This window comes from Carassius auratus, chromosome 5, assembly GCF_003368295.1.
Source record: "Carassius auratus strain Wakin chromosome 5, ASM336829v1, whole genome shotgun sequence".
NCBI lineage: Eukaryota > Metazoa > Chordata > Actinopteri > Cypriniformes > Cyprinidae > Carassius > Carassius auratus.
The window spans coordinates 10,363,439-10,507,617 of NC_039247.1; the positions used below are offsets into that span (position 1 = coordinate 10,363,439).

General features: G+C 38.3%; 5 protein-coding genes across 8 annotated transcripts in view; 4 read left to right on the forward strand and 1 right to left on the reverse strand.

The window, feature by feature from the left end:
- Positions 1-15,255: 15,255 nt before the first annotated feature.
- LOC113074759 (protein spinster homolog 3-like) lies at positions 15,256-24,867 on the reverse strand. Its single transcript, XM_026247553.1, has 13 exons — positions 24,530-24,867; positions 23,067-23,317; positions 22,909-22,974; positions 21,840-21,976; positions 21,480-21,631; positions 20,956-21,022; positions 20,270-20,412; positions 19,652-19,804; positions 19,088-19,277; positions 18,777-18,842; positions 18,517-18,615; positions 18,133-18,304; positions 15,256-15,970 (listed from the first exon to the last, which is right to left on the reverse strand). Exons 2-13 carry the CDS (start codon positions 23,272-23,274, stop codon positions 15,927-15,929), a joined length of 1,497 nt encoding a protein of 498 aa, XP_026103338.1. The 5' UTR covers positions 23,275-23,317; positions 24,530-24,867; the 3' UTR covers positions 15,256-15,926.
- A 6,648-nt stretch (positions 24,868-31,515) lies between these two features.
- On the forward strand, positions 31,516-45,621 carry LOC113074791 (ubiquitin-conjugating enzyme E2 G1). 2 transcript variants are annotated; one of them, XM_026247555.1, is made up of 6 exons: positions 31,516-31,722; positions 33,915-34,017; positions 42,357-42,454; positions 42,788-42,966; positions 43,138-43,261; positions 44,473-45,621. In XM_026247555.1, exons 1-5 carry the CDS (start codon positions 31,677-31,679, stop codon positions 43,222-43,224), a joined length of 513 nt encoding a protein of 170 aa, XP_026103340.1. In that variant the 5' UTR covers positions 31,516-31,676; the 3' UTR covers positions 43,225-43,261; positions 44,473-45,621. The 2 variants fall into 2 exon arrangements, with proteins under 2 accessions (XP_026103340.1, XP_026103341.1); XM_026247556.1 differs by lacking the exon at positions 31,516-31,722 and adding an exon at positions 32,520-32,648.
- Positions 45,622-45,777: 156 nt separating this feature from the next.
- Positions 45,778-62,093, forward strand: LOC113074775 (rabankyrin-5-like). Its single transcript, XM_026247554.1, has 25 exons — positions 45,778-46,519; positions 48,393-48,597; positions 49,447-49,565; positions 49,743-49,878; positions 52,230-52,353; positions 52,930-53,079; positions 54,637-54,802; positions 55,011-55,215; positions 55,313-55,381; positions 55,546-55,745; positions 55,846-55,943; positions 56,462-56,672; positions 56,770-56,868; positions 56,958-57,111; positions 57,339-57,507; positions 57,655-57,773; positions 58,647-58,803; positions 58,955-59,155; positions 59,263-59,439; positions 59,532-59,679; positions 59,825-59,915; positions 60,019-60,143; positions 60,259-60,405; positions 60,500-60,590; positions 60,763-62,093. The coding sequence occupies exons 1-25, from the start codon at positions 46,510-46,512 to the stop codon at positions 60,893-60,895; spliced, it is 3,504 nt and encodes a 1,167-aa protein (XP_026103339.1). The 5' UTR covers positions 45,778-46,509; the 3' UTR covers positions 60,896-62,093.
- Positions 62,094-65,616: 3,523 nt separating this feature from the next.
- On the forward strand, positions 65,617-112,248 carry LOC113074816 (zinc finger ZZ-type and EF-hand domain-containing protein 1-like). Of its 2 annotated transcripts, none has more exons than XM_026247565.1 (54): positions 65,617-66,263; positions 67,551-67,695; positions 67,851-68,045; positions 68,723-68,906; positions 69,029-69,228; positions 69,833-70,043; positions 70,542-70,658; positions 70,931-71,109; positions 74,334-74,432; positions 74,617-74,708; positions 74,863-75,008; positions 75,342-75,447; positions 75,808-76,026; positions 77,056-77,126; positions 77,402-77,610; positions 81,330-81,463; positions 81,551-81,621; positions 81,737-81,851; positions 82,080-82,239; positions 83,555-83,676; positions 83,785-83,907; positions 84,498-84,667; positions 84,806-84,887; positions 85,084-85,285; positions 85,466-85,602; positions 85,689-85,932; positions 86,274-86,353; positions 86,444-86,534; positions 86,615-87,125; positions 87,448-87,612; positions 87,693-87,812; positions 87,987-88,148; positions 89,037-89,166; positions 89,683-89,821; positions 90,024-90,189; positions 90,404-90,666; positions 90,778-90,947; positions 91,120-91,258; positions 93,258-93,430; positions 93,595-93,875; positions 94,213-94,387; positions 94,542-94,674; positions 95,263-95,495; positions 97,725-98,042; positions 98,252-98,352; positions 99,002-99,137; positions 99,224-99,583; positions 99,850-99,993; positions 100,081-100,249; positions 100,945-101,043; positions 102,813-102,978; positions 103,742-103,892; positions 108,472-108,543; positions 109,995-110,075. In XM_026247565.1, exons 1-54 carry the CDS (start codon positions 65,829-65,831, stop codon positions 110,073-110,075), a joined length of 9,096 nt encoding a protein of 3,031 aa, XP_026103350.1. In that variant the 5' UTR covers positions 65,617-65,828. The 2 variants fall into 2 exon arrangements, with proteins under 2 accessions (XP_026103350.1, XP_026103347.1); XM_026247562.1 differs by having other exon boundaries at positions 65,618-66,263; positions 77,035-77,126; positions 109,995-112,248.
- Positions 112,249-137,324: 25,076 nt separating this feature from the next.
- Positions 137,325-144,179, forward strand: part of LOC113074835 (sarcoplasmic/endoplasmic reticulum calcium ATPase 1-like) — a 68,794-nt gene continuing 61,939 nt past the window's right edge. For both annotated transcript variants that reach the window (XM_026247579.1, XM_026247574.1), the window contains exon 1: positions 137,325-137,952. In XM_026247579.1, the coding sequence (XP_026103364.1) occupies positions 137,835-137,952 (118 nt within the window). In that variant the 5' untranslated portion in view covers positions 137,325-137,834. The remainder of the gene's footprint in view (positions 137,953-144,179) is intronic.

The following is a 144,179-nucleotide window of genomic DNA, read 5'->3' on the forward strand; positions in this document are numbered from 1 at the left end:
TAGCCTACAGTCATTTTTACTATTTTATTGTAGATTAACAAATAGCTCGTTTAGCACGTGAGATGTATAATGAGTGAGTGAAGTGACATTCAGCCAAGTATGGTGACCCATACTCAGAATTTGTGCTCTGCATTTAACCCATCCGAAATGCACACACACAGAGCAGTGAACACACACACACACACTGTGAGCACACACCCGGAGCAGTGGGCAGCCATTTATGCTGCGGCGCCCGGGGAGCAGTTGGGGGTTCGATGCCTTGCTCAAGGACACCTCAGTCATGGTATTGAAAGTGGAGAGAGCAATGTACATGCACTTCCCTTACCCACAATTCCGTCCGGCCCGAGACTAGAACCCACAACCCTTCGATTGGGAGTCCAACCCTCTAACCATTAGGCCACGACTTCCCCAAATTCGCCATATTGTATGAAATAAATTATAAAAGAATTATAGTAGCATACAGGCTATGCGTCTTAAATATATGAAAATTATAAAAGTGATTCTGACATTAATGATATGAAACTATTCATATGACTCCATGACCAAAAAATGAAGGCTAGCTACCTGGTTAGTACAAGTGAAATTGCCTCTTTAAATATGTTTGCAAAACAAAACATGCTGAAATAACCGTTAGTTGATGAGTGCATCAAAGGGTACGCTGTCAAATCCCACAGTGTTTTGTTAGACTACATTTTGTACTTATGATACAATCATTTAGTGATTCGTGTGAAAGAGTTAGCTCGGGCTAAACAGTAAGACGAGGTAAGTCGATATAGGCGATGCGTGGTCTTCAGCACTCTGGACAGCTCATCATCACTATCTGCTGCCTGCCACACAGTTATACAATATAATCTGTTTCACCTCATCTCTACAGTGACTCATTACACTCACTGCATTTACTGATTCATATTTTGCTAATTATTTACTGGAAAACATTAATCTGACATTACAATATGTGGTTGAGTAATATTTGATTAAGGTAAACATGCGGATACTGTTATTCGTTTTATTTACTGCCTTCATATGAGTTTTATTAATTGATTAAAGATATTATTGATAACTTTTTGGCTCATCTTATTGTCTGCTTTTTACCGAAACCCATCAATTAGCGAAGATTATATCAAATTACGTCGTTATCTTAGCTTCCCCTCCTCTTGTTCATTCGATAATTACTATAGTTTTTGACAGCGCAAATGTCGTAACACATTGAGAAACTCTGGAGGACAGACAACAAACGTGTGTAACCTCTGTTATAATGGCTATCTTTAAAATAAACAGTGTCCACAAGACTTTGGATATCCTTAAAGTTTTTCTTTTTTACTGAACGTACAGTAGTTAGGATTTATCTCGAGTTCAGAAAAGTCTTTTAGGAAGTGCGCGGGTCATCCTCATGAGAAAAAGCTGATAAATTATTGTCGGGAAAGAGGGAAGTTATTCGCCTGTTATTTTTCTCTTTATCTTAATTCCCAGAGGTTATGCTACAGTGCTTGTCAGAACAAATCAAACTAAACGGGGTCATACGTAGCTTAATATGATGCTTTTTCTGCTCTGCCACTTTTCAGCATTAACTAGTCTGAATACTTAGAATTAGACACTAAGGTAAGAAAAAATATTTTCTGATACCGTTTTAAAAATAATTTCTATAATTAATTAATTAATTCCTATAAAATGATTTTCAGTGGCTTAGAGCTGGATAGAGTTTAAAAAAGTAAAGTTAAAGTAAATATATCCACTCTCAGGAAAAAAAAAAAGGTTTCTAATTAGCGCTAAAATGTACACTGTATGTACCAATATGTACTTTTAAAGTATTAATATGTACCTTTAAGGTACTAAAATGTACCATTTAGGTGTAAATATGGTACAAAGATGCTCTTAGCTTTTGTGCCTTAGGGTAATCGCCAGTGGCATCTTTACCTTTTTTTCTTAAAAGTGGTAATGACTTTATTATGAAAATCTGCATAAATGTATCAACTTCCTATAAGAAAATGTCTTAAAAATTAAAAGTAATGTTCACATTTACATGATTTTAGACTAATCAATCTGATCAAATCTTAAAACCACAACAGTACTAAATGTGTCAACAAAATCAAATGCAACAGAAAAATAAATAAAACTACCAAAAGGTTGATTGATTTGAGCATAATTTTTCATGTTCACAGACACACAATAGTTTTTATTATTATTATTATTATCATTATTTTTTCAGTGATACTTCTGTGAGATATGTTGTGTGGGAATGCGGGGTCAGTGTTCAGTACACTGCCTACATTGTAAAAGACCTTATGCTCTTCAATAACCTTCCTGAGTGATCTGCATGCCTGCAATTTTCACATCCTGGTCCCAGGCTGTGCAATAAGGAACCATGCGTCTTCATCTGTCTCCTGCTGTATATCAGCAGCTTTCTAGCAAAAGCTGGATCTCAGATAACCAAAACAAACCAAATACCTAAAGTTACCGTTGTCATCAACAAATCCTGAATTCCTTCTGTTGGCTTGGTTTTTCACTGCATAGACAATATGTGTGTGCCTAAACTTATAAATCAAATAAACACACACTCAGAGAAGTTTGTGTAGATATGTGTATTTGTATTCTGTTTTTGTGGTTCATATCATTTACTATCACTAAAGGAAGCCTCCATAACTCCTGTGACTCAAATAATGACATGATAAGCTCTATGAGATGGAAGGAAAAAGGGACCAGTCCTGTTTGACTTCGACAATATAATTTATCTTCCTTTACATTCCTCACTGTTAAGCAGCTGAACTTCTGACTTATGGATCAAAGTACAGAGAAAAGTGTTCATGTGTTTGAAGACATTTTTAAAAACATGTTTCAAGACATTTATTTGATATAATGCACTAAATATCACTAAATTAAAGATGTGATGTTGAATACTGATTTAATCCAAATCGGAGACAAACAAAGTCTTGTTAGCCGGACCTTTGAAAGTAATGAACCCATGTTTTTTTCTAGTTTTTACATAGTATGCTTGAGGACAGAGTTAGTATCAGTCTCGTCAGACTGTGGAGATCACACTTCAGTTATTTAATTAGAATTTCCATTACACAGGAACAAACAGAACATGCTTGATAGCAGCTGTTGTATGCAATAATATGATCAACTATCCCGAGGGAGAAAGACTATTAAGCAAGAGCACTTAAGAGTGATAGATAAAATAACAGTGCATTGGCAAGCAGTCAGGAATAAAAAAAAATGAAATAAATGAAAACAGAGAACATGGAGGCATGGGGACATGAAGAAAGAGGAGGACACTGAGAGAGTGGGACTAAGAGAGACAGATGGAGAAGTGTTATGACCTGCTGGTTTATGCCATAGGAAAGCTGTTAGAAACTAAGCAAGAAGGACAGCTAGAGAAGATGTGGGGAGAGGGAGGTGAGGTTAAAACAATAGTTTTAAATAATGTAAAAGAATTCATGAACTCCAGTCACTTTGTAAATGTAACCCCGCTAAATAAACAGTGTTGAATAAAGATCCCTTGCGTAACTGTAGAAACAAAGCTTTTTGACTGTATTTTAATGTTGAAATTTTATAATAAAAAGCACAGTTAAAACAACCCTGTGATGCATTCATCACAAAGGAAAACAACATTTTTATGTGTTTACACTTTAAAAAAATCTCCTTTTCAAAGAATTACGCGTCTCTGCATTGTACATGACACCATTCATTTAGGGTAGTAATGTAAGGCAATGGCCTGTTTTTAAACAGTAAATTACTTTAATTGATTTATAAAATAACATATATACTAAATTCAGAAATTAATAAAGATTGCAGGTGCACATATCCACACTAAATGGAATTGTAATGGCCAAATAAACACATATGGTCATCAGTTTATTTTTGTCAGTTAAATGCAAACTACAAAAAACAAAAAAAAAAAATGTAGAGAATTCTTAATAAAAGAGCTTTTTGTCTGTCTGGGTGTTCTGGAATAAAAAATAGCAATGCTTTGCCTGATTTCCTTCTGATTTTGTGTTGATTTTATGTTGTCATAAAAAATAAAATTAAAATAATAAAGACAATGACAGATAAAGCCAGTCATGTGAAATTATGGCTTCCAAAACGGGTTTAAAAAACCATTCATATCATATCTGAAGACTGATAACTTGTATTGATCTATTCATCATGGAATTACAGCCAGGGCATAATTTTTATTTGTCACAGATTGGTTCATGTCTCAGAAGGTTAATATGAGGCCCAGAATGTTTCAATTGGTCACAGTGAATCAAATATTATTTTATGGTTGTATCAATATGTTAAATGTGATATGCTCCTCACAGCAATCATCACAAAATTGCAAAATGGCACAAAGCCATACTGTGGTTTTGATGGTGTGTATCTACATCTGCCAGAACCACAAAACGCTATGTGTCAGTGTACAGGAAGTGTATATACAATCAAACCTCCCCAAGTCTAGGTTCTGATATTGGAAAGCATTGCGATTTCACAGTATAGCAGCAATAACATTATTATTAGTAGAAGTAAAAATAGCTGTAGTTGAGAAAGCAGTAAAGTAGAACTAAAGTCTCCCAGAATCATAAGACTCATCAAAAAGGGCCTCTAATCATTTATAATGACAAAAGGAAAAAAGGAAAAAGCTGAACTTGTGAAGTATTAATATAAGTATTAGTATAAGATTTAAATTAGCCTCAAAGGAAATGAGCTAAATGTTCTTCCCATTAAGTTAAATTGTACAATTACTGCTGTGAGAAGATAAATGGGCCCCTGACAGCAATTTATACCACTCAACCTCATGTTTTATCTTTTCAACACAGAGATCTGGCCTTTGGTAGAGCAGTCATTTGAGGGATTTTTTAATTCACTTTATTTAAAAGCACTGTATTTTTAACTGCGAACAGATGAAAGTTAGTACTCATCTGCAGCACTTGGTTGAGTTGTGCAAAGCTAGGGGTGACTGTAGCCATGGCGAGAGCAGGAGATTGACAGGGTCACACCAATGCAATGAATAAGAGGATTCTGGCAGCCTAGAGACTACAGGCTTTTTAGCTGTCACAGGGCGTTATGGACCCAAGTGGTGAATGGCCTCTGACTCAGCTAAAAGAGCCTGTGCATAAAACCAGGGCAAGAGAGAGAGAGACAGAGAGAGAGAGCGAGAGAGAGACTGATTAACAGAAAAGGGAAATTAAAGGAATAGGTCACACCAATGAAGGCAGAATGTGTTTACTTAGTTTGCAAAGACTAAAATATTTATTGTAAATGACCATGTGATCTGGTCCCCTCATGTACAATTCTCTTTTGTTTGCATATGTATTGCTATTAGTTTTTCATCATGTCATGTTTAATTGTTTGAGCTTCTCTCTCTGTATATATTTTCTGTCATTGGCCATGTTTTCACTGTTTGTTCTTTTCATTCTGATTCCATGTCGGCAGATTTGACTCAAAATCACAAAAAAGTTTTCCTACTCTGTTTTATCTCCTGTGTCCCCTCTTTCTTACCCATTCAACTTTTATTTATTCCCCGGCTTGCTTTATTGTTAGCTGTTTTGCATTATGAAACAAGCCAAGACACAGCAGTAGATCATTCTATTGACGTTCTCACAGTTCAAATGTTGATTTAAGTTCAACATACCAAATGTTCTAGTCTCACTTTTTATTGGATTCTTCAAAAATAAATATGTGGGGCATGAAGTAATATTTTACGATCTTACCTGTATATTGTTTTAAAAATTCCACTATGGAAAAAATAACAACAAGATGAGCACTGCAACATTATTCATTGTAATACTAATACCAAAGTCCTCTGAGGTTATTTTCAGTAAAATTGATAACGGATAAAAAATGTCACCAGTTGTGAGTAAGTGGAGTGAAATGAGAGACATGGTTACAATAGACCTTAGTCAGGGTAGCTCCATATTTCATTTGTGAAAGGAAGAAAAAACAAGTCTGTGAGTTATAGAAGTACAGTGTTGTTTAGCATAAACTTTCAGTTGACAAAAATCCATAAAACTCTTTTGAAAGTTTTGAGTTGTCAAAAATGACACGATTTAAGGCCTTTATAGAATGTATGCCACTGTAAAGGCTACAGGTCTATCCCTCACAGCCTCTGCATTAAATTTACAAATACCTCTGTTAGTGGACTAATGAACAGCACGAAAAATGGCAAATAAACGACACAATTAACCAATCAAAATCAACTATTCCAAAGAGCTGTTTTATAGGTGTTGTAACGTCATGATGTCCTTTTAGCTGTGTTTGTTGGCACTCATTCTGATGCTGGTCACAAAAAAAAAAGAAATAATAATAATAATAAATAAATAAATAACCATTACTGAATTAATAAAACGAGAATTTAAAGCATGTCTTTCTGGCTCCATACTGTCTCTGTGGACATCCTTTGCCTAGCTGGGCTGTCCTATTGATGCCTTCCTTCCTGTGTGGTGGAGCCACAGAGCTGTATGGCAGATAATACATTATCATTTCTCTGGCCAAAGTGTGTTTTGAATGATAAATTGGGGCTCCTTTTAAACACATCCATGTAAGAACCTGATAATGAGGCCCCTGGTGCGTTCCATCTACCACGTTTAGCTGGAAAAGTTCACTTGTGGGCAAATAAAATTACAATTAACAATGTTTTAGTAGTTCTGATTACACTCTTACAACTGATAACTGTAGACATATTTTTTTTTATTTTCTCTTTATATACAGTCTCGAGTTTAGTCTCCCACAGATGACCTTCAATTAGGAGCACATGCATTGGCTGAGGTTTCAGGAAGCACCTGCTCTGGGGAAAAGCATTCCATGAATTCCAATTGGAAGATATATGTCTCAGAGATTGAGAACATCCCTTTCAAAGCCAGTCGCTGATCTGTCATTCCAACATGAAGTACAGTCTCATGAGCTAGTTTATTTAGTACTTGCATGACCCACACTGAAATTCTGTTCTGCAAAGCTGAAGCCCACGTTTCATCTCTGGTTTTGCTGATTCTGTGCTTTTACATTCAGGCCAGAAGCTCACACTGCTTTTGTGGAGTAGAAAATCTTGCACCAACTGGAGTTAGCCTAGAATTAGGTTAAAATATATGGGTTCAATTGAGATCAAACTGACTCTAACTGGATTTAATACAATTCACCAAAAATAGCTCTATCAAAAAAAAAAAAAAAAAAAAAAAAAATATATATATATATATATATATATATATATATATATATATATATATATATATATATATATATATATATATATATTAATCAGCAGAAGAGACCATTTTTGAAGGCTCAACTCACTTTGCAGGTGTTTTTAATTGATTTGTTGATTGGCATGTCACCATATTCTAATTTGTTGAGAAGCACCAAACAAATTTTGTTTTCAGAAACTGTGTGCATTTAATTTATTTAATACCCAAGTTTCACAATTTGAGTTGAATTACTGAAATAAATGAACTTTTTCACGACATTCTAATATATTGAGAAGCACCTGTATATATAAAACAAATTTTAAAACAAGGCTTAGAAACACATTAAATTCTGGTTATCTCAGATTTACACAGACACTGGCTTCTGTGTGAATTGCTATGTCTCAATGGTTCTAAAACTGTAAACAAAACAAAAAAAAAGGTATTTGTTTGTATATAAGGATACTATCTTAGATGACTCAAGCTGTTCAAACAGAGAGAACCTGTCCTGTTCATGGCCTAATAAAGGTCAGTATCATTACTGAGGAAGCTGACCTTCAGTGAGTTGACTCTTTGTTGCTGTAGCTTCATTCTCAACCGCTAAAGGTTTGTCATTCCAAGTGACTCCAGGACACGTAAACACAAGAAACCCCAAGCTGTTATTCATTTCCACTACATCATCACGTTGTGGAGAGTTATTCTTGCAATTGGCCATACAGATGAATGCGGTTAGACAGATAAGTGACTGAATACAATATTCCAGGCCAGCTTGGTCATTTCCAGACCACAAGGACGCAGTGGCAAATGAAAATAGAACTTATTGCTTTGGGCTTCACAATGTCAGTGTGATGTGGATTGAATATGCCAGGTCCCTTTATCTCTGCTTTCTTTGCCCTGATCTCTTTTCAAGGGTTAGTTCATGCAAAAAAAACAACAAAAAAATTCAATTCTGTCATCATTTACATATTCTTGTGTAGTTCCAAACATTTATGAGATTCTTTCTTCTGCAGAACACATATTTGGAAGAATGTTTCAAATGGTTCTTTTTTTCCAAAACAACATTGGACCACGTTCACTTTCATTTGTCTGTCTATTTCATACAAGTTTTTTTATGTTTTTTGGAGCCAAGGAGATGTCTGGAGTGTGCCGTGCAGGAAGGTAAAGACCATGTCACTGCTGACCTCCATGACCTTTGACCCCCTCATCCCTTCTGTTTTAGGATGTAAGTGTGGCCACATCAGGGGAGCACAATACGCAAGAATGTCAAACCACCAACGCGCATCACAAAACAGCAGGAAACTCATGGTCAAACCATTCTATTGTTCTGTAAACACAGCTTCACATGAAAAACATACAAACATTGACAAACTCTCACTGACTGCAAAGTAGCTTAGTTCAGATATATCAGAGCCGACATCTTTCTCCCCAGACCCTCGTCTGAATTTTCCACATTTTGTACTTGAACAAAAGACACTAAATTTAGCCTGCAGAAGGAGAGAGAGATGCATAGATGCTAGAAATAGAGAGTCTTTTATCACCGATTTTAATAATGCATCACGCATCTCCATTCTAGACAAGTCTCATTGAAGCAAGGCTGCTCAGTCATGGTAATGTGTCCGTCATTCCTTCCAAATTGCTTCAGTCTGTGTTTGTAGACAGAGACACTGCGACTGTCCTCCTCTAACCCTGCTCACCGCCAAAATCACACACACAGTCTGTGCCCCGAATTCTGATGTCTATCTCCATATTTCATTGAACCATAGACAGACAGACAGACAGAGACAGATAGACAGACAGACAGACAGATAGATAGATAGATAGATAGATAGATAGATAGATAGATAGATAGATAGATAGATAGATAGATAGATAGATAGATAGATAGATAGATAGATAGATAGATAGATAGATAGATAGATAGATGCTTTCCTCTCACAGTCTATGTTCCATGGTGTCTATAGGGACATGATGGGGGCTATTTGAAGTCATAATCCCTTGGATGAACAAGACAGGGATGATCGATAAAGGCTGTAATGAAAGTGTGTGCGCACACAAAGTGCTTTGTGTGTGTTTGGGACAGGATATTTCGAGATGCACACATGCTGGCAGCGCGTGTGCGTGCAAGTGCAAGTACTGATTTAAAAATTGAAACAAATTGAGCCAGTGACTTAGTTCAGCATGAAACTATTTCAGTGTGATATGCAGTATAGTAAACTTTTCAGATTATTGTGTATTTCAGCCTCTGTGGTGCACACTTCAGCACTGTAGTTAGTAGTGGAATGAGGGCCCAGTGTAACCAGATCTCGATGCATCTCTTTGCAGCACAGTCGTGGTCAATATTTTTAGTCGCCGAGTCCTTTGTAATTACCCTCCTGTATTTATGTGTTTGCTTTCTGGATGGTGGCTTAAACACACAGGGAAAGAGAAGAGGAACACAGGAAAGAGAAATGCAACTTGAATGCAGGAATGCTAAATACATGGGAGAGCACACACCACAGATATACTGTGTGATTAAGAGCCTGACCTCAGTTTTGGTCTCATTCTTTTGGTTTTAAGCTATTTTTTATATGCTCTGAGTTAAATATGAAGGGGAAATAAAGACTGGCGTTTGAAAAACTGAAGACTGACAGTTTAAAGAAATTACATCAAGATGCACCCTTTACACAAAATGTAAATGGGCTATAAATTAATTTATATCACTCACATTGTTGTTAGATAATTAAATGTATTGGTGACATACTGATCATTTAGTAGTTCTTAAGAGGAAGTTGGGTAGGAGGTTGGCAGATTTTGAGGCAAACAATTATAGTTTCCAGTGTTTCCAGTACTACCTTTTGGCAATGCTAAACTGCAAAGAAATCATATTTGACCTGAGTTAATGATGTGAATTTGCAGTCGGTATTGAATGTAATTCAATAAAAAGTGTGCACAGAGAAATAGTCAAAAAACAAATTTCTGCTGAGATGTCATTATGAAGACATTAGAGTATGCAAACAAAAGCATAAAAGTTTTTTTTATTTTTTTTACATAATCAAAAACATGCATTGTGAGCGGCGTAGTCTGATTCATGAACAATTGACTCATTATAATCCGGTCCTTTTTAGTAAATCAAAAACATACAGAGCAACCAATGATGTCTAAATTTCAAACAAATTACTCTTTTGAGCAAGTTATTTAATGAATAATTCAAAAAGATGAACCGGTTTAGATCAGCCTGATGAATCCTTGACTGAAGTCAGTCGATCAGAGCACTTACTGAATCAACACCTGACTGAACTACAGGTTATCATTATTTCCAGTGATGTCTATTTTGTGTCAGTAAACTTACTTATTGATTGTCAATTTGACATTTATTATTTTTCTAATAATAAATTAAGATATATTCCTTCCTTGCATATGTTGTATCCCAGTACAACACAGTATATTTCTATGCTAAATTCCGTATCCTTTTTCTCCCAACCATTGTATTGTAATGTATTTGCTTTCAATCTGTGTATTCAAATACATATTTGAACTGCATGTACCCCAAAAAGTTGGGAAGTAGCGATTTACTTTGGCATGTTTTGTCAAAGCAAACAGTGAAGTAAATAGGAACTACCCTTCTTTCTGAGAACAGTTTTCTAAGCTGCTTCATTGCAATGGTAAGAGGAATCCATGTGCTGGGGCTGATCTTAGAGCAATGCTCTTAAGTGAATCCTGACAGGAGTATTAGTGATCTGCAGTTCATTAGCAGACTGTAAGCAACCCAATCAACACATTCACAACAGGTGCTAGAGTAGCAGAAGAGAAAATAACACATGCATGCTTCACAGGTAAAAAATAGCTCACTACAAAACACTGAATATATTACACTGACTGGACTATTCATATGTCTATATAGTAAAACTTCAAATTCAGGCCACAAATATATTTCTTTCGTAATTTTTTTTTTTGCATCATTCTACCAATAAATCATTCAAAACATGAAACAAGTGTTAACAAATAAGAAAAAAGTAAACAGGATCAGTTTTAATTTCATGTTGAATATTTGAATTTGTGTAATACTTCTTTTTTTTCTTCTTGCATGTGTCAAGGAAATACAAACTATTCTTTTGTGTCAGCCCATGTGTGTGGCCTGTACTGTACGATTTACACAGGTTATAAAAATAGACACTGAAACTGGCATTGGCATAACTCCATCCATGTCCTTTGCTCTGAATGCTCTGAATGATGTAGACACATTAGTAATCAAATGTGTGTATGTGCCCTCTGTGATGTCATAGACCCCTCAGGCCGAGGGTGATAAGGCAGGGAGCGGCTTCTTCTTTACCCAACACGAGAGACACTGATAACAAGTCTTTCATCTTGTGTCATCTGGGGCCTATATACTGTAGGTGGACACAGTAGTCTCTCAGTAGAGTAGAGGTAGGCCTAATATGACCCAATGCTGGGGAAGCTACATTATTTTGTTTTTGCAGTACTATCTAATTGGTCATGGAATTTTTTATCATTAAATTCTCTATAACTTACATAAACAAGTGGAAAATATGCAGTACAGTCGAAAAGGTGAGCCATTGTTTGAATCATAGATTTATGTGACCTGTCTTAAAGAACCCATTCACTAGAATCAATCTGCATTCTCCAATGATTCATATGAGAGAGAAAGGACCATTTAGGATGATCCAATCCACTATTGACTTGGAATGGCTTGAGATTTACAACACTATAAATGAGAGAGAGGACCATTCAAGCAATCCACTAGAATGAATCCTCATTGATAATGCTAAGAGAGAGAAAGCGAGCAAGCAGAGACGACGTAAGATGAGCAAGTTTAGGTAGTGATTCCCCAACGCCAGTATGACCCAGCATGACACTGTAGAGCAGCACAGCAAAATACAATTCAATAATAATTACAGCAGTGTAAAGCAGAACTTGAGTTATTTAGGTCATAGTATCATCATAATTCAACATTTTAATAAACAGCACAGCAGATTACAAAGGAAAACAGCCTAGCACATCTCAAGTTCACCCGGAGAGTTACTGTAAGGCGGTTTGTTCTTTGGTATTGTTCAGATGCCAGATAAAGCAAAGCACATCAATAATTTACTGTTTGTGAAAGTATCAGTGTGTTTGTGCATAGAATATTGCGTGTGCTTAAACTGCATGGCTCTCATGTAGGGTTATGAAATGCACACTAGGACTAAGTAAACACTATCCATGTATACTTTATCTCTCTCTCTCTCTCCTGTTGGCTTACCATAACACTTTTCATTGATCGCCCTGTAAATTTATTAGCTATTGTGACAGCTTCCTGTCAGGTTCAGCAGGCGATCAGGGGAAACACACGACTGCTCAGATAAAGGGAGGGCATACAATACCTATTGTGTCCTAATTACGGGTCAAGCTATTGCCCGAATGGATTGTTTTCTCAGGTATGCGTGCACGTTTGTTTCTATGTGTGTGTGTGTCCATGTTTTCTCAGTGTGGTTATGCATGTACCTTCTCATTCAAACCGAAGAATGAAGCCTGGCGCTAAAAAGGCTTTCAAATTCCAACCGCAAGGTCAGAACAACAAGAAAGCGTGGATGAGAAGACCAAAACAGGCTAGAGGAAATGGATTTGAGCCAAAGGCAAACAAAGAAGCGACAATGGCTATAAATGAATTACCTTGACCTCTGTGCGGTCAATGGCACTTTGAGTTTAAGTTCAGTGTTATGAGGAAAGTATTTGAAAGGGTGTGCACTGGACTAGTTACATGAATGGAAAACTATATTATCTGTCCTGTCAATAATGCCAGACAGCACAGTCACAAGAATATCTTGACATCTATTAAGCTCACGACTAATTTTAAACCCTGGGAATGAGCTTCGAGTAGAGTTTGTATAAGTGATGACAAACTGACTGCCTGTCTGAAGCAAGTGTCTCAGTTTATGTTTGGAGGTCATTGTTTGAGCATTATTTTTCATGTATTTTATTTTGTATGTGATATCTGTCAGAGGGTTTGGGGCTTGTTGGTATTTTGAGTTTATGTGTAATGACAGTGTTTAGCTGGATGATTGACAGCCCCGTTTCAAAACAGGCAGCATGTCTTACAGGCATTGAATACACACTGAGAGATAAATAGGACTGACTGATTTATTTCCTAACCCTGACCTTAACGGACGGCGAGTGTTAAGGCTCATGTAACCTGTACGTATCATATCAAATATCAGCAACAGCTATTCAGTCCTACTAAAGCAATAATCAATAATGGATCATTCCGGACTGCACTAATATAAGATGACATGAAAAGTTATGTACAGGTAGTGCGTAATACTGCTTAACATACACTACAGGACTTTGCTAATACCTGAAATAGATTTTTAATTACCTTCATCATGAGTGCTAATGAGCCTTGGGATCTCTAAGGACCACCAATGAAATTACCACAGGTTCAACAGTAATGGCAAATCGTGCACTTTTGTGTCTCTTGGCACAAAGTATTTTCTGACATTACATGCACCTTGCATTAAAAAGAAGCAAGTTCTAAATAGATCAAATTGGAGATTTTGGCTTGTCCCACCTCAGAAGTCGTGACCCTCTCTTGATTTTCAATTCACTGTAGCAAAATTTAGAATTTTGAACATATCACCAAAATTAAAAATCAATGGAAAATGAATAGAAAACAGCTCATATAGCTGAGGTGCCTTGTCCAACACTGAAAATATAAATAACCATACTTCGAAATTCTAACTATCACATTAGACACGTCCTTCTCTGTTATTTCAGTAATACGAAATATGTTCAGGTTATGAATGTTTTGCAGTGGTTTAAACATAAGTATATTCTGCCATCTACTGTTGCTTAGGGGTATGACAGAATTTAACAGTTAAGTCGTGGCCAAACGTTTTGGCAGTGACATTAATTTAGTGTTTCGCAAAGTTTGCTGCTTCATTATTTATAGATTATTTTTCCACATATTTCTATAATATACTGAAAAACGATGATAAGCATATCATAAGTTTTTATTGGCAAAAATATATATAATGAGTCAATATTTTACAATGAAGACCCTTGTTCTTCGTACCCTCTGCAATTCACTCTGGCATGCTGTATATTACCGGAGTACCTGATTAACTAGATACTCACCTTTTGAGGACAGACCACAGACAGGTTCTCTATGGGACTCAGATCCGGGGAGTTGCCCGGACACGGATCCAAAATTCTTTATCACTCTTGCTTTGTGACATGCATCTCCATCATGCTGGATCATTGGAAGAAGTCACTCTTGCGGGATGTTTTGATATCATTCTTTATTCATGGCAGTGTATTTGGGCAGAATTATAAGAGAGCCCATTCCCCAACTCCACACATGAATGGTCTCAGGATGCTTCTCTGTTGGCACAATACAGGACTCATGGTAGCTTTCACCTTTTCATCTTCAAACAATTGATTTTCCAGGTGTCCCAAACAGTCGGAGGGGAGCTTCATCAGAGAAAATAACTTTGCACCAGTCTCCTACTGTCCAATCCTTGTACTTCCTGCAGAATTTCAGTCTATCCTTGACGTTTTTCTTGAAGAAGTGGCTTCTTTTCTGCTGTTCTTGACACCACACCATTGTCCAAAAGTCTTCACCTCACAGTGCATGCAGATGCTCTCACATCAACCTGCTGCCATTCCTGAGCAAACTCTGCACTGGTGGTGACACGATTACATAGCTGACTCCTCAGGAGACGTTCCTGGTGCTTGCTTGACACTCTGGGATGGCCTGAAGACTTCGCTGCAGTCAAAGCTCTCTCCTTGAAGTTCTTGATGATCCAGTCAATGTTTCTTTCAGGTGCAAAATTATTTGTAGCAATTTCATTGCATGTGAGCCCATTTTGATGCAAAGTGAAGTTGGCTCCATGTGTTTCTTTGGAGGTAACTAGCTAGCAAAACACAATGGAATGAAACACTACTTCTCTTCTTTTATACCAATCAGTCTGCTCTTACAATCCATTAGTATGATAGTGATTTTACCTGTTAGTACTCATTCACACCGTCACATGTGCTGCTGATATGACAAGTCAGTTAATGTTAGCTGGTCATTTTGCACCAGTTTCAAAAGTTTTGGCAGTGACACAACACAACAGCTTAAGCTGCAAACTTTGCAAAACAAAATTTATTTCACTCCCCAAATTTTGGCCATGACAGTATGTAAATGGAAATTATATTGCAGGCAAACCATGAAAATAAAAAGCATTTACATTTATTTAAAAGGTTTTTGTAAAAAAAAAAAAAAAAAAAAAAAAAAAAAAGTATTAACCAATAAAATATACAAAATAAAATCGTACAGTACAAATAATAAAGACATTTAAATAACCTGTTCATTTGCTACACATTTCCAGTCTCAGTCTGTACACTGGAGAAACTAATTTGAAACATACAGTTTTTCAAGCTTTCAGTTTTAGTCTTGAAGGGGATGTTCTCCCCCTTGTTCCCCTGAGATTCTATTTAGTAACGCACAGCTACTGAGAGAAGAAAGCAGGACGAAAGCTCCCAATTACTATTTTTAAAACATAAACAAGTAAAAATTACAAAAATATATCTAAAAAAAAAAAATCACAGTAAGGCAGTTTATTTTAACATATGGGAAATGTGCAAGACAATGATAAGTCACAAGTGTAAGGCATCACTAATTGAAAAATGTTAGTAAGAAATGTATACTCAAATTTTTTTACAAATCTGTCCATTGATTCCGTGTCTCATCTCATTCATTCACAAGTGTCTGCTTAATGCAGCAAAGCTCATCCAAGGTCTTGGTAGGTGTTTAAAAGGTCACACTGACTCTGTGGTTGTCTCTAGTGGTTCAGCAGCTTGTCCTGAATTGAAGAAGACAGAAAGAAAATTATTCAAATATATGTATTTATGTACCGCTATGGAGTAACACTACAAACCGGCTCCAAGATTGCATTCTTGACACCCTTTCACATTTCAAAACGGGTCCTTTGACCTGTAATATTATTAGATTTGGCCATCAATAAATCAGAAATTTACAAGTACAGAAAGAGCTGCAGTAAACCAGCAAATATGAGGACAGAGGAAGCCACTCTGGCTAATCTCACTTATACCGGTTTACAGCTAATCTCATGGTTTTATCTCTCTTTATAGATATTTGAAATATTAAAAAATAAAAATAAAAATATATATATATTTTATATATATATATATATATATATATATATATATATATATATATATATATATATATATATATATATATATATATATATATATATATATATTTTAAAAGATGTATCTTATGATCACCAACGTTGCATTTATTTGATTAAAGCTGCAGTAGGGAACTTTTGACGCTCTAGCGGTTAATAAACAGAACTGCTTGCGTCTTGCGGAAGAACATCGTAGCCGGAACTACTTCTCTCTGTTTATGTCTATGAAGAATCACAAAGGTACTGGGTTACTCCGCCGCGGTACCCCGAAGCAATCTAAAATAGTCTGAATATAAACACTTATTATAGCTGCACCCTAGTGATTCAGGACAAGCCAAAAACACGGTTTGGAAAATGGATTCATGGTGTACTCGCTTATTATGTTCATTTTTCTACATTTTGAACACAAACAAAGTTACGGACCGCAGCTCTGATTGGTTGTTTTTTACCGGGAGCGCATGACTTTCTGCAAATGGCAATAGGACCACTGGGAGGAGCCAGAGGAGCTTGATTTTTTCCACAGATTATCTGTCTCATATTCTACTGTCAGGACATAATGACAGGTTTAATAAATATGTAAAAAATATTTTTTTATCAAAAAAGTTCCCTACAGCACCTTTAATATAAATTAAAAACAGTAATATAAACAGTTTAAACGTATGACTTATTGCCAGTTTTCTTTTGTAGTGTATTTTAAAATGTGATTTATTTATGTGATGTCAAAGCTGAACTTTTAAGATGGATTAATAAAAGTAATTTCTCAATTAATGAATTTAAGTATTAATTTCTAGTTTAATTCCTTAAAAGTAAAAAAAAATGCACACAAATTTATATTATATTTTTATTTCATATGCACACATTTCTGTCATAAACATCAACTCTGAGCTTTGTGTTAAAATCCCACCATATCTGGCGCCACAGGTTTGGTCACAGTGTAATCTTTTATTCTTTGTAACTAGCTAGCAGACGATATTATCTGTGCATTTGGATCAACTTTTTACTGATGTAATCATTTAACAGCCTGACATAATGGCTTTTGTTGTCAACAATTAATCAGTGACTATAAATTGCTATGTTAAAGTAAATGTCCTTTATATTTAATATTGTTATTGTGTTTTTCAAATCTGCCTACTACTAGATTTGTGCTGTGCATTCATTAAATGCTTCACTTTTTTTTTTTTTTTGTTCTTTTTTTTTTCTACTTACATAAAATCAAACCAGTTGATTATGTCCAAGAACATACAAGTATTATCAAAAGGCCCCAAGAAGCCTGGACAGACTGTAATTCAATTTAATTAAATTAAATGTTCCCTCCTGGTGGAATGAACTCCCCAACTCAATCCGAGCAGCTGAGTCCTTAGCCATCTTCAAGAATCGGCTTAAAACACATCTCTTCCATCTTTATTTGACCCTTTAACTTTTACACTCACTATTCTAATTCTATTCTTTAAAAAATCTAACTACCTTTCTAATCTTTTTGTATTCTATTTTCTTTTCATTTATTATGCAATTGTATATGTTTGTGTGTGTGTGTGTGTGTATGTGTAAAGACCTCTAACTAGCTTGCTCTATTCTTTTTTTTATTTTTTATTATTCTATCTGTTTTCTTTTTATTTATTATATTAATTAAAATCCCATGCTACGTGTACTGTGTTAACCTAACTGAGACTTGTTATAGCACTTATATATCATTGCTCTTTTTGTTGTTTTTGATTGCTTCCACTGTCTTCATCTGTAAGTCGCTTTGGATAAAAGCGTCTGCTAAATGAATAAATGTAAAAGTAAATGTAATTACAATAGCATGTTTTTACCTGAAGTGAGCAGTTCTGCTGCTTTCCTGTCCTCTTTGATATACAGAGAGGTCGTTAAAAAAAACAGGCCTCCCAGAATCCCAATTAAGGGGCACAAAAGCATGCTATATTCCAGTCTACGGAAATCCCAGCTGGGAGATCCTGGATCGTACTTGAACAGAGCATCTGAGATCTGGACAAAACACACAACAAGATAACAGTCTTTTGTCTTTTATATTACACGGTGAAAAAAAATTAAATATGCCAAAACCATTGCTGTTTCACAAGGTGCAATTTTGTATCCAGCAGTGTCATGTATTCCAAAGCACTTCTGTATAGTGACAGCATAGCCTTTGACCCCACTACTATTTTATATGAAAGTGCTGTGTATTAAAATATGCTTACCGCACCAATAAGGTATGGACTTCCTGCATCTCCAAGGAGATGACAGACCATAATCTGTAAGGCTTCAGCTGTCGCTCTTCTAGTAGGCACAACAACATACTAAAAAAAGAATAAGATTTAAAAGATGTCATTTATAAACAACATCTTTCGGCAGTTGTAATATAATAATCACACACTTGAAAATTAATAACAATTAATTAAACAGTACACCAGTGTTCTCAACGTTTCTAAAGTTGTATCGAGAAGCGTAAACCTCTCACCAGCAGAATGTCCGCCAGAAGAGCCCAGTTGAGCGACAGCAAAGTCTCTCCAATAGCAATGAATGTCTGTATTATGGCACAGAAAAAAAAAATATTTAGAGACCTGCTGGTCACAGAATTGCATTCTGTTTACGCCAGTAGGGTGCAGTGTTGTTTAAAATGTTCATTGTATGGACAAAAACAGTTGAAACATTCTCGTTTGCCACAGAAGAAAGTCAGTCATACAGGTTTGAATTTTACATTTCGAGCAAAATATTTCTTTAACAGTAATGCAAATACACAAACTAAGAGCGTGGCTGATCTTTGCTTACGTATGCGGCCGGGATGCTGGTGGCCGCCAGGAAGATGGCTATGAAAAAGCAGGGGGAGGAACTGAGCATGCCGACAGCACATATGATAGGATCTGCGTTGGGCAGTCTGTCTCTCAGCTTCTTTGATATGAAGGTCCCCAGAAACACTCCCACAATCCCTGTCACCACTGTGATTGCTCCAAAGATGTAACTTTCACAAGAGAAAGAAGAAACAGTGTGATGATATTCAATTTCAGGCTCCAATTCTCCGTTTTTTTCCTTGCAGAACCTCCCAGACCAGTTTGACTAGTCAAGCTCATACATATACTCTATAAGCAGATCACCTCAGTTTGGTAGAAATCTGGTAGAAATCGCTGAGAAACATAATAAACAGATATTCTGACAGGATTGCAAGAGCAAAAACGGCTGCATCTAACCAAGGATCAAGCTGATATGAACACTATCACTCTGCGGTTGAACCAGACTTTGGCTTATCTCACATTTACTAGTCTACCGTTAACCTCACTGCTTTCCTCTAAAATCTGTCCAATTATATAAAGTCAAAAGGCAAGAGACTTGCTGTACCTGTCTATAGGGTTACAGGGCTCTTCTTTGCAAGGTGGTCTGAGACCCTGTGTAACCTGTGCACGAGACAGGAAGGTGGGGGTCCAGAAGGCCAGAGCCCCTGTGACGAAAGCCATAGCAGTCACGCCAAGAGAAGACCAGACAAAACTCCGACTGGAAAGGAGGCACAGATCCATAACACAATAAATAGCCATATTTCTACTAATTCGTGAGATCCTAAAGAGCAGTCATTCTCTAACTTTTTGATCCAAAGGGACCACTTTGTCCAACACAATATTATCCCCATATTAGAGATTTCCTCACTGTTTCAACACTGTTTGTTTTCTATTTTTTTATATTAACAGAAACAGGGAGTATTTATAGCCTATCTTGAATTAATTAAAAATTAATTACAATATGTATGTTTTTCGGCTAAAGTAATATTTAAGGGAGAAAAAGGACATCTACATCACTTTTTTGTGTGTTGTTAGCATTTTATTTAGATTTTATATATAATAAGTCACCCTGTGCCCACAAGTTAACAAAAGTCCTAGAGCATAAGAAACTACAATCATGACAAAAGTTATGAGCACATGCCAGATTGAATGATATGTAACTTGAATCTCCACAATGACTTACTTCTTCAGGAGGTACTTGACATCCTCAATATAAGTAGTGCTTTCCATGGCTGCTCCTCCTTTGTTCTCAGAGGCTCCACGAGGAGGTTCAGGAACCAGAAACATCAGTAGCAGCAGACCCAGTCCTCCTAGAGCTGGACTGAACTACATCAGAACTAAACAATCAGCTCACTTTTCTTTTATGAATGCGCAAGGTATTTGTCTCGATTATATTAAATCAATATATGCCAACATTGAAAATCCATTAAAATAATCATTAATGATGTACCGAATCTTGTAAATGACATTTTAATTTTACTTTAGCATCTTCGGCTTTGGTTTAAGTCAGCTTTAAACTTGAAATTGTATTTAATATATTTCATTCTTTGATGTTTGAGATCCAATAATTCCTAGACCCTCTGCTGTGAACCTCTTGTTTAAGAGCAATGTTTTAGTGAGAACACAGCATATCAAGTGCTTTACCACTGATTCATTTTAAAGTGATTCTTTTTAGCTTGAATGTAGTACAGTTATGCAATAGGAGTCCAAGGAAATCCAATAAGACTAAAATCTAATGCAATACAGAGCCTATTTATAGTGGCTACATTCAAGTCGACTGCTTTATAACGAGATTAACACAATATTAAATCTAACACAGTGAAGCTGTAACAGTACTTTTATATACTTATAAAAGATATATTCCCTTACCCTCAGGGCCCAACGCCAGTCCCCTGTTGCATTAGCTATAGTTGCCCCCAGAATATATCCAAGACCACTGAATGAAGATTTAAACACATTTAAAGAGTAAAAAAAAAAAAAAAAGTCTTGCCAATATATAGAAAATGTGGTATACAATCCCACATAAACAAGAGTTGAGATTGTGATATTATACAACAGTTCAAGAAACAAGAGGCTAATATTTAGTAAGCTACACTGACACAGTCTTGACATTTAATTAGTCTATTTTTGCTACAGCAAAACAAAAATTGTTCCAAACCAACCTACAGAATTATCGTTCGACATCTCAGAGCAACAGTATTCTGGACAAATCAGTTAAGTAAATGACTCAATGAGGAACTTGTTTCATTCTGAAATGAATCAGAGTTTACGAATAAATGGTTTGAATAAATGAGTCAATGACACACTCATAAAGACATTAAACATAAGCAGAGTCATACAAATAGTGAAAAGTCTATATAAGTCTGTATGTCTTTTGGCAGTAAGGCCTTCACCTTCCAACTGGTATGAAGATGTAGAAGAAGGAGATCATGAGCGTTCTCTTGTTGCCAGTAAACAAGTCACCAATGATAGTAGGTGCTATGGTGGAGTAACTGGCCTCTCCTGTACCGACTAAGGCCCTTGTCAGGACTAGAATCCAGAAGTGCTGTTGTAAGAATAAAGACAAAAAAACTACATGAAATAACAAAATTAATTTCTGCTCTTAGAATTTCAACACTGTAAAAAAAGGAAAAAAGGAAATAAGATATTGATTATAGGTATAGGTACAATATGATATATTTACACATAAACGTTGGGAGACTTAAAGATTACACTGGAATTCCAAAATTTTCCATAAAGACTTTATACTGTACCGAATTTTTGACAAAAGAGCTCCCTAGTGTTGTGACAATCCACACAACCATCCCAACGATCATGATAACCTTCCTGTTATAGCGATCTCCGAGGTAACCAAAAACTGGTGCCAAGAACATAAAGCTACAGATAAAAACTGTAAATATGTTAATGCATGGTTGATGGCAAAGATACACTACAGTTCAGAGGTTTGGCGCTGTAAGAATTAAAAAAAAATGTTTTTGAAAGACATCTCTTTATGATTATCAAGGTTATCAATAAATTTATAGAAATATTGTTATATTTTAAAATCTTTGAATATGTTTTAACATGTAATTTCTTCCTGTGATAGCAAAGCTGAATTTTCAGCAGCCATCTCTCCAGGCTTCAGTTACATGATCCTTCAGAAATCATTTCTATTTGCTGATTTGGTGCTCAAGAAACTTTTTTATTATTATTATCATCAACAAACACTTGTGTTGCTTAATACTTTTCTTGTCGAAAATTACCTTTTTTCCTTTTGATTAATAAAAGTTAAAAGTTATAATATATAATATATAATAAAAGTTCTTTTCTGTCACTTATGTGATTAATTTAATGCATCACTGCTGACATTTGTCTACTTATATACTTTTCTACTTATATGTCAACAAATGTTTCTACTTCTATGTCATTAGATTTCACAACAATAGATATAAAACATGATAAAGTGTAACAGTGTCATTTATGGATTATACAAATTCATGTAGCAAACTGTATTATTTTAATGACTATCAGTAAGCAGAAAAGTCAACCAACTTGCAGTTTAGAGTTAAGAGCTTGAAACTTTAAATATGAAACTGCAAACCAAATCAGTCTTAGAATAGGTGATAAAGCCTTATTGGCTCTTTCAAGTAATGCATGCTACAAGATCAATTGCCTACAAGTTTAAACAGATCCACTTGTGTTTGGGTTTGTTACTAAAATGACAGAAAAAGACCTATCAGATAATCTCCAACAAGGAAGTACTCTTTTAAAAACCAGTTGTGCAATATTCTCTTCCCATTTACTGTATTTTCAGTGTAATGTACTGCAAACTCAAACTGATACCTGTCTGTAGGAGGCCAGATGTGCTGTCAGAGATTCCAAAGTAATTCTGGATGCTAAGCAGCACACCTGGAATAGAACCAGAACAACGTCTGTCACTTTTTATAGTGACTCTCTGTGAACCATCCCACTCGATTTGGCTTTGATGAGAGTGTGCTCACCTGCTATAGTATAACGGTCCATATAGTTGAGGAGATTGATATAGCAGAGCACTGCCACTGTGATGTAGGCGCGTTTCTGAGAGATGGAGTTTGTTCGCATGGAGGGTTCATCACTATCTGGTGGCTCAGAGCTCAAGGAGTCATAGTGTACAGATGAGATTGAGCGGAGGCTTAAGCGGGTTCTTGGTCTGGGTTGGTTGGAGGTCATGATGCCCACTGTCTCTATGATTGCAGAAAGACTTTTTTTGTCTCTATAAAAAGAACAATGACTTGTAAGCACTTGAAAGATAGTAAAGTGCCAAAACATTGTGATTTCCAAGCCCTCTTGCACCAACTGTGGCAATAACCTCACAATTGGATTCATGTGATTCCAGGACACTGGAAAAGCACAGGTCTGGAGTGTAGTCACAATCACTGAACACAGCTTGTGACAAATGCTTCATATGGAGATAAACAATCAGTGGTGTTTTATCAAATAATTTGTTTTGCCGGACTGGGAAAACGTTACTTGTATTTTGTGCAAATGATGTTGAACGTCATTATAGTTGATGTCTAGAAGATTTTTACGCTTACCCAGTGAGACTAACTTACTAGCTTTCTACCATTTTAAGTTCTGTTTAAAGTGATGCCATTTTGATTACTTGCCATTACCAATCTTTGGTTTTACTAGATTTGCGAAAGTAAAACTGTGGTTAGACTTCCTGAATAATTGAGCCAGGAAACCAAACCATTTTTAAAAAATTGATTTAGAGTTATAATGGATACTGATGAACAAAAGCTTCTGTCATGATTTGACATGTAAAACCAAATACAGAGCGCATTTGACTATAAATATAAATATATATGTCTCTGTGTGTGTGCGTGTATGTCTATGTGTATATAAATATAAATATCGCACCATTTTTTTTCTTCTTCTTCGTCTTTCCTGCATTACAGAAGACGAGACCATTTCTTGAGAATTAAAAGTGGACAGGAACTTGTAATCTCAAAATTCGTTGTGAACTTACTAGTTGCACACAGCAACCTATCTTGTTACTCTCTCAACCCACAAGCTAGATGCTATTTTAGAATATTTTAAAACAAAATTATTGTTAATGTTTTATTGTGTTATATTATTATATAATATTAAATAAGAAGGATTGAACAGATTAAGCTTCCTTTTAGTGGTAGTCTGAACAGACGATACCAAATGGGTATCATTAGAAGAGTTCAGGTCCAGACTGATTTCCTCAGCAGACCGCAAGCAATGCCACTGTTGTGCGGATTAACTGCATGACCAGCAGGACAATGCCAAATGATTGTTCAGCTTTGAATATGAAATGCAGCTAGTCTTTAATAAATTGCGGTTATGGTATATCTCGGTACTTCAGTTAACATTTTTGTGCAATCATTCAGATGGAACATTTCATTAGAAAATCATTTTACCTTGACAGTTTCAATGATTGAAGCATAAAGGTACTTACGCTTTAGTCGATGTGCCTCAATGCCAAGTGACACTCTAATCAATGTTTTCGGTCTTTTTGAAAGCTTTTTCTTCCTTTCTATTTCTTTTTTGCTGTGTTTGTTGAGATGCCACTTGTAGAAACAGAAAAGCATTCCAGTGTGAAAACAGCACGCTGCAGAGTTAGAAGTTACACTCAAGCCCTGCCCCCTTTTCTCTGGTAACACGAAGAAGAAGAAGAGTTCCTCCTTGTGTCGCAATTTAGACCACAAACCAGTAGATTTTGATCTCAATGCTGTCTTCATACTTTCTGTTTCACACCAATCTATTACCCAGGTCAACAAGGTCCAGTACCGCCGCTACCTATACGCAGTGTACGCAGTTTGTGTAGGGGTGGCGCCCGGGTGGGGGGGGTGGGGGGGGGCACCATCCCAGTTACTCAGTAAAAAAGAATTAATAAAAGGGCGCATTTCCCCCGCGCTCGCAAACGCTCACACCTCAGGTTTGCGGGTGAATGCCCTTAACTGATGGATGAACATCTATAGATAGCATATATGCCCATAGGAAAAAAAAACTGGCATAAAGTTGGGCTGATGGTGGACGTTCGATATTTGCAAATCTAGGGACCATCTCTAAAGTTACATGCGATGATGGTATACATTTTTCTAACGTCAATAGCATTTAAAGGGTTAGTTCACCCAAAAATTATGTCATTAATATTATAAATGTCATTAATGACTCACGCTCGAGTCGTTCCAAACCAGTAAGACCCCCGTTTATCTTCGGAACACAGTTTAAGATATTTTAGATTTAGTCCGAGAGCTCTCAGTCCCTCCATTGAAGCTGTGTGTATGGTATATTGTCCATGTCCAGAAAGGTAAGAAAAACATCATCAAAATAGTCCATGTGACATCAGAGGGTCAGTTAGAATTTTTTGAAGCATCAAAAATACATTTTGGTCCAAAAATAGCAAAAACTATGACTTTTTTCTGCATTTTCTTCTCTTGCGTGTCTGTTGTAAGACAGTTCAAAATAAAGCCAGTTTGGATCTGAAGCTCTGACTTTCTCTGACTTTTTTTTCATTGAAAGAATGGTCAGTCTGAGCTTTGATTCTGATTGGAAAGGTAAAGCAAAAACTTGAAAGAACCAGAGAGATATAAATTTCTAAATGCAATTTGTTGAAAATTGCCAGAAGTAACTGAGTGATGATTTAATCTGATTCTTTGTGCATAGAAGGTTTCAATGACAAAGAATGATATCATACGATCTGTTCTAGTTCTTATATAATTGTTGAAAGACCTGACAAGACATACTGAACAGAATTTTGGGTTGGTGAAAAGACTGTAGGCACATGAATTGGCAGTAGCATTTTGGAAAACTTAGAAGCTTATGTTTTGCTTTAAAAGATAAGATTGCTTTGACTTCAATGAAGCAGTTGTTTTTATCTTATGCTGGCCCCACACCATGAGTCTGGCTTAAGCTGTAAAAATACCAGAGACATGTTCTGAGAGGAAAATGTGTAATTCCTATATTTATTGATGTTATTGATGAAAAAAAAACACTCAGTATTGTTTGCATATGAGATGATAATGTTGTAAACAAGTAACATAAACGTGGGTTTCAAAGTAACTTTGAAAAAAGAATGCTAGCATGACCCGAAGTAAAATATCTGGGTCAGATAACCCAAAGTCATGTACAGAATTAAGTGAATGAATAAATGCAAGTTGATGTAAAAGTAATGTCAAGGACTGCAAATAACTGAGAAACCTTTGAGTTGCAAAAATACAGTAAAAAAAAAAACAAATATAAAGATGTTTATTTGACATTGCATGTCATTTCTGACAAGTTTTAAACTGGCCTGTCGTAAAATGGTAGTACGATGAAATTATGTAAAAAATTCATGAAAATGCATTGCTACCAGTCTTGAATCTCTCAGAGTTCTCTCTACACTGTAAAAACTAAAGGTGCCTCAGGTATCCTTTTGAGTACTACAGGAACCTTAAAATGTATTTTAGGTGCCTCAAAGCTCTTTTTCTCATAATATGGTTGACATTTTTAACCTATTTTAATGATTAAGATATTATGAATTTGATATTATAGTCTAAGTTAAAGTTTGGTGAAAACTGTCAAAAATAAATAAATAAATAAATAATAAATAAATAATAAATAATATTTAATAATATTTTGCACAATAAGAGAGAGAGAGAGAGAGAGAGAGAGAGAGAGAGAGAGAGAGACTGCCTGAGTGGAGGCAGGGATGGTGCTCTGCTTCTCTTATCGGCCTGTTAAGCAAGAGTAACCAAAACAAAGCAATGACATTAATACAAAAACCACCCGCTGATTTTTCTCTAAATAAAAAGCATTAATGAACAGGCAAACTTTGAGACTAGATAAGAGACCAGGTACAAAACTAGGTAGAACAGAAAATGTTTAAGTTTAAATCCAGTTAAGTTTAAATCTAACACCAAAAGCAAACCTTGAATACGAGCTGTTAAATATTTATGTGTTAAGTATGTGCACACATGAGGATGACTGTATATATTTTGGTGGACAGTTCTGTTCCTGTTTTGTGAAGATTGTGTCACTGATGTTGTTAACATTGAAAAGTTTAGGTTTATGGTTCATGTATGTTTAAATAGCATGTGAACTGTGATGACTGTAAATAGATTTCGAATTCGAATTAGATTTTGGAACTACGTTAAACCTGTTAATAAACTAGACACTGTTATAGGTTTTCGAGGAAATAATGATTATGATTATTTTTAGTTTTAGTTTTAAAGATGGCTCAAAATTGGTCTTACTTATTTGTGGTTTATTTATTTTTGGTTAGATCACCATTGTGTTTTTAACACCAAAATGGTATTTAAGGGGGGAGCGAAAGGGTATATTGAATTTTCAATCCCTCTCATTGAAACATTGATCGGAAATGATATTAGCATGCATCACGACTACACCTGACCTCATTTAGTAAACCAGACATGGGGTATTGGGGTCTAAAATGTGGGACTGAAGCAGTGGATGCCGAGTTGCCATTTCCTTTATATTGATATTAATTATATTATTACATTATTTCTTGTTCAAGTAATGGCAATAGTGAAATGTGTAACCTTATGTGCGCTTATGAGATTTTAAAGAATCCAACTTTATGCTGTACTTCTACTCTCTAAGATGACGACTTCATAGTGTGTGTCTGTGTAACGAACCATACTGATAAAATTCTAGCTAGGCCTAGGCGTCCTTGAAGTTCTGGTAAGTTTTCTGCGTATGTGTGTTAGTAACTTAGTATCTGTCTGTACAGGGAGAAGCTCAGACAGTCCATGGACAAACGTTCAACTGCCAATGTCCAGCGTATCAGATATATGTCTTTGGAGAGACGTAGTGTGTCTGACCTCGGATCACTTGTCACCAAAATAGTTGTCAGAAGATATGTTTGAATCGTTTATGTCCATATGTGGTAACTGTCTAAGTTTAGGTTTTGGAACCAATCAGAATTTTGTTGACTTTGACACAATCAGAGTTGGGTATAACGCGTTACAAAGTAACGCGTTACTGTATTCTAATTACTTTTCGTGATAACGCAGTAATGTAACTCATTACATTTAAAATAAATGTAATTTGATTACAGTTACTGATGTCAATAAAATTACGTTACTTGCGTTACAAATGTATTGGTAAGAAAAAATATTAAAGTAAATAAATTAAAATGCATTTCTAATCACGTTTTGGGGCGGCTGCGTCAGTTATTGAGCATGCGCTTTAATGAATTACCGGAGAACTCGTGCTGTTAAAATGGACGGAGATTTTTGTTCAAGATCGGGAGGGAAGGTAACTTCTGGACAGGTGAAGAGAGCTGTAGCAGCGTGTGTGGTGGAGGAAATGCTGCGCTTGTCGACTGTGGAATCGCAGTCATTTAGAGACTTGCTTACGATGATCCACATTATGCATTATGCACATTATGCATTTAAGCCTTAATGAATATATAGTTATCATTTGAAAAACCTTTACACACAGAGATTAGGCTAGGTCTACATGTTTTTTTGAAGGAAAATGATTGAATCCACTGTAGATGTCTTCAGTGTGTTCCTGCGCTCACTGATGATGCGTCATTATTCACTAATTATTCTCATTATAAACATGGTCAAAACTTTTCCACACCTCAGAACTTTGCTTTAGTTGCTGGTGCAACCAAAACGTATTTTCGCCAGAGGCAAGCCTCCGTTGCATCTACTCAGCATCCATTTCACATCTTTCTCGCGCTAATCGAAACACATCACATGAACGTTCATTTACCTAACAAACTGGAGCGCAAGCCCGAGCCAGCGTAACATGATATAAAGTAAGCCATAACACAAGTTTTTTACATCTATATTTTTTAATTGTTTAATTATTTTTAAATAAATCGATAATTATTTCAAAATTGATTCCCTATTTTCATTTTCGAAACTTTTTTTGGTTGGTCCGATCGATTGTGCAATCGATTTTCGAACGAAAAGTGACAGCCCTATGCGGATATGGAGTATGTAGGCTACTTAAAAAAAACATTCGATCGTTTGGAATATGTCTCCACAACCGCAGACATCTGGACTTGTAATAATAGAAGCTTCCTTGGAATGACACCCATGTAGTTAAGACATACTGTAGATACATTTAAAAAGACTACAGTTTTCATTGTTAGGCAAGTTTATGTTAAGAATGTTAAGTTATAGAAATGCATTGCATTTTTAATTCAAGTTGCTGTTTTCATATTTCTCTAATATTTTTTCAGTCAATATTAAATTACGGAAAGAACTTCACTTTGTTTGTAGTTTTTTTCCTTGTATGTTTAATAGGTTTTCAAAGTAACTTGAAAGTAAAGTAATTAGTAATCTGATTACTTTTTAAATGCAGTAATCAGTAATGTAATCAAATTACAATTTTAGAGCAGTAATTAGTAATTTGTAGTGGATTACTTTTTTTGAGTAACTTACCCAACACTGGACACAATTAGTATCCTCTGTCAGGGTATAATTGTTGTTGATTATGAACTCCATCGAGAGTACTGAAGCCAACTTTTCTTCAAGTAAATTTATTATTGAACACATCTCTGACTCCTGGTCTTCATTCATCATATCTGGTCCTTGGGTTTTAACTGTACATTCCCGTACAATATTGTTTCACAGTAATGCTCTGAACACCAGGACAAAAGTTTTAAAAGCAAAACCGACAGAGAATAAACACCATGCAGTGAGGGAATTCTTCTAATGTAACCTAATCTTGCATTGGTTGTTTAACTGAAGTTTATGACCCTTGTATTATACAAAAAACAGTTCATACTCTTGCATAGACAGATGAATCTATTTTTTTTTCCGTTAGGTTTTGTACTGAATTAAGAAACTTAAGATGTTCTGCTGTCCAGATTATGCATAACTTTGTCTTTCTTGGGAAATAATCTGCCTAACAACTTCTCTAAATAAAAGCCACTGTATATAAATTGTTCCATAAGTAACGCAATACTGGCCTCCTGTTCTCTAAGACTGATATTGACACATGTGTTTGTGCACAGTGACCTGTCACCACATCTTTGTAGTCTGTAGTGGCTAGATAGTTTTTTTCCATTTAATATTCACTTACACTAGTCCATATCACAGTTTGATTAAATTGTACTGAATTGGTTTAGATTTATTCATTCAATATTTGACGAAATCCGTGACATTGCTCGTAACACAGTAAACTTCTGTTGTGTAGCATTTTGAGTGTACAAAAATTAATTAAAGGGTTTATTTAATTTTCATTGGAATGAAATATAGATGAATGTTTTTGCCTGCATCAGAAAAATTTAAATACACAACAAGAATTTATAAAAAAAATGATTTCATAAAATAAAAATGTACAATTAAATTTCATAGGGCCCTATTATTGTATACACCTAAATAAATTATGTTGTTTTTATGAATTCAATTAATTAGAGTTGTTTTAAATTAAACCATTTAAATGGAGTACAGAAAAAATTTAATGAAAAGCATGGACCCCAAGAATGTAATTTTTGTTAAACTAATAGGCCTAAATTGCTGTTATATTATTAAACAATTTTCATGAATTTTTTGTTTGTTTGTTTGTTTGTTTTTGATAAAAAATTTATATAAACATCCAGAAAATATAAAACGGAAAATAAAGTTTTTGGAAAAAATAAAACTTAGACTAATTTGGGCCCTCCACATATAATGCATCTGAAGCTTTAATTTAATACCAAGCAACAGTACATATGATATAGGGCCTATTTTAATATTTATTTATTTTTTAAAGAAGGACCAGGCACACTTCATGATTGGTTGAAATAATCCTTGTTAAAGTGTGTTAAATGTATAATTTACTTCAGTTTAATTTAAATGCATACTTTAAATAAATACAAAATAAATGTACATTTTAAAGTTTAGAATTAGACAGCCTTGCCTAATGTGTAGTGTCCAACCTACTCAAATACTACTATAACCTGTTTAAATGTGAACAAGGGGTCATCACAGAGACAATTTATGAAAGGACTTTGGCCAACATCATTAAATAAATCCTTTATTTATAACATGTACATGAAAAATCTAAAAGATTGGACATGGCTGTGCAGCAGTGAGCATCACAGCAGTGAAAGGAACCTTAAGGTTGTAAATGTGAGAAACTGTATAGGGCCCCATTCCTGTATTTTGCCTGGGGCCCCCAAATCAATAAAATCCACCCCTGCACTTACTTTACTTATAATAAATGTCGAACCAAGACATCAAACTACATTTATTACTCTTTACTGTCACCTAGTGGATGAGCAACACTACATAAACTCAAAAAAAAAATCTTCACTGAAACTGAGTAGTAGTAATGTTGCTGAAACTTTTGTTAAAAACCTTGTTGGTGACTCAACGACAATGGAGTGCCCAGAATTTCGCAGACAAAGACATTGCTTTTTGTTATAATTAATAAGTATATGTGTTCGAGACGAGCGCGAATCCTCCGCCCATAAAAGTATCCCTGGAGCGCGCTCTCCTCGCGGCCTCACAGAGAGCAGAGCGCATGCGCACACTGGATCAGAATGTTGAGTAAAACGGACTAGCGTTAGAGCAGAGACGGAAAAACGAGCAAGATAATTCAAACATATTTTCTCCCAAGTGAACGAGCTGTCGACCTAGAATATAACTTATAAAAACATGACGGAGCCCCAATCAGCACTGTTACTCAGAAGACAGCTAGCAGGTAATTTTTCAGAGGCTGTTGGCAAAACCAGGCTAACGAACCGGTGAACATTTAGCCTGCCAGTGCAGTCGAGACTGAGGTGTTAGCCGTTAGCCGCTACTTTAGCTGCTAACGAGCGCTGTATTTGTCTTGAAGCATTCGTTAGCAGCTAAACTATCCGGCTAAAGGCTAACTCTTGCTTTCTTTTGTTATTTTTAAATGCTGTTTTGGTTCAACAAATGTTTGAATATGAATCTGAGAGCCGTTAAGATGCAATTAAAAATAACATAACATTTTTTGAGTTTATTCAGTTAGTAGACGTAAATGTATAAATGTCAGGCAGTTTCGTCCGTATCACTCCAGCGGGGCCGTTCGCAGTCGGCTAGCCCGTGTTTTGACATCTGTGTCCGGACGAATGTACACCGGCGCACAAGCAGTCTCATTTAACGCAGAGAAACTCTGTCATTGGCTCCGTTTGTGTTCACCATCTTATCGTGATACGTCAAACCAATTTTGTTCTCACAAGCCTCAAATGTGGGATTTCGAAGCCGTACATTGTGTGCCATGGCCCCGCAGCGGGGTGATCAAATCCCTTTGTTTTTTCTAGGCTGGCTAACAGGCTAAGCTAATAAATTGATGGCTGCTGTTTGAACACCAGCACACCGGTACAGCGAGAATAAGAAACCCCCAGTTCAACTACATTGTCGTAATACATGTATATACACGTATGACACCAACCTCTCTCTCTCTTTATTTATTGCCAGTATACGAAATATGCTGTTATTAGTTCGTTTCTCATTTTCTTTGTGCAGTACAAACTGAGCAACATGATCCGTGAGTGTCAGCTTTACTCAGCTCAAGCCAGAGGATTTCTTCACTGGGCCCCTTTTGCGCAGTGCAGCCAGTGAAGTGAATGTGTTGTAAAGGGGTCAAACTAAGCAGATTACGTGAGTTCTTGATTTAAACCAGATGTACATATCAGGCCATGTTTAAAAATGAGTAGGTTTATGACAGCTGTCTGATTGCGTCCATAGACAACTCAAGCAACCCCCACCCCCCCCATGACTCATTTTACACACTCATGGAGGCAACTCGCCTGTTTCTTTCCAAGGGTCGGCAGGGTGAGCGGCACCCTGGGCCTGTCATGGCGTCAGGTTCTGAGGTGGCCTTGTGGCTGATTGACTGTTTCAGGGAATCAGCGCTGTTTTGGTTGTCTCCTTTCTGCAGGACCAGCATGGTGAACTCATCGGCCTTGTTCTAAACTCAGTGAACCCTCTGAGGCAACAAAAGCATCACAACATCCATTATGCAGGATTGTAAGGATACGGGCCAGGGAAATGTGGGCACAACTTGTGAGATTTTAACTTAATGTGTTGGAAGTTGAGGCCTGTTCTCAACAAGGACCATAACTACCAAGATAACTATATTGGTGTCCACAATAACGTTTTGTATATTACTTGCCATCTGCTGCTTTACATGCTCAAGTTCTTTAAAGTCGGGTGGATTCTGACTGGTTCTCAATGTTTTTTAGCATTCATCAGCTGGACAAAATGTTCTGGAAGTAATTTTAGTGATATTGTTTCTGTCATTGTAGTTGTGGTTTGGACTTATTCTCATAGAATTGCAATGTTTGTCAATGTTATAGTTATTTTCTTTGGTGTGAGCCGCCCATAAGAGTAACTGTTTGGTGTTTCTATGCAATGAAAACAAGAATCAGTTCTATAACATCAAGATTAGGTTTGTTGTAAGTGTGATTTAAATGGAGTCATTTATTCAGAGTCAGACTGCATTGAAAAGTAAGAATACCAGACTGTCTTAGTGATTTAAAAATGACACCTATCTATATGACTGGATTAACCCAACTGTCAGCTTGTTTTTGTCAACAAGGTGGTCCGGTGATTTTATTTTCTTCTCTCTTGTAAGAACACAGAAGTTCAGGCAGAGTGTATTAGTCTAGAGGCACAGGCTGATGTTCTTTGGCTTCAGACTCAGCTGGTTGATCTGATAACAAAAAAGACAAATTGGTCATTTCTTGTCTGAAATGCTGCACAGATGTGAAAACTGTTTTGGTTTTGCAACCATGGTTGTAGGCCATTCTGTCAACACCCATGTGAAACCACAAATGCCCCTTTTGATCTGGCATGCAACATTTGCTTTTCTCTTTGTCATATAAAATGGCTAATCAGTATCTTCATGTCCTATTTTCCTGACAGAACTGAATAAAAATCCTGTGGAAGGTTTCTCAGCTGGTTTGATAGATGATAATGACCTCTACAGATGGGAAGTGCTAATAATTGGTCCTCCTGATACACTCTAGTAAGTCTTTTTGCTGTCTTATTAAATGACATGTCACATAATTACTTGCTTACTTATGTTGTTATGAGCCATCAGTTAAAGAATGTATTAAAGGAGTAGTTCTCTTCCTGAATGTCATCAGTTACTCAACCTCCACTAGTTCCAAACCTTTTGGTTTCTTTCTTCTGTTGAACACAAAAGAAGATATTTTGAAAAATGCTAGTATTTCAAAAGGTGAAGGGGAACCACTGACTTCCATAGTAGTCAATGAAATACTATGGAAGTTAATGGTGCCCATCAACTGTTCGTCTACTAACGTTTTTCAAAATAACTTTGGTATTTTTGACAGTATTTTGCCCAATCCATTTTTTTCAATTATATCCTGACAAGTGATCGAGTCCCTGCTGTAGAGAAACACCCCCATAACATGATATTACCATCTCCATGCTTTACCATAGGAATGCTGTTATTTGGATGGCAAGCTGTATTGGATTTCTGCCAGCAGTGTTTCCCACACATAGTTTACTTGGGTGGGTCGCCCAGGTATATTTGGAGAAACATTTTTGCTTTTATTAATTTTATCCTGCAATTGCTTATGAATTCGAGTTGAATTATGATCAGTGTTGGGCTAATGGGCTTGTTACTCCAAAAATGTAATTTATTACTTGTTACTAGTTACACCTTTTGAAAGTAATATTATTACTTTACTTATTACTATCTTGCAATGGTGGCTTGTGGGTTTTAAGATGGAGGAGGCACACTTATTGAATTGGTCTAGGGGTCGCTGACGATTAATATTATTATTATTATTATTAGGGGCCAAGCACCGAAGGTGCGTAGGCACCTATTGTTTTCGTTGGCGTTATTATTATTCTTCTTCTTCTTCTTCTTCCGCCGCAAGTCTATGGCAGCCCATAGAACCGTTTGCGGGAAAGTTGTATAATTTGGCACACTGATAGAGGACAGTCCCAACATTAACTATAGCAAATTTGAAGCCTCTAACTCCTACTCTCTAGCGCCACCACTTGTCCAAACTTTCAATGTTTGTATGCTAATAACTTTTGAACCGTAAGCCAGAAAATGGAAATTCTTTTTTCCTCTAAATCCTTGGCTCAGGCCAAGTCGAATGAACCCTAAAATTCAAAAATCGCAAGGTTTAGTTTTTTCGCTATTTTCAATTATTCGAAAAACCTACTTTTTCGAACTCGTCCTAGACGGTTAGTCCGATTGCCACGAAAATTGGCTCAGATCATCTTCAGACCATGCTGGCTAAAAGTTATGGAATTCACGTTGATTCGTCTAACTGTTGTCGAATGACACGTAAACAAATTTGACGAAAAGCACGCAAACATGCACGTGAGGCTATATCCCGGCAACGGTTTGTCATATTGAGACCAAACTTGGCGTGTGTTATAACAAGCATGAACTGAGACTACCTGCTGTGTTTCGACACAGCGTCACCTAGTGTTCAGGAGATATGAAAAATGCATATTTTGGCTTATAACTACTGAATGGTTTGGCCAAAAATCACACAACTGGTCTCTTTAGATTCAGTGAGTCATGTCGAGTCGAATGATATCCAATTTTCCTGTGTCGGCCATTTTAGGCGTCGGCCATTTTGAATTATGTTTCAAAATGCTGTATTTTTTGAACGCAGCATCGTATCGTTTCGCAAATAATTACAAAAATATTCGGCTCCATGCCCTGAAGGTACTCAAAAAGTTTGGTGGCAGCGCCACCTTGTGGCCAATAGTTATAATGAAATATCACATAAATGCTTATAACTTTTGAATAAATTAGTCTATTAAAATTAAAATGGTCTCGCTATATTCTGTGGGTCATGCCGAGAGTATTGATACCAATAATGTGAAAATTGGCCTTACTTCCTGTCCGCCATTTTGCTTAATGTTGAAAACCTACTTTTTCGAACTCCTCCTAGACCGTTAGCCCAATTTTCACCAAATTTGACGTGAATCATCTTCAGACCATGCTGGCAAAAAGTTATGGATTTTGTGTCGATATACGTAACGGTTCTCATTTAGCGCATCAACGAATTTGCTGGAAGGGTGCCAAAATGCATTTGAGGCTGTATCTCTGCAACACTTTCACATATTTGCACCAAACTTTGTATGTGTCATCGCCACCTCACACTGACCATGCCACATAAATTTGGTAACAGCGCCACCTATTGGTCAAGAGTAATAAACCATTCATTAACCATGAGTAATTACACTTTTTAAAATGCTAATAACTTTTTAGTCCATTAGCCTATTGCAACGAAACTGGGCTCAAAATATTCCCTGGCTTATGCCGATAACATAGATACCAAATATGCCAGTGTTTACTGAAGTTCCGGTCCACCATTTTGATTTATGTGGAAAACCTACTTTTTCGAACTCCTCATGAACCGTATGTCCAATTTTCACCAAATTCGAATCAGATGATCTTCAGACTATGTTGACACAAAGTTATGGATTTTGTGTCGATAGACAAAACCGTTTTCGCATACCAAAGCGACGAAGTTGAAACACAATGACAAAATGACACTTGAGGCTGCATCTCTGGAATGCTGTGGCATATTAACACCAAACTTTGTGTGTGTCATTGAAAAGTCAAACAGAGTACACCAAATTGATTTCATAACAGTGCCACCTATTGGTCAAACTTTATAAGCCAAGTAATCATGCTACTAGAGGTGGTATTATGATTTTTTTTTTGCCATTTCAATTACAATAATTCCAAAATTACTGTTATTGCTCATTAATGTATTTTGTGTGATGCTTCATGCCATGCTTAGCTCCTACATTTGCCGTTGGAGTGCTTGGCCCCGTAATTGCTGCTTGCAGCTATATTTATTATTATTATTGTTATTGGCTTAACCACTTTAAAATGGCTTTTTGGTTGCATTTAGTCAGAAAACAAAGAAAATGACACAGCAAGATAATAACTTCACTTATCTTATCAGCAAACACCCATCCCTTCTTAAAAGTCTTTGTTAAAAGAGCCAACTGCTATAACATTAGCTTGTATTCAGCTTTGGCGCATTCTCCCTTTTATTTTTAATTTATATATATATATATATATATATATATATATATATATTATACTGTTTGAATGAAAGCTTGGAAAATCTGTTGCCAATCAAATATTAAGTATTGCTACTCATAAGTACTTTGTACGTTATCAGCACAGTGGGAGATGTTCAAACTAATATCAAATAATTTATGTCTCTATGATGATTGGTTGATGTATCAGAAAGGAGGCTAGCCTCCTCTGAAAGGTTTTTCATAAATAACTTTCCCTTCACCTCCCACTGAAGTTGTAATTGTGTATCTTCCCTATAAAACTCTTCTAAAATGTCACCAACAATATATTTATGCCTCACAATTTGACTAAAATCTACACTGGATCGCAGTCAGATGTTTTTACAAACACACTGTGGTGATTGATAGACAACACTTTTACTTAAAAGTCACTAAGTTCATTGTCATGTGTAGTTTGAAGCTAATTGTAACCATAATTTCACTGTTACCCAAATATAATTATATTTAAAGGGGGGGTGAAATGCTCGTTTTCACTCAATATCCTGTTAATCTTGAGTACCTCTAGAGTAGTACTGCATCCTTCATAACTCCAAAAAGTCTTTATTTTTATTATATAAAAATTTACCATTTTTACCATATATTTATAAGAGAAAGATAGTCTGTACCGATTTTTCCCGGAAAAACACGAGTATGAAGGTATTTTTGATTCAAATTAACTGAGCACCTGTGGCAGTTCGATTTGTAGTTGTAGAGAAAAGCCACACATGTGTATCAGTAAATTTGAAGCCACAGAGATAAATGTTTTAAGAGTTGCAAACCTGTAGCCTTTTTTTCTCTCCCACAAACACAACACAACAGTTACACCTTCTCAAATTCTTCATTGCAGGTGCACAAATCCTATTCTACAAATCACACATTTAGAAACTCGTACGCTCACATTTTTGAAACAATTGCTGCAGTGAATGTGGTGCAAAACGCATTTACACACCCGCATCAAGAAATGTGCAGTCGTGGAGAAATGTTGAACATCCGCAAATCAGTACGTGAATTCATCAAATGAGAGTTGCACACTTGTAGAATATTTTCTCAGAATGTCTTGTATATTTTTCTAACACAAACACAAAGTACATAACTACAGCTTCTTGAATCTGCTGCGATGAAGCTCAAACACTGTTTTTTCGCTTTCAAGCGACAAGTTTCGCGCTCTCCCTTTTGCACCGAGATATTTGGTTCAAAAGTGATTTGTGCATCTGTAGAGGTAGTGGGCGGGACTGTTTAGAGATTACAGAATTTCAGCCAATCAGAAGAGCTTACTGAGCCGGTAGATATACGCCCCAAGCAGTTTTACGCCCCTGTTGTTCCTCATGCGTCCAGTAGGGGGAGGCAGTATATTAGTATATGAGCCCAGTCATTTATAAGAACAGCAGACCATATCTATATGTATGATAGCAGCAGACCTTCTTGAAGCGATACGGATGAGGTATGTTAAATAATCTGCTAAAGTACTTGTTGTTGATTGTATTGTGTAATGATGCAACATTTATTATTTATAAAAGATTGATCAATTAAATAAGAAAGAATAGCGATATCAATTCAAAAGATGGATCAGTTTATTTTGAGAGGCAAAAGTACTTGATTGAGTCAGATGTTCTGTCTGACTCAAACTTAACTAACCACAGTCTATGATCAATGGACAAAAAAACAAAAAAACAACAAAAAAAAAACAATCAAAGTGACTTGACACTTTTTCCAAGTGTTCCATCAATATTGTTCATTGAAGATCAGGAGCGAATTGATGTTATCTACACTCAGATGACTTCAATTTTGGATGGCACACCTACACACACCCACAGTGACCAGATCAGATTCATTATGGATGTCCCTTTTCCAGAGGTATGGTCTTGTGTGTTAGTTGTGCTCTGCATGGTGTCATATTCACATTGTTTTTAATGTCAAATAGTTTATCCATAATGTTAGATAATTTCTATAAAATAATAGTTTTGTGCTTAATATAGAAAAGGAACTTTGGATTTTGTTGTAAAAAAAAAAAAAAAGCAAAATGATGCTTGGCTTATTTGGGCTGTGATAAATCTTTCTCTGGTAGTCCATCATCTGTGCTCTTGCTGTTGTGAAAGATGTGTCCATCTTGGAGGCTGAGGAGAAATTCCTTCGAGGACCTGTCATTGACGCAAGGTACTGTAAGGATCCTATAAAGGAAAAAAAAAATTGAAACATGACATCCTGCCATTATTTATAAATAACCATTGTTTTCTACCACTATGCAACTTTTGCTTTTTTATTTATTTTTATCAGTGAGTGGGATCACTTTGACCGCAGGATAAAGAAACAATTAAAAAAGAGTGGCAAACCATAGGAGAGTCATCTACAGGAGTCATGCTGTTAAGAAATAACCAAGTCATGGTGTTAATAAATTTTTTTTGTGAACAACAATATTGTCTTTCTTTTAAATGACCCTTGGAACTTTAGAAAATTGTTAAATTTTGTTGGTCTTCATAAAATGCTATGTAGAACATGTTCTGTTGCTGTATAACGAGCAATTGTGAATTGTAAAGCAAATATTTCATTTAGGATCCATATGATTACACAGTACTGTATGTCTAATGGCCTGAATATGGTTAATATCTAAATATAACTTAATATAAATTCACAACATCATATATCAGTCAATCTCTGTATATAAAAACAGTTTATAAATATATATAAATAATACATTTTACAGTAGGTCATAGGTCTGCAGCCTCCCCCTACTGGACGCATGAGGAACAACAGGGGCGTAAAACTGCTTGGGGCGTATATCTATTGGCTCAGTAAGCTCTTCTGATTGGCTGAAATTCTGTAACCTCTAAACAGTCCCGCCCACTACCTCTACAGATGCACAAATCACTTTTGAACCAAATATCTCGGTGCAAAAGGGAGAGCGCGAAACTTGTCGCTTGAAAGCGAAAAAACAGTGTTTGAGATTCATCGCAGCAGATTCAAGCAGCTGTAGTTATGTACTTTGTGTTTGTGTTAGAAAAATATACAAGACATTCTGAGAAAATATTCTACAAGTGTGCAACTCTCATTTGATGAATTCACGTACTGATTTGCGGATGTTCAACATTTCTCCACGACTGCACATTTCTTGATGCGGGTGTGTAAATGCGTTTTGCACCACATTCACTGCAGCAATTGTTTCAAAAATGTGAGCGTACGAGTTTCTAAATGTGTGATTTGTAGAATAGGATTTGTGCACCTGCAATGAAGAATTTGAGAAGGTGTAACTGTTGTGTTGTGTTTGTGGGAGAGAAAAAAAGGCTACAGGTTTGCAACTCTTAAAACATTTATCTCTGTGACTTCAAATTTACTGATACACATGTGTGGCTTTTCTCTACAACTACAAATCGAACTGCCACAGGTGCTCAGTTAATTTGAATCAAAAATACCTTCATACACGAGCGCCTAGAGACGTGACGTGTGGGCAGAGCTAAAGAATCACGAGTGCCAGTAGGCTTTTGCGTTGAGAGCATTTGGAAGCTGTGACACAGATCCAGAGGCTGAAATTTAACAATAATCTTTTTTTTTTTTTTTTTTTTACGCTGTACATGTGGAAAGTGCAGTTTGATGACATCGCATGTTGTTTACTTGATGTGCTTATGCGCTGATAGCTAAGTTAACAACACAGAGATATTTGAAGCAGTTTTACTCACCGCATGCGGTTCCAACACAAGATCGTGACCCTTTTTCGTTGGGACTGCATTATCCTTAAGAAATAAACGATGTGCAAATCCAGCGTCAAACTGGGCCTTGTTTGTAAAACAAGCATCTTCGAAATGCAGGGAACAAACAAAAACACTTGCATAACTCCGTTGATGCTCTGTAAAAATAAACTCCATCCACTGGTCCCTTAATGCTGTTTCTCTTTTGGTAATCTGTGCAGGGTTGTCTTGCCCTGGCAACCAAAAACACACTTCTTTTGTGACTTTTTGCGACGCTCTCGCTCTGATCAGTGAGTCTGTGCTCAAATTCCGCTCCATTTAACGTCACACAGAGCCATACTCTAAAAAAAAACTTTCCGAAACTTGTGACAAACCGGAAGAGGTTTTTTTGGAACAAAAATACTCCTTCAAACGTACAACTTAATTTTTGAAACTTTGTCCATGTTTAGCATGGGAATCCAACTCTTTAACAGTGTAAAAAACTCAGTATGCATGAAATAGCATTTCACCCCCCCCCCCCTTTAATGATGTATTTTATCAAAAGAAATCCCATAAGTTCATAAGATTTTTAATTATATTAAAGTGATTCATATTGGGATCATGTGAGTGGACAACCATTACACATTACCCAATAAATTGTTTAATATAATTTCCATTGAATTCATAGTGAACTATTGTAGTTTGTGGCTGGGATGCTTCCTCATAAGAACATTCGTCAAATTACATTATTTGACACACATTCGGCAGCTGTGGCCTTATGGTTAGAGACTTAGACTAGTTACCTGAAGGTCGCAGGTTCAAGACTCGGTGCTGGCAGGAGTTGTACTTCTCACTGCTCTGTGTGTGTGCACTCGGATGGGTTAAATGCAGAGCACCAATTCCGAATATGGGTTACTGTACTTGGCAAATGTCATGACTTTCACTAATATCAGTAAAATGTGTGTCCCTTTTTTCACTGAGAGAAACACTATATGACAAAGCAAGGAGAAGGAGAGTTTTGAGAGATGTCCTGAACCAGGGAGGGTCTGTGTTGTACCAAATACCTTCCACTTCTTAATAATAGACTTCACTGTTCTTCCAGGCATTGATAAAGCTTTTTGAATTAAATTAATAATAATAATTGTATCCATCTCCTGACTTGGGCCTGACCACAACTTTATCCCAGACTTCTTTTGACAGCTTTTGCCAATGCCACCCATAGTTGATTGTTTGCTTCAATTGCACTACCAAAGACTGAAATGGTCTAGGAAAGCTCTTTTCATGCTGAGCTAATCAAAATGACCACAGCTGATCACAGTTGAAAGTCTGATGCCTTTGTGTACCAATAAAAAGGAGGTAGTGATCCTTTTTTGCTATATCTTTCTCTTGGATGTTATAAGTTGCACTGAGTAAATACAGCTTGATAAAACACAAACTGTGTCTGTCTTCATTTCATACTGCAAAGCAAAAAAAAAAGGATTATTTAAAAGGGGTGTGATTTCTTTTCTATACCAACTGTATATGCAAAACGTTTGAATACACTCTGTATAAAGAATGTACTGCCACAATATTGCTGCTGAATAATACTTTAAGCCTGCTATGTTTTTTCTGTTTATAGTGAGGGTGGTGTCTTTAAAGCCCATCTTACATTTCCCAAAGACTATCCACTCAGGCCTCCTAAAATGAAGTTCATAACAGAAATATGGCATCCAAATGGTAAGTATTGGTTCATCCCAACATTCAGTTGAAGTTTTTTTTTTTTTTAAAGATTTCCACAGAATTTAAACATCCATGATTCTAAGCTGAGCTCAGTAATGTTTCTGGAATTGATTAATGCAGCTCTCTCGAACTTACACCAACACCTAGCATTGTGAATTCAGCTTGTGTGTTATTGTTAGCCATTAATAATGGTAATTTAATAATGCTTTCAGACCATATTTATGATTTATGGTGGTCTATTAAATTCAATTAAATAGAAAATGTGGCTTACTGTAAGGGTCTGAGATAACTGACATCAAATCTTATGTCTTCTCTTTGTATTGTTTGCAGTTGACAAGAATGGAGATGTTTGTATTTCGATATTACACGAACCAGGGGAGGATAAATATGGCTATGAGAAACCAGAAGAGCGCTGGCTCCCTATCCACACTGTAGAGACCATCATGATTAGCGTCATCTCTATGCTAGCTGACCCCAATGGAGATTCCCCTGCCAACGTTGATGCAGCAGTAAGTTTGATTCTCACTAGTTGAGCCTACGGAACTTGACAGACTGTAGATGTTTATTAATAAATATTTTAAGATGCATGTACTTTTCGACAGTTATAAATGAGATAAGTTACATTTAATCTAAAAAGATATTTTTTACCTGAATTTATTTTTATCCATTTAATATTTCAGAAAGAGTGGCGGGAAGACAGACATGGTGAATTCAAAAGAAAAGTTGCCCGCTGTGTAAGAAACAGCCAAGAGACGGCCTTCGAGTGATATTCATCTAGCAGCTTGTAGCTTCACTATTTTCAGGGTAAGCAAGTGGACTTTTACCATTTCTCTTTACTACTAAAGTCTTGTGACCATTTTTATTTTCCCCAACTTGACTGACTGACTGACTGACTGTTTGATTGATTGACAACTCACAAGCACAGAACCAGAAAATCCAAAGAACAGTTTTAAAGCTGCCTCTTAGCTGAATGGGGTTTTATCCTTGAGAAAGGCAGCTGTAGTCCACGTTCACACTAGATGTGGGTAGAAGGCTTTTTATTAGCATGGTAATTTACACTTGAATGGTTTTTCATGTAGGTTTTTTTATTTATAAACTTACTAAGGTAAATTATGCATTTAAAATGTATCTCTGTGTGAACACACATCACAGAGAGAGTCAGGAAAATATTACCTGCAAGTTATACAGGATTAAAATCACACAATTCCTCTATTGCCTCACCTTCTCATACAGGGCTGATACCCTGCGAATAGAGCTTTTGTCTGTCTGAGTAGAGTTGATAAATAAAAACTTTATTATCATGGTTGAAAACATGTTTAACAAAGCATTGTTAAACAGTATTAAAACTGCTTTATTTCGTTGGAAAATGTGATGCACTTTTATTTTGTATTTTTTGTTAAATAGATACTTAATTAAAAAAATATTTTGAAACCTTATGTTTTAGTGCCACACTTGATCTACATAATGCATGAATAAGAGTATTAATTTTATTTTTTTAATACTGACATCAAACACAGCATAAGTTTAAAATCAGTTTTTAAAATATTGAATTTGCAGATTTTTTTTTTTTTTACTTTTTAAACTTTTGAAGGCTTTGCATGTCTAAAGGCCCGTTCACACCAAGCACGATAACTATAAAGATAACGATAAAGATATAGTTCTAAAATCGTTCTCAATATTAAAGAACAGCAGAGTCGATGAATGCATAGAGAAACGGTATCGTTGGAATAATTTTCAGAACGATTTTTTTCCAGTTGATGAATGATACAAACATTGCCAACCAATCAGAATCAATCCTGCTGTAATGAGCTCGAGAATTTAAAGCGGCAGACGCATGTGCGCTCAGAATAAACAGACGATATCGTTCACTGGTGTGGACGCTAATATCGTTTTCTTTATAGTTATCGTACTTGGTGTGAACGGGGCTTAAGGGTCTAGTTATTCTGGCATTTGGTTGATTTATGTTCTGACATTGGTTGAAATATCTCTGATATCTCTGTCTGTGTCTTTCACAGGTCTCCAGTTGAGAAACAACATGGCACTGTTTTCTTGCACTCTACCACCCTATTGCTGGACTGGTTTTCATTGAATGTTGGCAGTAACAGACTGGCATTAATAGGCTGCAATAGAACATAAGGCCATCACAGATGCTGACAGAACACGCCAAGCAAGTGCCAACAAAAAAAAAGAAGAAAAAAAACTTAATTACTTTTTTTTTCTTTTTTTTTTTTCTTTTCTCAAGTCTATGAACTGATACAACTTTTCAGGAAGAGATTGTAAAGATGTGTACATAGCACAGACATAAAAACCGGATAATATATAATAACTTGTTCCTATCCATCCAGCAAGACTTAGTACCAAATAAAATAGAAGTTCTGTAGTTAGAATGTGAAATCATGTAAAGTTTTTTTTAGAGAACTATAGTTCCTCTCCCGCCCTCCCCCTTCTGCTGCCTCACATCTAGTGTGCATCAGATCTGCTACAGGTGCAAAGTGGCCTCACATACCTGTTGTCAGTTTGAACAAATGTCGTCTTTGGCATTTCTCACTCAAACTATCCAGTTTTAGGTTGGGGAAGGCAGGGGTAAGCTATCATTAGGATCCAAAGCATGCTCATCATGTTGGAAGGTTTTCTTAATTGGGACATTTCAGGTAAAATAGCTGTAAAGCACGGTCATTTTCTTATTAATTAGGGGTCATGATGTTATTTCACTGACTTTCACTGACTGATTTTTAAATGGGGTGGGTGGGGGGTGCTTTTATTTCAGTTGAAACCATGACTGCTTTCTGAGTGTCAGGTTTTCATCTTTTCTCTTGTTTTGTCCATTTGCGGCGTGGAGACAACAACAAGGAAACCCATCAGATGTGATTTTTCTTTTTTTCTGCATGTTTTAAACTCTCTTTTGTTTTCAAAAGTGCCTCCAAATTAAATTGTTTGGCTTATGTGCCCCGCACCAAACAGGAGCTAAAGGGAGGAGCATGTTTAAGAACTGCTCAACCTCCTCTCAAGCTTGTGTGAATGTGAGGTATTTTTCATAACCCTCTTATACCAGCATTCTGAATTATTTTGGTGTAGCAATAACTCTGCTTTGCCCACATTATATGCGGACATATTAAAATTGGATATTGCTATATGATTTCTAGTAAAGATTTTCCCTTGTATCAGAGCAGATTTTTTCCCCCTTTTTTTCGGTTTGACATCTGTTTTGTGTGGTTTCTTTGATAGGTTTCTTACCCATGCTTTAAATGTAGATCTCTTGCAAACAGTTACTGGGATTTCAGATGAGGTGTGTGTGTGTGTGTGTGTGTGTGTGTGTGTGTGTGTGTGTGTGTGTGTTTAAGGACGATTGAGCAGAGGTGTGTGTGTGTGCGTGCATGCCTGTATTCCATTCTCCTCCAACAATCTTTAATTCTCTGGTTAATTTTATTCTGGCTCTGACAGACTACTACAGTTCTTTTGCCTAATGTACAAAGACAAAATACCGATGTATATTTTTCATGTTATGGAAGTTGTCACCTCTAGTGAATTCTTCTAAAATATAATTTTTTTTCCAATACTTGTTTGCGTGTGCTGTCTGTTCAGTTCAAAGTGTTGCCCAAAACTTGAATGTTTTATGACACTCGTCCATTCAGTAGCATTCCAGCAGAACTACAAATGTGCTTTTTAGTAAAATTATTCTTCAAGACATGGCAATTTAACATTAACATTGGCTGAAAGGTTGTATTGTGTTTTTTTTATTTTATTTTTTATTTTTAGAAATGGTTTGATGTAAGCCAAAAGAGGGCATTAATCTAAATGTAGTTCCTATCCATAATTTATCTGACTGGTCAAAATGAAACTTAAATGAGAGCGCATATTAAAGACACCATATACAATTGGTTTACTTGACAAACAGACATTACTTAATCTGTCATTTGTAATGCACTTTATAAACGTAATGTAGCTTTGGCTCGTTGTTTGCTTCGACACAGACACGCGCACGCGCTCCTCCCAAATCAAAACCTTCCTCCCGCGGTCTCTCGCGGTATTAGTTGACCAGCTACGGATCCAACATGGCGGAAGGTATGAGAATGGTTTCTTTCTTATTTTTTTACGCCCTTGCTGTTTAACACATACAGCGGTTGTATCTCTACACTATGTGCTGGCCTATTAATGCATTTAATTGGTATCACCACAGCCAATTGGTAATAAAAATCGCGTAAGCCTGAAATGAACCACATTATTGCTTAGATATTTTTCCAGCTAACTGGTTGCAAGTCAGGTGGTGGGCTGGGCGGTGGTAGTGATAATTTGCCGGGTGATTTGATGTCTTACGTAAAGAAATATCCAATAAATGCCTTTTCTAAAATATGTCTTCAGTTGCTAGCACAGAACATGGTGTTGTAATTTTGCTTTCAAGTCATTTCTGATCAGAATTTCCCCTTTCATTCTTTTATCCTGATCTTCGTAATCTTTAATGAGAAATTCACCTGCACATGCAAACTGGCTATTAAATATGTAAATGTATTGCACGTGATGTATTTGAGTATATAACATGACATGGATATAACAGTCAAATAAATGTATAGGCTAGTTCTGTCATGTTGTCTATATGGATAATTTGCACACATCTTTGTGCTTGCATACAGAGACATCGCAACTGGCGGTTGCAACCGTTACTTTTATCAGCTCATGTGTGACATCTCACGTCTTTATCTTTCCTCAACATGCTGTAAAATAAAAATGCATTTAAATGACGACATTTTCAAACAGCTTAAAAACGCTTTCACGATTTTTTTCCACTTCTTTTTACCAAACGAGGATGCTAATAACAGGCTAGACCAACTGTATTGTGTTAGCAACCAGAGTGACAAGTGTTTGTTGAAGCGATGATACATTTTATAAGGGTGTATCCATTTCTAAATCTAAATTACTAGAACAATTTATTATATGCTAATTGCACAATATCCAGAAAGTCGAGAATGATTTATTCTTCGTCTGAATTCATTGTGTAATTCAGTAGGTCTTGTAAATGCTTGTAGGTATTGCAAGCAGCTTATTGCCTCACAAGGTTTCCTGTCATCTGATTGGCTGATGAGCTTTTTAAATACTTTATTGGACCTATTTGGACAGCTCGGAGTTGTTGATTTGCTTAGGACACTGGTTTCTTGAATCTAGGCTAAAGGCAAATGGCTCACATATTAAACTGAAAACATGCTAATCCTTCGCTTACACCACACAGTCTTAATGACTAGGTAGACTTTTCTTTTCCCAAAAATTACAGCTTCTGTATAGTATATTACTCCCAGGTGCTGCATTCTGTTTTTAGGAACATTCAAAGATTTTCCTAGATGTCAAATGACACATTATTAGGCCAGCTTTCTCAGTACCTGAGCTAATGTTGGTGCCATGGCAAAGTGTAGCCTCAGCATTCTGGAGAGACTGAAATAAATTCAAGGAAAGAGGAAGGAAGCGGCCCGTGTTGGAATGTAGGTTAAGCTGTGACATCCCCTAGTTACAGATCCAAGGCCATTCCCACATTGAGGATGGCGAGTGTGAAGTTGTTATTGTGTGTTTTGAGTGGAGTGAGATGGATTCTGATGGTGTATTTGAACTCTGGTGTTTGTTGTTCATGAATTAGACCATGTTGAATCAGTTTTTACTTGTCAGAATGCAGAAAGACAGTTCTGCTCCCATATAATCGGTGGTCCACTTTTCTTCCCCTGAGCGTGGTTAGGAAGTCTGTCTGTGTCAGCAGTTTTCATGTGAAATCTGTTTTGTCCCTCTCTCTTTCTTCTTCATGGCATTTCCACTTCCCTTTTCTATTACCAATCACATGTCTTTTCACTTCTTGGTTTATTCATCCATTTTTCCTTATTCTCTCCTTGTACCCTATCTGCTTATTCCTTGTGTTCCACTCCTTCTCATCTCTTCATCGTTTCCAACATGCCCGCAGAGGAGGTGCAGAAATTGCAGAAGCACCTTGCTCTGCTGAGGCAGGAGTATGTGAAGATGCAGCAGAAGCTGGTGGAGACGGAGAGGCGCTGCTCCGTGTTGGCTGCCCAGGCCTCTCTCCCCGGTTCCACCTCCCAGGCCAGTGACTCCTTCATCAGCCGCCTGCTGGCCATCGTGGCTGACCTTTATCAGCAGGAGCTGTACAGGTGAGCACTGGACATGAAGCGACACGTACTGTTAGATGAGGTCATAATAAAGCACAGAGGCAAAACAGAAATATCATATAGATGCACAAGTTAAATGTGTTTTTGTCAATTTCTTTTCCATTTATTTCCACTGCATGTGAAAAAATATATGTTGCGATACTGTAAGCAAGCACTGTAAGCAATATATTGGGATATTTCTTATTTTAGTAATAGTATATATTATAAGGAAAGCTCAGTTGTCATTAAGAATGCACCACCATATGCAAACCTTAGCAATACAATTTTTTTTTTAAATTTTTGTGCAGTATGAGTAAAGGGGGATAAATTAATGTGCTTGCAGGATCCTTTAGTTAAATGTATAAAATGTATTTTTATTAAAAAGACCATATATATGCAAAATATTATTTTGTCTTTGTTTTTGTGAAATATGAGCTAGAAAGTTTTATTCAAATCTTCAGTTTTTATAAGATTCACACAGTTATTGAAATATTTAAGTTTGTCCGTGACTTTGTCTTGATTTGAATATTTGCTACCACTAAGGTAGTAAAGGTTTGGTTTGCAGTTTAATTTTGCTTCTAAGTGCTTTAAAGCTGGCTGAAAAGGGGTTTAATATGTCTCCTTGGTTTGTAAATTTAGGAAACTGTATTACAGTTGTATTTCTTCGTATTGCACCATGTTCTTATGAGGTTACAAAATGATCCATCTGAGATTTGAGCCCAGTCTGTTGTCTCAGATCTGACCTCTGAGACCGTTACATAATACATACTATGATATGGTAGATGATTTCTGCATATTTCACAGGAATGCTGTGTAAAGTCATTATGACAAGATTTTTTTTTGTTCTCCTAGTGATCTGAAGGTGAAGATTGGAGAGCAGAGGCTCAGTGCTCATAAATTTGTGCTGGCTGCTCGGAGTGAAATCTGGAGCTTGGCCAACCTGTCCTCCACCACAGAACTGGACCTCTCAGGTAACAATGGCTTCTGTGTTTCCTCCAACCTGCACTTGCAGTGGAGGATGTCAAGATTTTGTTTGTTTGGCTTTTTTCTTTCCTTATTGTTCTAATGCAGTATGCAACCGCGTCAGATCCCTCAAAACTGAACCTGTTGTTGGATTCTCTCCTGTGCTTCCCCATGTGACTTCCTAGATGCCAAGCCAGAGGTTGCCATGGCAATGCTGCGCTGGGCGTACACGGACGATCTGGAGTTGAGTGGAGACGATGGCTTCCTCATCAACCTGATGAAGCTGGCCAACCGCTTCCAGCTCCATCTTCTGCGAGAAAGGTGGGAACGGTGTCTTTAGAATGACAGATACAATTGACTGGATAGATACAATTGACTTTAGATAGAGCTAAAATTTCAACATGTAACTTCCGTTATCAATCACTCAACATTTAAGAGTATCAACTACAGGTATATAGAGCACCCCTCAGCATGGATTGATGTGAAGCACAAAGGCTTTTGGTGATGAATCACCAAATTAATTACACTTGATTAATGAAGCGTTTGCATATGCAACACGCCATCACGCCATTTTTAGTCACTCTGGTCCATCACTGAGTCATACTCATCAAATTAAATAGAGGTCACCCTGAAAGCTTGTGCTCTTTTTACCTGGCATTAACCTGAAAGAGACTTCTAGATAAACTGGAGAGTTCAGGTGATGCCCCCATCATCAAAGTGCCCTTGAATCAAGTACGTAATCCTCTCCCATCAATAGGTTTGCTTTAAGTCACTTTGGATTAAAGCAGTTGCTAAATGGCAGGCAAACAGCCTATGTGTTTTGTGCTTTCGTGCTTTTATTCTTTGCTACTGGGACTATAGAATAACTTTCTTTGATAAATTTTAGTAACGTTATGCATGTTTTTACAGTCACTTTTGATCAATTTAATGTGCTGTGTAAATATCAATTTCTTTAATGAAATCGTACTGATCCCAAACTTTTCAAATTTATATATATATATTAGGGGTGTAACGGTTCACAAAATTCACGGTTCGGTTCGATACGATACACTGATGTCACGGTTCGGTTCGGTTCGGTTCGATACATTTTAGATACAGCAAAATGTAAAAACATCTCAACTTTTCAGAATGCCGCAAGCGCACCGCGGGTCATGTGACAAGAACTAACCAATCAGCTTCATCCTTTCCCGTAACAACGTTGAGAGCTCAGCCAAGATGAAGGAACAGCTGATCATAGTTGTATATGGATTGCAATTTTGAAATAAATTTAGTAGCAGAGCTACTGCAAGCGATTTTTAGAGCTGCAAATCCATTTATCCTTCGCTGAAATTTCCGCGTCTCATGGAGAGAGCACGTCATTGTTGCTTAGCAAAGACAGACGCCTCATGAGCGCTTCTGCCCAAGCGCTTTGGAAAGGAGGAGAAAGACGCGCTTAGCGTTTTCCATGCGTTTTTAGGCACGATATGTGAACGGCCCCTAAGGCGCTCGCTCACTCAGCACGCGCTGAAGGCTCGTTGCAAAATGTCGAATGTCTTTAACAGACCAGAAATATAAGATCCTAAAATAACCAACAGGTCTGGTGTTTGGGTTGGATTCCCTGTAAGCTATAGTGTCTAAATGCTGCAGGGATAGTTTGCTGCGTGCATGTTTCTCCTTTTTTTCGTCTTTTCCCAGATAGTACTGACGCATATATCCCCGCTGGTGTTTTTTTTTTTTTTTATTCCCGCTGCAGATGCGACATACCGTTGTTTTTTTATCCACCACTCTCTTGCCATCACCTTTATAGCTTAAAGGGAATCCAAAGTGCACCCAAACACCAGACCTGTTGGTTATTGGAGGATCTTCTCATTTCTAGTCTGTTAAACGCATTGGCTATTTTGCAACGAGCCTTCAGCGTGTACTGAGTGAGCGAGCGCCTGCTGAGTAGCCTAACATAAACATATAAGATGGTGTTTTTTTCTTCTTCGGGAGTGTCAGGGGCGTTGCCTGTTACGTTGTTTGGGTTATTGGGCTACCTTGTTGAACGCATATCATTATATTTCTCTCTCTCTCTCTCTTTTTTTTTTTTTTTCAAATATAATTAATTACTCCAACGAACCGTTCGGTATACATAATGCGTACCGCGTACCGAACCGAAAGCGTCGTATCGAACGGTTCAATACGAATACGCGTATCGTTACACCCCTAATATATATATATATATATATATATATATATATATATATATAATGTGAAAAACAGAAAATGGAAGGAGGACTTAGTATATTAACCTACTGTATTTTTCGGACTATAAGTCGCACCTGAGTATAAGTCGCACCAGTCCAAAAACCAAAAATACGTCATGATGAGGAAAAAAACATATATAAGTTGCACTGTACTATAAGTCGCATTTATTTAGAAACAAGCACCAAGAGAAACATTACCGCCGCAAGATTACCGTCTACCGACGCAAGAGAGCACCCTCTCTCGGCAGCAGACGGAAATGTTTTCTATTGGTTCATTTCTCTCGGTTCATGTCAAATGAATTTTGATAAATAAGTCGGACCTGACTATAAGTCGCAGGACCAGCTAAACTATGAAAAAAGTGCGACTTATAGTCCGGAAAATACGGTATATAAAATGGAATTGTTAGTGTTAAAGAATAAGCAGCATAAATTGTTTTTCAAATGCAGATGTGAGAAAGGAGTGATGTCATCAGTGAACGTGAGGAACTGTATCAGATTCTACCAGACCGCTGAAGAGCTGGACGCCACAACACTGATGAACTATTGTGGAGAAATCATTGCCAGTCACTGGGTGAGTCATCATCCACGTCCTCCACAGACTCATCAGATGTGGAATTCTCTCTATAGATACACATAGCTGTTAATTTCATAATACACTAAAGTACTAGGCATCATTTTATCAGCATTAATAAAATAAACATTGATTAATAACCTGACAGATTCACTATGGAAAATAGCCTTCCTCCATTTCATTCTTTCCATTCAAAAGTCTTCTTGTTGTCCTTGATGTTTGGAGTCTCCCTTATGACTCCTTGTAAATCCACACAAGGCGTAAAGATTGATTCTGAAGGTTATGTTTATGACCGGGATGATAAATGAAACCTCTCCTCAGAGTGAAACCAAACACATCGATATGGGTTTAACAGACCTTCATCAAGAACTAGACATAGAATTTGAACATTTGATTTTGTTCAATTGAAATATTGAATTTGAGATTTGAATAATTAAGTTGTCACCTGCTGGAGGAAATCGTTATGCAAGGCATTTCTATTTTATCATTTTTGAGTCTGTATCCATGTAAAATGGAGATTTCCTGATGAATAAATGCTTAAATGTTTAATATTTACTTCTTTACCCTCTGAAACAGGACGATCTTCGGAAAGAGGACTTCAGTACTATGGATGCTCAGCTGCTCTATAAGATGATCAAATCCAAGACCGAGTACCCCCTTCACAAAGCAATTAAAGTAGAACGAGAAGATGTGGTCTTCCTTTATCTGATAGAGATGGACGCCCAGGTAAAAAGCCAGCACTAAATCAAAGACGTGTTACTGCTAAATATACAGTGATTGAAAACCAATCATATCAGGTCATGTTTTTGGTTTGTTTAATGTTTTCATCAGCCTGGATAACAAGTGGTCACCAAACATGATATTTAAATAATTTAGTATAAAATAATTAGAAATATTATTAATTATATTTTGAATTACACGCATAAGACCAACAATGTGTGAAACTGTTATGTAAAATGTATCTATTATTTATATTTTTACAACATACTCTGCTGGATTTAGTCACATTTCCTCCACTAATAAATGTATGATTCTCTACTATTAAGCTTGCATGGCAAATTGATTAGGAAAAAGTCTTGCCAGACTTTATTTTAACGTCCAATTCTCACGATTAACTATGACTTTTGCCTCAATAAACCCCTAATTTGCTGCTACTTATTAATAGTTAATAAGGTAGTTGTTTAAGTGTTAATTCACCCAAAAATACAAATCAGGCTGCGTTTTACTCATCCCTGAGGCATCCTAGGTGTGTATGACTTTCTTCTTTCAGACGGATCCATTCGGAGTTATATTAAAAATTGTCTTTGATCTTTCAAGCTCTTTTATTGCAGTCAGAGGGTGTTGCATTGATTCAGTCAAAAAGACGTGAAATAAAAAGTGTCTCACAGGGCTCTGTGGGTGAACAAAGGCCTCCTGTAGGGAATAGATGCATTTTTGTTAGAAAAATATCCACATTCAAAACTTAATAAACACTTGAATCTGTTGTAAATGGTACCAGCTGCAGGGGAATGATGTATGAGGTCAGCTTGGCGCATGCACAGCTCAAAAGTGACGCACGTGTTCCTAAATAAAAGTACAAATCAAGTATTTGAAAAAAAAAACTATGTCAGAGGATTTCGATATAAGGCAAGAGGAGACTGGTTTTCCTTTGCTAAAGTAAGGAAATTTTGCTTCCTTTGCTCCTGTTAAACAAACGTTGGTTTTCACAAGACTCACCAGCGCATGTGCAACGCTGACCTCATACGTCATCCGCCTGGAGCTGCTTCTGTGTACAACTGTTGGCGCAAGCAAGATTAAAGTGATTATTACTTTTGAATATGGATATTCTTCTTACAAAAATGCCTCAAGTTGCCTTTGTTCACAACCGGGAGGTATGTAAGACACTTTGTTTTTAATTTTTTTATGGAAGGGCGCTTTTTATTTAACTTCTTTTGGATTGAAGGAATGCAACACTCATTAACTGCAATGATATAGCTGGAACGATCAAAGACAATTTGAATATGCCTCTGACTGGATTCTTCAGAGTAAGACATATACACCTAGGATGCCTCTGAGGAGAGTAAAACGCAGCCTGATTTTCTTTTTTGGGTGGACTAACCATTCAAGTTTAGGTATGGAGTAGCATTAAGGGATCTAAAATATGGTCATGCAGAATAAGGCATAAATATGTGCTTTGCAAGTACTACCAAACAGCCAATATGCTAGTAATATGCATGCTAGCTAACAATGATAATTAGTCCTTAAAATAAAGTGTTATCATATTTCTTTTATCTCATTCCCAAGTTACCTGGAAAGCTGAATGAGCTGGATAATAATGGAGACTTGGCGCTGGGTCTGGCTCTGTCCAAAAAGCTGGAGAGCATCGCCACCACACTGGTCAACAACAAAGCAGATGTAGACATGGTGGACCAGAGCGGCTGGAGTCTTCTACACAAGGCCATCCAGAGAGGTGAAGAGTGTTTGTATTTGGCCAGAGGGAAAAACTGAATGTGGCACATTTACCAAGAATTTGAAGTTGACATAAAGCCACCTACAGCTGCAAAAGAATGCTGCTGAAACTTTGAAATCCATCAAGAATCTTTTGAGAATTATTATTTCCTTTTGTTGGTCTAAGTACTCTCTCTGTCTTGTGGGTTTCTCTCTCCTTGTCTTTTTAGGAGATGAGTTTGCCTCCACTTTTCTGATCCGTCACTCCGCACAGGTGAACGCTGCCACAGTGGGGGCAGTGGAGACGCCTCTGCACCTGGTCTGCTCTTTCAACCCTAAAAAACACAGTGGTGAAGTTATGGCTGGCATGGCCCACATCGCTGAGGCTTTGCTTAAAGCTGGTGCCAACCCAAACATGCAAAACAGCAAAGGACGGTGGGTAACAATTAATCAAGGGCTTCTTCTGCATAATTACTATGTTTATGGCGGTAAAACTTATTCATTGTATTCCATGACTCGGTTATTTTCATAGGACGCCACTACATGAGGCTGTGGTGTCAGGAAATGAGCCGGTCTTTAACCAGCTACTGCAATGCAAACAGTAAGCTTAAACATGGATCTCATTTTCTAAACGAATGATCTGAAATTATTTTTGTAGTTAATAAAATGGTATACTACTTGTACTGTTTCAGCAGCATGGCTCTACCCCTTGTCCTTTTCTTGTTTCCCTTGTGTAACACTGCAAATCCTCCCCTTCATGCGTAGGTTGGACCTGGAGCTGAAAGACCATGAAGGCAGCACTGCACTGTGGCTGGCTCTGCAGTACATCACTGTGGCCTCTGACCCCTCCGTCAACCCTTTTGACGATGAAGCTCCCGTTGTGAACGGAACCTCATTTGACGAGAACAGTTTCGCAGCACGGCTCATACAGAGAGGGAGCAATCCTGATGCACCAGACGCTAACGGTACCACACGTCTTGCACCCTATAAAAAGTTGATCTGTGTTTTTTTTTTTTTTAGTCATTACTACTTTCGTAGCTGTTAATCACAACATCTCTTCCTCAGGTAACTGCCTCATGCAGAGAGCAGCTATCACAGGAAGTGAAGCGGCTGCTATCTTCCTGGCCACACATGGAGCTAAAGTTAATCACACTAACAAATGGGTGAGTCTGTCACATGTTACAGAATAATAGTGTAGTCATCAAAACAATTAAAAAAAAAATTAATATATATATTATACATTACTGCATTACCTTTCAGAATTTTGAGCTCAGGAAGAATGTATTTTTCTTTTCTTTTTTTAAGAAATTATTTTAATTAAGACATTTTTTTATTTTCAGCAAGGACGCATTAAATTGTTCAAAAAGTGACAGTTAAGACACTTGTAATGTTACAAAAGATTTCAAATTCAAATAAATGCTCTTATTTTGAGCTTCAGATTGTGCAACTGTTTTCAACATTGATAATCACAAGAAATGTTTCTTGAGGCACCATGGATCATGTGACATTGAAGAATGGCGTAATGGCTGAAGTTAGGGAATAAATGACATGTTATAATAGAAAAGTTATTTTCAATTGTAATAATATTCTGCAATATAACGGTTTTTACTGTATTTTGGTCAAATAAATGCAGCCATATATATATATATATATATAAAAATGATCAAATTTTCTTTTTTAGGGCGAGACCCCCCTCCATACTGCTTGCCGTTGTGGCTTGGCGGGGCTAACAGCAGAGTTGCTCCAGCAGGGAGCGAATCCTAACCTGCAGACTGACAGCCCCCTGCCTGATGGAGTCGAGAAAAGCCAAGGAGTCTCCTTGCAAAGTCCGCTCCACCTGGCAATCATTCACAACCACCCAGATGTGGTGTCTGTCATATTAGAGCAGAAAGGTGAGGGATGTGCGAGGATGTTTGATTTGAGAGCTTATCTATGCAGCCGTACCATCTCTTGTCACTCATAAGTTCATTTTTGCTCCATCTGTCATAGCCAATACACTACATGCGACCAACAATCTGCAGATCATCCCTGACTTCAGTTTGAAAGACTCGATGGATCAGACCGTTCTGGGTCTCGCACTCTGGACTGGTGGGTTCTGTTAAAAAACTCCTCCTGTGGGTTCACTGCTCACGCAGATCATTCAGTTTTTCACGTTACTTTCTTATTTACATCACTAGGTATGCACACTATCGCCGCACAGCTGCTGGGTTCTGGAGCAGCCATTAATGACACCATGTCTGATGGACAGACACTACTGCACATGGCCATAAAGAGACAGGACAGCAAGAGCGCCCTCTTCCTGCTGGAACACCAGGCTGACATCAACGTCAGGTACAACACCTACCAAAACGTTGGTTAGCATACATACCCCAGACATGTTGAGCTGTGCTGTTAATGTCAGCAATGAGGGTTTGAGTCCTGCTTGCAGTGTGTCTCAATCCTATCCCCCCTCTGTTTCCCAAAAATAGCTATTGCGGAAAAAGTTGACACACATAATAGCTATAAAAGCTAATTTTTTTTAAACAAATCCTCAAACTACAAATCATGCTTTGTTTTAGGACCCAGGAGGGGCAGACGGCTTTACAGTTGGCCATCAGTAACCAGCTTCCTTTAGTAGTGGACGCCATCTGCACAAGAGGAGCAGACATGTCAGTGGTGGATGAGAAGGGTGATCCTCCGCTCTGGCTGGCTCTAGAAAATGGTTTGGAGGACATAGCTTCCACACTGGTGAGAACATTTTTCCATTTCCCGTTTTCTATCGTTTTAACTTCATTTAATATATTGTTGATCTTAAAACATTTATTTTCCATATTTTGGTTAAAAAATAATGCTTGTCTAATACGAGTTGATTTGACTTGTTAATTTTTGGCTTAGGTCAGGCACGGGTGTGATGCAACCTGTTGGAGTTCAGGGCCTGGAGGATGTCATCAGACTCTTCTCCACAGAGCCATCGATGAGAACAACGAGATCACTGCCTGCTTCCTTATACGCAGGTTTGCAAAACCTCTCCTTATTTTATCTTGCTTCTGAGCAGGATTTGCATTGTAAAACATGAGCATGACAGGTCATCAATTTGACATTTTCAATGCAAAACACTAACTGATTGGTGGTACTTCATTAGCTTCATCTCTAGAGCGTGCTACAGGATTACATTTTTGCAGGCCAAAATCCAGAAAATAAGTTAGCATTTTAGCACTTCCGTTTCCATCACCCTGAAGTCAATTTTTTGACATTTATTTTTGGTGAAATGCTTAAAATAAGTTCTGTGCTCAACACATATTTTCAGGTTTTATTCTACAACATAATACCCCCTTGTAAAGTGTCATAATAAAGGCCAAAAAAAGTGGCTAAATGGGACAACATTTATTGCTGATTACCTTAAATATCATCTACTCACTTGTCTGCTTTCACGGCCTCGTTATGTTTATAATTGCAAATTATTCTAACCCAAACTTTCAGGGGGAAGTTGTTTTTAATAAAGACCGAAAGAGTTGACGGATGCTTAATGATTGTTGAAAGTGTGGTTTAGTTATATATCCTAGAGTTAGCGTTTAACTTCATTTAGACTTAAGAATCCATTCAATTTGTTCCTTTGTGAAGTCTCTGAACTTATTTTCTGCAATACTCCAAAAGTCAAAATGAAAATAGTCCTATAACAGGGATAATATCCTATAACAGAATTGTCAATAGTCATGTCTACAATCTGTTTAATTGCATGTTATGCCGGTAAAATCAAATTAATTCCAAATAATAATTTACATGTATAAATGAACGTAACTTAAAAAGAACTGGACAGACATTCCAAAAAGTGACTTTTGAAGTAAAAGTTTAATTTCCATGTCACTGATCTCAACATGTGTTTTCAGTGGCTGTGATGTGAACAGCCCGAGGAGGCCTGGTCCTAACGGTGAGGGAGATGAGGAGGCGAGAGATGGACAGAGCCCACTGCATCTGGCTGCGTCCTGGGGTCTGGAGGAGGTGGCGCAGTGCCTTTTGGAGTTCGGAGCCACTGTGAACGCACAGGTTTTTATAGATGCATACATTCACTCTAGTTCTTCTCTCTTTTTCTGTAGATGACAAAACGCAATTTAACAGGGGCTTTATGCAGATATGTTCCATGCACACACAGGTTAAAATGCCCTGATAGCTGCAGTATCCATTTCTCTGTATGCAGGATTCAGAGGGTCGTGCTCCCATCCATGTCGCCATCAGCAACCAGCAAAACGTCATCATCCAGCTACTCATCTCCCACCCAGAAATCCGGTTGAATATTCGAGACCGACAAGGCATGACACCATTTGCCTGTGCCATGACCCATAAGAACAATAAGGCTGCCGAAGCCATCCTAAAACGAGAGCCTGGCGCTGCTGAACAGGTGCATGGGCCATATTATACCCAAAGTCAAAGATTAAATTACTCCACATTGTTTCTATATATGTGATGTCACAAGCCACTGGATAAACGTTCTCTCTCTTTGTCTAGGTGGACAACAAAGGTCGCAACTTCCTGCATGTTGCCGTGCAGAACTCTGACATAGAGAGTGTGCTCTTTCTCATTAGTGTACAGGCCAACGTGAACTCCAGAGTGCAGGACAGTGCCAAACTTTCCCCTCTACACCTGGCCGTACAGGCGGGATCAGAGATCATTGTCAGAAATCTGGTAAAGCAAAGTTAATTCTTTTTTAGTTTTATTTCCAAGTCAAGAACTGCAACACACATTTATGTTTTCTCTGATGTATGTGTGGATTGCAGCTTTTGGCTGGTGCTAAAGTAAACGAGTTGACCAAGCATCGTCAGACGGCGCTGCATCTCGCTGCACAACAGGATCTTTCCACAATCTGCTCTGTCCTGATCGAGAATGGCGTTGATTTCACTGCAGTAGATGAGAATGGAAACAATGGTAGACTATTGTGCTACACTTGCAGTAAAAGGGCTCAGTAGTCAGTGTAAATCAGTAAAATATTTGCGCAAAATGTACATCTATTATAATATTCCTGTAGGAATAAATTCCATTTCTATAATTTCTTTGTATTTCCTTCTAATAGCACTTCATCTGGCCGTGATGCAGGGGCGTCTGAATAATGTGCGTGCTCTACTCACCGAGTCCAACATAGATGCAGAGGCCTATAATCTCAGGTTTGGCTCTGAATATCATACTCCACAAATGTATAAAAAATGAGCACTATTCATTGACGTTCACTCTAGCTTTAATAGTTTTGCCTTCTTTTCTTCTCTCTAGAGGTCAATCCCCCATGCATGTCCTTGGCCAGTATGGGAAAGAGAACGCAGCAGCCATTTTTGAGCTGTTTTTGGAATGCATGCCTGAGTATCCCCTGGATAAACCCGACAATGAAGGGAACACAGGTCGGTGAAGTACTACCAATTATACGAAATGTGCATTTTTAAATAGATAATTTTCCCTAATAATAGCAATTTTTTTTTTTTTTTTCAATGATAGTTGATGTTTTTCTCCTTGCAGTGCTTCTGTTGGCATACATAAAAGGAAACGCTAACCTGTGTCGTGCCATTGTGAGGGCTGGAGCTCGACTTGGTGTTACTAACAACCAGGGCATCAACATCTTCAACTATCAGGTTGCCACTAAGCAGCTTCTGTTCCGTCTACTAGGTAAGTGATGCAGGTTTAGTGTTTCCGAGACATTTATGATGCTGGTAGTAGTTATATATAACCAGTCTTGTGTATCACGTTTTAAACGGTTCAGATATGCTATCCAAAGAGCCCCCGTGGTGTGATGGTTCAAACTGCTTTGAATGTATGACCAAATTTGGAGTCACCACCAGGAAACATCACTGGTATGTAGGCAATGTTGTTTCAGTCCTTTTACCATTATAAAGACCTTTTGTGATTCACCTTTCATTGTGAATACACCATTCTTTCTCTCCATTGATGAGGTTTACTTTTTGTCATCCTCCCTTGTCCTGTAACCTAATATCTCATTCTTTTGTCTTTTTCTTTCTCTCTTAGCCGCCATTGTGGGCGTCTGCTCTGCCATAAGTGCTCTATAAAGGAGATCCCCATCATCAAATTTGACCTGAACAAACCTGTGCGTGTATGTGATGTCTGCTTTGATGTGTTGACATTGGGTGGTGTGTCCTAACACACTGGAGGAGCATGCAGGACGGGCACCAGTCGAGCGGACTTTGAACCTACGGGCTGGGCCTGGGAGGAAGAAGAAATGGAGGAAGACACGAAGAGAGGAGGAGCCCTTGAACAAAACCATTCCATTCTTCTCAAAGAAAAAATGCAACCATAACAATATGCGTTTGTTCTAGCAGTATGTTTTAGAACCAAACTCTTACGTGTCGAGGATCCAGATTAAAACTTGTGGAATGCAGATCCAAATGAAAATTGTAGTTCTGAAATCAGCTTTTGGCAAGAACCCAAGTGTGATATGAGAAGGGCAACTGTTATTTACTACTGAAAAAGAACCATAGGGGTTTTTGACAGGGCTAAATGTGCTATATGGACACTGTATGATTATTATTAGTTCTTCATTTTTAACAAGTATGACAAGTCTAGTGCATGACTGAACATGCGATAATGCCACCAGTAGGCCTACTCGAATTGACTCTCTCTTTTTACAGATAACTCGAACCCAGTTTGAGGTAGATGAAGCATTTTGTGAACATTTCAAGGAAGTTTGTTTGGTGTGAAATGCTGCTGGATGTGAAGGGATCTCTGAAAGGTAGCCATGTTGAAGTAGTGCGAAGCCTTAATCATACTGTGCAGGGTCTTTCGGTTGTTGTATTGAGGTTTTGATCACGTCTTAACCTCTGTGGAAGGACATTTCTCTTTCTCTGGAGGTCAAATCAAAAGAAAGAGATGGAGAAATATACCTTGCTTGGTTAATGTGGTGTTATTAGTAATATTAGTAAACCTAATCATGTATTATTCTGCATACTCGGTGTACTTTATTTTAACAGATCTATTAGTTTTGCATTCTACTAAAATCTGAGAAACACTTCAGATGTGGAAGTGTTCTGATGTGGATTTCAAATCGTTTCCTGTGATTCTATTAGACAGGTAGACAGGTGCAGAAATACAAGTTCAGAATTCTGATATGCTTACTATGCATATGCATGACATCATTTGTAGCCCATCGTTAGTCATCGTTCCATCATAATCACACTTTATTAATTTCTGATCACCAAAGGATACATTCCAGTTAACATTTGCCCTGCAAGCTAGCGCTGGGGGAGCTGCTCGCTTGATCGTTGTTTTTGAAAGTCTTTTTGGTGGCATAACGCGTCGCATTATGTTGACCTATCATTTTTAAATGCTTTTTCATGTCCATGTTTAACAGGTGCACTTTATCAACTTTTTTTTACATTTCTGGTCATATTTCAAAGGAGATTTGTTTTTGATTTGTTTGTGTGGGGGTGGAGGCCAAGTCCAAGTCCACAGTCTGTTATTGGTATTGTTAAATTGTACAGATAAATGTATGATATTTTTGACCACTACAACTGTTTTGTACTTAATGCAGTTTGTGCTTTTTTTTTTGTCTATGTGGCAAACCTATGATTTGGCCTCTGTTTAATCTTTCTGTAAATTGTATGGTATCTGTATGCTCAGATATTTAGCCTGTCGCCGCCTCTAGTATCCTTTTCAAGAAAGGGAGGACAACTTTGCATAAAGGACGATTGAAAAAAAAATCTTTAAAATTGTCTTATTTAATTAACAATCTTGATTTTATGGCATAATGTAATATACTTGGGAGTGGCCAGACCAAGGGGAGAAAAGCATTCTGGGTACTCCAACTGGGCTGGGTAAAGCTACATCTCACTCTAAAGCCTGGGCTTTTTCTTCAACCCCTCAGTCAGGAAAGCCTCAACATGTGTAGAACTGGCCAATCAGTTTACCTGCAGCACATGGGCCATGGAGAGGAGATAGAGACCTTAAAGGCACAGTTTACCTTGAAATTAAAAATTTAATTTTCTCACCTGTTCATGACCATTTTTATTTAGGGGTAAAATATTGTCAATTTTATGGATTTTTTAATAATAGGACTTAAAAGCATAAAGAAATTAATGAATGAACTGAAGTGCATTACAATTATGACACCATAGTAGAGTCAGTCTTACAAGCATTTTAAGTACTTTAACTCCATTATAAATCAGAAAATAAAATAGATTTTCTCTCAAGTCTGTTTATGAATGCAGAATTATGCAAGAACTAGTTAAAAGCTCAGTATGAAAATGGTCACCGAGCGTCATCTGGTACCCACCCACTGGAGTGTAGTCCCTCTGATGAAATGCCTGCCAGAGAACCACAATCTGCGAGTCAGAGAAATCTGAAACATCACTAGTTAAGACAGCCTCCGTGAAATCACCTGGAACAAACGCCCTTGATGCGTCTTTCCCTGCATAAACGTCACACAGATTTCAAGCAATCTCTATGCACTAGCATCACTCCAAATATGGCCTGTAAATTACATATTGTACTAACCTGTAAAGAAATTGTAACCACCGTAAGACCCCCTTTGATGTCAAACACCTGTCTTAAGATAGCCAGGTACAATCCTTTACTGTTCTCTCCTCCGTTGTATGAAGAAAGCTCATCTTCGGTCAGCATGCGAACCGGTGTTGTGCCCACTGATATATATATATTTATATATCTATCTATGTATATACAGTATTGTTCAAAATAATAGCAGTACAAAGTGACTAACCAGAATAATCAAGGTTTTTCGTATATTTTTTTATTGCTACGTGGCAAACAAGTTACCAGTAGCTTCAGTAGATTCTCAGAAAACAAATGAGACCCAGCATTCATGATATGCACGCTCTTAAGGCTGTGCAATTGGGCAATTAGTTGAATTAGTTGAAAGGGATGTGTTCAAAAAAATAGCAGTGTGGCATTCAAAACCTGAGGTCATCAATTTTGTGAAGAAACCGGTGTGAATCAGGTGGCCCCTATTTAAGGATGAAGCCAACACTTGTTGAACATGCATTTGAAAGCTGAGGAAAATGGGTCGTTCAAGACATTGTTCAGAAGAACAGCGTACTTTGATTAAAAAGTTGATTAGAGAGGGGAAAACCTATAAAGAGGTGCAAAAAATGATAGGCTGTTCAGCTAAAATGATCTCCAATGCCTTAAAATGGAGAGCAAAACCAGAGAGACGTGGAAGAAAACGGAAGACAACCATCAAAATGGATAGAAGAATAACCAGAATGGCAAAGGCTCAGCCAATGATCACCTCCAGGATGATCAAAGACAGTCTGGAGTTACCTGTAAGTACTGTGACAGTAAGAAGACGTCTGTGTGAAGCTAATCTATTTTCAAGAATCCCCCGCAAAGTCCCTCTGTTTAAAAAAAAGGCATATGCAGAAGAGGTTACAATTTGCCAAAGAACACATCAACTGGCCTAAAGAGAAATGGAGGAACATTTTGTGGACTGATGAGAGTAAAATTGTTCTTTTTGGGTCCAAGGGCCACAGGCACTTTGTGAGACGACCCCCAAACTCTGAATTCAAGCCACAGTACACAGTGAAGATGAAGCATGGAGGTGCAAGCATCATGATATGGGCATGTTTCTCCTACTATGGTGTTGGGCCTATTTATCGCATACCAGGGATCATGGATCAGTTTGCATATGTTAAAATACTTGAAGAGGTCATGTTGCCCGATGCTGAAGAGGACATGCCCTTGAAATGGTTGTTTCAACAAGACAATGACCCAAAACACACTAGTAAACGGGCAAAGTCTTGGTTCCAAACCAACAAAATTAATGTTATGGAGTGGCCAGCCCAATCTCCAGACCTTAATCCAATTGAGAACTTGTGGGGTGATATCAAAAATGCTGTTTCTGAAGCAAAACCAAGAAATGTGAATGAATTGTGGAATGTTGTTAAAGAATCATGGAGTGGAATAACAGCTGAGAGGTGCCACAAGTTGGTTGACTCCATGCCACACAGATGTCAAGCAGTTTTAAAAAACTGTGGTCATACAACTAAATATTAGTTTAGTGATTCACAGGATTGCTAAATCCCAGAAAAAAAAAATGTTTGTACAAAATAGTTTTGAGTTTGTACAGTCAAAGGTAGACACTGCTATTTTTTTGAACACACCCCTTTCAACTAATTGCCCAATTGCACAGCCTTAAGAGCGTGCATATCATGAATGCTGGGTCTTGTTTGTTTTCTGACAATCTACTGAACCTACTAGTAAGTTGTTTGCCACGTAGCAATAAAAAATATACTAAAAACCTTGATTATTCTGGTTAGTCACATTGTACTGCTATTATTTTGAACAATACTGTATATACACACATATACATATACATATATACTATACTGCAGAGTTTTGAACTTGCTCACAACAGACCCGGGAGAGAAGACAATGCTGAATAAAGTCATAGTTTTTGCTATTTTGGGACCAAAATGTATTTTCGATGCTTCAAAAAATTCTAACTGACCCTCGGATGTCACATGGACTACTTTGATGATGTTTTTCTTACCTTTCTGGACATGGACAATATACCGTACACACAGTTTCAATGGAGGGACTGAGAGCTCTCGGACTAAAATATCCTAAACTCTGTTTCAAAGATAAATGGATTTCTCACAGGTTTGGAATAACACGAGGGTATGTTATTAATGACATAATTTTGATTATTGGGTGAACTAACCCTTTAAGAATTAGCTTTCCAGATGACCTACAAATTGATATCATGACTGTACATCAAATACGAACACATATTTATTTATTTATTTATTTCCTGTCCAACATTTTTTTTTTTTAAATACATTATGTTACAAAATTTTATAATTTGAAACCATGATCCGCGAGTACTGGAGGTGGACGCTAGGGGGGAGTGTTTACAGCGCAGCGGACGTCACTGAACTTGCACGGAAGGACCAAAGATTTGCTGACAAACATGACGTCAGCTGGGGGAGCAGTCAATGCGGTAGTGACAGCGGAGGAACGCGCTGACTGGAAAAGCACCCAGGACTAATCAACCCTGACATTAAAACTTAGCTTGAAACCTGGGTTGAAGGCAATCGGAAGATAGCCCGAAGCCGCAGAACACCATGGGAAACGCGGAGGGAGGTTGTGGCACTGGGAGCGGCGACGAGGAGGACGTAGAAACGGAGAGTCCCGTGTTCGCTGAGGGCAGCCCGGCCTCTGCGGCCACAGGCAACAGGGCCGCCGCCGCCGCCGGAGATGGAGGAGCAGAGGCAGGCTCCGGTCCCGGGAGAAACGGAAGAAGTTCGGCGAACCCGCCTGCCCCGAGTTATGGACTCCCCACTCCTGCAGCTCTGCTGGAGCAGGTGAAGTTGCGAGAGGCAGCGGCCCGTATGAGCGACTCATGGGTCGCCATTTCGGAGTCGGTACTGGCGCGCAACGAGAGCGCTCTGGTGCGCTGGCTGGAGGAGCGTCAGAGCCGCGGAGAAGAGTCCGTCACACTGGAGCAGTTCTGTGAGACGCTGGAGAGCAGAGACGCGCCCAGAGATGAGTGCGAGGAGGTGAAAATGTCCCTCAGATAAACGATGACCTACTGTAGGCGTTCACGCCAAGTCACGGCTGGTCACTGAGAGTTTGTAGGTTCAAGACCAAAGAAGGGTGATGATAGATATAGTGCATTTAAGCGAAACTCCCGTCACCTACATTATTAATTCGTAAATAAGTGTTATTTAGCTGTGGCAAGCAGCTCAAAGTTGTGGAATTAACCACATAGATTGCTCTCTACTCTGAGTTGTTATATTGTGCAATCACTCACAGATTTGATAAAGGCTGTTATTTGGCTGTCCCCACCTAGTTCACATCCAATCTTGACAGCATTACAGCTCCTCATAGGGCTGTCTTATTAGATCTGCGTTGTCTTCTTGATTGGTAGCTACAGGGTTTGATTATGTAATGCTATATCGTCTGCTGAGTCAGACTCATTTAGTGCAAGTATAGAATAGGTTTTGCTGTGTTGTACTACTTGTCAATAAAAAAGATTATAAGAAATGCTTTAGAAAATAAAATTTGCCAATAAAAAAATCTATCTGTTGACAGATTTCTACAGTTGACATTCTGACTACTGATTACAAATTTGTATATGTAAACTAAATGTTTTTCTATTTAGTTTACATATCCAAATTGGCAGTAAAGAGTCAGGAACTCGGCTGTAGAAATCTATTTTAAAAGTTAGATTTGTGATTGCCAAATATACAGTATATAAACCATAGAGATTTTTAGTGGGCATCCATAATCACATGACATGGGTTAATGCCCCTCCCCTTCCCCAACCCTGATTAAATTTAAAGTCTATATCCGGAGCAAAGGATACTGGATAAATGTGTTATTCTGGGATTGGCTCATCACACACACCTTCAGAATCTAAATGTATAGTTCAGTCTGTTTAAAGTGTTAATAGTGTGGTGCTTTGATATATATCTTGGTGCTGAATAATTTCTTTATTCATGAACTGTGTTTATTTATGTTGAATTTTAGACGTATTCAGAAATGTTGCTGTACTATGGTACATTTTGTTAGAGCTTTCTGGAAGTGGCTTGACTGATTTAAACATGAGTCACTTTCTTTTGCTTTACAAATGACTCCCATGCTGGCTCGAGTGCATTTATTATGTACAGTAGGTGAAATGAACAACTGATTCGAGAGAGCTAGAGAGACTAGTTATTGTTGTCTTCTGTTTGTATTCTTCTTTGTGTGATACCTCAACCTAATTTTTTGGTCACAGAATGTACAGACAAAAAAAAAAAAAAAAAAAAAAATTTCAAATGATCTCTTCCATTTGTGCTCTTTAGGCCTTTGGTCAGTTTGATGCTGAGGGTGATGGGGTTGTTGATGTGGAGAACATGCTCACGGCACTGAAAAACTCAAATGGAGCCAACCTGCAGGGAGAACTCAGTCATGTGATCAGGCAGCTTCAGGCATGCTCTTTGACACCAGGTGGGGCGGCAGTCGTGAATGAACATGCTTATGTATTTGAATGCAGTGGCGACAGGTGCTCAAATATCCAAAGTTGACCATGCCAGGTGGCTATGCAAATGATTCTCAATGTTTGACTCAGTTGTTGGCCTCTTTTACCCTTCATGCTCATCCAGGATTTGTGGATATCTTCTCCAAGTCCAAGGACCGTCTCAAAGCACATGCCTCCAAAATCTTGAAATTCTTGCACCGGAATCGCATCCCCAGCAGCTCCATCCCATTCCCTGTGCTGGAAGGCTACAACAGCATCTGCACCATGAGGTCTTCTGTAGTGCAGGACTTCCTGGATTACCTGTTACAGAAGGAGAAAGGTAAATGGCAGATGGAGGATGGAGTGGTAACAACAATTATTGTATAGGGCTGCAGGGACATTTTTTTGTAGGCCAACTCAGAAGTGAGCATCACCCTGGTTCCACCCAATAGGGATTGTCATTGGCTTTTGGATTATTGCAGAAAATTAGCTCTGTGAGCAACGAAAGTTTAAGATTCCTACATGTTTTGTTCATTAAGATAATCTTCACAAATGAACACAGCTTTCATTATTTTTTAAAGTGACAGTCTTGTCATGTCTTAACGTGATGGTGTCCCATACTCAGAAATTTGTGCTATGCATTTATCCCAGTTAATGTCCTCATTGACCTCTGTTATCCCATCTAGCCACTTATTAGCAACTCAAAATCAGGCATACTGATGTTAATTCGTACAGTAAAACTTGAAAATATATTATGGTTGTGTTAATCACAGACTTTATTTCCAACATTAATCAATATCCCATTCAAAACACTCACTTTCGGACAATAGAACCAATATGTTTTTTGCTAAATATTGGGCCCATATTCCTGCAGCACTCAATTTGAAAGGATAATTAAATAAAAATCAGTTTCCATTTTGTGCTGCTAGAGGTGCAGTTTACTGTGGATAATATGTGAGACAATGTCCCCCATCTCTTTTGTTCTTCATATTCATATTCTGCTGACTGTCCTCTCAGATCTAGACATCCAGTACAGAGTGGAGCTCAATCATGACCCAGATGTGGATAAAGTTAAGGTGGTCACCCAGTGCTACAGCTTCATCGAGGCTTCATCCAATAGTGCAGATATCAACAAGATGACCAATGGTGAGACCGTGTCTTTCTGGCAGTCGGACGGTAGTGCTCGCTCACACTGGATAAGGCAAGTGGTCCATTTCATTGGTGCATCTACATGGAATTAAATTGTAGTTGATGATGCAACACATTCCATTACCTTCACTAAGTAATTCATTGAATATTACCACTTCCTCTGACCCACCACAGGTTAAAACTGAAGCCAGACATAGTTTTGAGACGGCTGGCCATTGCGGTAGCATCTAATGACCACAGCTACATGCCACAGCTGGTGTCTATAGCTGTAGGAAAGAGCCGGCGCTCCCTGCAGGAGATCAGAGATGTGAGGATCCCCAGTAACGTCACGGGTTACGTACCGCTACTGGATAACGCCAACATCAGCCATCCTTGTGAGTACACGCTTGTACAGCAGAATCTTCTGTTTGAAGCTTTAATTTGTACAATACTTTTCAAAAGTTTGGGGATTTTGAAAGAAGCCTTTTATGTTCACCAAGGCGGCATTTATTTGATTAAAAAAACAAACATTAAAATGTTTGTAATGTTGTAAAATATTATGTGATGGGAAAGTTGATTTTCAGCAGCCATCACTCTACAGTCGTGTCACATGCTCCTTCAGAAATCATTCTAATATGCTGATTTGTTGCTCAACAAACATTTATTATTATCAATGTTGAAATGTTGTTCTGCTTAATATTTTTGTGGAAACTGTATTACATATCTTTCAACATCCTTTATGAAAAGCAGATTAAAAAGAACCATGTTTATTTGAAATAGAAATCTTTTGACACTTTTGATCAATTTAATGCAGGGGTGGGGAACGTTGATGCATTCTTACTGAATACAAGTATTGACAAAAATTTTACAATTCCCCAAGCCTTTGAACGATAGATGTATGTGCATACTCTGAGTGGTATGTAAAGAGTGACTGTATTTTCTGTTTATTTCTAGTATGCTAGTCAGAAAGCTCTTGTAAACTTTGCTTTTGTCTCTCAGACATTCAGATAAACATTAAGCGCTGCCTCAGTGATGGCTGTGACACACGTATTCATGGTCTGAAGACGATGGGCTACCAGATCACCAAGAGTAAAGAGGTTTCGGTATCTGATGCCTCGGCTATATGGTATCTGTCTCTCCTCACATCTCTCGTCACCGCTTCCATGGAAACCAATCCTGTGCTAGCGCAGACCGTCCTACAGAGCACACAGTAAGTCAGGAGAAATGACTAATGCATATTGCTTCTCACAAAAGCATGGTAGTAATAGCACTAAATTTGTTGTTTTATAGTCATGTGCTGCACACTGATATTGTGATTGTATAGTGTCCTGGATGGTAGCTTTATTTTGATTTCTCTATGGTGCCTAGTGCATTTTGATTTAAAAATCTGATTTGCATTTGTTGAGACATGTACACTGCCATGCAAATGTTTGCCGTCAGTAAGATAGAAAAAATGCTTTTGTTAATCAGTGATGCATTCAATTGATCAAAAGTGACAGTAAATACTTTTATAATGTACCAAAAACTTTCAGCTGATCTAAGGAACCTGAAAAACGTGATCATGGTTTCCACAAAAATAAGCTGTACAAGTGTTTTCAACATATTATAGAATGGTTTCTAAAGGGTCATGTCACGCTAAACACTGAAGTAATGGCTGCTTAAGAAAAAAAAAATCGAACAGTTTATTTTAATGCTTTTTCTTTTCTAGGAAAGCCTTACAGCACATGCCACCCCTGTCCTTAACGGCATGTTCAATGGAGTTTCCCAAATTCCTCTCTCCAAACATTCTGGAAGAGGTAGATGGCTTTTTACTGCGCATAGCAGGGTAAGAATCAAGCTCTACTAGCACAAGCTCAGTTCAGCATGTATAATTCTGTTATTAATAGGTCAAAACAATTCTGACACTGAGGGCAGAAGTGGCCAACCCCTTATGGTTTTAATATTACAATACATGTCAGCCTGATAATAATGGAAAACTGTTTTCTGTCAGTGAATAATTACAGCTGTTTCATCTGATCGTAATTGGACACTCTGCTCTTCTCTGCTGAGAAAGCTCATCAGAAGTGCTTTGCTTTTAAACATCCTGTCTCTCTCTAGCTGCTGTGTGTCCCCTGAGGCTGAGCTGACTCTGTTAGCATTTGCTCTGGCTCGAGGCAGCATGGCTAAAGTCCTCATCTCTCTGTCTGGTATCTGTGAGCATCTGGATTCAGAGTACAGAGCTTCCTCACTGCTGGCCTCAATGGCGACGGTCCGGTTAAGACTACTCTACCGTAACGGTAATGCACATTCGATTTTCAGTATTTTTGATGGAATCAACCCCCACATGATGATCCTAATAACTGTTTATGAAAGTGAACTGCAGGAAAAAAATGCACTGTATTAAGATAAGTTTTATTTAATTTTTTTGTACTGACAGAGTGTGTCCGCCTCCCGAAAAATGTTAGGTAGATTATTCCAAAGTTTGGGCGATAAATGGTAAAAGGATCTGCTGCCCACAGTTGATTTTGATATTCTAGGTATGATCAAATAGCCAGTGTATTGAGAGCACAGTGGATGTGGAGGACTATAGTGCAGTAAGAGCTTGTTCAAATACTGAGGTACATAACCATTCAAGGCTTTATAAGTAATAAGCAAGATATTAAAATCTATACGATGTTTGATAAGGACCCAGTGCTAATATAGTCATACTTCCTGGTTTTAGTAAGAGCTCTAGCTGCTGCGTTTTTGACCATCTAGAGTTTGTTTATTAAGCATGCAGAGTAACCACTAGGGATGGGCATGATTAATCGACGATCGATAATTGATCGTTAAGATTTTCCTCGATCATGTTAATTTGTTATCGATTAATCTAAAGCATTTTTTTTTATCTAATGCAGGTTGCGTTGCGTAGTGCGAGTCTTCAAGCAATTAAATGAATTTCACTGTGTATGCAGCAATAAAAAATATTTTACCACCATGGGGCAATATTTGACACCCTACTCGGTTATCTGTGATCTTCCGTTTTGATTTCAAAGAATAATCATGAAGATGTCACGGCGAAGTGTGGCGTGGGACCATTTTGATTTAAAAAGCGAACTAGTTAACTGCAAACATTGCGATGCCGTGTTTAAGTACAACACGGCCACGACTCAAATGATGTACCTATGCATACCGGCAAATTTTCATGAGGCTTTAACCCTTTCGAGTCGATTAACGCATATATGCGTTTTGAGTCATTTTCTCCTGATAACCCCTGATAAATTACACTCTCAGTTTTAATCGTACAGATAAGAGCAATACATCAATACAATCGAGAGCAATACAATCGAATCTGTAAAGGGTCTAGTTTTTTTTGGATACAGACATAATAACAAAAAACCTTTGTGCACTTATAAAATAAAGATAACAAACAAGGTGCGCTGTCTACAGTCTTTTTCTCCGCTGATCGTCATGTACAAACATTTCATTAAAATGAACCGTAACTCCGTGAATACTCAACGAAGAGACATGAGAGAGATATCTATAGAAAGCCTGGAATGTCTACTTTTAAACTAAACAAGTGCTTCCGAAAAACAAATATTCTGAGATAAAGTAATCCATATGAAAACAACGCAATGTCTGTTTTTCATATCTTCCTTCATTATATTTAATGTGACCACGCCCCCGCGCTGAACGCGCTATTCAGATTCAAACTGACGCGCGGCTTGAATACGCCCACACAGAAGAAAAGGCAGCGAGACTGTTCTTCAAGTTTTTATTTTATTTTACTGTTTGCTTCGCGATAAGAGGACTAAAACATAATTCACCCCAAAAAGATGTGATGTGGTTGATGATTTGAGAAATGGATTTCCTCAGAAAAAAGAATGAAGCACTTTATTCAGACTCAAAACGCATATATGCGTTAATCGACTCGAAAGGGTTAAGAACGCCTGCTAGACGCTGCAGGTTCCGCTGCTTTAGAGCACTGCATATGCACGCGGATATATGTTCGGTTTGCCTGAACGTAGTTTAACTGTCTGCCACAAGTTGATCTTGTAATAAAGGTCTCACCGAGGAAAAACACGCTGTATTTTTGTATTCATTGCATTTTTTTATTATAAAAATTAAATAATTAATTATATTATAAAAATATTAATGATTAATCGATAGTCGATCGTTAATTCTCCCGACGATCGACTAAGAAAATTTAATCGAATGCCCATCCCTAGTAACCACCCAATAAAGCATTACAATAATCTAGCCTTGAGGTCATGAACGCATTAATTAATGTTTCTGAATTTGACATTGAGAGCATAGGTCATAATTTAGATATATTTTTGAGATTGAAAAATGCAGTTTTACAAATGCTAGAAATGTGGCTTTCTAAGGAAAGATTGCTATCAAATAGCACACCTAGGTTCCTAACTGATGACGAAGAATTGACAGAGTAGCCATCAAGGCTTAGAAAATGTTCTAGGTTTTTACGTGCAGAGTTTTTAGGTCCTATAATTAACACCTCTGTTTTTTCAGAATTTATCAGTTAGAAATATCTCCTCATACAGGTTTTTATATTGACTATGAATTCCATACATTTTTCTAATTGGTTTGTTTTTCCGGGCCGCAAAGAAATATAGAGCTGGGTGTCATCAGCATAACAGTAAAAGCTAACACTGTGCTTCCTGATGATATCTCTTAAGGGTAACATGTAAAGCTTGAAAAGTAACGCCTCTAGCACTGAGCCTTGAGGCACTCCATACTGATCAATATGATACCTCTTCATTCACTGCAACAAAGTGATGGTGGTACGATTTGAACAATGCTAATGCACTTCCATTAACGCCTGCAAAGTTTTCTAGTCTACTTAAGAGAATGTTGTGGTCAATAGTGTCGAATGCAGCATTAAGATCCAATAGCACTAATAGGGAGATACAGCCATGATCAGATGATAAAAGCAAATAATTTGTAACTCTAAGGAGAGCACTCTCAGTGCTATCAGTGGTCTAAATCCTGACTGAAAATCCTCACAGATACCATTTTTCTCTACGAAGGAATATAATTGTGAGGATACTACCTTTTCTATATCTTGGACAGAAAAGGGAGATTTGAGATCGGTCTGTAATTAACCAGTTTTTTGGGTCCTAGTTGTGTTTTTTTTTTGATGAGAGGCTGTAATAACTGACAGTTTGAAGGTTTTGGGGACATATCCTAATGACAATGGGGAATTAATTATAATCAGAAGAGGATCTATGAATTCCAGAAGCACCTCTTTTAGGAGCTTAGATGGAAAAGGGTCTAACATACATGTTGTTGGTTTAGATGATTTAACAAGTTTATACAATTCTTCCTGTCCTAAAGTAGAGCATGAGTGGCACTGTTTCTCAGGGGGTCTATAGTGCACTGTCTGATGCGATACTGTAGCTGACGGCTGCATGGTTACAGTTTTATCTCTAATATCATCGATCTTGGAAGTAAAGTAGTTCAGAAAGTCATTACTGCCGTGCTGATGGGAAATGTCTCTGTGTGTGTGTGTGTGTGTGTGTAGGTAAACCCATCCAGCTCCATCTGCAGGCATGTGATGTGAAGAGTAAAGAGGAGAAGTCTGGTCCAGAAAACATGCTGACGGAGCCAAATACTGGAGATGGTACGCAAATCATGCATAACATTCCACCCAGTCCTGGTTTTATTTGGAGTAGAGATGGGTACTCCATCTTTATCTTCACAGATAAATCACAGAGGTGCTGGGGTGAATAGGAATGCCTTTTAAAACCGCTTTGTGCTCATGCAAAGTTGGCACTCTCAAAGAGATGCTTCATTTGTACCTGCAGGTTTTCTGACAGAGAATGGAAAGAGGAAAGCCAGTGTGATTCTGTCCACTGAAAACCAGGGCTGCTTCCAGGTCACACAGATCAAGATAAAAGTGAGAGAAGCTTTAGTACACACTTGAGCATTTGTGCTTCATACTAATTAAATATGAAATTAGAGTATGTTCTGTCAATATGGTAGTCAAATAAAAAAATTGATTTGATCTACACATCCTAGTTTTAAAGCACTGCTGTGTTCCTACACTTCAGGTGCGTAAAGGAGCTATTGGTGCTAAATGTGGCTTGATGTTTGCCTACAATGACAGCGAGGCATTTGATGCTGATAAACACTTCAAAAGATTCAAGAAGTACGACAGCTGGGATTACAAAGACTATAAAGAATTTGTCCAAGACAGGTATGTCACATTCTTATTCTGTAACATGATTAGTTGTTGATTTATTTATCTGGATTTAATTGAACATTTTTGCTCAAAAGAGACAATATTGATCACATGAACTTTAAATGGTGCTTGTTTAGGAATGTGTGAGAGAGTGCAGGCTGTGTTAGTGTGAAGTATAGCGTGAGAATTCATTCTCTTGCCTTTTGCCTGTGAGAGTGTTTTTTGGTCTTTACACACGTACACAAGGCCTAGGTGGCTGTAAACTGTAGTTGACCTCTTATCTGATCTGTTATCTGCCTCTGTACCCCACACACGTGTATCACACTCACACACAAACACCCACTCCAGCACAAGGATGCCAGAGACCAGTGAGGATGAGCCCATTGGCTGGTTTGAGGTGGAAGAGGACTGGAACGACGTGGACATCAAGCTGCAACAATGCAGAGTGTCAAAAGTATGGTTTCTTTCTTTCTTACTTTCTTTGATAGTTTGCTCTTGACACTGCCACAAAAAATTTTTTTAGACAAATCTTTTTTTTTTTTTTTTTTTTTTAAAGCAAAAATTTAGGTTATGGTAACACATTGTACAGTAAGCAATGAAATGAAGACTGTTTAAACTGACGTGAGACAATCTTTGAACTTTTGTTTGTCATAAGAAAATAGCGCAGTAGCTTTCCCACAGTAAGTGCAAAGATAACAGAATGGCAAGTGATGTAAATGTGCGAATAAACCTAAACGGACAGCAATTAACAGTATGGGGGGGGGGGGTAGTAACACTTAATTAACATCCACTCTTTCTGTCTTTCTGTGTGTAGTTTTTGATGGTGAAGTTCCTGTGTGCAAGGCAAGACACAGCAGAGCGGTTGGGGGTTCAGCAGATGAGTTTCAGTGGTTATTTATGTCCAGACTCAGAGCGGATGGAAGATGTGGAGGATCTGAGTGTTCAGACCGAGGGGAGCATTTCAGGCCTGGTTACGGGTCTCACACTCGTGAAGAAAACCCTTTATTTCATCCAGCAGCTCACAAGAGAAATGGTACACCCACAAAATGTCCTCTTTCCAGTGATCAAATATATTTTTAACTAGTGGTGAGCCGTGACCGGCGTTAACGTGAGACTCTTATCGGGCGATATAAAAAATATCACCGTTAATCTATTCTCAAGGTTGGAAGCTGGGTCTATACTACAAGAGCTATGATGACTTTCACCTTGATATTCTGGCGCGGATGTATACCTAGCCGAATCTGTAGGGGGCGAGAACAAGTCTTTAAACCTGTGTGTATGCTTACTGTGAAATTACCACATCAAACGTGACTAACGTGCTAACATGGATGCAGTTGAAGCCGCCGGGTTTGCTTCAGGGAATTTTTTTATTTTTAAAAGAAGCTTCCCAATGGAAACCTCGACAAGACCCACGCCTGTTTCACACATAATCTGTCTGCAGTGCATATGCAGTCCGTGTGCGTTACGTATGTGGTGCAGAAGCAGCACGGACTCATAATCATTGTGCTTTCACACAGGACGCATTTGCAGTCTGCTACTCGGTACGTAAACGATAACTGCACTGCTGCAGATGCACCGCACCTGGAATGCACTGACAGGCCGCAACCGCGTGAATCCGTTAACATGGGTGCGTAAAAAAAACCGCAACGCGTACGCACTGCAGACAGATTATGTGTGAAACGGGCGTAAGGTTGTTTGCACCTTGTGCAATGTGGAATTAGTTTACAGCTTTCTCAAGCAGTTTGTGATGCATTTTGGAAACAGGAGATGAGCCCCTGGTCTAATGCACCACCTGTCTTGAGAAACCCGTTCTCAAAGACTTAACGTTACCTTTAGTCATTATTTTATTTGGGTAGCACACATATTCGGAATGCCTTCGGCAGAATTCAAATGAGCCATTTTAATCTAGATTAATTCCAAGATTACAGTAAAATTCATCTAGATTAAAAAAATGTATCTATGCCCACCACTATTTTTAACACAACTCTGAAATTCATAATGCATTTTTACAATGCATCTCTAAAGAGAGCCTATGTTACAGGATGTGTCTCTGTCCAAGCAGAAGTCTCTGCTGGACTTCAGTGACCTCAGCCTGCAGCTGTTCTGGGACTTCTACCGCAAACTCAGATCTATGTGAGTAAATCTGTAATGTGAATTGATGTTTATATGTGCACGGATTGTAGTTTAAATGGTTTACAAATGGGATGTAATTTTTAATTCTCATACAGTGGGGTTACAAAGAGTATATGTTTTAAAATCTGTTTCAATATTCAGTATCAGTTTCAGTTCCAATATTAATTTTAATGCACTAATGCGGTACACTAATGCAGTAATGATGGCAAAAAGTGTTTAAAAATTATTTTTCTAATGTCTGCTTTGTTTGTGTGTATGTGCACATACTCTTTCAGTGAGGGAGAGGAGGCCGTAAAGACAAGAGTTCTCCTGCTTCAGCTGTTCCAGAACTGCTTCCCAATGCTACCCAGCCTGACAGAGTCCCAGTCATCAGACATCACAGCCTCAGCTTCAGCCTCAGCATCAGCCTCAGCATCACCCTCAGCCAGCACAGACGTGGACCCTACAGAAACTGTCGGAGAGCTCTACAGTCACTTGTGTCAAGGTAAGAATCACATGCTGCTTTGTATGACTGTGCGGAGACTAGGGCTGCACGATAAATCGCATGCGATATGCAATAATAAAGCCGGTTCTGTAATCCGAGTAATCTCCATCACGGACATATTTTGTCATTTATCATATGTTTTGCGCAGCTTGACAGTGAACAATGGCTCTGTGTAGTTAATGCTGAACCATGTCTAAGTGAGCAGTTGATGGAGATTATTTAATATTTTTGATGAAATTGTGATTTTTTTTTTTTCAGAACTTGTTAAATAGAAAGTTATAAGTTTTATATTTATTTTATATTTATAAGTAGAAATGATTTGTTACATTATACATTTCTTGCTGTCACTTGATAAATTTAATGTATTTTCTAAATAAATAAATAAACGAAAACACAACATAAAAACTCCAAACTGAAGAGTAGTGTATTTTCTAGTTTCCAGAAAATATCAGTGAAAATTGATGGCTGAAAACGCTAGTTACGTATGTAACTGTGGTTCTGTAAATTCAGGATGACCGCCAGAGGTGGTGCTGAGCACTAGTGAAAAATCACTGTGCCAGCTAAAACATGATTGTTTAGCTAAGAAAGAAAGTCCCATCTTATGGGAAGCTGCAAATAGATTTACCTCTGCCCTGCAGAAACGGGGTGAAGTCTCCATTCGCCCGGAAACAGTACCGTATTTTCCGGACTATAAGTCACACTTTCTTTTCATAGTCTGGCTGGTCCTGCGACTTATAGTCAGGTGCGACATATTTATCAAAATTAATTTGACATGAACTGAGAGAAATGAATCAATAGAAAATATTACCGTCTACAGCCACGATAGAGCGCTCTGTGCTGCTCAGTGCTCCTGTAGACTCTCATTGAAATCATAGAGCGCCCTCTCGTGGCTGTAGACGGTAATGTTTTCTCTTGGTTCTTGTTTCTAAATAAATGCGACTTATAGTCCGTTGCGAATAATATATGTTTTTTTCCTCATCATGACGTATTTTTGGACTGATGCGACTTATACTCAGGTGCGACTTATAGTCCGAAAAATACGGTAGATCTATGGACAGAGCATCCACCACTTGATTGTCCGATCCTTGGAGATAAACTGCCTTTAATGAAGTCAGTCAGCCCTGAGACCATCTGAGGATCTTCCGAGTAAGTTGTAAAGACACAAGAGTCCTGATCCAAATGGAGACTGTCGACGTGTTGTTGGACCGAACAAGCACATGGTGGCCTGACCGATTTATTAGGAAGTGTTGTAGTGAGCAGTGTTCCAATAAATGTTATGGTCTGCTCTGAAACAGTGAGGGACAGCTTCTGTGTATGCTCCAGAACAATGTTGGTGTCACGTAGAGCATGCAACCTTTTTGTAGCACAGGGCAGCCAATCGTCTAAATAGGGCAGAATCTTCATGCCCTTGCACCACAGAGGAGACAGGTGCACTCATGCATTTCATAAAAACACGAGGTGCCAGAGATAGCCCAAATGGCAGGACTCTGAACTTATAGACCTGACCCTGAAAACAGAATCTTAGGAACTTCCTGTAGTGGTGAACAATGGGAACATGCATGTAAGCGTCTCTCAAGTCCACACTCACAAACCAGTCTCCTTTCATCACAGATCGAAGAACATCAACTGTGTGCAACAACCTCAGAAAGGGAAGACACTTTATTAACAGATCGAGGTGTCGCAGATCCAGAATTTGACGAAAACCACCATCCTTTTTTGGAATGAGGAAAATACGTTGAGTAAAAACCATCCCTCTGGGCCATTCAACTGGTTGCATCTTTAATGACTGTCGAAGCCGGTGTCGGAACTGCAAGTTGTATCACCTGTTCAGAGTCGACAGAACCCAGGGATCGTATGTCGATTTTTCACAGTAATGTAGATGTGCAGTGAAACGGCTGACTGCCAGCTCAGGAAATTTGGACCTGTGGGGTGTGCGCTGACTTAGCCCCTCTTAATGGTGGCGGGGAAAAGGTGGTGTGATTGAATCACTTCGGCCACCCTGTGTTGCTGTGGTGTTTGGAGCTGAGGACTGCTGTGGTATTGCAACTGCTGTTCTGAGCTTGACATCCATCCTGTTGTGTGACCTCTGATAAATTATTTCTTTTTTCTAACAGTTCAGAAATGCCGGGCCAAAAAGATGTCCAGGTACAATAAGAAGTTCCCTCTCATCTTCTCATAATCTTCAGGCAAACTTGACTGAGCAAATCATACCTGACATCGTGCTGTTAGAAGGGTCACCAAAAGTGTCCCAAGTTCATTAGTCACATGACCTAGAGTCAGTCTGTAAGTAGTGAGGTACAGAGGGGTCAACATTCGCAGACTCTAATTGTGGAGTTACAGGCAAGCAGCAGCTGGCAAATGGTATTCTAAGCTTGGGTTATGTAGGCTACAGACTCATATGCTTTATTCAGTAATGTGTCAGTATGACCACATTGCGCACTTGGGCAGCGAACATTGCCTCTTAAGTGCTTCATCAGGTGATACCAGCTGTGCTGCTATTAGCGGTTTAATTTCAGTTGCCCAACCTACCCTAATAGATTCAGCCTCAACCATTGAGGCAAGATTGCGGGCTGTCTTCAACCTCCTCTTAGGCACTAGCCTGAATTCAACTGCAAAGTCCTTGCATGGTGGCATGGTAAATGTACTATCTACATTTTGCCTGATGAAGACTTTAAACTTAACAGGCTGAACAGATTTAACAAGACCCAAATGAGCCACTGCCATCCGCAGAATTGAAAGAATGTCATCAGGAGAAGATTGGCCTCCACTAGATGAATGTACAGACCCACCGCTTGAACCACCACTAGCAGACAGGCTGGAGAGAGCATCCTGTGGGGGACCAGGCTGCATTGCAGGTTCCACCAACTCTTCATCAAGGAAATGTGAATTAGATGCAACATGTCCTCGGTAGTACTGTAGGAATACAAAAAACTGATGATAACATTTTAGGAATAAATGAAATCTTCAGTTAAAACCGAAAAAATTATAAAGTATATCAAAAATGCCTTTGGATGGAACCGTGGGGCATGTGACAGATTGCATGAGGGTAAATAAGTGAAAAGCTCAATGATAAATAGGTTAGCGAAGAGATGTACCTAAGTGCGGTCGAAGCACAGGGTATTGCCGACATAACAATCAAATATAACAATGTGTACTCATGGTCCAACCCCCTTGTGAATATAAAAGAGATGTTGCAACCCTGTAACTACGGTAGGAATCGGAGATCCTCAAATCAGATTCTGCTTTTTGTTCCACGTTCTAGATTGAGGACAAAAGGAGACTGTGCCTTTGAAGTAGTTGCTCCCAAGCTGTGGAATGCTCTTCCTCTGAAACTGAGATCTGTGGACATTTTTAAAAAGCAGCTGAAAACGCACTTCTTTAAACTTGCTTTCGTCTAATGTTCTTTTAATTGTTATGTCCAAAATTGCTTTTGTCTAATCTGGTCTATTTTTAATATTTTTGTTTACAATTTTGATGTAAAGCACTTTGTGACACTTGCTCTTGAAAGTTGCTATAGAAATAAACATTACTTACTAGTGCTTACCACTGCCTCTTCTGGTCAGGAGGAATGAAACCGAACACTCTGTGACATCTTTAAAACATTCACTTAAAATGTTTAATTAAGGGAATTAAGTGACTAAGTAATTTATAGCCATGTAATTATACTATTGTATTTTGATGGTGGTTGAGAGACTAACCCATAGTTTTGTTCTGTCCAGTGGTGGATGGCCCTAAAGGAGAGACTGCAGTGGAGAAAGCTCTGACAAAAGAAGCTGTAAAAGCCATCCTCAACGGAGCCGCTATTTTCTTCCCTGACAAACAGAGCCGGAGGGACAAACTCTTTTACATGATGGTAAGACTGTGAGGGTCTACTTGCCTTTTCTGAATATTATTATTGAGTTGCTTTTTATGAACTTGTTGTTGTTGCTGCTTTTCTCAGAAAAACATAACTGAGGAAAATCAGCCAGAATCTGTGAAACTGACATTCGAGTCTCTCTGCAGTTACTTCAGGTATCAAACTCCTAAATTTATACTAGTTCTCTTTTCTGTCACTGTCATGTCCTGTAAAACTATACAGCCTACTTTCTGCTCTCACACATAGTCTCTTAATAATCTCTGTTTGCAGTGATCAAGACCCGAAAGGTCTCCTCTTGCTGCCTCATAAAGGAGCCCCATCTGACTTTGACATGTCACCTGTCCTGACCGTCATGGACACGCTGCTCATTGTGGCCACTAGAGAGGTATGTCTGCCCCGTGCTGGCAGCCGCCGACTTCATCTAGTCACCACTGCACACATATATAAGCTCTTGCAAATAGCTGACACATTCTTTAGATGTTTACATAGTGCATTAACATTTGTTAGCTGAAACATCATATTGTAATGCATTTCACCAATAGTTTCCATCTCTAGCTTTATAAAAAGCGCTGTGATGGTGATACATTTAACATTCCCCTCTCCCTTTCTTCAGTGTGAGGTGTTGATGTTGGATTCCAAAGGGGGTTCCATTTGGAGAGTCCTGCTGTCTCTGTTCTGGGCTTTACAGGGCAGCCTGCTGTCCTGGTGCTTCCTGCAGCTCAAAGGAGGAACTTCCACCTCTGCTGATCTGGCTAGGGAAATCCTCATTAAATGTTAGTGTGTTTTTTTTTTTTTTTTTAGTTTGCTTTTATAGTTAGGGGTGCACATTATATAAATATGTTCTGACAGCGCATTTGCGTACCGACATGGTTGACAGCTGTTAATACACAATTAACATTTTAGATCACAAACTGTACTATTTAAGTTTTATTTTCAACCTGAAAGCATAAATCTAGGCTAAGCCATGTTGTTTTCAAAGCACAATGCAAAACTGTGCCTTTAATCCACTGACGCTCTTTAATCAGCAGCAGCGCTAAATCAGGAAGCGCATATAATTACTTGCCAGCTACCTGCCAAAATAAAAGCCTGCTGATTTTAAGTTTGAATATGATGATGAAAATGCTTTTATTTATTTATTTTTAGACGCTTTTATCAAAAGCGACTTAAAATTGGGCAATACTGTACATAAAGTGATTCTTCTTAAAGAGGCAAACAAAGAAAGAAGTACTAAATATTAGCTTTTTATTTTTAAGTTTATGTATTTAATACTAGGGCTGCCTTTTATTTTAATAATAATATCACACATGATTATTTAGTTTATTTACTATTATTTTATAATAATAAAAAAAAATGATGTAACGAAATAATATTATAACTATTATTAATTCATTTTTTATAGTTATATTTAATGGGTCATGCTATATGCAGTGTGAGGACCAAACCAAATCTCCAGGTTCTCTTATGAGAACCAGGCTGAAAAAATTGTTCACCCATGTTTATAGGGCCCCTCAAAATACAGTAGGGTTAAAAATCCGAGATCACTGTGGTAAAGGTATATGGTAAATATGTATATTTAAAAGCCATTTTTATTGCAAACTATATTATGAACATAACAGTTCAAAAGCTGAATAGAAGAATTAACATTCAGTGCTCAAGTGGCATGTTTGTGTAAAATCTGATGATGAGAATATTTGAAAGTGCGTCATAGATGAGTAAAGTTTAAATTTGGATTTCTAGATTTTCAGTGGTCTCTGTCCTTAAGCAGCACAGCTATTTTCAAAAATAATAATGATCAGAAATGTTAAATGAGCACCAAAGCAGCATATTAGAACCATTTTGGAAGGATCATGGGACATTGAAAATAACGGCTGAAAATTCAGCTTTGCCATCAGGAGTAAATTACATTAAAAAATATATTAAAATAAATGTATTTTGTAATATTTGACTGTTACTGCCTTTACTGTTTATCAAATAAATGCAGCCTTACCTTAAAAAGAAATTACAAACCCAAACTTTTGAACGGTAGTGATTATTTGCAGTAGTCGGACACAGTGTGAATACATCTATGTTGTTTCTCTTGGAAATTAGATGTGGAACAGTTCCTGTCAGGAACCAGAGACATTCTGAGTCGTCTTATCAAGCGCTTCTCTGGGGCTGACATCATGGAGAAACTCAGTGGATCCATCCTCGCCATGGCAACAAGACAGCTGGTAACAGACCGATTTATCCCACTATATATTTAATTTAAACTTTGTTCATTTATTCATGCTTCTGTTTGTACAGTATATATATATAATGTGGATTGTGTGCTGTTGTAGACAATCTTCCTTCTGGAGCTGTGCGCTCTGGATATTCCTCACTGTGTGCTGCTCAAGAGATTCTACCCCCTGGCAGACCTCCTCAAGAAGCTGTCTGGAGACACAGAGGACATCTTCTCTAAGGTCAGTTCACTCTGTGTCTTAACACATTCAATTTCAAATAGACAGAATTAAAATCACTGAAAATTTATGTAAAAGAATATTTCACTTGGGGTTGTTCACTTGTCATTTAAAAAGCATGATAACCAAGCAATTCAAGTTTATTTGTATAGCGCTTTTTACAATACAAATCGATCAAGGCTGCATCTCATTTCTAGTTTTACTTGATCCTAGGTCTGCGTTCGACACCATAGATCATGACATACTCCTAGATCGATTACAAAACTATACAAGTATTCAAAGGCAGGCTCTAAGATGGTTTAGATCCTACCTGTCCGTTCGCTACCATTTTGTTTACTTAAATGGAGAGTCATCTCATTTATCATCAGTTCAGTATGGAGTGCCACAAGGATCCGTCCTAGGTCCCCTTCTATTTTCAATATACATGTTGCCCCTTGGTAATATTATTAGAAAATACGGAATTAGCTTCCACTGTTATGCTGATGATGCTCAGCTATATATCTCAACGAGACCAGATGAAACTTCTAAATTATCTAAGCAACTTAAAAATTAACCATGGTGTGAATAATGCATTTATCAGCGTGTGTTTATAGGTTGATATGGAGGGCTGTCAGCAGACTCAGCAGCCTGTTGTATTAAGGACATGGCATATGGAGTCGCCTCATAACTATGAGAACAGCAGACACGAGACCACCGTCTTCGTCTGTCCTGGAGCCTCGTCCTTTGAGGTGGAGTTTGATGAACGTTGTGAAACCGAGAAAAGGTGTGAAGGACTTATGCCACCTTCTGGTGAAAACCGGAATCAAACTCACACTTTACCTGTTACTGATACCATTGTGGCTTGAGTTCAAGTGCACATTATATTTACACTAATTGAGTGTTTTTTGTTTTTGTTTTGTAGGTATGACTATCTGGAATTCACTGATGCTAGGGGAGGAAAAGTGCGATATGATATGAAGGTCGGCACAGAGAAATGGCCAAAGGTACAAAAACGGCTTTATTATGTTTATGTAATGAATTAAATAAAAAATAATTTGTTAAAATGAATGCAATTAATTATACCACTTGCTTGAATGTAATTCCATTTTTTATTTACTCTGAGATCTTGAAGAAGAACAAACTGAACAAACAAAGTTTTTAGTCATTAGTCAAAAAAATTATGTATTGTTTTGTTTTCAGAAAGTGACGTTTAAAGCGGGTCCCCAGCTGCAGTTTCTGTTCCACTCAGACAGTAGTAATAATGAATGGGGTTACAAGTTCACCGTGACAGCATATGGCCTGCCAGACATCAGTGTGTCCTGGACCTCAGACCTGCAGCTCCTTGTGTCCAGGCTAATGGGCCGTCTGGCCTCCCGCACCATGGCTTTGAAATCACCTTATGGTGGGATAATTGATTATTTTTGTTTATTTCTCTGTTAAATTATTTTAAAAAGGCTAACTTTATTCCTTGTGTCTAATTAAACAAAAATTATTCTACATAAATGTATGTAAATTGCAGATAGCTGTAAAAGCGTGGAAGCATACTGATTTACGTTTTGTTATGTCTGCCTTCCCCTTGAAGAGATCCGTGGTGTAAAAGAGTTACCTGCAGGCTTGATGAACCATGTCCTGTCCTGTCCTCTATGGAAGCCTATGTTCAGACATGGTTTGAGTGGACTTCCTGGAGAAAAAAAGTTGGACAGCTCTGACACCAACCAGGTGAGAATACTTGGATTATGACTTTATGTTGGTGTTTCAGTCTAAAAAAGGTCTAATCATGTTTGTGCATCTTTTTTGTTCTGCAGGAAGAGCCAGATCCTTTGGGAGATGAATTTGTGAAATTCCTTAAGGACTTTGCTTGCTGGGATACTTTGCAGGATTCTTCTGATGGCAGGACAGAGCTCATGAGGGCCCTTTTTTTGAACTGCAAGAAGCAACCAATCAGGAACGAGATTGCTGCAGGTTCAAAAGTGGACCAGGCTGTGAACGCCACCTGGGCGGCCATGGTGTATCACACACCAGCACTTCACCACAGTCTTAAGAGCTTTGGTAATTAAAGACATTTTGAGAGTATATATATATATATATATATGCTAATAAAAACAGAACTGAAAATAAACTGTATTTGCAGTATTTGGTCAATGCCACAAATTTGATCAATGACTTGAAAACAGAATCTTACATTTCTTGTTGATTTTACTTTATAATGTTTCATAATGTCAAAATTCTAAAACTCTGGGTCATGTTAAACAATCAAAGACTTCCTTGCTGCCGACAGTTTTTGATCTCTTTGTTGTTTGTAGGAACAGGACTATTTGGTGGTCCTACATGTCAGTCCCAGTCCCAGTGTCCTTTTGATCATATTTTATCTCTTTTTCCCTCTGCATTAGTTGCTAAAAACGGCCAGAGCAGTCTTAGTGAGGACCTTCTGCAGGTCTACACCCTCGCCGATGGCACCAGAACATGGATGGTTAGTATGGCTTATGATTTTTGGTTTTAAAATAACATTATTGTTATTATTATTATTATATTATTTCTCCCTTTTGATCTGTTTTGGTAGTTGGAAATGAAACAGCGCTACCTTATGGGTAAAATGAATGGAGTAGAGGAAAAAGAAGATGGACCGAATGAGGTCACAGTGGAGTCACTTGGTAAATATTGATGCTATAAATATGCCTTTGATGCTCAGTTTCTTAAACTAATACTGCTGTCTCTTTTTCACTTTTAACAGCTGAAAGTTGCATCAGTAGAAGTTTGTTCCTCTTCCGGTTCAGCCCGAGTGGAGGAACCTTTACACTTCCAGAACAAGAGCCTTCCAGACCAGAAGATGGCGCCTGTGCTGCTCCTCTTCTTCTTCGATCTGTTTCCACCTCAGAGGCAGACTTCCAGGCCAGCCCCTCAGCGCCCTCCATTTCCCAGCCTCCTGAGGGAGCAGAAGCAGCGATGACCCCAGGGGCCAGTCAGCGTGACCAGACATTCGCTGCACCAGTGGATGCTGGACCTTCTAGCAGCATCAGTTCTCAGGGTGCCACTGGCTCCTCAGAAAGTCTTCAGTCCCAAACAGGAGAGCCTCTGTCCCCGTCAGTCTTCCCACGTAAAGCACCTTTCAGTCGGGGACGCCTGAGGCTCCTTTCCTTACGATCTATGGAGGAGCCTCGCATGGCACCACCTGTTAAAGATCGCTTCCCAATCCTCAAACACATCCTCAGCTTTATGAAAGACATGGTCATTAATGAGAGCAGGTATTTTCACCTCATTATGTAAATGATTCAACAGATTTTGATGCATAAACTAAAAGGGATAGTTCCACATTATGTTGTTCCAGACTTGTATGAATTTTTGTCTTCTGCTGACTTAAGAAAAGATAGTTTGAAGAATGTTGTTAACCAAACCATTGCTGGCCCCCTTCCATACTTCCATAGTGTTATTCCTCCCTTACTATGGAAGTTTTTATTCATTTTGTTTCATAATGTTTCGTTTCGCTAAAAAAACATATACAAAAAAATATACCTTCAGTATATTTCCAGGTTTATTTGTTTATTTCTGACTTTTCTGTGTGTTCAGTGTTGTTCAAACTCTGGCTCTGAAGAAGGCCCAGGCTCTGAGTGTGTGTGAGGTGCTGGAGCTCGTGCAGCAGTGTTTACTCACCCTGGGGAAACCGCACCTCTTCCAGGCACCCTGCATTTTGTTTCTCCAGGAACTCTTGGCGTGTCAGAAAGATTTCACCAAGTTTGTTACTTAAAAAACCATTGACATTTCTAATGGTACTAATTATCATTATTTTAACTTGATCTGTCTGTCTTTCTCAGTTACTTTTCTCAGTTGATGGGCAGTGGGCAGGAGATGAGGGAGCTGGTCAGGCACTCGTATCATCGGCTTGTTCTAATGCTAGTAGAGGCCCTGCAGGGCTTCAATGCACTGAACGAGAAGTGGGTTTTTAAATATTGAATTAGAATTTTGAAAGCATTGTGTTTTTTGGAAGTAGCTAATAATAAATATGCTACACAAGGATTGCCATTACATTGTTGATGAATCAAGAACACTGCAGTAGTCCTTTGACAACCATTTTTTTCTATATGTCCGCTATGTCTTTATGTCCTTAGGGTCCTGCTGCCCGCCCTGTCATGCGTGCAGACATGTCTGCTGCATTTGCTGGATATGAGCTGGGAAGCAGAAGATTTGTCACTGTTTCTGGATATCAAACTGCCTGATCTTCTGCTCACCATGTCCCAAGAAAACATCAGTGTGCATGATATTGCCATCAGGTATGAGACCGGGATCAGAACACATGCTGTACTAGGGATGTAGAGACTTGAGCCTTTATGTGGCCATTCAGCCATAAAAAAAAAAAAAATATATATATATATATATATATATATATATATATATATATATATATATATATATATCTCAAACCTCTGGTTGAGAAATACTGATTTAGAGTTCACATTATTATTAAAATGGGATGTTCTTTAAAAAAAAGACAAATGAAGTGGGCTACTTACTAGTGTGCCTCTTGAGATCAATGGAGTGAGCTTTTGCCCATACAGCTCTTATATATATCGGTTTTATATCGGCTGTCGCCCCGTACTTTCCAAGATATCGGTATCCGCTGTCAAAAAACCCAATGTCGGTCGACCACTAATAACGATTTTTGTAAATAAGGTTGCTATGATGTCTACATTTAGAGACATTTCACAATTCTCAATACCACAGATCCAATTTACAGTTACACACACATTTTCCTTCTCAATTGTTGTCGTTCATATATTACATAACCTACGAGGGATTATGTGAATAATCACCAAGCGACGTGTATTTAGGTGCGGACCTTAAGCTAAAAGTTGACTTTCCATGTTTGTGTTCTGTTGCGTCTTTGAGCACGTCCACAGAAAGCCTCCTGAGCAAGTGCAAGTTCTCCTTCGTGCTTTTAAAATCATTAATAAATCTTACAAACTTTGATAAACCAATCACGTCCCATTTTGCAAGTCACGTTACATGATTTACTGATTTGCATGTGCTTTTATGAAGGAGCAAAAGCACACCAATGTTAATTTTCACTTAGTCTTCATCTCACAATCTAGGCTTCAATGTGTCCTGTGTTTTATTTGGCTTCTAATTTTTCCTTTTCTCCATGTGATATGATGGTGTAGTCAGTGGACGGAGGAGGATGAGATTGTTGACTACGAGAGGAACTGTGAATGGATGGATGAGTGTTTGGATGGCATGTTTGAGAAATGGTTTGACAAGGTCAGCCAGGCCTCAGTGGAGGACAAGAGAAAGGTACAGATATCAAATCAAATAAATGTTTTCCTGTGCAATAAGACCTCGTAGCTCACAAAAGACTAATTACATTTTTATCACTAATGGAGACAAATTAGAAGAAAGCTGAATGAACACAAAAACTAACCTTTGGGTGGAGGTATAGCATTATTATTTATGCATGTAATGTTTATTGAATGTATTCCTGCAAAGCTTTTAACGTCATGACTCATGACTCAACATTTAATCTCTGCAAACACAAGCAAATGTCAGCACCCATCAAAGCCTAATCATATGACACTCACCTTATTCAAGAAGAACAAATATTTGGATTGAGTTTAGTTTGCTTAGTCTTTTTCAGTTAGTCTAATTTAACTGAACTGTATTTTGCTCTCTGCAAACGCACAGACTAATTTGACATTTAGACAAGTTAAGTTGCAAACTGCCATAAAAATATTATTATTTACAAAGAACCTCATATGAAACTAAACATATTGTGCATTTTTGGGGCTCTTCACTGACGTTTGACCTTTGCAGATGCACATGTTCATTGCACGCTACTGCGACCTGCTGAATGTGGAGATTTCATGTGACGGCTGCGAGCGGATCGCACCATGGCATCGCTACCGGTGCTTGCAGTGCACAGATATGGACCTGTGCAAGACCTGCTTCCTCAGTGAGTCACCCCATCACAGTCTGCAGCAATGGCTTACACTGTAATGAAGGAAAACTAAATGTTAATGAAACATTATTTCCATTTATTTATTGCATTCACATTAAGTTAGACACTACACAAATAATTTATTGCAGCAGTATATTTCTCACACACTTGATAAGTTGGAGTGCGGGTATTGAAGAACTCCGTTCTCGTTGTTCAGGTGGTGCTAAACCAGAAGGCCATGAGGATGACCATGAAATGGTAAACATGGAGTATGCGTGTGACCACTGCCAGGGCCTTATCGTGGGCAGCAGGATTAACTGTAATGTTTGTGAGGACTTCGATCTCTGCTTTGGCTGTTATAATGCCAAAAAATACCCAGACAGGTAATAGAATAAATCTTTTTTGCATACCTTTGTTGTTTTAAATATTTATTTAGCATTTTAATGTATTTTTTATTTTTATTTTTTACAATATATTTTTTTTCTTGGCAGTTCAGTGACAAACATGTTGTTATTAAGATATAAAAAAATATATATTATTACATTTGTTCATTATTATTATTATTATCATTACTGTTTTTCCCTCTTCTCTCTCCAGCCATCTGCCCACCCACCGTATCACAGTGTACCCTATGGTCACCATCCGCATCAGTGACCGTCACAGACTCATTCAGCCTTATATACATAACTACTCTTGGCTTCTTTTTGCCGCACTCGCCCTGTTTACATCTGAGCTGGTCAGCGAGAGAACGCAGGATGGAGAGCCTCTGGATGATGTCACCCTTGGTTATGCCAGGGCTCTGCAGACCCACTGCTCTGACATCATCAATGAGTGTCTGCTGAAGGGACAGACTGGGAAAGGTAATCAATATATCTGAATGTTCATGATCTATTAAAAATGAAGTTGTGTGTGTGTTAATTAGAAATGGAAGTCTTGGTTGACGTGGCTGTATGTGCTGTTGTTTCCTGTAGGTTTGCGAGCCTCTCCCCTGCTGTCCCTGCTTTCTTCAAATGAATCGGCCACAGAGAGTGAACTGGGTCCTGTGACAGCTGGCTCTGTTCAGGACATCAGCAGCACAGACACCTCCTCACTTCCCAGCAGCACTACAGCTATCTGCTCCCCACCGCTACCTAAAGACAAAGTCAGTCACTGCATATACTACATTTCTGAAGCTTTTGGTCTTTTAATTTTTCAAGTCTGTGACAAAAATTGCCAGGATATTGCTAACAACAGTGTGATTGACCTTAAATGCTCAAACATTACTGTTTAACTTTTGTCCTCATAACTGTCTTGTTTTTTTTTCTCTTTACAAGAAACCAGAAAAGCAGGGTCTGGATACAGAAGGAGATGAGAGGAGGAGGAAACTCATCTCTCAGGATACATCAGACTCATCCAGTGCAAGTCAAACACCCTCTGTGTCTAGTGAAGACACTCTGTCACCTGTAGTCAGAGGTGAGCCTTTGCCGGGGTTTGTTGTCTCTGATTCCCCTTTTCCACAAAGGTAGTTTGAGTGCTGGTTCGGAGCCAGAACCAAAACATTGCTGGTATGGCTGCATGATTAATCGCATGCGATTGTCATGCATGTCTCATCAGTAAAGCTGGTTCTGTGATTAGTAGCAAATTAGTATAATGTCTATGACCTGCTTTCAAATGGAGCAGCATTTACTACACAGAGCCGCAGAACACTTAGACAGTTTTCTAGATTATTACATGCAGAGTTTTTAGGTCCTATAGTTAACACCTCTGTTCTTTCAGAATTTAGCAGTAAGAAAGTACTCATCATCTAGGTATTTATATTGGCTATGCATTCCATTAATTTTTCAAATTGGTATGTTTCTCCCGGCCCTGAAGATATATAGAGCTGAGTGTCAACAGCATAACAATGAAAGATAACATTGTGCTTCCTGATGATATCTCCTAAGGGTAATATGTAAAGCATGAAAAGTAACCTCCCTAGTACTGAGCCTTGAGGTACTCCATACTGCACTCCATACTGATCGATATCATACCACTTCATTCTCTGCAACGAATTGATGGCAGTCAGATAAGTACGACTTGAACCATGCTAATGCACTTCCTTTAATGCCAGCAAAGTTTTCTAGTCTGTTCAAGAGAATGTTGTGGTCTATAGTGTCGAATGCAGCACTAATATCCAATAGCACTAATAGAGAGATACAACCATGATCAGATGTAAATCTAAGGAGAGCAGTCTCAGTGCTATCAATGGTCTAAATCCTGACTGGAATTCCTCACAGAAACCATTTTTCTCTAAGAAGGAATATAATTGTATGGATACTACCATATTTTTCGGACTATAAGCCGCACCTAAATATGATTCGCATCAGTCCAAAAATACGTCATGACAAGGGAAAAAACATATATTGTAAATACATGCGACATAAGTCACACTGGACGATAAGTCGTATTTACAACCAAGAACCAAGAGAAAACATTACCTTTTACTGCCGCGAGAGGGCACTCTGTGCTGCTCAGTGTAGGCTACAATAGCACTGAGCAGCATAGAGCACCCTCTCGCAGCTGTAGACAGTAATGTTTTCTCTTGGTTCATTTCTCTTGGTTCATGTCAAATTTATTTTGATAAATAAGTCACACCTGACTATAAGTCGCAGGACCAGCTAAATTATGAAAAAAAAGTGTGACTTCTAGTCCGGAAAATACGGTACCTTTTCTAGTATCTTGGACAGAAGAGGGAGATTCGAGATCGGTCTGTAATTAACTAGTTCTTTGTGGTCTAGTTGTGGTTTTTTGATGAGAGGCTTGTTAATAACAGCCAGTTTGTAAGTTTTAAGGGACATATCCTAATGACAATAGTGAATTAATTATAGTCAGAAGTGGATCTATGCCTTCTAGAAGCACCTCTTTTAGGATCTTAGATGGTCAAGGGTCTAAAATACATGTTGTTATTTAGATGATTTAACAAATTTATACAATTCTTCCTGTCCTAAAGTAGAGCATGAGTGGCACTGTTTCTCAGGGGGTCTATAGTGCACTGTCTGATGCGATACTGTAGCTGATGGCTGCATGGTTACAGTTTTATCTCTAATAGTATCGATCCTGGAAGTAAAGTAGTTCAGAAAGTCATTACTGCCGTGCTGTTGGAAAATGTCAACACCTGTTGATGCTTTATTTTTCATTAATTTAGCCACTGTATTGAATAAATACCTGGGGTTATGTTTGATTTCTTGTAAAAGAGACTAAAAATAATCAGATCTTGCAGTTTTTAATGCTTTTCTGTAGGATAGGGTACTTTCCTGCCAAGCAAATAAGTGTGTAAATAAGTGTGCTTGGCCTTAAAAGCTCAAACATACCATTTATTTTTTTCTCATAATCAGTCAATCTTGTGTTTTTAATTCTATTCACCTCTCCAAGAAATATGTATGTATATTTAGACATTTTTTCTCCTAATATCTTTTTTTGTTTTGTTTTAAAGTTTCAGAGTCAAGTGGAGACACTGTCACATCTGCTACCTCAGAGAACATGGAGACATATAAAGACCAGGAGGAAAAGACAGCCCGGGGGCCAATACAGGAACATGTGTTTGCTGAATGCTCCAGAGAGAGAATTCTGGGACTGTTGGCAGCCATGTTGCCTGCAACCAAACAGGTAACAACAACGATTCCGGTTTAATTTGTCATTGTAGGCTTTGGTTTCAGAAATTACTTGGACGTTGTTCCTGAAGTGAAGCCATTTCAGATACCTAATTTTTGTCTCACATTCACATCCAAGAAACACAGAATATGAACATGTACAAATTTAATCTTCTATAGGGCAACTCGCTATCTTTGTCCAGCCTGAGTCCCATCCTGCCACTGCTGTTCAGAGTGGTCATCTCGAACGCTGGCTGTCTGAATGAAACATACCACCTAACACTAGGCCTTCTGGGACAGCTTCTGTTAAGGATCTCTCCTGCAGAGGCTGATGCAGCTGTGGCAGAGGCACTGACAGACAAATTTGAGTTACTTACCCTCGGAGATGGAGCAGCACTTGATGTTCCTGGCTGGAAGACCACTCAGTTGCTCTTCAGTCTGGGAGCAGTGTGTCTGGACAGGTACTTTGATTGAATGTGTTAAATATGGTGAAATATAACGTGTATTAGAGGCCATTTAAATAATCATTATTGATGTACAAGGTCATGTACACGATCATTCAAAAGTTTGGTATACGTTCTCTCTCTCTCTAAAAATAAATTAATGCTTTAATTTAACAAGCCTGCATTACATTTTTCAAAAGTGATAATTGTACAATTATTTGTCAAACATTTAGCTGAACTTGACCTTCACAGCTTTAACTTTGTTGGAAGTTTTTGTATTTTTAATGAACACATTTCCAGTTATTGTCACATAACATTGAGCCTGTGTCCATCGCCTGTGTTTGCATTACAACAGTCGCATCGGTCTGGATTGGGCGTGCTCCGTGGCGGACATCTTGCGAAATCTGAACGTTTCTTCTCAGTGGTGTGCTGTTGTGGCAGCTTTCACTGATCACTGCATCCAGCAGTTTCCACAGCAACTCAAGAGAACCAACCTCTTTACTTTACTGGTGCTCGTGGGATTTCCTGAGGTATGAACCAAAATGTCACATGTGCGTGCTACCACACATAATATGGGCCTGTATGAAGTTATGACATGCTGTCTGTATACTCGTTTGAAAATGCAAAAGCCCTTAGGACATTTTGAAAGAGCTGTTTCATGATAAATGTGTCTGTTTATATCAGGTGCTGTGTATGGGGACTCAGGCTGTCTTCATCGACAACGCCAATGAAAAACACAACATGATTCTGCTCAAACACTTCACAGAGAAGAACCGAGCTGCTGTGGTGGACGTCAAGACTCGTAAGAGGAGAACAGGTGAGGGAAGAGCTGTCACACTGCTCACACTCACCTCTCAAATGTTCTCTGCTGTAAAAATAATACTGCTGACAGTTCAGAGCTGCAAAGTCTAAAGTCACAGACTGTCACTGACATTTAAACACACCTTAATTTGCAAAGGGTGTGTCAGCTGTACTTCCTTGTTGGTTCAGGTTTAACAGACTGTTCTTGTATGAAGGTACCTCTTGAGTAAACCTACTGGCTTCTAAAGCATTAATGATAACAGAGCAAATATTTAATGATCACTATGCTTATTTCTCAGCAGTAAAACAATCATATGCTAACAAAAAATGATATTGTAAGTATTTGTTGTGATCAAACTGGCTTTTTAAATTTTAGTTCTTTCAGTCAACCATCAAAAATATGTAGGATTGAGGTGTAATGGGTAGCCCTTCGCTACCACCTTCAGAAATTAAACTGATGAAAACATTTCAGTAAATAGGATGATGATATGTTAACATTCAGTTGGGACCTTATAGCCTCAGCTAATGGCTGCTTAGAGGAAACATAAATAAATTAAGTGCATTAATGCATCTCTACTTTCTAAACATCTACTTTTCCTTTCAGTGAAAGACTACCAGTTAGTCCAGGCACATGAGAGCAGCAGCAGGAATGATGCGGAGTCTCATGAGGGACGAGCTGTGTCCTCGACCTCCGCTCACCTGAGGCGCTACCTGAAGAACTTCACCTCCATTGTGAGTCACCTGCTGCAGGTTGAGGTGGAGAGCAGTGCCCAGGATGCTGTGGAGGCCACCTGGGTGCTCTCTCTTGCTCTTAAAGGACTCTTCAACACTCTCAAGGTATTCCCCACACATCCTGGTGCAACAAAACCGTTTTAAGCCACAGAAACAAATACAGTGATCACAGCATTGTAATTTCATTGTTATGTAAGTGTGTGTGTGTGTGTATATGTATTTATGCATTTTTTTTCAAGGCATTGATACTTTTATTCAGGAAGGTCGCATTAAATTGATAGCTTTTCTACTCATTAAATAATCCTGAAAAAAAAGAAAACCATCACAGTTATAAATACTGTAAAACATTGATAATAATAAGATGGTTCTTGAGCACCAAATCAACATATTAGAATGATTTATAAAGGGTTATTTGACATTCTCGAGTAATTAATAATAATTATTATAATGAATGAATGAATACAAATGTATACACGTTGTCATGTTTAATTCATATTTGTGTGTACATATGTGACCCTGGACTAGAGGTCTTCACAGTGCACCCGAGACCCGTCGACCCCGGACCCGACCCGGGACCCGTACGGGTTCGGGTCTATATTTTAAATCATCAGTCGGGTCCGGGTCGGGTCCGAATCTATTACCTCGGGTCCCGGGTCTGTTTAACATTGTGTGTAATACCCGTGCGATCGCCACTCGGAGTCCTCGGACTCGAAGAACACCCGGCCGTGATCAAAGACTGCTTGTGTTTTTTGTAACTTGCAACTTGTAAAATTAGGAAAAGAAAAGAGTGAGCCCAAAAAAAGTGATCTCTCTCTTTCTCTCTCTCTCTCTCTCTCTCTCTCTCTCTCTCGCTCGCAGACTCAGAGTTAATATACAAGTGCACGCACGGTATTAATGCTTGCAGACTTGACACACTCATATTTAATATATTTAAAATCAGCAACACAATCTGAGGTGAACTGTCACATGAATGTTTTCTATTACGCTCAAATTGCGTTAAAGCATTTTAGGTTGATACAGCTAGCACGCATGTGCAGTCTCAAGCGCATTTCATGTTTCTATGGCAACCAGTGAGGGACACTTCGACCGCCAAACCGCGTTTTACATTTTCTCCCATTTTTATAATATTATAAATGAACCGTTTAATCGTTAATAAAGTTTTAGTGGTTCAGATTCAGACTGGATGCAGAGCAGAGAGCATAGACAGAGATCAGATGATAGTAAATAAATAACGTCAGCGGCCATGGCATTGCACGAGCGATCATTATTATAGTTCAAAAGGGGAAACAGTCTAAGTTATTATGCGAATTAACTCGAGTCAGAATGTACATGTGCACAGTAGCATTTGTCATCCGTCACCGTATCATCAAGTGGACATTTGAAGCTGAAATAATGAGTGGATTCAGCTTGGACTTGGAATAACGAGATGAAAAACATGAATAACTTTCTTGTCGGAGGATTGTAATGCATCACAGGCAGTCAGGTACAAGGAAGAGAGACTATGGCTCTTTAAATTAGGTAAGACAAAAAGCTGTATTCTTCGCAACAGGTTTATTGACTTGTAATAGCAATTTAAGGTGGAATATGTGAACGTCGGCTCCAGTTGGGTCTGTGTCTTCCCGGCGGGTTCGGGTCCAGATTTCAAATAATATACGGGCCTGGGTCGGGTCTGGGTAGGCATTTCTCGGATCTACACGGGCCCGGGTCCAGCTTTTGAAAATATTAGACGGGTCCGGGTCGGTTCGGTGTAGTACATTGCGGGTCTCTGTCGGGTTCGGGCACAAATTTTTGGACCCGTGAAGACCTCTACCCTGGACCCCAAGACCAGTCTTAAGTCGCTGGGGTATATTTTTAGCAATAGCTAACAAAACATTGTATGGGTAAAAAATTATCTTTTTCTTTTATGCCAAAAATCAAAGTATAGATCATGTTCCCTGAAGGTATTTTGTACAATTCCTACTTGATTTGTTATTAATAATATGCATTGCTAAGAATTAATTTGGACAAGTTCAATGTCAATTTTCTCCGGTTTTTTTTTTTTTTTTCACCCTCAGATTCCAGATTTTCAAATAGTTGTATCTCGGGCCAAATATTAACCATACATCAATTGAAAGCTTATTTATTCAGCTTTCAGATAATAAATCTAAATTTCAAAAAAGGCTTTTTTTTAAGGTTTTGTGGTTCTTTACTACTTTTTGTGGCATGTCTTGATATTATCTAACACAATGACATTTTTATGTCTTCATTTATGACATTAGTTTCCAGAATGTTTTAGGTCCATTAAATACTTAACTTGAAGTCATGAGTGTATTGATTTTTCTCTATTTCTTGTAGAAGCATGGGGTGGATCAGGCCCAGGAGGTCATCCATGGCTCTGGCCTGATGCAGCTCCTGGTCCGTAAGTGCAGCAAGGGCACAGGCTTCAGCAAGATGTGGCTTTTGCGAGACCTAGAGATCCTCTCGATCATGCTTTATTCCTCCAAGCGAGAGATCCACTCCATGGCCGAGGATACAGACACAGAGACAGATGGAGAGAAGGAAAGAGAGAAAGAGCATGACTCTGATCACTCCAGCTGCTGTGCTGATGATGCTGATCCAAACAGACCGGATCCACTCGAAGGACTGGATGAAGAGACAAAGATCTGCTTCCAGGTCAGGCTTCAGACACTCATTTTCTGTCAATTGTGGTCCAGTTCCCTGTTCCAGTAGTTTAATGTAGAATGGTCAGATTGATTGAGTGCTGTAATTTCTCCTCACCAGTTAGGAACTGTAGAATGGTCAGATAATTCACACTACTGGAATGTAGGGACGAGTGTGTAGAGGAATAGTTGTTAGAGCTGCGATCTTTGTCTTGCTCTTAGATTACCCATGATGCTCTTAATGCACCACTGCACATCCTGAGAGCTATGTATGAGCTCCAGATGAAGAGGACAGATTCATTCTTCCTTGAGGTGCAGAAGAGGTGAGTTACACTTTGAATTATCTCATTACATATTACATTACAAGGTTTAGAATGCATTTGAATCAGTGTACATACCCCTTGCAGAATCACAAATTATATTTAAAAAATAAAAAAATTGTTTTTTTGTTTTTTTTGGGATTTGGACTGCATTGAGGAAGCTCATATAAGATTTTTACATATATTCCAAAATTACTGAAATGAGACTGATCCTTTGGTTCATAAAATCATATGTTGCCTAATGCACCTGTTTATTATTTAAAAAAAATCTAATTTTATTTAGTAAAGTAATATTATATAATACACAATTAATATTGATTGCTCTGTGATTTATTATTATTGTTCGCCTTTTGTAAATTGCTTTGGATAAGAGCATGTGCTTAATGCATAAATGTTAATTGCAAATTGTCATTATTCAGTTTAGTTAAATAATACTTCTAATAATTATCACACATTTAGTATTTTGGGAAAATCTTAAGATAGCAACATTCATTTTAAGTTATCCCTCTTATTGTCTACAAAGTGCTGAAGAGCTTGCATATTCTGTGTAAACTTCTAAGCAGAATTGTAAATTAATCTGGCGTACATCTCAGATGTATAAAATGAATTTAGACTTTATCTTATATCATCTTTTTTCTAACACATATCTCAGGTTTGACGGTGACGCTATAAAAACTGATGAGACTATTCGTACACTGGCACAGAAGTGGCAACCATCTAAAAGACCTCATTCTGAGGAAAGGAGCACCAAGGCTGTAGACACTGATATGATCATTGTGCCCTGTGTGGTAAGACTAAGTTTAAGATGAAACCTCTTCCATTTTTTTGATCTGAAGTACGTTAATTCATCTGTTTCTTTTTTTTTGACCCTCAGTCTAAACCCACCCGGTGTGACCGAGTCACAGAAGAAACCAATGTTGTCACGCAGAAACTCATCACCAACACCGAGAGTGACCTCCAGCTGAGTTATGCCAAACAGCGGCGCACCAAAAGCTCCGCTCTGTTGCATAAAGAGCTGGATGCTCGCAGTAACAAAGCAGTGCGACAGTACCTTTTCAAAGTCAACGAGGCCATCGCGATTCTGTACGCACGTCACGTGTTGGCCACACTGCTGGCCGACTGGCCCTCTGACACTCCCATCAGAGAGGAAGACCTGGAGCTGAGTGGAGCCTCTCACATGGCCTACATACTGGACATGCTCATGCAACTGGAGGAGAGACCACTGTGGGAGAAGGTGAGAAGTGGTAGGAGTGCGTGGATTTGTAATCAGGATCTAAAATGAGCTTTTGCCAAACCAGATGAGGAAATTTACAAGTCACGAGTTTTTCATTCTGGCCATGAATCTGTACTTTGCATTTATTTATATATACAATAAATACTGCATTTTTTATGTAATGTATAGTAAATATTTATGAGTATAGAAATAAATCAATAAGCCATTAAATTACATAAAATCAGATTGTTGGTATGCATATAATTCTTCGTCTTGCTGGATCTCAGATCTTGCAGAAGGTTCTGAGGGGCTGCAGCCAGAGCATGCTGGGTAATCTGTCGCTGACAGCATGTCAGTTTATGGAGGAGCCGGGAATGGCCGTGCAGGTCCGAGAATCCAAGCACCCCTACGACAACAACACTAACTTTGAGGTACGAATTCCATTTTCTTTTTCTCCAAATCGCTTGATCACGGTTGTTTCCCTCGTCCACTTGATGTCATATTTTGTGTTGTCTCAGGATAAAGTGCACATCCCTGGAGCGATCTTCCTGTCTGTGAAGTTCGACTCTCGCTGTCACACAGAGGAAGGATGTGATGAGCTCCTCATGGCCAGCAGTAGTGACTTCCTGCAGGACCTGCACACTTTCAGTGGTTCTCACCAGAAATGGACCGACTTTGAGATTCCCGGTGAGATTTTGAGGAAGTGGCACGTCTAAATGTCATTTGTTTATAAATAAATCATAACAGACTTAAGGTTGCTTAGTTTAGACTTATAGAATTTATCTACATTTATCTGAATTGGTCATTTCAATTCTTCACATTTTTAACTAAGTCACATAAAAAGGCAAGAGGCATCTTCAGGTCCTGTAGCCACAGTTGCAGGAAATGAAGAGCAGTTATTAAATCCAGTACTTCCAAAATTAATTAATTGACTTTTTTTGTATAATTAATATATTGTCTTTAAAATATTGACTATGTTAAAGCTCATTGTTTTCCTACCCATTATTATAAATCTGAAGAGGAACGTTTTCAGGTAGATTCAAATGTTCTTACACACTTTCTTAAACACTTCATCTTTGAAAGCCAGAAATTCATTTTGTAAAACAGTTTTTTCTTTTCTCTCAAATATTCCACTTCTTTTGTGGCTCTCCCCATTAAGGGTCTGTAGACCCCAGTGTGAAAGCCTCTGGATCTGTTTGTCTGTTGTTGTGACAGATCAGATCTAATTTCATGGCCAGTTTTCTACAGAAATCCAGGTCAATCTAAAGCTTTGAAAATGTTTCTACACATTTTTATATCTGCTCATGTACATAGATTTTCACTTGTGTTTCCAATGATAAATGTATAGAATGTAAGGGTTGTTTTTTCTCTTTCTCCTCTAGGGGACACTCTCTACTACAGGTTTATATCAGATATGAGCAACACCGAATGGGGCTATAAGTTCACTGTGACTGGAGGCCATCGAGGGCGCTTCCAGACTGGTACGCAATCTGTGCTCATTTAATTATTGTCACTTGATGTCTCTTTTGATGTCTATCACTAATGTCCTCTAGCCACTGTTAGTCTTCAGTCTGTGCTGTCATCATCTTCCTGTCTGGTTACTGTCCTCTAGAATCATGCCCTCTAATGAGCCATGAAACAGAAATGTCCATCTCATTTAGAGCCCATCACAGAGACTCATTCCTACAGTCTTTTAGGGATGTAATATTGGCGTCCCACTACCTGATTTTCAGTGGGAAGCTTCATTTATACAGCTGTTTGGGAATCAGAGGGGGTTGATGTACACGGCTGTGTTTCTCAGCGTGTGGGGGCATTAACAGGCACAGAAACTCAACTTCCTGCTGAGCCCTGCGGACACTCCAATCATATCTTACATATTTGAAATTAAGGCAATCAGTGGAGTAGGGTGGTCTTAGCAGTGACCAGCCACAAAATCATTAACACTGACTGTAAAACCATGATGATTGCATGCCCTCAGTATTTGTGTAAATATTTAAAAAAATTTTAGACATCTCAACATTATATTGTACAGTATAAAATACTAAAAACTTAACATTATTAAAAATAATTTTTAGTATTCAAAACTATAAAATACTAAAATTACTGTAAAAAATAAAATAAAATGCATTGCAGTTAAATAGAATTTTGTATTTTGTGTTTTCATTTAAATTTGTTAAAGAAAGTTTTGTCATTTTAATATTTACAGTTTTAATATCGATAGGTTTTTATGTTATTTCAGTGTTTAATTATATACATTTTAGTTTCAAGGAATTTAGTTAACGATAATAAAGTGTTAGATGACAGCAAATGTGATCTAAATGTAAACATGCAAAAAAAGCATGAATAATTATACATCGACTGACAGTGATAAGTTAACAATGAATAACTGTTATGGTTCTGATACCGTATTTTTCGGACTATAAGTCGCACTTGAGTATAAGTCACATCAGTTGAAAAATACGTCATGATGAGGAAAAAAACATAAGTCGCACTGGACTATAAGTCGCTTTTATTTAGAACCAAGAACCAAGAGAAAACATTACCGTCTACAGCTGCAAGAGCGCCCTCTTGCGGCTGTAGACGATAATGTTTTCTCTTGGTTCATTTCTCTCAGTTCATGTCAAGTTAATTTTGATAAGTCGCACCTGACTATGTCGCAGGACCAGCCAAACTATGAAATAGTCGCACCTGACTATAAGTCGCAGGACCAGCCAAACTATGAAAAAAGTGCGATTTTATAATCCTGAAAATACGGTATATTGTGCATTTCTACTGTAAAGTTTATCCATTACAGAATTCTCATCCATAACCCAGTTGCTGTCATTAGGCCGTTCACACACAAGCATTTAATAACCCCAGAAAAGCAATGGAAAAGCAGTACACTGTGGACAGGCCCTTAAACCTGTAAACCTCTGAGCATATGACTGATCATGTCTGTCAGTTCCGGGTCACAAGTAGCTTTGAACTCCTCTCCCGTCTCATCGAAGAATCAATAGACTTGTGCACCTTCTGCTCTGTTTCTGATGTTGTTATTCTGTAATGGAATATCACATGGGTTTCTCAGTCATGGAAGCAGAGTCTCATTTACGGGGTCTGCCAACTCATTTGCATTTTCACAGATGAGGCTCAAGAAGGTAAACAAGAGAAAGAAAGCAGCCCCACATAGGAATTTATATTCTTCTTGCTTTTATATTCATTTCAGTTTGCAAGTCGGCTAATGAATTCTCTTTCATGTTTTGAACCCAAACAGGTTTTGAGATCCTGAAGCAGATGCTCGCAGATAAGCAGGCTCTATCTCACCTCCCGCTGGCTGACATCTGGGAGTGGCAGGTGGGCGTGGCCTGTCGGCAAACAGGAAGCCAGCGGCTGAAAGCTATTCACCTGCTGCTGCGGCTCTTGCAGTGTCCCTCTCAATGGTGTGTCCCTTCTTACCTTTATGATCTATTTAAAAGCTTTGAAAGGATCCATTACACCGAACAAAAGCTAGTCGGTTCATCCTCCAGTGCTTTAAAGCCGCCCCACTATTCTAAAGAGATGAGGCAGCACCTTCCTTTCAGGGCCTGGTTCTGTCAGCTCAGTTCTACAGTCTGCGGACGGCAGGTGCAACTTGGCCCAGTTTAACAAGCCTCGAGCATGCTTATCTTCCTTCAGCCCTACAACTTTGTTCTTGTTTCTGAACAGCGTTGGGTTGAAATCCTCGCGAAGCCTGAATCAAGTGGACATGAATATTGTGCATCATCTCACTGGCGGTTTTCCCCTAAACCACTTCTTGAATGGTTTATATTAACTTCTGCTCATTCGTTTGTGTGTTTTGTATTGGTGGGCATTCAGATTTACACACGTTTGCATAACGCATCTGACTATGGCTTTCTGCCTTGATTGTTCCCATGGCAACAAGGTCACATGTCAGGGGGATTTGCATGATTTCCATGGCGTGTGGACACAGTTACATCATCATCTGCAGACAGAGCGTGTCTGGGAGAAATAGAGGCCTGGACCTGTGGTATCAGATGAGCTAGTGAGGTTGAGGAATAAGGCCCGGGCAAATGGCCAGCTAGCTAACTCAAGGGGAACATTAACCACGCGAATGAAACAAGCATGTAGTTCAAATAAGAGTCAAATAATGATCATTTAGAGTGTAATGACCTCACGGTTTGATTGTTCTGTGTATTAACACAGGGCTTGTGATCTCACACTTCTGCGGCCGCTGTGGCAGCTCTTCACTACTATGGAGAGTGGTTTGATTCAGGACCCCACCAGCATCACGGTCCTCCTTCCTCTCCATCGCGCTCTCACTGAGCTCTTTTTCGTCGCCGAAGCCAAGGCTATGGTGAGTGACCATCGTCTTCCACCTTTCTTAAGCATCTCTTTTAAGAACATTCATCAGCACAACTGTTTTCAACATTGATAATAAGAAGAAATGTTTAATGTGCAGCAGATCAGCACATTAGAATGATTTCTGAAGGATCATGTGACACTGAAGACTGGAGTAATGACTGCTGGAAATTCAGCTTTGCACCACATGACGTCTTAAAATATATTAAAATAGAAGAAAAATCAGCAAAAAAAAGCATCATGCTTAATCTTTTTTTGATCATTTATTTTAGTATGCGTTAAAGGTTATGCATATGCCTGGGTAACGGATGTGAATTGCTCTGTCCTTCAGACAGTGATGATAAAACACTACCAATCATTTTAGATGCATTTACTTAAGATAAATTGGCAAATGTGCCCGCATAAAGTTATTTATCCTGGCACCGGCTCTGTCTCGACGGTAGCATCCTGTGGCAGCCCTGTATTCATAACAGAATAATTTTGTTCTCAGAATCATCCATCAGCATCTCTAAGTGGGAACATTTATATTGAGCTCAGAATTCTGGGAGGCATGCAGCTGATGTACAATAATTATTTAGTGCTGTCACGTAACTAAGGAAATAGCAATGTGATATTATTTGGGAAAACTGGACTGGAGGGCATTAAGGTTTTTATTGTCTTGTTTGAAGTCAGACTTAATTCAGTCTGAATCAACTCAGGGTCTGTGTGTGCGAGTCCCTATCAGGGGAACGCCGTTAAAGGGGGGGTGAAGTTTTTTACACTGTTAAAGAGTTGGATTCCCATGCTAAACATGGACAAAGTTTCAAAAATTAAGTTGTACGTTTGAAGCGGTTTGTCACAAGTTTCAGAAAGTTTTTTTTGTGTATGGCTCTGTGTGACGTTAGATGGAGCGGAATTTCCTTATATGGGTCCTGAGGGCACGTCTGCCGGAAAAGAGCGTGCTCCCGTATAGCAGAGCACTGAGAGGCTGAGCACAGACAATTACTGATCAGAGCGAGAGCGTCGCGAAATGTCACAAAAGAAGAGTGTTTTTGGTTGCCAGGGCAAGACAACCCTGCACAGATTACCAAAGAAAAAACAGCATTAAGGGACCAGTGGATGGAGTTTATTTTTACAGAGCATCAACGGAGTTGTGCAAGTGTTTGTGTTTGTTCCCTGCATTTCGAAGATGCTTGTTTTACAAACAAGGCCCAGTTTGACGCTGGATTTGCACATCGTTTATTTCTTAAGGATAATGCAGTCCCAACGAAAAAGGGTCACAATCGTGTGTTGGAACTGCAGGTGGTGAGTAAAACTGCTTCAAATATCTCTGTGTTGTTAACTTAGCTATCGGCGCGTAAGCACATCAAGTAAACAACATGCGATGTTGTCATCAAACTGCACTTTCCACATGTACAGCTTAAAAAAAAAAAAAACATAAAGTGGAACTTAGTCATTTTCCAAAACCGCTAAGCAAATATATACAGTTTCAATACATACCACATAGAGACGCCTTTGCTGATGCTGCTCTTGTTAAATTTCAGCCTCTGGATCTGATTCTGGATCATAAATATACGCTGAATCTGACTGTTAGCCATGGTTTGTATTGGTTGGTTTTGTCCTCACGGTAATGTCACAGCTTTCAAACGCTCTCAACGCAAAAGCCTACTGGCGCTCGTGTTTCTTTAGCTCCGCCCACATGTCACGCCTCCAGGTGCTCGTGTTTTTCCGGGAAAAATCGGTATAGACTTATATAGATCTTTATCTTATGAATATAATAAAACTAAAGACTTTTTGGAGTTATGAAGGATGCAGTACTACTCTATAGGTACTCAAGATTAACAGGATATTGAGTGAAAACGAGCATTTCACCCCCCCTTTAATGTAAGTCTTCCACTCATACCCATATGATGTGTATCTTATACCCACCTGCACAGCTGTCTGTTGAGTGTGTAGTTTCTGAACGCCAGAGTTTGTGTGCTTTTATTCTACACTCCCATTCTAAAATAATAGAAGCACCTACCTTTAATTGTACAGGCCTAACATTATCCCTAAGGACCATGTTTACATGCTTTAGCATCCATGTCCATCTGTTTGTAATGCTGGTGCTGTTTACCAATGGAGGATCCTCAGTTTAAACTAAGTTTAACTGGATCCCCTAGATAATCCATATGCATGGGCCTGTCCAGAAATCTAAAACTGTCCAAAATCCATCACTTTATGATTCATGGTGATATGGTGCTCTCAAACAATGTTTGAAAGAACATCGACAGAGTCTTCTATATTAGTCTTTGTTGTCTGTTCTATTCTATTTCTGTGAATGTACAGATTTGCTTTATTTTCCGAACACTTTATAATTGTGTGATAGAGAATAATCGTCCACTAGGGGGCACTAACACACCTCCTTGAATTCAAAGTAGGCCACAATCTTCTTAAAGCAAATGGTTTAGCAGCACACAGAGTTCAGAGAAACAAACACATAATGCCAACCTGAGGTGTATTTATATAAACCTCTATGCCATGTAAAGCCTCTACTCTGCTATCATGCCTGAGTGAATGGCTCTTTCTTTGAGCCCTTGAATGGGAGGAAAGTTTTATGACAATACTCTTATCCTTGAGCTGTAATCCTTTAACAGGCAAGTTGGACACAAATATGAAGTGGTTTGTGTGTGTGTTTGAATGGGAAATGTTTAAGAGAGCATTAGTCTCAAGGGCTGACGGGCAAATGGATGAAATGAGTGTTTTGTGAGTGTTGAGTGCTTACACCAGTAGATGCTCGAAACCGTTTGGCCTCATTATGAAGAGCCTTATCTCTCCCACAGCCACTGCACTTCTCAGAACTGACCATAAAGATTGCAAACCTCTCAGCAGCCAGATGCTCATGACTGAGCCATTGTTTATTTTCAGTATGGCAACACTAGAAAACGGGATCAGAACACTTAACTAATGGGAGATTAGTTCTGGCTTACATTTGCCAGAGAGTTTCAGCATGTCTTTGCTCAGTCTTTGCACCGTTTGAGTCGGAAATGAGACGGAAAGAAGAAAACAACAGATAAGAAGTTCAGCCTCGTTCTGTCTTCCTCTGCTGTAGTGTAGTACACTCATTTCTGCGGGACGATAAAAGCCCCTCCTTCACAGAGGAAGTGGTTTCGAATGTGTTCTGACACGACTAAAGCTGCAACCTCTCCACAGTCTACAGACATTTCTGTCAAGAAGCATTTTGAGACGTGTAGATGCAGTTCGTTTTGGTGTAGAAGAGGTGTGTGCTTCGCCGGTCCTCCGTTCATGACTCCTCCCACTAAAGTCATCAAACTGAGCTGTCAGCAAGGAGGTTATTTGACAAGATTAAGGAGATATTGGCATAGTGTTTTGTTTTTAAGTAGAAAAACACTTTTCTTAAACGTGTCACTTTCTCCCATCCATTCTTAATGAATAGAGAAAGCAAGTTGTAGGTTCTGGCTACACAGACACACACATATTGTAAATACACGTTTGTGCATGAAATAACAGTATTATAATACAATTTTGTAAAATATCATTAAAATTTTTATTATATTTAAAATTCAATTGCTGCCTGTGATGGCAAAACTGAATTTCCAGCAATAACTCCAGTCTTCAGTGTCACGTGGTCCTTCAGAAATCATTCTAACATGTTGAATTTGTTGTCAGTGCTGAAAACAGCTGTGCGCCTTTAATATTTTTGTGAAAACCATTTGAACCGGTCAAAATATGCAAACTAACTATATAAACAATATTAGTAAGGACAGTAAAATAAAAACCTCAGTGAACAGTGACATCTGTGCACAAACTTCCTTTTAAATGTTTAGCATCCGTTACATCTTTTGTGCTCTACTGGGTCAGTTTCCCATTTGTCATTAGCATTCGCTTTACTAGCCTAGTGTGCCATCTGGAGTTCATGAACCGATTTCAACGGAGTATGGCTAATTCTTGCCAGTCTGTGCATGAAGATGCATTAGCCTTGTCAACCTTGTTGTGTGCGGTTTATACTGTACATATTGTCACTATAGAAGTTTACCTTACTATGAACATTCCCTGATTTTTCAAGGTTTAACACAACACAGTACTTCTTTTTAAACAACGTACTTTAGTATTGTATTGTATTATGTACATAACATGTTTATGTGTTATTCCACCATATTCCCTCAAAGGTTCCCCAGAGATCGTATAACAGCCTCTGCATAACACCGAAATACTTATTTATAGACTCTAGGCTTTGATCAATGTGAAATACCTGGAACAGTGCAAATACTCCTACCTCAGGAAATGAGATCGCAGAGGCAGGGCTGATTTAGACGCTGTCTGGTTTGATTCAGAGTTATGTCATCGACAGCACGGTGCTATTCCAAACTCCAGATTAACAGCCCCTGCCGAGTGTGAGCCAGTATATGTTGAATAACTCTGTAGTCTAACTGGCCTTGAATTGAACTGGCCTCTCGTCAAATTGATTTCCTGGCAGGTGCTATAGAATAAATGCAGCTTGTTTTACATATATCGATGAACTTTAAAGGTGCTAAATGTGGTTATTGCATTTAAATACTAAAGCTGTGTTCCGTGTCTTTTCATTTGTCCATCAGGAGCAGGACGTCCTGCAGGAGTATCTTCTTGCTCTCACTACCAATGAACAGCTAGTAGAGCGCACTTCTCAGGTAAGATTGCCACAGTTCCTGTAGTGTTCATAGACATTTTCATTTATTTTAGCAGTTAACAGTCATGAACGTGTCCGAGAAGGTATGCCACGAACACCGCATTTGTAACATTGAAATTAGAGAAGTAAAAGGGTTGTATTATTTAAGGTTTATGTAAATAAACCTTGCAAATAAAAATGGATTATCCATTTAACTTGTTAATTTCATAAAAAAAAAAAAAATGCATATATCCAGAAAAAAGGAAAGTGGACTTTGGAATACAGTATATAGTTAGTAAGTGTTGTTGAAGATGACACTTAACTGATGCAGCCATATTTAAATGAGTGCACGTATATAACAGGAACCACACAGGGTTTTCAGTGGTCTTGGTTGGCTGCTTAAAAATAAGATTTTGCAGAGCCTAGTGCATTAACTCGTGCCACAGAGCTGGAAGGACAGGAAACCACAGCACAGTGGAAAGGTGAATGTTTGTCTAGTGTCCCACCATATGCTGCTGAATAATAATGATCCTGTGATGTCTAATAGTGTGTAAAGCTTGTTTTATCAGCAATCCTTGATGACAGACATGCATTGTGCAGTATGAATGCCTGATGCAAAATTAATGAGTGTGTTTTATTATTACTATACAGTAGCAATCCCATTTGTTGTTTGATATTGTTTCTCTTGCAGTAACATTCATCGTAGAACAGATTAATAAATAAAATTTGAGAAAATAGCCTATTTCTCAAAACTTTTTTTTTCTCTCTCGTAAGTTGAGCAAGAGCATTTGACCTTTGTTCACATAGACCGATAAGAGCATTAGTGAAATAAATATTTGCGCTCCTCATCCCGTGACGGCTCTTAACCAAATATTATGCTTAAACAGCTGAACATCAGAAAGGATATTGATAAAAAAAACACCTGTGTCGATTCTCGCACGAGGCTTACCCATCATCCTTATCCAGCAGTACATGTGTGTGAGAGTGTGTTTGTGTGTGGGCTGTAGGCAACTCTATTGCATTTAGTCATTAAGCCCATTATGGTGTTTGGTGTGGCGCAGCCTCATCTCCGGCACAGGGGCGGCTGAAGGAACACATTGTGTTGTGTAGGACGGGATTAATGCTCTGTATTTATCTTATCCCAAGCACCGTTTTAGCTCAAATAAAAACAGGCTGGAAATATTCATGAAAGCCTAATGAGTGGTTTGATGTTGTTAACAAAACATGGTTTTTAAGTTTTTAAATGGGCCAAACGGCGACATATTTGAAGTGTGATTGTGTGTGGGTGTTTTTGCTGAGCTCTGAGGGCCACAGGTGTGTGAAACGGCTTGACGAATTACCCACAATGTTTTCCTTAATGGTTTTTCTCTCTCTGACTTTTTCTGCCATTGACCCCCCCCCTTCTTTCTCCTCCTGTACTCATTCACTCATTTCTCATTTCTTTGTCATTCTCTCCCCTGTTTTATTGCACAGGCGCTGAAGAACATCGCAGCCATCAGCCTGGCCATTAATTACCCAAATAAATCCACTAAGCTGCTCAACCTGTCCCCCTGAAAGAGGGATGAAAGAGAGATCGAGATGAGAGAAGGGAAGCTTGCCAGAGGCCCATGGAAACGGCCTTCTGCGCTCCACGGCTGCGGCAGGAGCGGGCCACATATCGTCTTCCGGAAAAACCCACCTCTTCGTTGTTTACTCAGAAAGTGGGGGTCACCGTGATCTCGCACCTCTTCATTATCACTGTTTCTCATCTCGGATGAAAAAGTTTCCTCTTGAATTTAGGGCGAAGGTGTTTTCTTTTCTTCCTTTCTTTTCACCTCGCCCATTTTACCTCCGCTTTAACAATGAGGGTTTAGTGGGCTGTGCCAAATTTGTTTCTCACCCATAAGCACGTTTCTTTCTCTGTTCCTTCGTTTTCTTTTTTCGGAAAAAACCACCGTGGGCAAGACAATCGATCAAAGTGAAAGCAGGTCACCTTTCCCTGCCTCGCACACTCTCTCTGGACACGTTGCCTAAAAATACAAAGCTGCCGACGCGGTCTCATCCTTCAAAGTGGCCCGAGACGACATAAACAACTCGCACTATATCAATACCTGTCCGAAACCTTGGGGCCTTCTCTCTCTTCACCCTCGGTGAAGCCTGACGAGCTGATGCTTGTTCAATACTAGCAGCTAGCAGTTACACTCGAAAACCACATGCTTCTAGACAAATGTCAGCTGATGTTTATGAGTAAATAAAAAGAAAAAACAAGAAACTGAGTTTGACGTGCCATGCGAGTCCAGAAGGCACCGTTTGCCTTAAGAGTGCAGCTCAAAGTGATTGTGGGTCAGTTAACAAAGATATATAACGTGTCCTAGTAAGTGAAATGTCAGCGCTTGTGTCTTACATCGTCATGTCCCAGATTCTAAACTCACTCATAATTCTGCATATCACCAGGAAATGTCGAGCACTATGTACGTCCATGAAATATCACTTTATGTTGCACTGCATGCATCACTGGACTAAACCATATTGTCCATTACTGTTAGCGACGTATCGGTTGGTGTTTTATAGATTAATCCTGTAATATTACCGAGGTTGGAGACGTTCTGAACTGTTTGATCGGTTTGGTTCGTAGATAATCATAAACTTCATCCATCGGAGTGGTTTCCTTCATATATAACGATTGAGACTTACCGGTATTTTAACTGTGGTGACATGGATACGGTTATGGAAGCTTTGTTGCTTTTAAAAAGTATATATAATATTATTATTATTATTGTCATTACAGGGACATTATTGGATGAATCTTGAGTAAATCATTTAATTGGCAAATAGAGAGATTTGTTGCTGCTTTGCAGGTCAGGTAAAGGCTGTTCGGAGTTCGAACCAATGTTTATCTAAAGAATTGTTTTGTCTTTTTTTTTTTTTTTGGCCAAATGTTTCTCCCTTTTTTTTATTTTATGAAATCTCATAGTAGTCATTAAAGATTTGTTGTGTTCTTGACCGGGGTATTCAGGTCTGTGATGATTTTTATTTCAGTTTGATGTTATTTTAGTCAGAAAGGAATTGAAATAGAGGGTTATTAATGCCAAAGAATTATTATTGTATGAAAAGAGAAGCATCTAACGCAAAGAAATGTATATTTATGGTCCGGCTGGAGGGTCTTTTGTTGGAGTGGTTGGTGGTGGTGTTATAATAGAAGTGTTTCTGTTTACATGTGTCCTAGCATGGAGCACTGGCTATGTGTGATGCTGCTGCTCAGCCTCAGTTCAGGTGGGTTTCGAAACGTCTGCCAGGAAATCTTCCTGTCACTATTAAGCCTCAGATATTAACAAACAATGTGCCTATGTTTAAAATGAAGCAATCTTAATTTAATCTTCGTATCATTGTAAAAGTGCTCTCTTTTTAAAGAAAGTGATAGTTTAATTTGGAGCATTTTCTATTTGTTTTTTTGTTTTTTATGAATGTCTTTTTTGTCACGGCTTCAATTGCTTTGAATTTGACATGAATGTATGTAGTTGTGAATATGGATAATTGCATAAATAATTGACGTGAAAATGATTTTTCTGTCAAGCCCCCCCCCCCCCCACACACATTAAAGAAATGTCAGAATAATGTACTAAATTATTGTAGGTTTACACTTGATCCTTTTGAATTGATTTGCTATGTAACACAAAAAAGAAACCACAAAACTGCTTTGGGTTGATTGCTCATTTGTTTTTAATTAAAAAAGCAAGACTTGCAAATTCGTGTGCCTGGAGGTTTCCTTCTCTTTTCTGGAAAATCATTTAGAAGTCAAAACTTGAACATGTTTTGGTTTATTTTAGATGACAATTCAGTCTTTTGGCAAATGTTTGTGCGCTGTAAAGGTTTCGAGTTTTATTATACACCATGTATCAAAACCTAAAGTGAAAATTCATTAGTATCTATTTTTATTTAGTTATTACCGTTTTATAATAAAAGTTTTTTTTCCAGGTTATGCTAGGTTTTATTTGTTTGTTTATGGTAATAACACTCCATTAAGCAGAAAGAAGAATGTTCTATGTAGAATTAACTGCTGTAAACTGTACTATGTATCCGTTTCGATTAGTTTTTCATTCTAAAAAATAGAAATTCTAAACTCTTGAACCTTGAAACTGAAATCTTCAGATTTGCCATGAATCTTCCATTTATGCTTAATTTTTAAGCCATATTTCTAATTTATACATAACCCTCAAGGTTTTTGTCTCAAAATCTTTTCCATACAAAATTCCACATCATTTCTGCAGCTGGTAAACAAAAGCCATCACGTTTCATATTTAACTGCATGGGTATTAATTTCTCCCTTCATTTTTCCAGTGCTGAAAGAACCCATTCATCTCCAACTGCCTTCTATTTGGAGCCTGAAGCTTTGAATGTGGTGCGCCACTCAAAGTTATACTAAATTACACATAATCCAGCTTTTATAAAACTTGACTCTAACTTCAAAATAAATGATAAGTCCATTAAAACATCCAGCCAATAGTTGTTCAACCCTCAATTACCATTTGAGTATTAAGACCATCCCTAGCGTCCTGATTAAATTATGTACAGACAGCAGAGGTGTCATGTCGTCTAATGTTTGTGCTTTGACTTGGCAAACACATGGACCCTCCCTTTAGTACGACAAATAGTCCCTCCTATGTCAGCATTTTCTTCCCTCCTACAATGTAAACCATCTGCTGTTTTATTATAACCGTTCGCCTAAATATAGTCTGTTGCTTTCAAACAAACACGCATGCAAGGTCGCCCCGTGACAGAGCCACGCCCTGGCTTTTGAGTTAGTTCAACTCATCTTCCTGAACAAACATGGCCCACTTTACCTCACAGTACCACCAGCGTTTCTCTCTGCCTCAGTCTTTCTCTCCATTCACAGAAACACTGAATGACAGACGTGTCATTGATGGAGAAGACCGTGATGATTCAGAGGCGCTGTGAGCTGTAGCATCCCCCTCATTCCCTGTGAGTCAGCTCTCCTCACACCCCCCACCCACCTTCCCATGAGCTGGAGACCGGCAGTAAGACCCTACAGCAGCGACCGCAGAGGGGGAGATGATGATGATGATGATGATGGTGATGAAGTCATCCGGTGGGGACATGAGGCAGTGGGATTGAAGAAATATTAATAGCCTGTGACAATGGCATGGTGCGAAACGCGCTCTTCACACCTACACCTCAGATATGGGAAAAGGGTGAAGGAGAAAAGAGAGAGTGAAGGGGGAAAAGGAGGAAAGTGTCAAACGGAGTAACTGATAATTTGCAGATGCGATGGTTTTTCAAGAAGGGGCGGGAGGCTTGGATTCAGGCTCCGCTGAAAGCTTAGGTCTTTCACAGCAGATGATTTGTGTTTTGGCTTGGTGTCATGTTATGAAGGAATAAGGGCTTCCACTGCATGAATGCTGTAGTACAGAATGCTTGTTATGGGAAGTGAGCTGTTTGGTTTCTAGCACTAATACTTGAAAGGGATTAGCATTTTCTAGCCAAGGGTTCCCCCTGGAATTCACTATGAATTTGTAGAATTATAATTTTTGATTTGGGTAAAAATGGTTTGTGTTCAACGTCAGTTTTTGAGATTTACGCATTTTGTTTCCATGAAAAACTTTAACATCTATGAAACTGTGGCCATGTAGATCTGTTGTGGCAGAGCATTCGGGGTTGGCTAAAATCAGTTTCCAGGGGTATTAGTTCCCAGTCAGTTGAAATCTCTCCCATAAGGGAGGCCAGGCTTCAATCTATGGTCAATTTGGGGGGAGCAATGAACCAACAGTTGGATATTGAGCTGAGCTTTAGATCACTTCTTGCTACCATAATCATGGATGCCTAAATTTGTCACAGTTAAGAGTGAACTGCTGCGTTGCTTAATTGTATCTCGTGATTGTGTCCTGTCCAATGCCGATGGTTATGAAATGAAATGCTCATGAGTAAGCACTATTGACCATGTGTATTTAGAGTAACATTATATGTTTGACCAAGGAAATGTGGACATTAGCTATAGATTAGCATGTATTTCCAAAGGTTTACCAATGTACACCGTGACTGTATGTTCAAAATGATCTTTAAACCGCTCATGATCACTTCGAAACGAGTTGTACTGAAATACTCCTCTTGATCATCAACTGACACTATTTTTTTCTTGTTCTTCACATGTTTCAGGCACTATCCTGGGATGTCTTTTTAATGTCCAGTCACGAAATGAAACCGAGGCGAGAAGCTGTGAGAAATGAATCTCATTGCTTTGAGTGTGCTCTAGAGCATGCAATGATCTGCTCTCTGACTTATGTCAAACGCTGCAGGTTCGAGTTCTTTTCATGTGAGAAAGAGGCAGAGAGAAAAGCTTGTTTTGGGTGTGTTTGGGGAGAGAATATTTGCATTTGTTTTCAATCCTCTGATGTCAAGCTCCATTGCTATGCCTATTGGCAGCGCAGGGCTGGGCTGAGATGATCTGAGAGTGAGTTCTGCTTCACTGGAGTCAGCTGCCCTCAGCGGCTCGTCTCCTGAGACACTCGAGAAGAACTAAACACACACACACACACACACCCATCGTGGTGAATGGAGAAATCCTTCCGTCAATACAATGTGGCTAACTTCAGTTTTTTCTACTTCTTTTGCCTTAGGCAAAGATAAAAGACGTCATTGTGAATATCTTTCTCTTTTTTTGTCTGCATTGTTGTAATATGAGAGTTTTAGACACATTTTTCCTGTTTCTCTCTCTGTCTAAGGCTTTGTTCAGAATGCAATACTGCACACTACCCAGTATTTACCCCATTTGTATACATTATTGTTCATAATTTTAGGGGATGGTAAGAGTTTGCAATAGTTTAGAAAGAAGGTCTCTTATGCTCACCAATGCAAAAATACAGTGACAACAGTAATATTGTGAATATCGTAAAATAGTTTTCTGTTTGAATCCATTTAAAAATGCAATTTATACATGTGATGGCAAAGCTGAATTTCCAGCAGCATGATCCTTCAGAAATCACTCAGCATTACAAATGTCTTAGTCGCTTCTGAACAATTTAACGCATCCTTGCTAAGTCCTGACATCACTTTTGAAATTCTGAAATAATAAACTTTTGAACAGTAGTGCCCTGGTGACCATTTCAGACTGTTACTAGCTGCAACTTGACCTCACTACATTGCATGTTGAATTCAGCAAATGGCATTCAAATAACATCTCTGGAGAAAAAATAAAAAAGTGTTTATATTGTTTCTTGTTCATTCAGAAGTACACTGTAGTATTTAGCATGATGCTTTGTGGGATAAAGTAATCCTTGTGTGTGGTTATATAGTGCACATTTGCATAGGTAATCCAGTAATTCTATGCATCTAGAGCTTTTGCATACTGTGCACAATAGGCATATTGAATAAATAGTACGACTAGTTTGGCAGCATGTTGTTGTGAACTATTTTTAATAGTACCTCTGAATATGGAGGACTTCATAGATATTTTCATAGATATTTTACCACCTTTCTTCCGTGGTACTCTTCACAGAGTTTGTCCTTCAACAGTACATTGCAGTGAGGTTAACTACAGCTTTTTCATTCAGCAGTCCTGTGTCGTGCAGTCATTTTTTATATATACTTTATTTTTATGTAAGGATAGAGTTAACAGCAATATTTTAGGTTAGAGTAATGTCTTCACAAACAGAATGAGATGCATTCAGCCACGTTAACTCAAGCTGTGCTCAGATCCCATCTCTAAACCCAGTTTCACACGCAGCACCCCAGATCTGCTTCTTTTTCAGAGAATCAAACGCAGCGTTCCACCACAGCAGAAACGACATCACATCAGCTGTCACAGACATCTGAGAGCTTCATTAAAGGAATGCCCCATCGCAATACTAATGAGACCTACTTCCTGTTTCCCAAGTGTCACTTCTTCAGAGACCTGCCTGCTAATTGGCTTGGCTCAATAACCCATGAGAGCGAGACCCCACTCAGCCTTTTAACCCCGGATTTAATGACATCACAGAGGGACACGTCTGATTGCTCTGAGAGACACACGAGACTATTTTAGATTTGATTTCTTCTTAAGCATATGTTTGATTCTTAATAAGGGCTTCTGTTTCTAACATGGGGGCCTTGTTGTCATAATCCATTTCGTTCCTCTCCTTTATTATCAAGGAGACAAACCCTCACAAGCCCTGGCCAATAGCTGAAGGTATTATGACCACAACAAAGGTTTCCATTTAGTCTGTTCAGGGTTCATGCTGTTACTAAAGAAACCAAAAAAACCCAACCACCTCGAACCATCCACACTCACTTTACTGACCATCTGATGTGTATTGCACACCAATTTTTCGGTTCTCCACCTACAAACAAAGTCTTGTTTACAAGACCACAAACTAGGCCAGATAGCAACTCGCTCTCAAAGCAGCCAGTAATAATTCATACAACATGGCGAACCGTATCGTTTTGTGCGTCATATGTAAACACACAACAGGTTTTTTCCTATTACAGTCCTTGTCAGGTTTTGATTTGCACGTTTTTGTGAGCCTCAACTCATACAAGGTTTATGATTCTGCCATCTTGTACAAATTATTAAGTCTTCTCGTGAGAGAGGGTTGGGCAATAAACAAATGACATTTAGTAATCTTTCATACGAGATGGCGAAAATGTATCATACCATTACTGGCACAGAAACAGAAAACTTTCATATATTCATGACTGAAACATGTTTTGGTTTGATTCATATGTTTGTGTACGACTCAACTAATATAGATTATTATGACTTCTCATAAGACAAGGCTGGCCGATAATCAAAAGTCTCACTGAGAGATTGAATCAAGTGAGAGTACACGTGTTATGAATATCTGGTGACACAAACAGACCCCCGTCATTTCCTCTCTCCATCCCTTTTTCCATAAGAATGGAATATAAAGTTTATAAAGTGTAGTTGGAGGGGAAGATTCTTTCAGCAGATGGAGAGAATATGTTGATTAGTGGAGGAGAGAACTGGAATAGAGGTTAATGAAAGAGAAAAGCCCTAAACATTTCTTGACCTTTTCTTCTCATCCACTCACAAATGTCTATCCACTCAGTGGAGAACTTCTCAGAGAGCTCTAGTTCTTCTTTCAGCATTACATGTTCTCTCACTTTTCTCTAGTTTGTGTTGCGTAATGCCACCTACTTCCCTGAACTTAAAACACTTGAGGGCTAAACTGCATGAGCTTGATTCATAACCGCAAACAAATTCATATAATACAAAAGGAAAAGATATAATTTTTTGAATGCTTCATGGGTTTGTATCTACTATAGTTTAAAGAATCTCCTTGCTTTCAGAAGCGATGAAATCCGTTGTTGCTATTAAGGAGGCTGTGGTGGAGTTCTGCAATTCTTGCTATTATCTCTTCAGTGAGCTGGCTATCTCTGTTGACTTCACCCACTCACTGGTTTACTGTGACACGATTTCAGTAGAAAGTGCAATTTCTCATTTACTTTGCCAAAGTTGGAATTAAAAATGATGTCACTTACTAACCCTTAAGACTTATCTGAACACAAAAGGAGAAGTCTCCAAGAGAATGGAAAATGTCCAAGCTGCTCAGATATTCTGCAAAAAAAAAAAAAAAAAAAAAAAAAAAAAAAAAATATATATATATATATATATATATATATATATATAGCTAGCTATAGATATAGAGATATATATAAAAGGAAATTTTACTGTAAAGTAAAGATCTTTGTCTGCTCCTCTTACACATTTATGAAATCATTCCTTATGGCATGTTGTCTGTAAAGTATCATTGTGAACAAATGTTATTATGATGCCTCTATTTGATATCTAGATATGAAACTAAGCGCTCTGACAGTGGTACAAGGTGTCATTTAAAAAAAAAAAAAAAAGGAAGATTGTTCAGTGATACTAAAATTAGGCTCATGTTAATGCCTGGAGCAGGAGCTTGATGTGTAATTGTGAATGTGATGTTCACATGAGATAGCTTTGCAGCGCTGCGGTCTCTGCTGTGGGGCGGTAACCTCAAAACATCAGGACTACAGAAATGTAGGGCTTCAGGACTGCAGTGATATCACTTCAAACCTAGAACAGACAACATAAAGTGGAGCAATTCACATTGGTGATAATCAGACATTTCCAGCTTCAGAGTCGTAATGCATAGCTCTTTTAGTAATAAAGACTATTAGTATAGTAGTTATTTAGAATGTGTCTACTGGTTCCTTATCTGTAAGTAAATAAAATAGCACACACCCACTTGCACAACACATTTTACTTCAAAGAGAAGTTCCCCCAAAAATGTAAATCCAGTCATTATTTACTTATGCTGGTGTTATTCTAATAGATTCAGATGCCATATTGAATTTAACGTGGATGCAAACAAGGCTGTGAGGGACAGTGGCACGCACTTCTATATAAAGCTCCTAAATCATGTTATTTTCACAACTCAAGATTCTGAATCTGATGAATCTTTCACAATAAGTCCAGGAACGTGCATTTAGAAAGTAGGTTTTGATTTCTTTTTTGTATTAAAGAATCGTCTCCCTTATTACTCGGGTAATGATATTGATAATACATTTGACTTCTTAATATTAATATATTTGAATACATTTAATCCTCTAATTAGGATGTGGTTCAGTCCTTGTTCCACCACTGAAAACTTCAGCAGTGCAAGGAGGACAAGAAAAGCACGGGAGGAGAAAGACAACTGGAGGGCTCCTGGGAGCAATGAGTCCAAACAAATGACAACAAGACTGTGTATCAGGAAGAAAGCAATTTTAGGAGGAGAGGAGAGTGAAAACAAGGGAAGGAGGGGAGGAGGTAATACAGGGAGGCAATGGAAGATTTTCAGGATGAGCTTAATGCATTTCTATTATGGTAACTGGGTTTACATGGTGGCCACTGGCCTTGACCCGCACTGGCTTTTTTTCTTTTTTTTCATCTCACTTATGGCAGGGAGTGTATATTCACTTCTTGGCTGTATTGAGACTGAGGTCACCTTCGTAAGTGATGAATTTCTTTGGCAGTAGGCCTCATTTAAAATATAATGCTATTCAGCTAAAATTCTCTGAAACCACTTAACGTCTGTTATTTAAAAAGAATTGTTCACCCAAACGTTATTTACTCATCCTCATGTTTTCATAAACATAATTGCTGTTTTTCATTCAATGCAAGTGAACTGTGAATTTGCATTCTATAGAAAAGTGCAGCTTGAACATTCTAATAAATATCTTCATTTGTGTTCCACAGAAGAAGAAAAAAAGTCATGGGTTTGGAATGATGTGAAGATGGGTAAATTATTTATCTGTTTTTATTTTCGAGGTGAAATATTCCTTTTAGTAGTATCTACTCTCGTCAGCTCATTTCAGACGGAATAAAACTTGGATAACTTTTTTTGGTTTCTGATAGAAAGTGGCTTTATTTCACAACAGTGTCCTTTGTGTTCTGCTCCAAAGCACATTCTACTACAACTCTATTGGACTTTTCTCTTAAAACTGACTTCACCTCATGCTTAGAAGAGAGACACAAACTAATTAGCACATGCTTGGCAGTAGTGTTACAGATGAACAGGGGCTTTGAAGCTCTCACGCTGTGTGACTAAAACCTGACACTGCACACTCGAGAGGAGACGGCTAAAAACATGACGCTCTGTCAACTTCAGTCTGTACGTATTATTCTATGGTCTTTGTCTCGCTCATCAAGAAAATTATGAACAAAGCATGACCGTGAAAATGCCTTCATAAAAGTTTAACCCCGGCACCCTTGAACGTGCCAAGGAAGCCGATGGTGCTGCTGCTGTTTCGTGGGGAACATAAGAGCAGGTACTCGGTGGGTGCGTCGTGCGTGCATGTGTTTTAGGAGAGAATGAGGACGAATACTATCTTTATGATCTGTCATGGACAGCTGGCCTCAAAGCAGTAAATGATCTGTCAAGAACATCTGCGCGCTCACAAAGAGAGACATGTTTAACGAGTTAATTATGCAGCCTCTGTGTCATGCACTTGACTGTGACATTGTAGAGGGTACAAGGTGCCACTGACTCCTGCTTTTATTGTTTATGAGTCAAGAATTTTTTTTTTTTTACCTCTACGTATAAACTTTATAACAAGTAACAATACTGATACGTTTGTAAAGCTCAGCTGTTTCTCAAGGCCAGTGAAGCTCATGTAATGCCTATGACTTGAGAGTGAATTAGCCATTAGCTAGGTTTCTCCAGTTCACTGCTTTTCCCTGCGTTACAGTGTTGGTTAAGTACAGCAGCTCCGCTAAGTGCTAATTATGAAATTGGAGCAATTAGCTGCTACATTGACCAGTTTGTTTGAAGTGGTCCACACTATGCGTGCACACGTGGGTTGTGTGAGGGCGAAATGGACCTTGCCAAAAAGGCTGAATCAGGACAATAAGTCATTTTGTAACTTTCACATCTCTTCTTGCTGGAGAGAGTTCATCATAGTTTGATAGATATAATTATAACGTCTTTTGGAAAATAGCTTCTGAATGTTTGGGTCTTTATGATCCATCAAAAGAAGTGAGGTTATCCTTCATACACCCCCTTTTTTCCCCCAGACAGTTGGTGGTTGTTCTCATGCCAGGTAGCCATTTTGCCATTATGTGAACTCACAACCCTGGTGTTGCTAGCAGCATACTGTACTAGTTAAGCTATAGGAGCAGATGATTGTTTTAAAACTACATTTCCCATCATGCTTGATACTTGACACATTCAAGCTTGTCCTTAACCATTGATCTGTGTGTGGCCTTCTGCTTTCTCCTACTGCCAAATAAGCCTATTTGCATGTCTGAGATCTTTTGCATTGCAAATCAGCATTATCTCTCCGTCGTCTTCTCAGTTCTGCATCCATCTGTCCATAATTTCAAAGGAAGTGTACTCTCATTTCTTCTTGGGATGTCCACAAAAACCTGTATTTTGTCTCACACTTGCAACTCAAAGTTAGTAATATCACTGACCCCAATTATGTGCTTTATCTTTGGTCCAGACTGGCAGTGCTTCATTCTCTCCATCATTCCTTTTTTCTGTCTCTCTCCTGCTCTCTCATAATCAGGCCATCATTTTATTTAAAGCCTCCAACTGCCTTTGTGTTCCACAGGGACATTTCAGCACAGCTTATCTGATATAAAGACCAAGAGCAAACAAAGTCAGCACAGCAGTTTATGCAATGAAGGAAGGAATGTTTAACTAAGAAATAGTATGCATCATATTTTGGCCACCAACATTCTGCTTCTAGAATAAAATGTATATTGTACTGATAATTTAAAGTGACTAGAAAAAGTGGATTTGATATTTGCATATTTTCCAAGAATTTCTGCATAAATTGTATATAGAATTTGATAGGAGCTATGAGAAATTCACAACAAAAAAAAAGCAATGAAGCTTTTTCATGTCTTTTATTAAACACACTGCATGAACAGTGCAGGGAGCAAAAAGTATTTGAACTCTTAGATTTAATAACTGTCTGACCCTTGTTTGGCAGCAATAACCTCCAGCAAATGGTTCCTGTAATTGCAGCTCAGACCTGCACAATGGTCAGAATGACTTTTTAACCAATGCTCTTAACAAGACTGAGTTCAGCGATATTTTTCGGATGTCTGGTGTGAATCGCTCTCTTAAAGTCATGGGCCACATCAGAAGGTGTAATTTATTCTGCTGATGCCATTCTGTTGTTGAGTACTCCTGTGATTTGGGTTGTTTTCCTGTTACATCATCCAACTTATGTTGCGCTTCTATTGGCAAACAGACAGGCTTACATTCCTCTGCAAGGAATCCTTAAAAAAAAGTTGAAATTGAATTGATTTGCCCATAATAGTGAGCTATCCAGGCCCCGAGGCACCAAAGCAGTTCCAAACCATGATGGCTGCTCCACCATAGATTACAGGTGGGATGAGGTTTTGATGTTGTGCTTGCCTCTTTTTCTTCTGTCTGCTTTTGCCAGGCTGAAGAGTATGTTGCCAGTATCAATATGGAACATCAAGGTGCTCTTTTGCAACTTTAGATGTGCATAAATGCTTGTTTTTAAATGCCACTAGCATCCTCCATGGTGTTCTCTCGTGAACGCCATTTTTATTTAATTATCATCGTATAATAGAAACATGTTAACATGTGTCTGCATCCTCCATGACATGTTAACATGTTTCTTCTGTAGCTCACACTCTCTTAATTCTACTTGAGTATTTTGCATCTGTGCTTTTGGAGTCATCTCTGCAGGACGCCCACTCTTGGGATGAGTAGCAACAGAGCTGAATATTCTCCATTAATAGACAGGTTGTCTTATCGTGAAAATATATTTGTAGGCATGTATATTTGTAACTATTAGAGCAGGCATGGCCTAATGGTAAGAGAGCTGGACTTTTAACCCAAAGGTTGTGGGTTCGAGTCTAAGGTCTGGCAGGAAGTGTAGGTGGGAGGAGTGCATAGGAGCGCTCTCTTCCACCCTCAATACCATGACTGAGACCGAGACCCTTAAGCAAGGCACCAAATCCCAAACTGCTTCCTGGCTACTGCAGCATAAATGGCTGCCCACTGCTCCAGGTGTGTGTGTGTGTGTGTGTGTTCACTACTGTGTGTGTGCACTTGGATTGGTTAAATGCAGAGAACAAATTTCAAGTATGGGTCACCATACTAGGCCACATGTCACTTCACTTTTATTCATTATTCATTTTAGGTCTTCTGAGATCTCTTTTATAAGTATTTTTTTGAATAGTACAGCAATAGTACAGCATAGTTTTGACCAACAACTCCAATCTCTTTTTTGTAAGTGTGTTTACATGCAATTATTTACATGCTCTATTTCGGATTTAAATTGTACCAGTTCAATTTTTACATAGTCTGAATGAGAGACCTAGATGATGCAAATGTAGCTCAGCTTTGTCAACTTTGTCACCTCGTACTAGCTTACTCTCGATTCCTCCTAACAACCATTTATGAGAATATTTATTTTCATAGCACACCTTTTAATTAAGCTAAGTTTTAAAAAACTCACCGTGTACACTACAGTCTCTGAGCTCACCGTGTCTTGGACACTAGCATTTTAAGAAGTCAGAAAATATGATTCGCATATCTTTTCCACTTTTAACTGTAAATGTTCACAATGTGTATTTAATAAAGACATGAACATGTATCACTGTTTGTGTGTTGTTCATTTAACCAGTCTATTGTTCGGCTGTTGTTGTGACTAAAGGTTCGCTTAGTTTCTTTGTGGACATCTGATGTTGGATGATGTGTTTGTAACAATCATATGAATGATTAAACACACTAGTGTGTGTGTGTTGTACAGGAGGTGGCTCACTCGCGAGCTGACATTGTGACTACTTGTTATCCCATCAGTAGGTTTGACTAAGTGTTGCGTTTGTGTGAGCTGAAACATTATTACGACTCTAGGCATGCAAGTAGTCAACAGCGCTAATTGTTTGGACATATCTGTTGCCCTAATTTATACGTTCGAGGGATCTGAAGGGATTGAGAGGTCAGTGGCTGTGTGTGGGCTTTAATTGCGTTTGCATGTATTTGTGTGTGTGTGGGCATGTGCTTTGCATGTGTCGAGTGAGTTGTTTGTGTATGAGTTGGTTTGTTTGTGTGTGTGAGGTGTAAGATGGAAGAAAGCAGGCTGAGTCACTGGTGCTGCATTGGTAATGGGTTCTGCTTAAGAGAAATAGAGGGAGGGAAGCCCACCCACTGCCTCAGTATCACAAGCAGCAGCGAACATGACGAGAAACCAGCTGGGTTTGCAAGAGAGGAGAGGGTGATGTGATGCTGTGTAGGGTGGGGGTGTTTGGATGGAGTGACCAAATGAGGCATGGAGATGACGCACTGTTTGATGGCTATTTCAGTGAACAACTGTGATGATGAAGACTGATGGCCTCTTTTCGCTGAGCTGTGTGTGTGTATGTGCTTCTGAACACATCTGATGTGTAAAAGAACCAGAAATCTTGTTTCTCTCTCTTTTTGTCCCCTACTTCCCTTCCTAGTCAGTAGCTCAGCACTTTTTGTGAGAAAAGTTTTACTTCCCCCTCAGTGATGAAGGCCAATCATGAGCTGCGTGAATTTAATCAATGAGAGAGAAAAAAAAAAAACCCAGAATATCACAAAATATTTTGCAAGTAAAGCAGAGATAAATGGGGATAAAACTAAGGGAAAATAGAAATTGTAGCAACTGTTTCTCTTTTATTAAACATAGTAAATCACTTGCACTTTTAGAGATCACAGACAAAACGCTCTGAGTGACATGACATTCAGCCAAGTATGGTGACCCATACTCAGAATTTGAACACACACAATTCCTGCCGGCCCGAGACTCAAACTCACAACCCTTCGATTGCGAGTCCGACTCTCTAACCATTAGGCCACGATTTCCCCTTGGATGTTCATCTAAGAATTCATGTCCATTTATGTGCATGTCTTTCTTTATTTGTTTGTCTGTTTGTGTGTGTTTAGGTTTTTACATTTTGTTTCCATCCAGCACTGTTTTTGTGATACCCCAAACTTCACAAAAAAATATGTGGATGTCCTTTTACATCAATTATGCATTTCCTAACAGCTACAGCTATATCTCTCCATTTACAGCTGAGCCTGTGAAACACATAATTAGGTCTATTTCCCTTGAATACCTCCATGTCATGCCGCACTGAACACCTGCCACTGATGCCAGAAGCTGAACACTGAGAGCAGCACACTGAGAGTACACTATAAAACAGATAGGAAAAAGGACAACAATTACATGATTCATCGCACAGAACGGAGGACATAACTCAGAATCAGAAACACATACTGAAACACCGTGATTAATTGGCATCTCAGGAGAAACTTTATCTTTTAAACCAGCTTATTGAATTCAAAGCTGAAATAAATTGTGTTAACAGTGTTAGCTGTGGGTTTAGTGGCTTGTAAATGCATTGGTTTTCAGTTGATGGCGTAATCCTTTGAGCCTTTTCAGATTATAGTGAATGTGAAGATTCTTCAGCTAAGAGCACTGCAGGATCATGACTGAGAACAAAACCCAACAAGCAACAACACTAGGTTTCCTAACATACCAACGCTATCTCATGGCCAATTCGTACGTATTTTACTAGGTGGCTTATTCGTACGAATTTGTACGACCTTACTCGTACAATTTTATACGATTTGTCTAAACCCCAGTGACGGTTAGGTTTAGGGGCGGGGTTTGGTGTAGGTCATTCGTACAAATTCATACTAATTGTGCAACTCGTAAAATACCTACGATTTGGCAACAATCGTATGAGTTTGTACGAGTGTGGTCGTACGAATTCGTACGAATAAGACACCTTGTGAAAAATGTACGAATTGCCGTGAGATCGGGTTGAACATACTACAGCTGACTCATATGAACATATTCTCTTTTGCAGTAAACAGTGCAGCTTTAATCATGAATAGAGCTGACTGCTGTCCAAAATTGACAAAAAAACAGTATGATGACTGAGCTATTTTATATATACAGTATAGATTTTTATATTTATAGATTTGAAATATACAGTAAACAGGTTGGTGTTATTGCCCTTCTGTGAGTTTTTTTGATGCAGTGTATATTATCACTCCTTATTTTATTGACTTTATAAAGTCTGATTAACTTACTTATTTATTAACTTATTTTATGAGACAAGTCTAGTTTGCTTATGCTATCGCATCCAATCTTTTATCTCCAATATCTTCCCTTGTCTTCCAGTGTCTAACTTTACACCATACTGTAATTTAACTCAAGTAGTGTGAGAAACCATACTGTAGAGAAACAATGACAATAAGAAATATCAGACAATGATAATGAATATTGCCAGCTGTCATCTCCAGCTTGGCATATACTTTTGCATGCTAAACTTTGTTTGTATTTCCATTTTGAATCCTGTTTGCAGAGGGTCACATCCTCTCTGGGAGGAGCCCTTTGCCTTGTAGCACAAACTAATGTGTGTAGACCTGAAAATCAGCAGTCTGGATCATGCATATTTGACTTTAATTAAATTCAGCTCCACTGTGTTTTGTTGGTCATGTAAATTCCAAAGCCTTCTGAAGGCCTGCATGATATATACAATGTGTTTGTGTGTGTGTGTATAGTTAAATGAAGTTGATTGTGTGCTTAATTTTATCGATGATTTATTTAGTTGGCTCCATTCATTATCATGCAGCTCATAACCACAAAAATAATTAAATAGGCACGTACCCGTTTTTAACTCATTTAAGTTTATCCTTCCCATACAATAAGTCTCTCTTCTTTATCCACAGTTACATCCAATGGGGATCTCTGAGCTTCTGTCTAGTTTCATTACTGAAAGCAAACCAAGCATGTCTGCCCTCTTCCATAACTCTAGTATGAACCTTAGGTAAACTTATTCATAATTTTAATTTTGGCATTGATTGATTGAGCATTAATTAATTAATTAATTAATTAATTCACCGACTCCTGCACAACCTGCATAAAGATGGCTATGTATGACATATTGTATGACAGTTATAAAGGTTGCATCATCAGTTTGGATAGATCACAGCTCATATCAGCAGAGCGGAAGAATCACTCATCTGTACTTTCTTCACAGAAAATATAGTTTGTGTATGTGTTTCTCTGAAAGAAGCAATTCAAAGGCATGGTGTGTGACAGAAAAGTTTTCTTTACTTCCTGTTGATAAGGTTGGAGGGCTGTTTATTTGACATATAACTTATGCTGCCTGACTACAGATAAATGAAGAGAGCAGTCTGGGCCCTTTGCCTTCACATTCCTAATTCTGTTTTAATAATGGAAATTAGATGGAGTACAGCTATTACTACCCTGTAAGGCATTTCTTTCCAGTTTGTGAGCTCCATCTTTGGTAAGCCACTAATCTCATCTGATTTTGTTCTCATGGTCATAATGGAAACCAAATTAAGACAAAATACTATTAGTGTCAGTTCCAACATTGAGTCATGTCATCCTTCCAGGATCATGTCATTTCATGTGAAATGATGTTTACTATAGTGTTATAATGGAGATGGCCTGCTGTTAGTCATATTTGATGCATTTATATTAAACAGCTTAATATGAAATGCCAGTGAAACTTGGAGACTACCAGAAAATTGATTTAAGGGATTCAGTTTCTCATTTTATGATAAGAATGTAGCACATCTTAAATTTTGAAACCCCTTTATGTTTCGTTTTACCAATCTGTCATCTCAGTGCAAGCCTGAGTCAGATACCATTTTTCAAAAAGGACAAACGGGCAAGAAAATGACACATCCCAGAGGACCAGATCCGTGGCTAGATGGAGCACACATCCGCCCAAGATCTAACTCTCTAGATCTCTAATTCCAAATCATTCTCTATTCTCTAGACTTTAGGGTCTGAAGATATGTTGTCATTACTCTGCAAACTGGGAAATTTTGACGATCATGAATCTGTGCAACTGTTCAGAATTTTCAGGTCAGTGAGATTTAAAAAAAAAAATGTTTTGGTTACACTTTAGAATACTGTTTCTTACTTACTACATAATAAGGAATTAATGAAGAACTAACAGGTGATTATTCATTAACACTTAACTCGGTTGCACTTTATTTTACAGTACGTGTACTTATATGTACTTATAGTGTACTTACAGTGTATTTATCTAAGAAAGTTCTGGTAATACAAGGTAACTACATGGGGTAAGGTTAGCTTTAGGGGTAGGTTCAGGGCTAGTACCTAGTTATTACATAGTTATTGTAATTACTATAATAAGTACATTGTATGTACATGGGGAACAGGACTGTAAAATAAAGTGCTACCCTTAACTCACTACTGTTAACTACTAAGAAAGATGTGTTAACTAATCAGTATGTAATATAATTTTATGATTATGTTAAGTAACAGTTAGCTAATCAGTAACTAATATATTCTGTGATACTTCCTGAAGAACTACTATTAATTGTCTAGTAGTTAGGGTTCAAGAAAAATAACTATGAAGTAACTACTAATGAACAGTTTTACACAATTACATTGAATTGTGACCCTTTCATATAAATGTTATTAGCAATAGCAGTAGTAGTATGAAAATGCAATATTAATAAATGCAATACATTTTAGGTTTTGCCTATGTAGTCAATTTTTTTGTGAGTGTGTTTTGTAAGAAATCAGCTTCCAATAGGAACCCCACCATGACTCCAGTGCCTTGCGAAAACTTACCTTAGTGTTTATATTTTATATACAGTACTGTATGTGTGCCTCCTCAGCATATACCACATTATCATTAATTCAATTTCTGTATGTAAGGCAAAACCTGAGGAAAAGTGAAAATACAGGTATCCAATTTGTAATTAATAAAGAATTATAAAATAATTACGCAGGACTTATTTTGAACCTGAAACATTAGGCCTATTCTAAAGTGAAAATATTGGGAACCCATTAGTAATTAATAAATAATTATTAGATAATTCCTCTAGAATTCCTTAGAATCTGAAACAGTATTCTAAAGTGAAAACATAGGGAACCCATAAGAAATTAATAAAGAATTATCAGATAATTTTGCAGGACTTACAGAATTCTAGTGAACCTATTAGTAAATAATAATAAACTACACAACCTATAAAAATAATCATAAACTTTGTAAAATACTCTCATCTGTTTATTTCAGATGAGAACATTTCTTAATACAGCATATTTTATTCCATTTTAACATGTATACTGCCCACATTTGAACTCATTTAACAAACATTTCATACTCAAAAGTTAAACATTTAGAAGCAAACAAAATCCATATTTCATTTCCATTATAGGCTGATAAGTGGGCTGTAACAAAGTTGCTGTAGTAGTAATTTGTACTTGTCCTTTTACTCAAGTAATTTTGAAAATGAATAGGCCTACTCATAATTGTACTGGAGTAATATTTTATTTGGGTATCTGTACTTTTACTTAAGTACTTGATTATTATCGTGTTTTTTTTTTTTTGTGTGTGTGTGTTTTTATTTTATTTATTTGCATATAACTGTTCAGTAGTAGTTTTTTCATAGTTATTTTTCCTGAAACCTTAACTAGTAGATTATTAATATTAGTTCTTCAGGAGGTATCACAGAATATATTAGTTACTGATTAGCTAACTGTTACTTAACACAATCATAAAATTATATTACATACTGATTAGTTAACACATCTTTCACACAAGTGTTAATGAATAATCACCTGTTAGTTCTTCAATAATTCCTTATTAGTTATGTAGTAAGTAAGAAACAGTATTCTAAAGTGTGACCAATGTTTTATATATAATTTATTTTAGCATTATTAATTATTATATTAAGATTTTAATTCAATAATATTTCTATTCAACATTTGATTTAAAAAAGAAAAGAATAAGTATGACACAAGTTTACACAAAAATATTAAGCAGCACATTATATATATTATAATATATAAAGTCAGCACCAAATCAACATTATTTTGATCAAATAAATGCAGTCTTGGTGAGCATTATGGGAGAAATATAAAATCTCACCACCTCCAAACATGTAGAATGGTAGTGTGCATGTGCTATGGGAAAAACATAATTTTTCAAATGCAACGGACTTACTGTAAGTGATATGACTGAAGAAACACTTGTATTCTACAGTGAAAATGATAGCGAGAGAACATGGAAATGAGAAAGGATAAAGCAAATGAGTGACAAAAGAGTACATCAAATTTAAAACAGAGAATGGTTAGCTGCATTTTAAAATGGAAAAGGATCCTTGAACCGAACAAGCTGGCAACAAGTTGACAGGTGTGTATACTCTGCTCAAAAGCTAGAGTGTGATCCATTAATCACTTGGACATGATGTCTCCTTTGGGTACTTCATCAAGGGGGAGCTTCAGGATCAGTGGTCCTTGTGAGCGTGCTCTGCTCATAGGGCAGGTAATCAAAGGGAGGTAGAGTGTAATTAGAGAGTCAGATCTGTTTCCTATAAGTCCCAGTCTCTGGAGATTTGACAGACAAGCTGATGACTGCTGCACTGGGTTATAAGGCTCAGCGTTTCCAGCCTCAAGCCCTTATAATATACACATTCATTTTACTAGGTTTGTTTTTCAAAACACCAGAGCTTTAAAATGAAAATAAATTAACATTTCATGAGCCATGAAAATTATTCAAAAAAGCACATCTCTCTGTTTTCTTTTCTATTTTTTATGACTTATGCACTTTCTTTCTTCTGTAGTTACAAAAGGTGTCCTTGGCTTTATGAGCAATAGACATGGAAAATATTATAATTATGGCCCCCTTAACCTTTAAATAAAGGTCTTTTGTTCAACATTATAATGCTTGTTTGTTGAACTTTATTTATTTTTTGAGTAATTAGACAAATGATTTTACAGTTTGATTTCTATATGAAATGTGTTAATCTCACTGAACTCCTCAACTATGCAAGCTGACACACATCAAGGTTTCTGGAAGGTGAGTGGAATCTTATATAGAGATATTTATCTATGTAGGCCTACTGCCAGCCATTTTACTAAGCAACTGAGACTGATGATGAATTGCATCATTTGCTACATGGACATACAATACTACACAATAATGATCGGGATCCATTCAGTGCTGTATTTGTTTCAGTTGCATTCATTTTAGTTGGTTAGGTAGTGTTCTCTGTTTCCTTGTTTCCTTTTTATCTGCCTCACTGCCTGTTTCTGAAAGGCCCTTTTTTGACTCTCTTCTTCTTCGGCAGCGCAGTGTGCCTTTGTTTACGAAAAAAAAAAAAGAAAAAGAAAAAAAAAAACCCTGGGCAGCTTAAACAGCTTTGGCTTTGTAAATCAAGACCAGCCTGCTCTCAAAATCGATATTTATCTAAGCCTTGTCTTTACCACTGGGCCGTTCTGTCAGTAGGAGCCAAGCTATCAATGACACCAGCTCCAATTCAATCTCTCTTTCTGCACTTCTCATTCATGATTTTGCCTGGCCTAACTCTTTTATTTTCTCCCAGCCGCCCTTTTCCCAATTCATCTGTGTCTCTTTCAATTTATTTTATTCCTTTTCTCTCCCTCTCTTTTTTCTTTTACAGAGTCTAACTGTCTTCTCTCCCTCTGTCGATTATTTATTTTCCCAATGCACAGCAGCTAAGTCCAAGTGAAACAGCCAAATGCATAAATGTAGCTGCTTCTCGAACATGTAAAAATGTGGAGCAGGACTTGATTTCATTCATCTGGAATTAACGGGAGGGAAGGAATTATTGCCCTAATATTATTATATAATCGATAAGCATAAGATTATTTCACCCAAAAAGTACAGATGAGAAACGATAAAGATCATCATATTCTGGAGTACATTATCACTCACTGAAGGCTGCTCATTGTTTTTCCTCTGAGAGGATAATTACTTTGATTCAGAGTAACACTCAAGGTGCTGCATGCATGCTTCCTCTTGCACCGTGCTATGTACCTCTTGTTGTGAGTAATTATAGCTGATTTACATCTCTAGATTTGTTTGGTGTTGAGTTTATCATGATGTTTACTGGAGGAGCCTTTTGGTGGCTAATGTTTCTCATGTTTCAACGCATTATGAAATAACAACATATTTCAATAATGGTTGCCCACACAATACATCACCCTTCCCTTTGCTCTTGCTGTGTTGCAAATGCCTTACATCACTCTGTGGTTTATATTTGCATTGACGAACATTAGTGCATGTGTTAAAGCACTGACAGCCCTTTTTACAATGCTTCATGTCTGACAAACCCCTGTAAGTGATAACTCTGCAACGGCTGTGATATGTTGCAAATGTTGGGAGAAAATCCCAATGCAAAATATATAAACTGTAAGAAATCAGCAGCCTTCTTACATTTGGTAGCTACATATTGAATGTTTTCATTCATTTTGGTAGTATAATTTCCATTATAGGAACCAGTATTAGCAGCTTTTAGGAAAGGATGTCACTTGCAATTGATTGAAATGAATAAGATCATAATGAGATGAGGGCACAAGTTATGTTTAAAGATGTCACTTCAATAGGCCACCTTGCTGACCGGCATTTTAACAGTCACCTACTTTCACTGCATAGTAATTGGTTCATTATAGACCATTTGATTTCATTAAGCAGTGACTGATAGAAGATTGGCAAAGCACTGAGATGTGACTTTTTTTGTACAAGTATTGTATAGAGCAAAGAAAAAAAGCTGAATAAATGAAGTGCTTGTATTTCAATATTATTAAAATTTTCATATTTGAATATAAACCACACTTAGACATATTTGAAAGTCACTGCAATGTCAAAATATAAGACATATTATTCATTTATTCTCTTTAGTTTCCCCTTTTATTTGAATAAAATTCCCTGTCAAAAAGATTCCTTAATTCTGTTATCCAATTGGCTTAAATAGATATTAGATATGAGTGGACTGCACATAATTGTTACTCTGCAATTCAGACAAACCTCTTTTTCTTCCTCCTCCCCCTTTCCTTCTCTCATCTGTTATTCCCATCAGGCAGACTGGCAGACGGCGCATTGGCATCCCCCGGTAACATCCTGTGAAATGACTACTGCGTCACAGATGTAGTGTGCTAGGAGTCTGTGTGTGTAACAGAAAGAAAGAAAGGAAGATGAAATACATTGTATTTGATTAGGATGGAGTGTAGGGGATGCTAGCACCGGCACAGTCTTTCTCTCTCTCTCTCTTTCTTTGTCAGGTGCAGCTGCTGCAGTCTGGGGATTAGTCTCACTCCAGATCTCCTTGAGTCAAAGTCAGTGAAGGTACCGCAGTAATGTGCCTGTAGCACAGTGCCTCTCTCCCATCACGACACAGCTGAGAATAAAAATTATGTCAGTTATTACTTGTTTCCTTTATTTTTCCATTATTACATATCTTTAGTACTGATGGCAAATTTGCCATTATGAAAGAGGGAGCAGAATGAGAAAAAAGAGCATCCCTTTTTTTAAAAAAAAGCATATGTCTACAAAGGTGTACAAAAAGAAAAGAAAAAGAAAATTAAACCTATTTAGGAACTGATTTCCATAATGCAAAATGATAGTGAGACCAGTCAGGCTTGAAGGCAAATGCAGCTGGGAGGCTCACAAACCCGAGTGGAAAATTTGGTGTCTGAAACTGTAACTTGCACAGACATCCATTGTATGTCAGTGTGGTAAAAGAGTCAGGGAAAAGGGGGAAGGATTTCCTTTCCATAAGGACTTTGGCATTCAAAAGTCTCCCTTCTTGATCCTTCAGTGAGAAAAAGGTGTCTCTTTAAGGTGACTTGGGTTTGATGTCAAATATTTTATTTTGTGAAATTCTAGGCAATGTCTAGGGATGAGACAGGGGTCACAAATGTGTGTGTGTGTGTATATATAAATGTATATCTATCTATCTATCTATCTATCTATCTATCTATCTATCTATCTATCTATATATATATATATATATATAAATAATGATGGGAGAGAACTGTTCCATTGCAACTGACTTCTGCAGCTTCATGCTGAGTCACTTTACTCTAGATGGGAAGCCTGAAAAAGATGCATCACACACAATGTTAAACCTGTATGTACTGTATTGGAAATGGGAAGTGGCAAATTATGTGAATGATTTCCTATTAACATTCCTTCCATCAAGGCAATCTGATCCATCAGTTTGCATTAGCGTGCTGCCTTAAGCCACTGGCTTAACCCAAGGAGACCTCTTTCCAACTCTGTGGAGTCAAGAAGGGAGTCGATATCTGGATTGATCAAATGCAGAAAGTGTTCTGAATACTAATCATCAGTGCGGTATGACGATGAAGTAAAGTAGGCTGTTTTCAAGTTCAGTTTATGAAGTGCAACTTCTGAGAACATCATTATTGAGTACATGGTTGATGCCCTTTGCTTCTGAACGTAATAATGAAGGTTATGTTTTTCAGCAGTGAAAGCTGCTCCTAGATCAGCACACAGCTAAACAGAGCTCCCGTACTTGAGTGGAAGCTGATTGTGACCTGGATAGGTGGAAAGAGACCTGGGCCATTTCAGATAAATATAGTCCTCAAAAGCACATTGTGTTCTAGAGGCATTGGGTTTAAAGTAGGTATCCACAGTATTCTCTGAGATGGCATTACTCTGCAGAACCTTAACTTCAGGACAGAGCTTATTTCTTAAATTTCTGTCTGTTGTAACAAACACAAATACATGCTACAAATGAATAACAGACATGCACAGATAATTTACCTTCAAATTTGGTATTTACTTGGTGTTTTGTAGAGCATGCCATTGAGCATATTTTTGCATTTCTATGGCTTTAACCAGCAGATGTCTTCAACGTGTAATGTTTTCGAGCACTCTGAAACAGTGAATGAATTTGCAACACAATTGATTCAAAGTTTCAAAAAACTTTACTTCTCCAATCACTACTATCCTTGAGAAATTGTGGTCAAGAAATCTGTCACAATAAGAAAAAAATAATGGGATAGTTCACCCAAAAATGAAAATTTGATGTTAATCTGCTTACCCACAGACTGTAATTCAATTCACGCATTTAGCAGATGCTTTTATCCAAAGCAACTTACAGTTCAGGCTAACATTTTTTACCTAACATGTGTTCCCTGGGAATTGAACCCACAACCTTTTGCACTGCTAACGCAATGCTCTACCACTGAGCCACAGGAACACTTATTTTTTTAAATTAATGTTTGTCTGATTGTGTTAATCTGATCCTCTGTGTTCTGTTCCCTTATTAGGGCCCGAGCACTGCAGTGTGAGGACCCTATTGGAATTGCTCCGTTTATATTGTGCTTATTTTCCCCTCTTGTCTTTGTGGGTCATTTTGCATGCATTTTTTGTGATTGCTCATAGCTAGTATCATTGATCTTGTTAGAGTTTTCCTGCCCTAGTCATATTTTTTATTAAGTCTTTACTTTAGACTTCTGTTATCTCTTGTCTCTCTTGTTGTGTTGTCTTTGTGTGTGTTTGTTGTGTTGGTTCCTGCCCTGTTTCCTGAGTCCTCCCTGGTTGCTGCTTCTTCTGGCCTGACAGACATTTTGGTGCTTCAAGAGTTACTACCCTAGTGCCAAGCCTGTGGTTCCTTGGGTTTCTAGCTTGTCTCCTTTGCTACAGAATCTGGATGTTCATTCTGCATCTGGATCCTACCTTGCCAAATCTTGACAGAAATAAACAGCCACTCAAGGAACTAGCAGAATGAGTCTTAAAATGGTCCCATCTGCCACTGCATTGCTTCGTCAGTAGAGGTGGTATTCATGGAGCTTTGCTCAGTTCTTTTGGACCATGGCTAAGGGCCTTGAATATGATGATGCAGTCCTGAAGGAGACCTTCAGCCTCATTCTAGATGACCAACTGCCACGATGTGAGATGGAGCTATTGCATTTTTTGAATTTCTGGGACTTCTCCCATTATGTGCATCACCGCAAAGACTGGCCGATCCTCAACCCTCCTGAGGATGTCTGCAGCGACCACCCTCAGATCAAGTCACCTAATTAGTGAGAAATATGACAACATCCTGCCCTGGGAGGCATAGGGATAGTAGGGCCCATGCCAGGAGGGCCAGACCCTTTGTTCAGAGACCCCTCATGCACTTACTCTGGAGGATCTCAAGTTGCCTGCTGCTTTAGTCATGGCCATGGAGGCCAGTTTTGAATAGCCCCCTCCAGTCAGTCCAGGGCCAGTCAAGCCCGCTCTGGTCATCCCAGAGTTAGACAAGCTTGCTCCAGTCATTCCTGAGCCAGGCAAGCCCACGCCAGTCAATAAAGGTGCCAGTCCGGTCCACCCTAGTCATTCCAGAATCAGTTGAGTCTGCCCAAATTATCCCAGAGCTAGTAGAGTATTATATATACCAAATGATTTGATGTTTAAAATAAAACAAAAGCCTTAAAATAAGCTAAAACAACAAAAAATTATATTACTTACTTTAATTTGTCCTCAATGTAATTATTTTAATAATAATAATAATAATATAATTAATTAGTTATTTATGTATGGACAGTCATAATTTCTGGAAATTAAAATAAAAAAGGTTTGAGAAAGTTTGAAAGTCACTGCCCTTGCCCCTAACTTTAACCTTAGTATCACATTCTTATAAATAGCATCACTCTCACGATCCATGATATTTCTGAATAGAACTGGAAGTCTGAACGTTTCTTCATGTGACTGCTTGATTTAATTGACCAATGAAAATTGGCTTTGGGGCGGGGTCATTCATGACACAGATGCAATGTGGTTCCCCTCAAAAGTACAATGTGGAAAGAGAACAGCAAGGACAGGGGGAGGTTGGTGGAACTGAACTTAGGTTCAGAAAAAAACAATCAAAAACCAAGTGTGAAAACAGTCTGAGAGGTGAAAAGCCAAGCCAGATGGGGTTGCCAGTTCAATTTGTGATGCCAGCTTTGACCCCACCATTACCTCATTTTCCAAAAGATCTTCTATCACTTCTGCAGGCAAGGATGATGTAACCTATAAAGTTTCTTGTTTTAACATGAGTTTAGCAGTGTATATTTCCTATATATAGGCTTTGCACAGGGACAGATGAGAAACCATGAGCCAGGAAAGAACTGGAGCACCTTGTTCTAAATCCATCTCCCCCATTGTGCAGTACACTGTTTTCCTTGTGAGGCAGCACTCAGTGCTTTACATTTTTACAATGCTCTACAAATGTTTTTTTTAATGATAATCTTTACATTTGCAATATTAGTAAATGTTATGATTTAGATAAAAAGTAATAAGGTTATACAATCTAGCCTATAACCAAACTAAATCGCAAAAGGGTTTTCCCCCCTTACAAACTGTAAACACGTTATATTGATCAACGCATTCAGTAAACAAACTCAAAAGTCGTTTGTAAATGCTAAAGGCTTCTCCATTGTGAATAATTGTTTCATTTGTAATGGCCAGTTAATGGTTAATCTTCCAGATATATTAATCAGATTCAGAGGCAATCAACACAAGTTTGAGCTGTGACGGTTTGACAAGCTCACAGATGACGCGCTGAGGGGAACTCGAGGCACCTCGACAGCTTCCTTCATCCGTGACAAACTGCTCACCGTTTTACTCTCCTCCTGACACGGAAATTAGGTTGGCGCAGTTCTCGATTACGGCGGTTTTTCTTTTTCATGCACACACCGACAACCTAAGCAGCCTTTCTCTCAGGTAACGCGAGCCAATAAACGCTCACGGACGGTGGCCAAACACGCGAGCTCACGGAAAAAGAGGCGGGAACCTCGCGCACCTTCAGAGGACGCGGAGCTAGTGCGCGCGCACTCACTCAGCTCGAGCACACACGGAGCAGCAGCCTCACGGGCTCAAACCGGCGGATTGCAGAAGGGGCAGGTGGACGTCTGCGCAGACTACCACCTCCACTTGGCGGTCTAAAAGCACCTCGGTGGAAATTTGGCCACTTAAGCCCTTCCGTGATCTCGGTGTCATTTGTCACAAATACATGCCGTTCAAGTGGTCGTAGTAAACCGTTCCTCGAGATGGAAAACGCCCACACTAAATCTGCACCAGAAGTTTTAGCAAACTTCGGTGTGAATGAAAACACTGGACTCACGTTGGAACAAGTGAAAATTCATTTCGAAAGATATGGACCAAACGGTGAGTAAGCACTCGTGTATTTACCTGGCTGTTTCAAAGTGTTTACTCGTGCCGGTGGAGTCGAACATAGACAAGAACACGCGTTTCCTACAGCTGAAGAAAGTTATTCTTTATCATCGTGTGCCTCGTAGGCTTTTATCTCGCTTATATCTAAAAAAATAAATAAAATAAAAATAGGAGAAGAGCAGCTTCCAGCTTGGTTCGGTCCACAGTGAAGTAAGTTACATTGCTGATGAGATCTCTGAAATGATGGATTCTAATGCTTCAGCCTCTCAGTTGTGGGCTTCTACTGTGAGCAACCTTGACTCATAAGCACATATGATGCTTTGTTAAAAGCTTGTGCAATGCAAAAGTCAGACTAAGAGGAAAAATGTAATTTCTTCATGTCATGGATAGTTTGTTAATGTATATTCATGTCTGAAGTCATATCTGTTCAGCCTTTCTCTCTTTTATGACATGGGACATTACGACCAATGAGACCGGCATTTTCCATTCACCCTCTTTTATGACCCTTAGTTTGAATTCAGGCAAATCCAAAGTGATTTGCGCTGTGTAATGTACCTGGCCGTGAGCCTCAGAGTGGAAAACCTTCTGTTGAGGTGGCTTGCAGGACTGAGATGCAAGTGTCCACGTCCTGCAGGATTTCAGACACTCCTCCTTTTGAGGCACAAACTCACACACTCATTGAGCCGCAGATGTTTTTGGCTCGAAGGCATGTGCAGGGAATAGCCTTCCCTTTGAAAAGGAAATATTGTTTCAAGAGATAAAGGGCTAGATAATGTACCAGTGACCAGCATTATGGAACTTGTGAAACCTGTTTTCTACTTCCTCAGTGAGATTAAATGTTCACGTAGAAACAGTGCGCGTCGGGTTACGTTGCCCTACTACAGTTTGTTTCAGAGGAAACTTAAAAACAGCTTCTTTTTTTGTTACGTAAGACTGTACTGTACTAAAGTATTCTGTTGTGTTTCTTTAAGTCATGGGAGTTGTTCTGAAGAATAGAGGCACACGCCGTGGATCTAATAAGATAATCTTTACATTTCCATTTTATAATGATGAGGAGAATATATTTGCATTTTCTTTAAACCGTTCTGTTTTTTTTCCTCTGTCATATGATGTGACATTGGAAGCTTTATTCGTTCGCTTCACAGCTGTGCATTGCATGATTTATTTTGGAGGGTCGAGTAATTGAGAGCATTGTATATAATGACATGAACAAGCATGAAAGTGTGTTTGTCCCATAAGTCACAGTTTTGATACCCAGGTTACCCAGGCACTATCTGTCTGCTGTCTAACCTTATATTTGACAGCAGTGACTCTGAACACTTTTCTGTGCAGATGGAATACATTTTCTTTTATGTTTTTTTAAAGCTGCAGTTTAGCTTTCCGTTGTTGCTTATCATATTAATCTCCATGACAGAATTTGCCCTTTGATGCACTTCTGCAACACTTGTGTTCATACAATAATATTCAAATTAGAACGGTGACACTTCCAAATGAACATACAGAATATATTGTCTATCATTTATTAAAGAATGAGCTAGTGTCAGTGTGTGACAATGCATCAGTGATTAATAAAGGATCCCCATCGCGTCTGATCTCCCTGCAGACTCTGCTGCTGCATAAGCACTATGTCCTGTGACTTTCCACTTGGGTCGGTTAAAGTGACAGACTCACTAACCCATTACATACACACTCAGCATTACTCAACTTTAGCTAGGCTGTCTCTGTTATAGGAATGCTCTCAGTAACCCCACGTTAGATATTTGAAGAAGGCCCTTCTTTAAGATGGACAAAGATTGGGTATATGAATTGATCCAGAGGAAGCCACACAAATTGTTTAGCCACTTTATATGTTTTCTAACTTGATTTGGTTGAGACATCACAGCAGCCCTATGGCCGATGTTTACTCAATGGAAAATGTAACATCTTGTAGTCTCTCTCGCTTTGAGCTGTCAACTTCCTGTTTGATATGCAGTTGTGCCGCAGGGAATACCCTTCCCTCACTGACCTTATTGCACCCAGTGTTTAACAGTGCTGTGAATAAGACTGTTAGTATTTTTTGTGTGCGTATATTTGGTTTCTAAATGTATTCAGAAATGCATTTATTTAATCAGTTGTGTTATCTTAATTAGACGGTAAGCTTTAAAGTGTTGCTATGAAGAGTGATGCCTAACTTATTTGTCTGTGTTCTCTGTTGCACTTTTTCTTTTCAAATTTAGTGTTCCCATTTGTTTGTGTGCATTCTGTGCATGTAATAGAGTGCTTTTGTCCAAAGCCTGTGTGTTTGTTTTGTGTTGTTGTGTGGGTGGGAAATGCTCCAAACCCTTTTGAGATAATTCTGGCATGTTATTAATGCAGGCGGGCAGGAGGTTTTGTTTACCATTAAGCCATTAATCATTATTGTATATTAGCACCCACATGTTTTTTTCCCCCTCAGAGATAATTCTGACACAGACTGGATGATGTATCCAGCATCAGAATTCATCAAAAATAAACATCCCCGATTCCTCTCTTTCTGTTCTTTAGGAAATTCCTTATAAAGTTAAAGCATGCTTTAAGATATAGCAACATTCCTTGTAATGATATATGACTAGAACTTCCTACAGACTTCAGCATAACATAACAATCAGAGTATATATGGCAGTTTAATTTTTCACTGTAGGCTATATCTTTTAACGTCCTTAAAACGAGTATTAGGGATAGTTCAGCTAATAATGAAAATCACTTTTTTTCTGTGGACCATAGAAGATATATCGAGAAATGTTTTGTTCATACGAATGGAAGTCATTGGTAACCAAAACTGCTTGATTACCAGCATTCATCAGAATAGTTTCTTTATATTCTGCAAGAATGACATTCAAACAAAAATGATGTGTGTGAGTAATGTTTTGCACATATTTTCTTATATTTACTTGATTCATTTTGATTTAAAAAATAATGCTTCCCGTGTGCTAGTTACACTGTTGACCATAATGTTTTAGTAAAATTAATTCCTTGACTTCGTCCAATCAGTCAGCACAGAAGTTACTAGACCGTTTGCTTTTGGGCTGCATGTGCTGAATTGAGGTCATCTCTAGCATGTATTTTACCTGTGTACCAAAAGAGGCCAATGGTTAGATGCTGTTGTAACTGTGGTGGATTGAACCCTCTGGGGTTAAATTCATTGTCTGTTAGCTGGGTATGTGCTTCCCACAGAGTTATTGTGGTAGGGAGTAGAGAGGTCCACACTTTCTGTAATTAAAATTAGTGGTTATGACGTGTTTATGGCTGAATTTGTGGACTGTCCAGATTTATTTACCATTTTTGTCCATCTTTTCAAACTCTTGGTAGATAACACTCAACACTAATGCCCTACACTGTTAAAACAGATTGTGTGTGTGTGTGTGTGTGTGTGTGTGTGTGTGTGAGATGCAGCTTTCTCATTTACAGCTGTGATCTAAAGGCCCTCTGTAAAAGGATGTTTGGGGTTTTGTTCTTTGTGGTGCATAGTTTTGCGTGCCTTGCTGAAGAGTATTTTGTGTGCAATTGTGCACATGCGTGTGTTTTTGTAAATCATACAGGCAGTTGGCGTGGATAGGTAAATGTACTTAACACAAACACACACAAACACACACACCCACATGACTGGCTAGCATGTAAACACCAGAAAGACACACACTGACCTGAGGCCATTTTTAGAGGACCCTATTTATTTCACTGCTCTTTTGTCTCCCTCTCTATCAAAATGCCCTGTAATGGAGGTGCTTTCAAATTGTTGCATTTGTTTGGTATGGCATCTCTGTGAAACTGCAGACTTATGCTTGGTTGGTTTTGTTCCCTCCTTGTCAGAGCTCCCCAGTTACACCAGACCAGAATACTGAAATACCCATTATTCATACAACAGCTCTTTAGGCCTACTAATAATTCTCAGTTCTCTTTGTAGTTGGCCTCATGAAAACAGGCACTGAGTTCTAACTTTTGTAGGCCTTCTGTAGTATACACTACTAGGGGTGTAACGGTTCACAAAATTCACGGTTCGGTTCGATACGATACACTGATGTCACGGTTCGGTTCGGTTCAGTTCGATACGTTTTAGATACAGCAAAATGTAAAAACATCTCAACTTTTCAGAATGCCGCAAGCGCACCGCGGGTCATGTGACCAGAACCAACCAATCAGCTTCATCCTTTCCCGTAACAACGTTGAGAGCTCAGCCAAGATGAAGGATCAGCTGATCATAGTTGTATATGGATTGCAATTTTGAAATAAATTTAGTAGCAGAGCTACTGCAAGCGATTTTTAGAGCTGCAAATCCATTTATCCTTCGCTGAAATTTCCGCGTCTCATGGAGAGAGCACGTCATTGTTGCTTAGCAAAGACAGACGCCTCATGAGCGCTTCTGCCCGAGCGCTTTGGAAAGGAGGAGAAAGACGCGCTTAGCGTTTTCCATGCGTTTTTAGGCACGATATGTGAACGGCCCCTAAGGCGCTCGCTCACTCAGCACGCGCTGAAGGCTCGTTGCAAAATGTCGAATGCATTTAACAGACCAGAAATATAAGATCCTAAAATAACCAACAGGTCTGGTGTTTGGGTTGGATTCCCTGTAAGCTATAGTGTCTAAATGCTGCAGGGATAGTTTGCTGCGTGCATGTTTCTCCTTTTTTTTTCGTCTTTTCCCAGATAGTACTGACGCATATATCCCAGATATTCCCGCTGGTGTTTTTTTTTTTTTTTTTTTTTTATTCCCGCTGGTGTACCCTGTCATGTTGCAGATGCGGCATACCGTTGTTTTTTTATCCACCACTCTCTTGCCATCACCATTATAGCTTAAAGGGAATCCAAAGTGCACCCAAACACCAGACCTGTTGGTTATTGGAGGATCTTCTCATTTCTAGTCTGTTAAACGCATTGGCTATTTTGCAACGAGCCTTCAGCGCGTACTGAGTGAGCGAGCGCCTGCTGAGTAGCCTAACATAAACATATAAGATGGTGTTTTTTTCTTCTTCGGGAGTGTCAGGGGCGTTGCCTGTTATGTTGTTTGGGTTATTGGGCTACCTTGTTGAACGCATATCATTATATTTCTCTCTCTCTTTTTTTTTTTTTTTTTTTCAAATATAATTAAATACTCCAACGAACCGTTCGGTATACATAATGCGTACCGCGTACCGAACCGAAAGCGTCGTACCGAACGGTTCAATACGAATACGCGTATCGTTACACCCCTATACACTACCATTCAAAAGTTTGGGGTCAGTGAGATTCATTATTGTTTTTAAAAGGAGTACTGAATAGGGTTGGGAATTCGGGATGTGCCGATAGACGATAATATCATGTATCGACGATAGTTAGAGATATCGACATAAGCAGATTTCTCTGTCGATAATCAAGATGATAGGCTCATTCTCCTATTAATGTATTAAATTATAAAATAATAAATATTTTATTTTTATTGGGCAGCCTATTATAATTCGGCTATCAAACTGCCCAGCTATTTCACTTCAGCACCGCATTTCACACACACACACACACACACACACACACACACACACACACACACACACAGTGCACGCGCAAAAGAGGATTAGAGCCTGTCGCTGAAGATGCTTTGACTCGGATAACTTGTTAAATCCATGTAACGAAAGAGATAGAAAACGAGAAGTTGGTGTCCCACACATTTAATGGCTGGTACAGGGCAACGTGCTCTTCTCATTCATGAGAGATTAACTCTTTCTTGCATACAAATAAAGTAAAGACAAAATAATAACAAGGTGGCAGAGTGAACTTATCATCCATTGTGGTTCTCACGCAGTCCTTCTCTTAAAGACTGATCACTTATAACGCATACTGAGGGGATGACGTGGAAGTACTACGTGAGAACCACTATGGATGATAAGTTTGCTCTGCCGCCTTGTTATTATTTTCATGCACACCGCACTATAATGTGATGCATGCAAAATTAAGAGTTTTGGCCGTTACAAAGTCTCCATCCACAAACAGACATAAATATAAAGTGTTTCATTACACTTTAACAAGTAATCTGAACTACCTATATATGCAGTATTTCACTAACTAAGTTTAATGCCACAGTTATGTTATAATTCATCTCAATATTGTTTCTGTGGCATTGCGTCGGTCTCGTCATGAGGTGCGTATGACTGTATGACTGATGCAGCAGTTCAATTCAATTCTTTACTCCAAATATGTGAACTTACCTGTTTTTAATACGTTATATTTTACATGTTTGT

Coding starts and splice junctions, on each gene's coding strand:
- LOC113074759 (XM_026247553.1), bottom strand. CDS start 23,274: ATGACCTCCAACCAACCCAGACCAAGAACCCGCTTAAGCCTCCGCTCA. Junction 21,632..21,839: donor GCTCTTTTGTCAAAAATTCG/GTACAGTATAAA, acceptor TTCTTACAACAG/CACTTCTGGATTCTAGTCCT. Junction 18,305..18,516: donor GTCCATACCTTATTGGTGCG/GTAAGCATATTT, acceptor TGTTTTGTCCAG/ATCTCAGATGCTCTGTTCAA.
- LOC113074791 (XM_026247555.1), top strand. CDS start 31,677: ATGACGGAGCCCCAATCAGCACTGTTACTCAGAAGACAGCTAGCAG. Junction 31,723..33,914: donor ACTCAGAAGACAGCTAGCAG/GTAATTTTTCAG, acceptor TTTTCCTGACAG/AACTGAATAAAAATCCTGTG. Junction 42,455..42,787: donor AGAAATATGGCATCCAAATG/GTAAGTATTGGT, acceptor TATTGTTTGCAG/TTGACAAGAATGGAGATGTT.
- LOC113074816 (XM_026247562.1), top strand. CDS start 65,829: ATGGGAAACGCGGAGGGAGGTTGTGGCACTGGGAGCGGCGACGAGGAG. Junction 70,044..70,541: donor ACCGTCCTACAGAGCACACA/GTAAGTCAGGAG, acceptor TTTCTTTTCTAG/GAAAGCCTTACAGCACATGC. Junction 74,709..74,862: donor TCACACAGATCAAGATAAAA/GTGAGAGAAGCT, acceptor CCTACACTTCAG/GTGCGTAAAGGAGCTATTGG.
- LOC113074775 (XM_026247554.1), top strand. Junction 49,566..49,742: donor CACAGAACTGGACCTCTCAG/GTAACAATGGCT, acceptor GTGACTTCCTAG/ATGCCAAGCCAGAGGTTGCC. Junction 55,216..55,312: donor ATGCAAAACAGCAAAGGACG/GTGGGTAACAAT, acceptor TTATTTTCATAG/GACGCCACTACATGAGGCTG.